The sequence below is a fragment of the Sarcophilus harrisii genome, chromosome 3 (assembly GCF_902635505.1).
Source record: "Sarcophilus harrisii chromosome 3, mSarHar1.11, whole genome shotgun sequence".
In the NCBI taxonomy this organism is placed as follows: domain Eukaryota; kingdom Metazoa; phylum Chordata; class Mammalia; order Dasyuromorphia; family Dasyuridae; genus Sarcophilus; species Sarcophilus harrisii.
In genome coordinates this window covers 604460105-604571619 of record NC_045428.1, presented here as the reverse complement: position 1 = coordinate 604571619, position 111515 = coordinate 604460105, and the positions used below count along the sequence as shown (strand labels likewise).

The 111515-nt window shown below is 54.3% G+C and overlaps 6 protein-coding genes and 1 pseudogene across 13 annotated transcripts; all 7 read right to left on the bottom strand.

Moving 5' to 3' along the window:
• Window positions 1-7113: 7113 nt before the first annotated feature.
• Window positions 7114-27445, bottom strand: LOC100919594 (NACHT, LRR and PYD domains-containing protein 14). Of its 2 annotated transcripts, XM_031963531.1 has the most exons (12): window positions 27035-27445; window positions 26376-26514; window positions 25527-25598; window positions 17502-19185; window positions 16904-17074; window positions 15775-15942; window positions 12770-12940; window positions 10739-10909; window positions 9405-9575; window positions 9018-9188; window positions 8000-8170; window positions 7114-7449 (listed from the first exon to the last, which is right to left on the bottom strand). In XM_031963531.1, the coding sequence occupies exons 2-12, from the start codon at window positions 26395-26397 to the stop codon at window positions 7308-7310; spliced, it is 3114 nt and encodes a 1037-aa protein (XP_031819391.1). In that variant the 5' UTR covers window positions 26398-26514; window positions 27035-27445; the 3' UTR covers window positions 7114-7307. The 2 variants fall into 2 exon arrangements, with proteins under 2 accessions (XP_031819391.1, XP_023357093.2); XM_023501325.2 differs by lacking the exon at window positions 27035-27445 and having other exon boundaries at window positions 26376-26662.
• An 11610-nt stretch (window positions 27446-39055) lies between these two features.
• Window positions 39056-41652, bottom strand: EPN1 (epsin 1). Of its 2 annotated transcripts, XM_031963532.1 has the most exons (8): window positions 41401-41652; window positions 41198-41272; window positions 40920-41003; window positions 40542-40836; window positions 40264-40383; window positions 40086-40172; window positions 39729-39986; window positions 39056-39644 (listed from the first exon to the last, which is right to left on the bottom strand). In XM_031963532.1, exons 1-8 carry the CDS (start codon window positions 41422-41424, stop codon window positions 39430-39432), a joined length of 1158 nt encoding a protein of 385 aa, XP_031819392.1. In that variant the 5' UTR covers window positions 41425-41652; the 3' UTR covers window positions 39056-39429. The 2 variants fall into 2 exon arrangements, with proteins under 2 accessions (XP_031819392.1, XP_031819393.1); XM_031963533.1 differs by lacking the exon at window positions 41198-41272.
• A 2232-nt stretch (window positions 41653-43884) lies between these two features.
• U2AF2 (U2 small nuclear RNA auxiliary factor 2) lies at window positions 43885-54132 on the bottom strand. 2 transcript variants are annotated; one of them, XM_031963523.1, is made up of 12 exons: window positions 53386-54132; window positions 50719-50854; window positions 48992-49036; window positions 48641-48744; window positions 48355-48506; window positions 47222-47338; window positions 46946-47084; window positions 45673-45752; window positions 45440-45562; window positions 45144-45242; window positions 44629-44877; window positions 43885-44533 (listed from the first exon to the last, which is right to left on the bottom strand). In XM_031963523.1, exons 1-12 carry the CDS (start codon window positions 53432-53434, stop codon window positions 44399-44401), a joined length of 1428 nt encoding a protein of 475 aa, XP_031819383.1. In that variant the 5' UTR covers window positions 53435-54132; the 3' UTR covers window positions 43885-44398. The 2 variants fall into 2 exon arrangements, with proteins under 2 accessions (XP_031819383.1, XP_031819384.1); XM_031963524.1 differs by having other exon boundaries at window positions 44290-44533; window positions 45156-45242; window positions 53386-54131.
• Window positions 54133-54466: 334 nt separating this feature from the next.
• CCDC106 (coiled-coil domain containing 106) lies at window positions 54467-57803 on the bottom strand. 4 transcript variants are annotated; one of them, XM_003766728.3, is made up of 5 exons: window positions 57738-57803; window positions 57459-57569; window positions 57197-57373; window positions 56885-57094; window positions 54467-55926 (listed from the first exon to the last, which is right to left on the bottom strand). In XM_003766728.3, exons 1-5 carry the CDS (start codon window positions 57766-57768, stop codon window positions 55610-55612), a joined length of 846 nt encoding a protein of 281 aa, XP_003766776.1. In that variant the 5' UTR covers window positions 57769-57803; the 3' UTR covers window positions 54467-55609. The 4 variants fall into 4 exon arrangements, with proteins under 4 accessions (XP_003766776.1, XP_031819388.1, XP_031819386.1 ...); XM_031963528.1 differs by having other exon boundaries at window positions 56885-57373; XM_031963526.1 differs by having other exon boundaries at window positions 57459-57782.
• A 1831-nt stretch (window positions 57804-59634) lies between these two features.
• On the bottom strand, window positions 59635-61981 carry LOC100918468 (zinc finger protein 581). Of its 2 annotated transcripts, none has more exons than XM_031963530.1 (2): window positions 61915-61981; window positions 59635-60891 (listed from the first exon to the last, which is right to left on the bottom strand). In XM_031963530.1, exon 2 carries the CDS (start codon window positions 60829-60831, stop codon window positions 60292-60294), a length of 540 nt encoding a protein of 179 aa, XP_031819390.1. In that variant the 5' UTR covers window positions 60832-60891; window positions 61915-61981; the 3' UTR covers window positions 59635-60291. The 2 variants fall into 2 exon arrangements, with proteins under 2 accessions (XP_031819390.1, XP_031819389.1); XM_031963529.1 differs by lacking the exon at window positions 61915-61981 and adding an exon at window positions 61770-61864.
• Window positions 61982-77706: 15725 nt separating this feature from the next.
• On the bottom strand, window positions 77707-80438 carry LOC116422950 (annotated as a pseudogene).
• Window positions 80439-93248: 12810 nt separating this feature from the next.
• Window positions 93249-103783, bottom strand: ZNF865 (zinc finger protein 865). The gene is made up of 2 exons (XM_031961804.1): window positions 103650-103783; window positions 93249-96066 (listed from the first exon to the last, which is right to left on the bottom strand). Exons 1-2 carry the CDS (start codon window positions 103781-103783, stop codon window positions 93372-93374), a joined length of 2829 nt encoding a protein of 942 aa, XP_031817664.1. The 3' UTR covers window positions 93249-93371.
• Window positions 103784-111515: the final 7732 nt, after the last annotated feature.

Here is a 111515-nt window from a genome sequence, read left to right as displayed (position 1 = left end):
GTGATCAATCAGCAAAAAAGCAATCAGATAGCAGAAAGGGATTACAATTGGGGAGAATACAGACTTTTTAAACCAACAGGGCAGTATCCAGTGCAAACAGCTCCAATGTAATTGCCAGATGATGATGAGAAATCCTAAAAGTGGTAAATAGAAGGGAATTAGATAGGTTAACTGCCAGGGAGAGAGGGTTTGCTTGAATTCCTACAGATGGAGAAGGAAACAGATGGGTGGCAATGAACATCTGGAGAGAGACATAAAAGGAGAAAACCTTCAAAAATAAAGTAGAAGATCTAAGAAACATCTGACACTGAAAGAGCATGGCTAATAATGAGACTGCTGCAAGACTTGAAACCCAGCAGGAATCATTGGATTCCTTGAGATGAAAAATTATTGATAAAGATCTTGCAGGACTTGAAAACAGGCAGGAATCATTGGATTCCTGGCACATGAACTAATGGACAATAGATTTCTTTTGGACTATTTCTAGAACTTATGGACATGTATAAATTCTCATGTTGATTCATATTATTTGTTACATCACTTCTAGCCTGTGTTATGTTACTATGTGCTTATGTAATTTATCTAATTATGTGTAATACATTCCATACTGATGGATTTATGTGTACCTGTTTCAAGTGAGCCCCTTCAGGAATCCCCTAATCTGATTTGATTTCCCATTTCCTTTGGTGTTTTCATCTCCCTTTCTGAGATGTCAGGGATGGAATGATCACCTCCTTTTTATGGTGTTTTCACTCCTTTTTTGAGCAGTCAGGGAAGGCATGATCACCTTCTTTTTGGGGGTTCTCACCTCCTTGAGAAGTTAGGGAAGTTATGACCACCTATGTTCTAAATCAAAAGAAAACGGGAGATGTTATGATTCTTACAAGGTACTAAGACAGTGCAATTGATCTGATCCTACAAGGAGATGTTATGGGCCAGAACTTGAAAGAAGGTACTAAATAGAATAGAGGAGACAATAGTTAAATCTAAATTACCATTGATTTAATCCTACAACAAATAATGGTTTCCTAGTGGTGTAATTAATGATTGAAGTATAGTCAGTGTGCAGCATATAAGCAAGACACTCTCAGGGCCAAAGAGCACTCTGGGAGATTGAGAAGCCAGGATTCAGTTGGGCTGAATGAAGCAAGACAGAGAAGAGGTGGCAGGCTGTCCTGTGGAGAACACTAAAACCAAGATTCGGAAGGCTTCCAGAAAGCTAGCCAAGCCCCATGAGAAGGAAAGAGAAAATAAAGGTTTTGGACTTTAACAGCTGGCTGCATTTGAGGTGATTATTGAACAGAACTGAAACTAAGGCTGCCTCCAGAAGCTCCCCAAGAAACTTCCTCGCGGAGAACGATTATAATTTAGAAAAGAGAACATTACAATTGTTAGTCTTAAAAATGAAAAGGGAGAACTCGCCACCAATGAAGAGGAAATTAGAGCAATAATTAGGAATTACTTTGCCCAACTTTATGCCAATAAATTTGTTAACTTAAATGAAATTGAGGATTACCTACAAAAATATAGCTTGCCCAGATTAATAGAGGAAGAAGTAAATTGGTTAAACAGTCCCATCTTAGAAAAAGAAATAGAACAAGCTATTAATCAACTCCCTAAGAAAAAATCCCCAGAAGCAGCCTGTATGTGCAAGAATGTTTGTGGCAGCCCTCTTTGTAGTGGCCAGAAACTGGAAACTGAATGGATGCCCATCACTTGGAGAATGGCTGAATAAATTGTGGTATATGAATATTATGGAATATTATTGTTCTGTAAGAAATGACCAGCAGGATGATTTCAGAAAGGCCTGGAGAGACTTACATGAACTGATACTGAGTGAAATGAGCAGAACCAGGAGATCATTATACACCTTCAATAATAATACTATATGATGATCAATTCTGATGGATGTGGCCCTCTTCAACAATGAAGATGAACCAAATCAGATCCAATAGAGAAGTAATGAACTGAACCAGCTACACCCAGGGAAAGAACTCTGGGAGATGCCTATGAACCACTACATAGAATTCCCAATCCCTCTATTTTTGTCCACCTGCATTTTTGATTTCCTTCACAGGCTAATTGTACACTATTTCAAAGTGCTACTCTTTTTATACAACAAATTAACTGTTTGGAATGTATACATATATTGTATTTAACTTATACTTTAACATATTTAAATATATTGGTCAACCTGCCATGTGGGGAAGGAGATGGTGGAGAAGGAGGGGAAAAGTTGGAACAAAAGGATTTGCAACTGTCAATGCTGAAAAATTACCTATGCATATATCTTGTAAATAAAAAGCTATAAATCTATATATATATGGGGTATTCTTAAAAAAAAAAAAAAAAGAAAGAAAAAATCCCCAGGACCAGATGGATTTACATGTGAATTCTACCAAACATTTAAAGAACAATTAATTCCATTGCTATATAAACTATTTGAAAAAATAGGGATTGAAGGAGTCCTAACAAATTCCTTTTTTGACACAGACATGGTACTGATACCTAAACCAGGTAGGATGAAAACAGAGAAAGAAAATTATATACCAATCTGCCTAATCAACATTGATGCTAAAATCTTAAATAAAATACTAGCAAAAAGATTACAGAAAATCATCCCCAGGATAATACACCATGACCAGGTAGGATTTATATCAGGAATGCAGGGCTGGTTCAATATTAGGGAAACTATCAACATAATTGACTATATCAGTAACCAAACTACAAAAATCATATGATTATCTCAATAGAAGCAGAAAAAGCATTTGATAAAATTCAACACTCATTCCTATTAAAAACAATAGAGAGTATAGGAATAAATGGACTTTTCCTTAAAACAGTTAGTAGCATCTATTTAAACCCATCAGCAAGCATCATATGTAAAGGGGACAAACTAGAACCATTCCCAATAAAATCAGGAGTGAAACAAGGTTGTCCACTATCATCATTACTATTCAATATTGTATTAGAAATGCTAGCTTTGGTAATGAGAAGGGAAAGAGATTAAAAGTAATTACAGTAAGTAATGAGGAAACCAGATTATCACTCTTTGCAGATGATATGATGGTATACTTAGAGAACTCAAGAGATTCTACTAAAAAGCTATTAGAAACAATTCACATCTTTAGCAAAGTTGCAGGATACAAAATAAACCTGTATAAATCCTCAGCATTTTTATACATCACCAACATTCTGGAGAGCAATTTGGAAATAAGCTTATGAGTCCTAAGACTTAAGGGATACTGCTCCTACATCCCTAACCCAGAGAGATCAAAGAAAAGGAAAAGGCTAGAGGAAGGTATGGAAGGATTTCTAGCAAGTTGCTCTGTTGTAATGGGCTGAGGCTTGAGTTGATGCACTGAGGTTCCAAGCACATGAGGCTAAATAGTAATTGGACCATACTCTACTAATATACATGCTTGGATAAAGAATGGCCCCCACCCACTCTCTGTGCAAGTCCTGATGTGTTGTATAGGAAATGACGATTTTGGTGGGTGGAGGCAGGGGGGGGGCAGGAAGAGAGGCTGGGGGAGACGGCTGGGTTCTGTTCTGGTGGCTGCTGGTTGGTGGAATCTTTACAAAGTGTTAAGCCATTGGAGTTGATAGAGACAATAATTATCTAATTTAGTCTGGTTCGATATGATTGATTTGATCTTAGAAGGAGATATTTTGAGCCAGAACTTGAAACAAGGTACTAAGTACAACTGATAGAAACGATGCTTGGTTCCAAGAGCTCCCTCCAAATGTCTCCAAATCCAAAGGTTTGTCCTTCCGACTCCAGCCAGCACCAAGGTAGAAGATGCAATGAAATCTCTCTTGCCTCGGAGATAGGGCTTGTAGGCTTCCTCCCAGAGTACTCCTCTCTCACCCCTGGGAATGTTCCCAAGTAACTCTTTCGAGTGGCTCACTAGAGCTGTATTTATGCTACTTCTCTGAGAGTGGGATTGTGGAATATCTCCCAGCATGCTCTCTGGCCCTAAGAACTTCAAGGGAGGGGTGAATTCGGATATCTAAGCCCTGAAATCTCCCAAATGTGTGAACTCCATTGAGGACTTAGATACTTATGAGCTCTCTAAAGGTGTGAACACAAGCATCATTTCTATCAGTTGTACTTAGTACCTTGTTTCAAGTTCTGGCCCAAAATATCTCCTTCTAAGATCAAATCAATCATATTGAACCAGGCCAAATTAGATAATTATTGTCTCTATCAACTCCAATGGCTTAACAGTTTGTAAAGATTCCAACAGCTGGTCTTGTGGCTTCTGGCCTGGCTAGCTTCTTGACTCAGCTGCACACATTACTATTGCTGATTCCCTTCCACCTCCGATCTTTCTTTACTGAGAATAAAGATTGAATATTTTCCCCTAACCTGAATTCCTAATTCCGGCTGATTTTAAAATACGCAGTCATCACACTCTGTGGTGGCAAAGAATTGGAAAGTGAAGGGATAAGTGTCAATCAGTGGAGTAGGTTGTGTCATAAAATTGTGTCATAAGAAATGCTGGGGAGCACGTGCTTAGAAAAGCCTGAGGAGACTCAGAGGCGGCGGCGGCTGGGTGGAGCAGTGCATGGAGTGAGTCGGGGACTGGGATCTCCAAGACTGCTCTTCAGGTCGCTTCCTAAGCTGGGCGACCCTGGCCAACTCTTAACTAGGTTTGCTCCAGTTTCCTCACCTGTAAACTGAGCTAAAAATGGCCAATCCCCCCTCCAGCATCTGCCAAGAACACCCCACCACCACCATGGGCTCAGGAGTTGTCAGACCGGACAGCAGCAAGGGACCAGAACCAGCAGTCACTGGACAGTCCCAGCTGCTGATCACTTCGCTCTTAGCAGTACAATGGACATTCCCAAGGACTCTTGGGCCCCATGGGCTCCAGGGCAGACTCAAGCAGACTTTCACTCTTATTTAAGGACCACGCCCAAGTGCAAAACCCAGAAAGCTTGTAAAGGATTAAAAGCCCTGCACCATTAAGGGGCCACGGGTTCTCCCAAAATGCCCCCAGCTGTGAATCCCAACACCCCTGAAGGGATTGCAAATCAGCCTTTCCTGACCAGATGTTGCTTGTGAATTGGGAATGGAATAAATGGGAGGCCAGAAGAGGGAGTCCAGAGCCTGCTCCTGCCCCCCAGTCTCCTTGTATCATTATCTTCTCACATGAAAGGGATTCCCTCCTGCTGGTCAGAACTAGATTCCCAGCAGCCACTAGCAGGTGGTTCCCGTAACATTTATTATTTTTAATATATGTGTTAGTTACGTATAGTATATATTGATACATAATATCAGTAACTTTTTGCTTTGGGGTTTTCCACAACGTGGCTGATATCCCCAGCAGCCACTAGCAGGTGGTTCCCATAACTATTTTTAATATAATTATATATAAGTTTTTTAATGTATAACTTTTTGTTTTGGGGTTTTTCCACAACGTGGCTAATATCCCCAGCAGCCAGTAGCACATGGTTCCTGTAACATTATTTTTAATATATATGTTAATTATGTATAATATATATTGATACATACTATCAACAACTTTTTGCTTTGGGGTTTGCCACAACATGGCCGATATCCCCAGCAGCCACTAGCAGGTGGTTCCCGTAACATTATTTTTAATATATGTGTTAATTATGTATAATATATATTGATACATAATATCAGTAACTTGTTGCTTTGGGGTTTGCCACAACATGGCCGATATCCCCAGCAACCACTAGCAGGTGGTTCCCATAACTTTATTATTTTCAGCATTTGTTTTAATTATATATAACATATTTTAATATAGAATAACAATAGCTTTTTGCTTTGGGGGTTTTCCACAATATGGCTAATAGGGAAATGTTTCGTGTGGCTGCCCGTGTATAGTCCGTGTATAATTTCCCCAGTTACACGAAGTCGATGTTTAACATTGGCTTAAAATTCTGTTCCAATTCCTCCCTCCGCTTGTGCCGCTCCTTGCTAAGAGGGCCGGCAGTTTGATGTGGGTCACACGGGCACAATCGTGTAAAACCTATTTCCATATTCAGTGATTTTATGAAAGAACAGAAAAGGAGGAAAAAATAACCAAAAAAAGTTCACTTTGACCCCTCTTCTGACTCCACTGGGATCTCAAAATTGTTCAAAGAAAAAATGAAAGTATTATATAAACAAATACTTGACCGAGGGCCAGGACTCGCTTTGCTGGCGGGGTCACGAGCTCCCCACAAAATCACTCTTTGCTCCTAAATGACGGGGAAATGATGGGTCCCCGGTGCCCTCTGCAGACCTATGAAGCCGCCCTTAGCAATTGTGCATGTGGGGGATGGCGGAGGAGGCGGCGCCCATTGGGCACGCTCCCTCCTGCAGTGGCCAGTGGCGGCCCTGCTCGTTCGCCTCATCTCTGGGCCCCTCCTCATGCTGGTAGAGACAACGAGCTCTTTGATCCCCCTTTGGCTCGCTCTAATGAGCCTTTGCCTTTTCCCAGAGATCCTTGGGAGGGGAGAATGGGCGGAGGGGATTGGGAGAGTCCCTGAGAGCAATTGGGCCAGGATCTGCTTACGAACCCTGGGGCCCAAGGGGAGAGCTCCCAGACCCCCTTTTCCTGGCTGTGGAAAGCCCCGAGACAGCAGCCACAGAAAGGGTGCCACAGTTCCAGAACCTGCCCCTTTGGTGGGATTATCCCCCTTACAAAGGGGTTCACATGCTGGGGATGAGCAGCTGGGGGGGGCCCCTCTGGGCCCAATGGAGGTCGGCTACCTCTCTGGAGGCCCAAACTAGTTGCCCTCGAAGGGGCCGCTGACCCTGTGGGATGGCCCTCGCTCCCAAGGACAATCATTCTGGTGTTTAGAGGCTCCTGGGAACCCCTGAATTCTCAGGAGAGGAGGCAGGCCACCCTTCCCACCCTGAGCTACTTGTGTGGGAGCCAGGACCCATCATCAACATTTGGGAAAAGCAAGACCCCAACTCTCCCAGTCTGAGGTCCCCTGGAGCAGCTCTGGGGGGGGGGGTGATTCGTGAGGATGACGTGAGCGAAGGGGAGGGAGATTTCGCAGGGGTCCGCAAGGCCGAGCCACACCAGGGGAGCCGGAGCCCGGCCCGGACCCACAGGCGCACACCACAACTCACACAAGCACACTGAATGCAGAGAAAAACAATCAGTCTGTATTTGATTCACCCTTGAAGATGTCCAAAGGAAGAAGGGTGTGGGCACCGCGTACCCGCCAAGGGCTGAAGGGGGTCTTGCAGGGCACATGTGCCGCGCTGGGGACCCGCTGCTCCCATGGGCCCCTGGGACAGACTGAGGATGGGGGCGGGGGCAGGGAAGGGGAGCGGGTCAGGTCTCCAGCCACCAGGAAAAGCCGAACTCCTCGGGCTCGTGACTGTACCAGTCGCCAGTGATGACCAGCTGCGGCCGGTTCTCCTCGGCTGCCTTCAGCATCCGCTGCGCGTCCTCACTGAATGCCTCCTTCCACAGCCTGGGAGGGGGGGGAGAGGGGCTGTCAGTGCTGGGAAGGGGGCTGGCAGGGAGCACTAATTAGACACCTCCGAAGTGCACCGGGAGGGCGGGGAACACTAAGACACCTTCAAGCACACTGGGGCCAGCGGGGGACCATTAATGAGACACCTTTGAGGTGTACACTGAGGCCAGTCAGAGAACATTAATTAGACACCTCCGAGGTACACTGGGGCAATCAGGGAGCACTAATTAAACACCCCTGATGTGCACTGGGGCTGCCCAGGAACATTAATTAGACACCTACAAGGTGCACTGGGGTCAGCCAGAGAATAGTAATTAGATACTTCTCCAAGGTGCACTGGGGCTGGCAGTGAACATTAGACACCTCTCCAAGGTACCCTGGGACCAGCCAGGGAACATTAGACACTTTTGGAGTGCACATTGGAGCTGGCCAGGGAACATTAATTAGAGTGCACAAAAATGGCCAGGGAACATTAATTAAACTGGGGCAGGGAGACAAAGTCCAAGCAGGATCCGCCCCCCAACCGCCGCCTTTGCTGGGCACTTACGCCAGGAGCTGCAGTCCGCATTCAGGCCGCTCCAGGGCCTCGCACAGCAGCCTCACCCCTTCGTCCCACAAGGCGTTCTGGGCCAGGTTCAGACTCTTCAGCCTCGAATTGCAGAGGATGACGGAGGAGAGGTCCTGGCAGCCGGCGGTGTTGATCTGGCACCTCTCCAGCCTGCCCGAGGGACACAAGTGAGGCCGTGTGGCCAGCGTGAGTAGAGGGCGCAGAGGCCCCGGGGAGAGGGTGTGGATTGGCCAGAGGCCCGGGGGAGAGGGCGCAGACCGGCTGGGGGCTCCAGGGAGAAGGGGCGGACCAGTCAGAGGCTCCATGTGCTCACAAGTTCCCTCATCCAAGGTCATAGATGGTTTTCTGGCCCTCATCCCCAGCTTCTCCTCATCCTCTCACCCCGTGCTTGGCCCCTTCTCTCTCGCCACCCTGGGAGGGCTCACCCATTCCACTCCTAAGTGCAGATTGCAGCCCTCTGCGCACTCCCTAGAGCCTCCCTCTAGCCAAGCTGTCTCCACGGCCCCTTGAGTTAACATGGCTCCCACTGAACACGCTCAGCTAGTGGAGCTGCCCATCGCTTCTGCCCTCTTGCCATCTCGTGACCTTGGATGCCCCTTCAGCCTTCCCCCTCCTTACCCAAGGCCCACGGTTCCCCCTTTCCCTTAAGGCTCCAGCCCCACAGCCTTCATAGGGACCACGTCCAAGCCATAACCCAAGGTACCAAAGCCCGTGTTGGCCCAATTGGCCACGCCGGACACATGGTAACCCGACTCACAAAGTGACGCTATGTTGGCCCTCTTGGGGAATGGAGGACGGCTACCAGCTACCAGCCAATACAAAGGCCTGTGCAAGTATGAGCCCTGCCCCCCAGGAATTAACAGTCTTAGTGGCCCCAGAAACATGCTGCAGTCCCACTGGCCCCCCCAAGAAACACGCCATGGTCCCCAGGAAGCACGCCATGGTCCCCCTGCCCCTCCAGGAAACATGCCATGGTCCCTTTGGCCCCCTGGTGTACCCGAGCCTCTGGAGCTGACAGTCGGGGTGTCTCAGGGCCTTGCAGAGCAGCTTGACCCCCTCATCTTTGAGGGCGTTGTGACCCAGGTTCAGGCTGTGCAGGTTCCGGTTGAGGATGAGGGCGTCCGCAAGGTCCTGACAACAGGCCTCGGTGAGGAAGCAGACCAAGACGCTGTGGGAGAGGCCAGAGTGAGGGGGAGCCCAAGGCCGAGTCCCTGAGCCCTTCCCCTGCACCTCAGTTCCCCCCCTCCGGGGGCGTGGCCGGAGCTCCCTCGCCAGATGGCAAGCCCGGCGAGGACAGGGGCGCACGTGGAGGCTGCGGTAACCCCCGCCCACAGCCCCTGCATGCAGTGGTGCTATGTAAGTGCTGAAGATGGCAGGGGCTTACTCCAAGGCTTGAAGGCTGCACTGCGGCTGCGCCAAGGCAGCGCACAGCAGCTTCATGCCGTCATCCCCGAGGTCGTTCTCCCCCAGGTCCAAGTGGGTCAGGTTCTTGTTGTTGAGGAGCACAGTGGCGAGATCCTGGCACCCCGCGGCGGTGAGCCCGCAGCTCCACAACCTGCAGGCCGGGCCAGGACACATGCTCACCCCAACTGAGCCTGGCGCCAGGTCCCTGCAGCCCCCCACCCCCTCCTCCCATCCCAGCATCCCCCCCCCAGGGGACTGAGCAGTCCCATATTGGGGAGGGGGCTCTCACTCAGGCCCCAGCCCCGGCAATCTGGCCTACGCTGGCCCCCAACCCAACCCTCAGCAACCCCCCCCTCCACTCAGCTTTAGGCTGAAGCAGGGGTGCCATGGGTGGGGGGCCTGTCCCGGGGAGGGACCCCCACCCTGTGGGAGCCAAAAACGAAACCTGAACCGCCCTCTGCCCCTGGGCTTCACTAGAACAAAGGCACGTCCATGTGGGCCCTGGCGCGCCCCCACCCGCGTGGCGGGGAGGGCCGGTCACGCCGCCGAGGGCCCCCCAGACAGCAAAGGGAGACGGGCTCCTTCCTAGGGTGCTCTGGACAGCCAGGGGCTCCTGTGAGGGTGACCTAGGGAGCACCGGTGTCGGCTACAGAGACCCGAGGGCCCACGAGGGCCAGAAGGTGCTGAGAAGGGCCGCAGGAGATGGAGAATCCTGCCTGCCCCTCCCTGCCCCTGCCTGCCCCCGCCAAGCTGAGGAACACCACGGGCCAGGCAAGGGCAGGCCGGGGCCGACCTTGGGGTGCCCACCCCTCTGCCTACCCGGGGCTCCCCCGGCTGGGAAGGATGAGGACAGGGCCACCTTCTAGCTCCTCCCCATCTGGGGGCACCACGTCCCCCTCACCCTGAGGCCTGCCCCCTTCTTCCCTCTTGGAGAGGGCTCTGGCCTTTGTGTCAACTCTGGCCCTATTCTTTCCCTCCCTCCCTCTCTCCCTCCCTCCCTCTTCTTCCTTCCTCCTCTCCTCCTCCTGTCCCTCCTCCTCCCTTAGTGTGCTCCAGCACACTAGGGCAGCTCCTACATAAGGACCCAGAAGCACTTGTCCCATTGCCAGAGATGAGTCCAAACAACTAAGGGTATGACCTTGCTCCCATCCCCAAGGACCCTCCTGAAGGCCCCCCCCCAGGGTTCCCTGAGGACCCTCCTGAAGGCCCTCCCAGGGCCCCTGAGGACCCTCCTGAATGTCCCCCCCAGGACCCCTGAGGATCCTCCTGAAGGCCCCCCCCAGGGCCCCAAAGGGCACAGCCCTGAGGCCTTACGTTAGTTTTTGGAGGGGGCAATCGGGGCATTTCAAAGCTGTGCTCAGAATCTTTAGGCCTTCGTCCCGAAGGCTGTTGTGGGCCAGGCACAGGTGGGTGAGCTTCCGGCTGGCGGTGAGGGTGGCAGAGAGATCCTGGCAGCCACTGTCGGTCAAGCCACATCCTGCCAACCTGCAAGGGGCACACACAGAGGTGGGAAATGATCCTGGGCCTTCTATGGAGGAGGGACAAGGAAACAGGAACGGAAGGGGCTGGCTGGAGGCAAGGAGCAAAGGGGGGAAGCGGCGTCTCCAGTGAGGCACCCCCGAAGCAGCCACCTCTGGGCCCCCACAGGGGGGGAGCTTGCTGACGAACATCCCCTGCCTTGGCTACTTCCCCCACTGCTCGGGTCAGACACAAGTACGACCCCCTCCTCCACACAGGATCCCTCAGATGCTACCATCAGCCACTTCCTCCCGCTGCCCCGATGTCCCCCCCTCCAGGCCCATCCTCTGGACTCACTTCAGCTAGCTTCCGAGGAGGACCCTCCCCCACTCCCTAGGGCTGAGCCCCTCAATGCGGCCCAAGATCTCAGCAGTCAGGACCTCCCAAGTGCAGTCCCTGGCTGTGATTCCTGGATGGCACTTTTCTGGGCCTCAGTTTCTCCATCTGTAAGACTAGAGGCTCAGACAACCCAGAAGGTCCATGATCTTGTGAGTCCCATCCATCCAATCGCCAATGGGACGGCATCTGGAGCATGTGACTCTGTCTCCTCCACAAGAAGAGCGCCAGACAGCTTATCGAGAATGCAGCCCGGGGGCCCGATCGGCCCGGCTCCGGGGGAGAAGGCGGCGAGTCTGGGGGCCCGATCGGCCCGGCTCCCTGCCATCACTGCTTCCTGGCCTCAAGTTAGCCAAGTTCGTGGACCAATTTTGTGGCTCTGTGCTCTTCCCTTTTTCAGGACATTTTTATTCTGCAGTCCTGGACCAACCATCCTGGTTTGTTTCTTAACTTTTAATTAGCAAAAAACCTCCCTTTTCTTCTCCCTTGTTTCCACTCCCCCTCAAAAACAGGGGGCAAAACCAAAGCCCTGATCCAAACCTGACTGTGGAGCACAGCACCCGTCCCCGTCAGCCACAAAAGCTCCGTCATCAGTCTCCTGGAATCGTGTGATGGGGCCACAAAAGGCTCTCCCAGACCGCAGGGACTTTGCCCCGGGGTTCCGTGCACAGAAGCTGCCCAGATTGCCCTGCACCCACTCCATTCCCAACTGCTCACGGCACCAGTGCGCCCCTCAACATTCATAGGCTCTTGTTCAGTCATTTCCCAAAGGAGACAGCCCCTTCTCCAGCTCTGCCACCAAAAAAGGCCCGTTCTAAAGGTTTTGCTCCTCAGAGTTTGTTCTGTTTAGGGCTTAACCTCCCCCCCGCCATTCCCCCATCTCTTCCTCCTCTCCCTTCCCACTTCTCTGCCGAGGGAAACGCATTTCTGTTTAGGGTCTCCTTTGACCGGTTTGATGCAGGTCAGGCTTCCCTGCACCCGTTCCCTCCATTTGCAGCGAAGTCTACTCACTCATCCCGAATACGTGAGAGGCTGTTGCCCCAACCTCCCTCCCCCTTCCTCTCCTGCCCTCCTCGGTGCATTCTTTCCCTATTTCCATGCATGTTTAAGACCACCAAGACGTAACGGGGCTCATCTAATTCGACTCCCCTCTGCAACCTCACAGGGTGAACACTGCACTACTCGGTGTCTACGAGTGCCGACCCAAAGTCACCATCACTGGATGTGTCCGCCATCACCCCCCGTCCATCAACCTCCGGGTCCGTCATCAGCACCCCTGGAGCTGGGCAAGGCTGGCCCGTCCTCCGTGCGCTGGCCTTCCAAGTCTGACCGCAGCTCTCGCTGCCTCCCCCAGCCTTATCCTGTCCTCCCGGATGCCCGGCCCGTGGGGGCCATGGCGCCATTTCCCAGGTGGGAGAATCACGGTCACCCCAAGAAGTCCCGCAACCCCCAGCCTGCCCCCGGTCCGGGAGCGGGGGAGTGGCTACTTACACCAGTTTCTGGAGGTGGCACTCGGGCCGGTTCAGGGCCTCACACAGCACCTGCACGCCGCTGTCCAGCAGCTGATTCCCCTCCAGGTTCAGGTGGCTCAGGCTCTGGTTGCAGGTGAGGGCCAGGGCCAGGTCTGGGCAGCAAGCTTTGGTGAGGGCACAGCTCTTCAGCCTGGGGGGTGAACAGCAAGCGTCACGGGTCGCCCACCTCTCTGCCTCCCCGCCCTCTCCTTCCCTTCCCACTCCTCCCCTCTTCCTCCTTCCCCTCCCGTTCTGCTGCGTCTCCCGTGTGTGTGTCTGAGGTTCTGTTCAAATCTCTGTCCTGCCTGTCTCCGTCTCCTCTCCCTCTGCCCTTGGTCTCTTCTCTCCTTGTCCCACCCCCCTCCCCCCTCCTTCCTACCTCCCCACCCCATGTTTTTATTTCTTTTCTGAACAGAGACTGTCCTGGGCAGGAGAAAGGGCAGCACTGGCAAGAGGGGACTGGGGACTAATGAGGGAGACACTGGAGAGAGCTAGGAAGCAGAGAGAAGGCTGGGAGAGGAAGGAAGACTCCCGAAGGAGGGAGGAAGCAGCCGAGCGCCCCGGGGTGGGCCGAGAGGGACACCCCATGGTCCTCAGCTCAGGCTCCCCCAAGGGGTGAAGGGCTCCCTGTCACTGGGGCACCAGCTGGAATCTGAACGCAGGCTTCAGCATCAGCTCCCTGCCCCCGACACTTTCTGCCGCCCCCTCCTCAGCACCTCTGCAGTGAGAAGCCCTCACACCCAGGGTGCCCTGAGCCTCGCATCTCCCGCCGGGCACAGCGCAACCCTGATGGGAGGCAACCAGGGGCATGAATGGAGCTGGGCATCTTCCACCTGCGCAGCCTCCTGCGCCAACCCAAACTCCCCGGGGGCCTCCCAGGGTCCTTCACTCGATGGGGAGTGATTGGTCACACCCTTCCCATCCCGGTGACTCTCCACCCTCGCAGATGACGACCCAAACGTGCCCCCATCACCCCCCCAACTTCCCATCACCCCCCCACTCTCCCTCCCCAAAGTCCCCAGGCTCTGTGCCCTCTGGGATGCTTGTTCCATTAACAACCTTCAACTTAATCTATTCCTCTCCTCTTCCTTCCATGTACTCCCCCCTTCCAAAAGCTGTAGATGGACCCTCCTTGCCCCCTCTTCCCTCACTGGTCCAGGCTCCCCCCTGCTGCTTCCAGAGCCCCCCTTCCTCCAGCGCTCAGTAGCCTCTGCCCCTCACAGCTCCTCCCCAGTCACAGTCCTGGAGCCGTATCTCCCCTCCCTCCCTCCATGTGTTTGGTCCCTGGTTCCCAACATTTCTCTCCTCCCCAACTCCTGCCCTCATCCCAGGAGACTCGTAGGCAGACTCTCCCTCAAAGCCCCTAACCAATGAGCTACTCTGCCTCACACATGGACCATCTCCAGGCTCACACTTGTACAAGCCCCATGTAGGGGCACCTGGGCTCCCTCTGCCTCTCCATAACTGCCCATCCCCTCCGTGGCTTCTCCAGGCCGTCCCTCTGCTCCTCGCCCCACTGTGACCTCTGGATGCCCTCATCTTACGTTATAATCCCCTTCTCATGTTCCCAGCTTGTCTTAGATCCCTGCCATGGTCCCTCCTACATCCTGCCCCATTCTGACTGAGCCACTTGTTAAACAGCTGGGCCCTCGCTGCCGCGGCCAACCCTGGGCCAGCCTTATTCTCCTCCTCAGCGGCACTTCCAAAGCCCCACTCTCCCAGCTCCGAGCCCCATTCACCCAAGAGGCCCCGTGGCCGTGCCATGGCTCCATGGCTCCCATCTCCTCTCCCGAGGCAGCCCCTCCATCCCACCCCTCCCTCATCCCCCTCTCTGGCTCATCTTCAGCCTCTCCCCTCTCTCCCGCTGCGTCTGGAGCTCCCCGACCTGCAGCCCATAACTGGTCCTGTGGCTTCTCTGCCCTCCTGAGCGCCACCCACCAAAACCGCCCTACCCCGATGTCCTTCTCCTTTGCTGGCTCCGGCCTGAGGTCGGGCCCTCTGACCCTGGGTGCCCCTCGGGGCTCCTCCCACTATCCCATCAGTCCCACGGATTGGGCGATCCCCTCTCAGCTGAGAACTCTCAGGCCCCTGAGACCCTCCTCTGGCCCCTCCCCAACTGCCTCCAATCACCTGAGCCTCCATGCCCCCAAAACAAACGCTCTCCTGGCCGACTTCTCCCTCTTCTCCCCTCCTGATGCCGAGGACACCCCCGACTGAGGCGTGCCGTGCACTCACCCCCACAGCCATATGAGGATCTCGCCTCGGCAGCACCCCTCAAATTCCCCCCCTTGCTCCGACTCCCCTCTCCAGGCCTTCCTAATTGCTCCCCAGACCCCCACCACAGCGCTAGCAGGTGGGGACCTGCCTGTTCTAGTCTCCCGCCCACCCCAGCCACCAAAGTCCTATCCTGTCAATAAACCCTTCGGTCCTGGGGCCGAGGATGGGGAGGCTTCAAGCAGGCTCCCAAAATGCCAGGCGGACCCCGGCAACTCTTGATTACAGGGTGAAGGGAGGCCTAAGAAGGCCTTTGCAAGGGCAGTTTTTTCCCCCTGAGGCAACTGGGGTTATGTGACTTGCCCAGGCTCACACAGCCAGGAAGTGTTAAGTGTCTGAGGCCAAATTTGAACTCAGGTCCTCCTGATCTCAGGGCTGGTGCTCTCCCCACTGTGCCAGCTGGCCCCTGGGCAATCATTTCTAAGCACCCACTCTGTGCCAGCCACTGAGTTCATCCTCAGCCCCAGGGGATCCCGGCAAGAGCACTGGGGAGACCTCTGCGGGGTGGCTTCCGGCCCTGGGGGGAGGGGAGTCTGCGTCCTGAGGTGAGACCAGCCTTCCTTTTGCCATCCCCCACTGTTCTTTCATCATTGGTCTCATTAAGGAGCCACGGCTGGCAAGTCATGGGTGCTTCCCCACCCAAAAAAGGGCACGGGGAAGGTGGGGAAAGCGGGGGGGGGCAGAGCGGGGCAGGTTTCGAGGAAGACTCACCTCAGATATTGGAGGTTACACTGGGGGTGTCTCAAAGCCTCACACAGCAGCTTCATCCCATCATCCCCCAGCTGAAGATCCAGGTCAAGGCATATGAGATGTTGGTGCCCGATGAGAGCCAGCGGGAAGTCTCCACAGGCAAAGGGGACAAAGGCGGTCTGCCTGATCCTGCAGGGAGGGAGGCCCCAGGAGGCCCTTTGTTCCTTTCGGCCTCCACCAGGGCCTCCCCTGGAGTGGCCCATTGTTCCCCAACACTGCCCCCCCCACTCATCTCGTTTGGGGCTCGGCCCAAAGCTACTGGTAGATCGGGTAACAGCTAGAAGAGAGACAAGGAAGATGGAAAAAAGGAAGGAGGGGAGGGAGGGAAGGAGAGGAGGGAGGGAAGGAAGGAGGGAAGGAGGAAGGGAAGAGAGGGAGGGGAGAGAGAAAAGGGAGAGAGGAAAGGGAAAAGGAAGGGAGGGAGGGAAGAAAGAAGGAAAGGTGGGAGAAAGAAGGAAGGGAGGAAGGAGGGAGAAAAGGAAGAAGGGAGGAGAGGGAGGGGAGAGAGAGGAAAAAGGGAAAGAAGGAAGGCAGGGAGGGAGTGAGGAAGAAAAGAAGGAAGGGAGGAAGCAGGGAAGGAAGAAGAGAAAGAGGAGGGGAAGGGATAAGGGAGGGAGGACTAACAGCCATTTAAGGTTCTCAAAGCCCTTTACAAATACTCTGCCCCCCACTTCCTCACACCCACACTGGGTGGGGGGCACTACTGGGCTCCCTGTTTGATGGAGGAGGAACGGAGGCAGCCCCATTGGGAGGCTTCCACAGAAAACCTCTGACAAATCTCGCACTCTCACCCAGGAGGGAGGGAAATTCCAAAGGTGGCAATTCCAGGAAGAAGGAAAAAGGAGGGTCGTCCCCCAAAATGACTGGGGTGGATGCCCAGGGAATTCACCAGTGTTTAAAGCACCCCCCCAAGCTATCGCACTCTGCGCCCCACCGACACCTGGGAAAGCCGTCTACACTGGCGGCTCCAACCTCAGCTCCCTCGCTCACTGGGTGGGCTCTCCCTGAGGGCCCAGCTTTGAGCCCATCTCCTCCCCGGGTCCCCCAGCCTCCTCCCCGGGTCCCCCCCCCGCCCCTCCCCGCCCCTCACCTCAGGGTGTGCAGGTGGCAGTCGGGATGGCTCAGTTGGTCACTCAGGCACTTCATGCAGAGGTCATTCATGGAAGAGAAGCTCAGTTCCATCTCCCGCAGGGTGGCGTTGGTGCTCAGCACGGTGTACAGCGCCTTCCAGCGCGAGGCGATGAGGTCCAAAGCTTGGGGCCTGGACGAAGGGAAAAGGGACGCTTGGAAAGCGGCTGGGGGAGCCCGGGCCAGGTCCCAAAGTCGCTGCGGGGAGCCCCACTCTACCGGGAGGACCCTATTCTAGGGGGAGGAGCCCCGTCACTCAAGTAGGAGGAGCCCCATCATACTAAGGGGAGGAGCCCCACCTCACTAGGGGGAGGAGCCCCATCATACTGGGGAAGAGTCCCATCATATTAGGGGGAGGAGCCCCATCATACTAAGGAGGGGAGCCCCACCTCACAGGGGAGGAGCCCCACCTCATTAGGGGGAGGAGCCCCATATCTCACTAGGGGGAGGAGCCCCACCTCACTAGGGGGATGAGCCCCATCATACTCAGGGGAGGTGCCCCCACCCCTCTAGGGGGAGTCTAGACGGCCTCCCGCCCCCCGCCAGGCCGCCGCGCTCACCCAGCCTCGGCCTCCGTGGGTGACTCCGGGTCGTCGGGGTCCTGCTCGTGGAAGACCTCCCTCTGCAGGTGGAGCACCAGCTTCTCGAGCCGGCGGCAGTGGCAGAGGCAGAAGGAGGACACCAGCAGGTCCACCTTGCTCCAGAGCACCAGCTGCAGGTCCCGGAAGTGGTCCATGGCCTCCTCCACAAAGGCCGCGTCCTGTGTCTCGTAGAGGCTGAAGAAGAAGTGGTGCAGCGAGAGGGCGCGCAGCGAGGGGGCTGCCGAGCCACTGAACACGGCGGCCCACAGCAGGAGGTCCCGCCGCAGCTGGGGCGACAGGCGGCAGCCCAGCTCGGCGTCCAGCAGGCGGGCGCACTCGGGGTTCAGGAGGCCGAAGAGGAAGTGCACGGCCAGGCTCAGGAAGCTCGTGTCCACGCCCGAGTACTTCTCCAGCTCGGTGGTCAGGTCTTGCACCGAGTGCGCGGCCGAGGGGCTGCGGGTCACCTCCATGGCGCTGTACAGGGCCGCGAAGAACTCCTGCAGGGTCAGGTGCAGGAAGGCGTAGCCGCCGGCGCGGCCCAGGATGATGTGGGTGTTCAGGAAGGGCTCGAGGTCGGCCGGGGTCAGCATGTGCCGCTGCAGGTCGCTGGTGTCGAAGCCCGTGGCGTGGGCCAGCACGCCGTCGGCCGCCAGGCGGCACAGGGCCCGCAGCTGGCCCTCCTGGGGTGCGGCGCGCCCGCGGAACAGCCCGGTCACATAGGACACGTAGAGGCGCGTGGCGGTCAGGGGGCCCTGGCTCAGGTCCTGCCCGTCATCCAGCCGCTGCTTCAGGCCCGTGCAGATCAGCCAGCAGACCAGCGGCGAGCGGCACAGGGTGGCCAGCGTCTCGTTGTCCCGCACGGTGGCCAGGGCGGCGCGTGCGCTGGCCCGGTCCCCGAAGAAGCGGTGGAAGTACTCCTCCCGGTCGGCCTTGGACAGCCCCAGGACCTCGACCAGCTGCGGGCAGCCCAGCCAGCGCGCCAGGCGGGCCCAGCCCGAGGGCCGCACCACCAGCAGCAGGCAGGCCTCGGGCAGCAGGGTTCTCCGCAGCAGCCCCTGCAGCAGGCTGGCCAGCGGCCGGGGCTCGTTCCAGTCGCGACACAGCTCGGCTTCGGGCCCATCCAGGAAGGGCTTCAGCTCCTCCAGGCCGTCCAGGACGAACAGCAGGTTCTGGGGCTGCGACAGGATGTCGGAGACGGGGACCGGGGGGCTGGGCCACTCTCCGGAGATCAGCTCCGCCATGCTCTTCTCCGCCGTCCCGTCCATGTCGCCGAGGTTGAAGTAGAAGACGTACTGGAACACGTCCCGGCAGAGGTGCCCGTGGGCCCAGTCCAGCATCAGCTTCCTGGCCAGCACGGTCTTGCCGATGCCCATGGGCCCCTGCAGCACCACGGTGTTGGGTCGCCGGTCAGTCCTCTCGTAGGGCTGGAACAGGGCCGCCAGCTGCCCGGCCTGGCCGGGGATCTCGCTGAAGGGTGGCCCTTCGCCAGGGGGGAGCTCGGAACCCTCTTCTCCGATGACCACTCGGACCTTGGCGCAGGTGCGGGAGAACAGCAGCGTGGTGGGCCCGTACAGGAAGTTCTCCCGCTCTCCGGGCCAAGAGTCTCCGGCCCTCAGGGAACTAAATTTCTCCGCCATCCAGGCTCTGTACCTCCTCCTGTCATCTATGTCACGAAAAAAGCCGGAGAAACAGAGGTTACGGGTGGGGGCAGGGGTGGGGACAGGGCTTTCCTGAAGTAGCCTTCATGTTCCACTCAAATTCCTGAGAGCAGAGGGCCAGGACCGCAGGATTGCGATCTAGGGGCCTCCATGGGGGTGAATGCTACAATTCACAGGCCAGGAACTAGGGAACATGATGAAATACAAAGTGGATAATCTCAATTATATTAAATTAAACAAAACCAATGCAGCCAAACTAGAAGGGAAGCAGAAAACTGGGGAAAAAATGTTTACGTCCAATGTTGCTGATAAAGGCCTCATTTTCTAAAATATACAGAGAACTGACTTAAATTTCTAAGAATTCAAGCCATTCTCCAATAATAAATGGTCAAAGGATATGAACAGAATTTTCAGATGAAGAAATGGAAATTATTTCTAGCCATATGAAAAGGTTCTCCCAAATCACTGTAGATCAGAGAAATGCAAACTAAGACAACTCTGAGATACCACTACACACTTGTCAGATTGGCTAAGGTACAGGAAAAAATAATGACAAATGTTGGAGGGGATGCGGGAAAACCGGGACACTGATGCATTGTTGGTGGAGTTGAGAATTGATCCAGCCATTCTGGAGAGCGATTTGGAACTATGCTCAAAAAATTATCAAACTGTGCATCCCCTTTGATCCAGCAGTGTTACTACTGGGCTTATCCCAAAGAGATCTTAAAGGAGGGAAAGGGACCCACATGTGCAAACATGTTTGTGGCAGCCTTTTGGTAGTGGCAAGAAACTGGAAACTGAATATATGCCCATCAGTTGGAGAATGGCTGAATAAAAGTTCTGGTATATGAATGTGATGGAATATTATTGTTCCATAAGAAACGACCAGCAGGAAGATTTCAGAGAGACCTGGAGAGACTGATGCTGAGTGAAATGAGCAGAACCAGGAGATCATTGTACACGGCAACAAGGCTGTACCATAACGAAGTCTGATGAACGTGGCTCTTTTCTTTTTCTTTCTTTTTTTTCTTTTTTTTTTTTTTTTTTTTGAGTGGAAAATCTTTTAAATTTTTTTTAAATTTTAGCTTTTTATTTACAAAGTATAAGCACAGGAATTGCCAAACCTTTTGTTCCAATTTTTCCCCTCCTTCCCCTCCAACCCCCTTTCCCCAGATGGCAGGTTGACCAATACATGTTAAATATGTTAAAGTATAAATTAAATACAAAATAAGTATACATATACCGTTATTTTGCTGTACAAAAAGAATCAGACTCTGATGTATTGTATAATTAGCCTGTGAAGGAAATCCAAAATGCAGGCGGGCAAAAATAGAGGGAATGGGAATTCAATGTAATGGTTCTTAAGTCATCTCCCAGAGTTCTTTCACTGGGTGTAGCTGGTTCAGTTCATTCCTGCTCCCTTGGAACTGATTTGGTTCATCTCGTTGCTGAGGATGGCCAGGTCCATCAGAATTGATCATTATATAGTATCGTTGTTGAAGTATATAATGATCTCCTGGCCCTGCTCATTTCACTCAGCATCAGTTCGTGTAAGTCTCTCCAGGCCTTTCTGAAATCATCCTGTTGGTCATTTCTTACCGAACGATAATATTCCATAATATTCATATACCACCATTTACCCAGCCAATCTCCAATTGGTGAGCATCCACTTAGTTTCTGGCCACTACAAAGAGGGCTGCCACAAACATTTTGGCACATACAGGTCCCTTTCCCTTCTTTATGATCTCTTTGGGATATAAGCCCAGTAGAAACACTGCTGGATCAAAGGGTATGCAGGTTTGATAACTTTTTGAGCATAGTTCCAAATCGCTTTCCAGAATGGCTGGATTCCTTCACAACTCCACCAACAATGTATTAGGGACGTGGCTTTTTTCAACAATGACATGATTCAGGCCAGTTCCGACAGATCTGAAGTGAAGAGAACCATCCATACCCAGAGATAAAACTTATGAAGACCAAATGTGGATCACAGTATCGTATTTTCACCTTTTTTGTTGTTCATTTTTTTTTTTTCTTTTTCACCTTTTCCCCTTTTGATCTGATTTTTCTTGGGCAGCATAACAAATATGGAAATATATTTAGAAGAATTGAATGTGTTTTACCTATTTTGAATTACTTGCTGTCTAGGGGAGGAGGTGGGGGGGCAGAGAGGGAAAAAAAATTTGAATCACAAAGTTTTGCAAGGATGAGTGTTGAAAACTATCTCTGCATGTACTTTGCAGGGGGGAAGCTATTTTTTTTTAATCACTTGTAGAACAGGGCGACATGTTACCAGCAGTTTACATAAGAAAAATCTAGAGAGTTTTGTTGCTATTGTTTTGTTTTTGGTTACCTACAAGGTTCTTATAGGCTTTAAGCTGTAGTGTGTGGTGGCTACCTAAAATGCTCACAAATTTGCAATAATGGAAGTGCATGTCTGGAACGGGATCAGGGAACACTGACATTTTAGAGAGAATAAATCAAAGTGATAAAATTCTATTCTTAATTGATCAGGATCATTTACACATGAATAGGCTGGAGGCCAGAGCAATAAAGTCCTCCCAAAGCTTCACATTACAGAAGGATCACCATTTCCAGCTGACTTAATTCCCCATCAGTTGCTTTGCTTGGTTTTAACTCCATAAATATCAGCCTCTTTATTTTCATCACCCCAACTCTTTTCAGCTTCCCTTAATGAATTGTATTATAAGCTTCTTGAGGGCACAGACTAGTTTGGTTTTTTGTTTTGTTTTGTTTTTAACACATTTGTATCTCCATTGGTTAGCACACTACCTGGAAAATAATAGGTGCCCAATAAATGTTTATGGACTAGGTGAAAACAAAAACCCATAGTTCTTAACTAGGGTCAACAGACCCTGCCTGGGATCTGTGGACAGAAGTCAAAAAAGGCCCATGATTACAGACATAAAACCACCAAGCTGGCACATGAGCTGAGTCTGGGCTTCATTTCACAAAGGCCATGATGCCCACAGGACAGCCCTTCTTCATGGCACTGGTAAGCAAGGGGATTTTAAAAATTTGAGTACCCCCAATGTTCACTCAGACAGGAGGTGGCTAAGGAGCCCCACGCTGGGAGGCGGCCATCTCTAATAGCTGGCATTTATGGTTTGCATAGCACCTTGGTACTGTTTTCATGCCCTTTACAGGTGATAAAACTGAGGCAGGCAAGCACTAGTCAATGACTAACTGAGGCTGGACTTGAATTTAGGTCTTACTGACTGAGCTGTGCACTCTATGCATTGTGGCGCCCCTTTGCTGCTTCCAGGTCAAAGACCCGAGTTCAAATTCCATCTCTGTCATTTGACTACCCTGGATATGGTAGCACTGGGTGCTACCTGGGACTTGGAGCGGGTCCCTTCCCCAACTGTAAAAAATCTTACTAATAGACCACATCCTTGGGATATTTTCTGTGATTTGTAAGGGATCTCTCCTTGAAGGTCAGGTCCCTTTGTATAACCTCGTGCCGAGAACAAGAGAACGTGCTTGTGATTATTTGTTAAGACACCGGAAGCCACAGGAAAAGCCGAGCACGTTTCCTTGTGCTCGATTTAAGGCCTTCCTTTGAGGGCATGTTTTTCACTCTGAAACCTGGTCAGTTCCCCGAGTGAAGCCAGCTGGGATAAGGGAATGAAGAAAGCACTCTCCTTGATGGAAGAGCCCATATCTGGGGAGCTGTTCTGTCCAGGTGTTGTTTATCAAATAATAAACTGGGTGTAGTGCCTTCTTTGTTCTCAGTGTATAAACCCCTTAGAGAGGGGGTCGTTCACCCAAGGAGGGGCCACTTTGCCTGGGATTTTTCCCAATTTGGGGTATACCAGCAGCCTGATTTGGGGCTGAAGGGTCCAGAGTTGATGTTTCCCGAATTAGTGACGATGTATGTTATATTTGTTCTCTGTCTTTGTTATATCGTGATAATGATTGTCTGTTAAGTTGTGTAATAGTTTTCACTACAAGTCTTTTTACTATTGTTTACATCAGCAATCAACTTCTAGGCCTCCCTAGTCTGTGCCTGCTGAATGTGAAATCTGAACCTAGATTAACCTGACAGCCCTCGAGCTGACAATTTGTTCTTTTGTAAACCCCAACCACATCTCCACCCTCTTTCCTGCCCCTTGTGGGGGCTCGTCCCAGGGATGCTAGGGAAAGGCTCAGCCAGAGGGCTGCCCAGAGAGGACAGTGGGCAGAGCTCAAGGCTGGAGGCAGCAGGCACTACTATTACTAGTCTGTAGCCAACAGATAATGCTATAGTTAGTACTAGTGGTCCGAGGGAGTGGAAGTGTGTAGAAGCATCAGTCAGAATAGTCAGTGGCAATACTAAGTAAAAGCAATAGTAGTTATAGTAGTTGTACTAGGGGACAGTAAAAAGGCTGTTAGTAGTAGCTACTAATGGTGTTACTAGTGATAGGCGCTAGGAGCAGCAGGTAAGAGTTGCTACTAACTACTAACAGTAGTTAGTATGAAGTGGTAGTCACTCAGCAGTATGGAGTAGTGGGAAAGAAGAGTAGTTAAAAGTAACAGTAATAGTAGTTGTGCTAAGTGACAGGAAGAATGGAGGTTAGTAGTAGGTAGTAATGGTATTACTAGTGATAGGATCTAGGAGCAGCAGGTTAAGAGTTGCTACTAACTACTAACAGTAATTAGTACTGGTATGAAGTGGTAGTTACTCAGCAGTATGGAGCAGTATGGAGAGAAGAGTAGTTGTGCTAAGTGACAGTAAGAATGGCAGTTAGTAGTAGGTAGTAATGGTGTTACTAGTGATAGGAGCTAGGCACAGCAGGTAAGACTACTATTAGTACTGATATGAAGTGGTAGTCACTCAGCAGCATGGAGTAGTGGGAGAGAAGAGTAGTTAAAGTAGTAACAGTAGTGGTCATACTTTGCGAGGTGACAGTTAAGTGACAGTGGTAGTAAGGGACAATAAAAATGGCAGTAGTAAGTAGTGGTAGTGTAGCAGTGTGGAGCTATGGGAGAGGAAAGTAGTTAAAAGTAGTAACAGTAAGAATGGTGGTTAGTAGTAGGTAGTAATGGTGCTACTAGTGATAGGAACTAGGAACAGCAGGTAAGAGTTGCTACTAACAGTAATTAGTCCTGGTATGAAGTGATAGTCACTCAGTAGTATGGAAAGAAGAGTAGTTAAAAGTAGTAACAATAGAAGTAGTTGTGCTAAGTGACAGTAAGAATGGCAGATAGTAGTAAGTAGAAATGGTGTTACTAATTAAAAGAGCTAGGAACAGCAGGTAAGAATTGCAAGTACTAAAAGTTATAGCACTAGTAGTACTGATATGAAGTAGTAAGTCACTCAGCAGTATGGAGTAGTAAGAGAAAAGAGTAGTAAAAAGTAGTAATAGTAGTAGTAGTTTTGTGCTACATGACAGTAAAAATGGTGGTTAGTAGTAGGTAGGGATGGTGTTACTAGTGATAGGAGCTAGGCGCAGCAGGTAAGAGTTGCTACTAACTACTACTAGGACTGGTATGAAGTAGTCACTCAGTAGCATGGAGTAGTGGGAGAGAAGAGTAGTTAAAGTACTAACAGTAGTGGTCATACTTTGCGAGGTGACAGTAAAGTGACAGTGGTAGTAAGGGACAATAAGAATGGCAGTAGTAAGTAGTGGTATTGTAGCAGTATGGAGCTATGGGAGAGGAGAGTAGTTAAAAGTAGTAACAGTAGTTGATCATGGTACTAGGTAATAGTAATGGTGGTCATAACAGTAGTCATTGGTGGTAATGACGTTCCTAGTGATACTAAGTAGGTGGGGACAATCAAGAGTTAGTAATATTACTACTAATAGTAGTTAATCATGGTACCAAATAGTAGCAATAGTAGTTAGAGCAGTTGGTTCTAATGTGTTCAGTGGCAGTTAGTAGTTGGCTAGTGGGATTGGGGCTACTAAAAGTACTAGGGCAGTGGAAGTGAAGAGCACTCAGTAGGACTAACGCTTGTAAGTTAGCAGTGAGAGGTGGCAGTGATAGCACTTAGTAGGTTGGGACAGTATTATGAGAAGTGGTCATGGTGGTGGCTAAGAGCAGTGGGAGTAGCTACTAGTGGAATGAGGTGGTGGTAGAGGCAGTGAGTAGTCATGGAAATTCATGGTCATAATGGCCATAGTATTACTGGAGGTAGTAAGGGCAAAGGGCACTAAAAGGACTAAGTTAGGATTCGCATTCACATTAGGCAATTAGCACTAATAAGGGTAAATAGGAACGGTTGTTAATGGAAGGAAGAGCAGCCCTGGGGGCTGGCTGAGCGTGGGGCAGTACAACACTGCCCACTTGCAGCCTGCCCCCATCTGCTGCGCTCCCCATCCTGCCAAGGGGCCCCACTCACCTGAGTCTTCCTCCGGCTCAATGACCTTCTCTACCGGGCTGGCTCCAATCCGTCCCCGCATCTCAGCGGCCTCTGTGGACCAAACGAAGGTCACTGACGGCCGGGGGTCTCGCCACACCTTCCCCATCCCGGGGGGGCCCCTTCCATTTGACCCAGTGCACGTCAGCTCTTTCAGCGAGCTCCCTCATGGTCAGTGAGGCAGGATGAGATACAAAGTGACCAGAGCATCCAGACCCAAAGCCAGAGAGACCAGGGTGCAGATCCCCCCAACAAATGGGGGGGAGAAGGGGGAACCACATGAAAGCAAGGTCTGAATCACCAAGAACAAGGTGAAAAGTGGCAGGAACAGACATATACGGGTGCATTGTTGGTGGAGCCCCATGGGGAATTAGGCAAAGTCAGTCACTGCAGGGCCCCCTCCTAGCCATCCCACTTCTGGGCATGACCCAGCCCATGGAGGCGAGAGGGTTCACTCTGTGCCTGCAGAGAGCCGGGCCCGAAGTGCCGCCCCCCCAAGCGCCTCTAAGCCATGACCACACCATTCAGAAGGGCAAAAGTGAGAAACAAGGGCAGGGCTGGGGAGAGGAGGGAAGCCCCCAGAGACGAGGGAGGAGGGAGCACAGGACAGAGGCCCCCCAGGCTGGGGGAGAAGGGGGTACAGGGTGGAGGAGGCCCCCAGAGATTGGGGAGAGAAGGTATACAAGCAGAGACTGGGGAGAGAAGGGGATACAGGGTGGAGACAACCTCCCCAGTCTGGGGAGGAAAGGGGTACAAGGCAGAGAAGGCCCCAGAGACTGGGGAGAAGAGGGGGTACAGGTACTGAGGGGCCAAGCCTGGCAAGCCACTCACCGCTCTCTGGGGGCTGCTCCATGTTCTCGCAGACTCTGGGGGTCCCGTTCTCACCAAAGGGGGGCCAGGGGACCAGAGGACCTTCGTCCCTGTGGCCAGCACCAAGTTGTCACCTGCCTCACACAAGGCCAACCGGACCCTGAAAGGACAGCGGCCAGGTCAGGCCCAGGATCAGGCCCAGCCCGTGCCCTCTCTGTACAAGGGAGGGAGGAGGGGGGAGAAAAGGAGAGGGAGGAGGGAGAGGGAAGAGAAAAAGAGAGGGAGGAGAGGAAGGAGTGAGAGTGAGGGAGAGCTGGGGGGAGAGAGTGAGGGGGAGGCAGAGTGAAAGTGAGAGTGAGTGAGGGGAGGGGCGGCGAGGGGGAGGTAGGGCAGCTGGGGGTGGGGCGGGGCGGGGCAGGGCGGGACAGACGCGCCCCGTGACAAGGTGCTGAACCAATAAAGAGCGCATTGCTTGGACACTGGCGGTAACCTAGGGCCCCGCCCCCTCCGGGCGGGGTCGCGGCCCCCGGAGGCCTCATTAGGCGGGACCGTCTCCCCGAGCTCGAGGCCAAGTCCTCCCCCTCTCATTTGGGGGGAGGGAAAACGGGGGGAGGGGGAGCCGGTGTACGGGGCCCGATCCCAGCGGTCGAGAAAGGAAACTGAGGCAGAGGCTCGCTCACCGAGGCTGTTGCGGGTCCGGGAGCGCGCCCGCCGAGTTCGACGCCCCACTTCCCTCTAGGAGGGAAAACTTTCGCTCGCGAGTCCACCCCCTGGCGCCCGGAGCGCAACTCCATTGGCTCTTGCAGCCGCCCGTCTCCCTCAGCCCCTCCCCCTGCCCTTGGAGGTGTGCGGGCCGGGCCTTCGAGAGGAACAGCTTCCAAAAGGGTGTGTGCCCATGCGCCGGCGCCTCTAGGCCTCCCCTGGAAAACTACATTTCCCAAGACCCCGCGCGGCGCCGGCGAGGCCAGGGAGGAAAACGCTGGGAACGGGCCCCGGGAGGAACGCGGATTTTATTTGGTGGTTTATTAGCAATTACCCACGACTGTAACGCTATCAGAATAATAAAAAGTTTGTGGCAACTTTGTCAGTTAGTCATTTCATGGGTCGGCGCGATAACGGTAGCGCCCCTCCTCCACCCGCGGGAGCTAATCGCGATAAGTGCGATAACTGTGACGTCACTACTTTCCTCTAATAGGCAAAGCGCTTTATTCTCGATGTGATGAGGCCCTGGAGTCTGGAAGGCAACGATTCAAACGCGGCCTCGGACGTTTGTGGGGGGGGGGGGGCGGGCTATTCCCTGCGCTTCTGTGTGCCTCAGTCTCCCCTTCGGGAAAATGGGAATCACTCCGCCCCCGGGGGTCCCCGCAGCCCTGAGCCGTCCCTATCCGCTATGAACACCCAGAGCGCGGAGGGGGGAGGCAGGCCCTGCCCGTCCGGACGCCCCCACGCGGCAGCCAGGGGCCCCGCACTGCCCTGAGCGCCGCCAATGGGCGGAACGGCCCGTGGGCTCCCGGCGAGACTGGGCTTCGGCCCCCCGGGGTCCCTCCGTGCTCGCGGGGCAGCTTTCCAGAAGATTGATTTCAGGTGCCCCCCGGGAGGGCAGGGGCGGCTCCGAGTTCGAGCGCAATGCCCACTTCTGCGCCCTGGCTTTGAGCCCCGAGGTGGCCGGGAGCCCTTTTCAAAGACTCTCCTTTTTATTATTCGCGATTTTAAACACGGCTCTTGTACAGAGGAAACAGTGGAAAGTCCTCTCAAGCGCGAACGTGGCCGCCTTTTGGGACCCCCTTGGGGCCTTCCCGGCAAAGATGCGGGAGCGACCCTCGCCGCCCTCCCGGGCTCTTTCCGGAGGAGGAAGGGGGACTGCTGCGGGAGGTGACTCGCCCGGGCGCCCCCTGCCAGCGGGCGCCCCTCTGCCCCTCCATCAGGCCGGATCCCCAGACTCCCCCCCTTTCATCGTTGGGGCTTCAGCCTCGTGGGAAGCTCGGGCTTCAGCCGGTCTCAGTATCTCCATCCACTGGAGCGGGGCGCAGAGGTCGGGTCTGGGCCTTTCTCTCTGGCAAAAGGTGGGTGGATTTAGAAGAGGTTGCAGAGAAAATGAACATATAAAATGGGCCCCCAGAGTGGCAGATATGAAGTAGATTTGGGGGAGCAAAAGTTAGCAAGGAAAGGGATTTTCACAATTAACAAGGGAAAAGACAAGTCACAAGTAGCCAGTAGAAAGGGCATGCTCCGGGAGATGGGAGTCCGCCACTGACTGGCAGGCTAAATCCCAAAAGAGTTCGCTTTAACAAGGAGAAAGGCACCATGAGGCAGGAAGAAACCACGAGGCAGACTGCCGGGGCTGGCTGATCTGAAAGGGATACACCCAAGACGGCACAGGTCAAATTATTACATTGTAACTTGGCTTTCTAGTGGATACAGTAAAGTGGGGTTTCCCCAGACTTCCACAGCCGGGTGGGACTGTAAGGGGGAGCTGATCTCCATCACTGCCCTTCCCTGCTTGCCTCAGGAAGTAACCTTATCATAACTTCTGGCTTTCTCTGCCCACCCTACCTAGCGACCCAGGACCTCATCAAATACATGTCCTTGTGACTCCCTAAATTCTGTTCCACAGAATGCTCCCCCCAATCTTTACAAGTCTGTCCTGTCAAAAACAAATTGCTCCTTCACACGACTCCTTTGTCTGGTTATATTAGTTTGAACTGGTGAAGCTATTTTCATGTGAATAAAATAGCATCTGTCAATAAAAAGTTATTGTAATAAAAAAGTTCCAAAATAAATAAATAAAACTTTTATAATCTGTGATGGATGTCTGACTTGATTTCTTCAGGTTGATTAATTGTAACCAAATCTCCATGATACTATTTTTATAGAATATTCTTTTCCAATTATGCTCTCACAAATCTGTTGCCTGTTACCACTCCCTTTATTACCACTTCATCTGAGGCCACAGTTGAATTCAGGTCATTGCTGAAGACCATTTGTCACCCAGCTGCCCCACACGTGATATAAGAAAACATTTCCTCCTGCTCTTTTGCAGAAGTTGGGGGTCCAACATTGTAAAACATTGACTATAATATCAGATAGTTTGATTTTTCTCTTGTTCCTCTTTTTAAATTGTAAGGAATGGCTTTTTCTGGGACAAAAAAAGGAGGAAATTTATCTAAGAACAACAGATAAAAATTAAATTTTTAAGTAAAGAAAAGACATTGAGGTCTTAATTACATTTAAAAGATGGGGAAGATGCTAAATACATGGACTAAGGCTTTGGAGTTCATCCACACTGGAAATACCAGTGAATAGCAACAGGGTCAACCAATCTATCTGCTTTCCCAACTTTATAGAATCTTAATGAAAATCATCTACAAGTACAAAGGGCATCCTTAATGAAAGTCCGAACAGGGACGCGCAGCCCTTGGGAAGCATGTAAGTCCACGGCCGCTTGGCCTTGGGAGGGATGCAGTTAGAAATGGTGAGTTTCTTCCCTTGGGCTATCCTCCCCCAGTGAGCCCACAAATATTGCCGGCTGTCGGTGATAACGGGGTATCTGAGACTAATAAGCAACAATAACGCGGTGCTTAAAGTTAACACAGGCACAGAACAAAACTGGGTGCCCACCACCTGACCTAGTGATGTTTCAGGCCTAAAAACACACCTCCAGAAGGTTTCCGCTCCACGCCCAGCCCCAGCTCTGCCGGGGACTCTGGTTACTGCACCTGCCCACCAAGGCAGAACCAGACCCCTCCTGGACTCCACCTCTGCGCCACAACATTAGCACATCAGTGACAAGAAACACCTGGGCTCGCTCACTTTTCCTATTTATGTACCTTCGCGCACCCGACTCTTTGGAATTTAGTCCACTTTAATTGGTTTTAGTTACAATTATAATAAACTTTGTCCCTCGACTTGGGAGATGATCTGAGCTACAAGTTCTTTTGAAACGCCTCACAACACTGATCTGGAAACCCAACATTTTGGGGTCCCCCTTGGACCCCAACAGTAGTGAATACTGCCCGTGGTCCGGAGAGGGTTTCCTCTCCGGTTTATCTCACACAGGTTGGGTTTATCCCTAGGGAAGCCCAGATCCTCAAAGAGGGAATTCAAGGCTTCTGGTCATGTTTTCTGGCCAATTATGCCCAGCTCCCAGAATGGGGAAAGTTTCTTACGTGAAGTGTAGGTCTACTCCTCTGAAGATTAACAGGGCTGCTTCCAGAAAGGTACCCACTGGACCCAATAGTCTATATTAGCTATGGGCCGGTTACTTCTAAAGCCTCAAAACTAATTAAAACCCAGATGACTTAAAGTGCAGGAACAAGTACCTAAAATCAAATTTATGTCTATTATTCTTCTCCAGAAGAAAACTTTTAGAAACCTTGCAAGAGTGAGGGGCAGGCAGCAAGATACGAACACAAGGACGTAGCAGAGGAGCAAGAGGAAGGGATGTCATCAGCTCTGCGATGCTAAGAGAAGCTCCAGAAGGACAGCAGACTCCAGAGGCATCCAGGGACCTGAGAACGTCAGGGAGATCTTGGTCCCTTTGGGCGTCTTTCTGGTGGCAAACTGAGTGGGCTGGCACAGGTGGGCTGTGATGGGCAGAGTTGAAAGGGACTCTTTAAATCATGGAAAATCCCACCTCTTTGGGCATCGGCATATAGTTGAAACCTTAGTGATTGAACCAAGCTTTTGTCAAGGACTTGTGCCAGACCCTGGGCTCCTGAAACCTTAGTGACCATACAAAGCTTTTGTCAAGGACTTGTCCCAGATCCTGGGCTCCTGAAACCTTCTTAGTGATTGTACCAAGCTTTTGTCAAGGACTTGTACCAGACACTGGGCTCATGAAACCTTAGTGATTGTACCAAGCTTTTGTCAAGGACTTGTGCCAGGTACTCGACCCCAGACAGGGGATGCAAAGAAGAAGAATGGAAATGGTCCTGGCCCCCAAGGAACTACCTTCCAGGGAGGAGAGGGGAACAACACATATCCAGAGTACACTCAAAATACCCACCAAGGAAATGCAAAATTATGCTGAGAGGGTCAAGATTACAAACTAGGCTGATTAAAAAGCTGGTGATTCCTTCAACGAGAATAATGTTCGAATGAGGAGAATGTTGGATAATGGGTTCTGCTTTGGTCACACAATTGGAAATACCCATTAGACAGGAAGTTGTTTGGTCACCTTAGGGCCCCATTTGGAGTTTTCTTGACAAAGGTGCTGGAGCCTTTGCCATTTCCTTCTACAGCAAGGTCTCTCTTAAGAACATTAGGATTCTGTTATGGGAGACCCTGGCACAGGACTGCCCGCCATGGCGTGCCCTCCTCAGAGAAGGAATTGAATTAGCCCAGAAAGCGCAAGATTTGGGTCTGGCCTGGGGGACAGCATCCCGAGCTCATACTGGTCGGACCCGGGTAACTCCAGAGTGATGTCATTTTGGTCCTCTTGGAGAACAAAGGCCAGTGACCGTCCACCAGGCAGTTAGTGAAGTAGCGATGGAACTCAGAAGGGAAACGGCAGAGCTTAGAGACTTAGACTGGGAATTCTTTGTGGGGAGATGAAAGGGGAACCCTTGGGGGTGATGACGTCTCCAGCACAGAGACAAGGAAGAGAAGGGGTCCCCCAAAAGCCTCGGACACTCGCACAACAGCCAGGACAGCAAAAGAGGAGAAGGAGATTGTCACAGAGGGAGGAGGACAAGGAGACCTCAGTCACAGAGAGAAAAAAAACATCCCAGCGGAGGTGGTCAAGGTCAGATTTACAGAGGGGCCAGATGCTCCCAAAGGAAGGAGGGGGTTTTAAAGCTGGACAATGGGAGATTCTGGGAAGATGGCTGAGGAGGGTGGTAAATTTCAAGCTCTCTCATTTTCCCCACAAATAGACCGGGCAAAAACCAAGAAAACTTGAGGCAGAACAGGGGTCCTGTTTTGGCCAATGGCCAAAAAGATCACATCCAGCAAAGTTATCCACGATAATGAATGATAAAAAAAAATGGTCATTCGATAAACTTGCAGATTTTCAGGACTTTCTATCAACCAAAACTGAACTCAATGGAAAATTTAACATATAAGAGTCAATACCAAAGGTCAATTTCAAGGAATTTAACATGCACAATTTTTTTTTTAACATGGAAAATATACATCATATATTTAAAATCGACATCAACAATAGGGCAGTTTAAAAAAAAGATTGTGGCAGAGTCAAGGTAAAAAGAATTTTAAACAAATGAGGTACAGAGGAAGAATAGCCACAGAGGTATTAGAAGGGAAGGAGGGTCCTTTTTCTGAAAACCTACTCACATCGCGAATGGGTTAAATAGGCAACACTGCATATATACCATGAAGAGTCTAGCGCCCTCCAAAATCTATAAAGATATAAGGGGTGAGGCAACTAGGTGCTGCAGTGGATAGAGCACCAGCCCTGAAGTCAGGAGGACCTGAGTTCAAATCTGCCCTCATACACTTAACACTTCCTAGCTGTGTGATCCTGGGCAAGTCACTTAACCCCAATTGCCTCAGCAAAAAGAAAAAGACAAAGAGGAAGGAAGGAAGGAAGGAAGGAAGGAAGGAAGGAAGGAAGGAAGGAAGGAAGGAAGGAAGGAAGGAAGAAGAGAGGGAGAGAAAGAGAGAAAGAAAGAAGGAGAGAGAAAGAAAGAAAGAAAAGAAACAAGGGAGGGATCAAAGAAATAAAAAAAAGAAGGAAAGAAGGAAGAAAAAACAAGGGAGGGATCTATGAGTGGGGGAGGTTAAGTAATAGCAAGTCAAGTTAGGAGCAGAATTAAAATAAAGGGTCAGAAGGCATAGAAAAGATATGTTTGTGCATGTATATGTATATATCTACATATGTATACATGTATCTTAATTACAGCTTGCTTGGGAAAGGGGATAAAAGCAAGGGAAAGAATAAAGTAAAAAAGGTACGGCCGCTGGGCAAAACAATTTACAAGGAAGTAAAGCTAAGATGGACACATGATATAATTTCTTCTACATATATATATACTTTCTTGAACTGGTCATTTGTTTTTACATAATTTGGAACCTCCTGATATTCTGCTGGGCACTTAACATCCTCTTCTGTTCTTTTATTTTGGTTTGGTTCCTTCAGTTTTTCTTTTCTTATTCTGTTTTTTTTTTTTAAATAAAAATAAATTTTAAAAAGAAACACAGTCGGACAATGTGGTTCAGGACTGAGCGAGAAGAGTGGATCGCGCAGAAGCTTCGGGCTGTGTACTATAAATACTGTAAATACAGAGTCAGAAGGCACAGGACACAGCAAAGACATAGCAACCGCACAGAAAGGGAACTATTTTAATAGACAGGAGAAAGGAGGGGCTGGGATAGGCGCCCTCCAGGGTCAGTCTTCAGGCTGGCCCAAGCGGCGTCATGGCTTCACCTGCGACTAGTCCGCTTCCCTCATCATCCTGCTTGTAAGGGATGGAAGGGAGAGGTTTGGGCTATTTCCCCGTTAATTACTAAAAGTGCACCGTCTCTTACAATCTGCTAGGGGACGCTACATTTCAGAGAGCTCCGGACCGAGTTCAAAATAGACCTCAAACACTTGCTAGCTTGTGGGGCTTTGGGCAAGTCGCTTCCTCTGTTTCCTCATCTGTAAAATGCAACCTCCCTCCAAGGGTCGTTGGGAAAATCAAATGAGATAATAATTGTAAAGTGCTTGGCTCAGTGACAGGCTCATAGTAGGTGCCATACAAAAGTTAGCTTTTATCACTGTTAGCATCAGTTAGTTGATTTCCCACCCATTTTATTAAAATTATCATTTGTAAACAATAAATTGGGGGAATCTATTTCCTATAAGCTTTTGCTCCTCTCCCCCCCTCCTCCCTCCTCCTGTCTCTGTCTTTTCCCTTCTCTCTATTGCTCTCAGTCTGTCTCCCTTTGTCTCTCTTTGCCTGTATCTTTCTTGTCTCTTCCCTTTCTCTTTCTCCTCTTGTCTGTCTTTTCCCTTCTCTCCCTCCTCTATATAGCTCTGTCTGTATCTCTTTCTTGTCTCTTTCATTTCTCTCTTCCCTTTTCTGTCTCTCTCCATCTTTTCTCTTTTATCTCTCCCCCCTCTATTTTTGTATCTGTCTCTCTTGTCTCTTCCCTTTCTCTCTTCCCGACTTTCCTTCTCTTTCTCTCCTCCCTCCGTCTCTGTCCCTCTCCCTTTGTCTCTTTCTGCCTCTGTATCTGTCTCTGTGTGTGTCTCTCTCCCTCTCCCCCCCTGCAGCAAACCCCCCCCCCACTATGCTACTTATTAACAATTTACCGAACAATAAAACACCTGCGGCTAATCAAACAGTGAGTAGCACAGTGATACAATCTCAGCTGAATGCAAATCTGACCTTAGACTCTTACTAGTTGTGACTTTGGACAAGTCATTTAACCCTGTTTGCCTCAGTTTACTCATCTATAAAATGTGCAGGAGAAGGAAGATGCAAACCATTCCAGTACCTTTGCCAAGAAAACCCCAAATGAGTTCACGAAGAATTGGACACGACTCACAAGTGATTGAACAACAACAAAATACAATGACTTAGGATCTATCCGTTGTGAGAAGGACCACGGCCAAAATCACCTTTAACCAAGACTACAACTCTCGCCTTTTAAATTCGGGAAGTACAACCCTACCATTCAGTTCTCTCAAGACACTAATTAAAGCCTATTTTACACAAATATAACATATATATATATATATATATATATATATATATATACACAATGGTTTCAGTTCTCTTAGAAACAGTTGCTGTTAGCTCATTTTAACTCTGTGAAGTCATTACAATTAGCAGTCTTTCTAGAATGCCATTTAAACTCTGACTTCCCACCGATTATTCTAAGGACCGTTAAACTGTCATTATCTAAAATTCCAGTTCTCTTAACTGTAACTGTATAATTTCTGTAGGAGGGGTTAATGAGACAATCCCCACCTACAATGAGAAATGGATAAAAGAACAGACATCCACACGGCCGACGATGCTTCCAAAGCAAACTTAACGTACATCATTGCCAGAAGAAGGAGGTCAGAACTTAGAAATCAGTTCATGCAGATGAAGAAAAAATCAGTCAACGAACATTTATTGTTTACTGTGTACCAGGAGAGGGCCAAATTCTGGGAGCACAAGGCAAAAATGATGTCCCCGCCTTCAAATCAAGGAGACGAGATATCCGTGTCTGTCTACATGGTGTTGAGGGACAGGGGAGACGGTGACTGGGGGGAGGGGGGCTTCCTGCCGAAGGTGAAGTTCTGGAGAAGCCAGAGATGGCTCCAGACGGGAGGAAAGGCATCCCAGGCCCTGGGTGGGTGAGGGATTGAGCCCAAGGGTTTGGTGATGGGGAGAAAGGCCGGAGCAAGGAGCCCTGAGGAGCCTCACCTCCGTGACCTTGCCACTGACTTAAGCAGACCTGGCTGGCTTCCTTCCAGTTTTAGGGAGCCAGTGCTAGCCCTCATTTTCACAAAGGAACGTGTCTGTCTCCCTCCGCAGCCGGGGGCCACAGTTCCTCCCAGGCCGCCTTGTTCTGGGGCTTCCCATGACCGCTTCCTGGTCCTCCAAGCTTCGGGGCTGGGGGGTGGCTCTCAGTGCTGATGGAGACTGGAGACGCCACTCCTTGCATTGAGAGCGGAAAGAGCAAATGAGAAGGGAAACGCGGCCTGTTTGGGTCGGGGGCCTCCTGACCCTCGGCCACCAGTGAGAGCAGCAGAGAAATGTGGCCCGATGCCGGGGGAAGGAGCCGGACCAGGAGATCCTCGTGCCCGGCAGCATCAGTTGTGGCGGGCGCAGCTCTTCCCAAGCCCGAGGTGACTCACCCATGAGCTTGGCCGGAGAGCCGCCTGCCCCCAGAGGGGCTGCACGACACGGCGCTCTCACTCTGTTGTTTGCTTGCATTGTTCCCGGTTTGACTTGATTTTCCTTGCGCCGCCAGGTAACTGTATCCATGTGTCTGCATATGTTGGAGTTAACATGTATTTCCATTGTTTAACATATATTGGGTCATTTGCCATCTGGGGAGGGGGAGGGGGGATTGGAACAGGTTTTGCAAGGGTGGACGCTGGAGAATTGTCCACGTGTGTGTTTAAAAATCAAGTTTTAATAAAGAAAAAGAAAAATAATAATCATAATTAGAAAAAAAAAAAAAAAGCAATCCCCAGAGCCTGGGGCGCCACATGGTCCTTTTAGGAAGGTCCCCGAATAGAGGATGATCACCTTTGGGAAGCGAGGGCAGCGGGGCCGGCCGAAGGACCGAGGGGGCGAGCCCCGAGAGAAGGGGCGCGTTCTCGTGCTGAGGGTCGAAATGGCAAGGCTGGCACCTGCCTGCACTGTGGGGCACCTGTGGACCCCAAGGCCCCATCCCAGGAGCCCTGGACAGCCCCAGAGTTGTGGGGAAGGAGGGAGGGCTCGGCAGAAAGGGAACGGGGTCAATCTGGACACGCTGGGGTGGAGATGCTCCGCGGGAGCTGGAGGAGCAGGATCAGAGCTCAGGAGGGAGACGGGGTTAGAGAGATCCCGCCGGGGAGCTGCTGGCACGGGAAAGGAAAATACGGCCCCACAGAGCCTGGGGGATGGCCAGAGCCAGAGGGCTGGAGGGGGGGATCTGGGGCCTGTGCTGGGGGAGTCTGGGCTTATGCCAGGGAGGAGGGGGAGTCTGGGGCCCCTGCAGGTGGGGGATGGGATGGGGAGTCTGGGGCCCCTGTGCCGGGGGGGGGGGAGTCTGGGCTTTATGCCAGGGAGGAGTGGGGGTCTGAGGCCCTGTGCCAGGGAGGAGGGGGAGTCTGGGGCTTAGAGACCAGCCCTATTTCCCTCGGGAAAATGGAAGCCGGGGCAAGGAAGGGGGCAGGCACCGGGCACCTCATAGGTGCCCGGTGCTTTACAAGTATCACCCCGCTCAATCATCCCTAAGTTGGGCAAAGAGCTCTCATAAGCCCCATTTTACAGCCATCTTCTCCCTGACTTGCGTGCTGGCACTCGGTGCCCAGGATTCTCTGCCAGCCTCGGGGAGCGCCGGCGCCAGCCTGAGCCAGCCTGAGCCAGCCTGAGCCCTTTTTGGATTCCCCAGAGCTGGGGAGTGGCTTGGGGAGCCATACTCAGGCCCGCCACTAGGTGGTGCTCCAGCCCAAGGGATGGAGTGCGTGAGCATCCCAGGGCCCGACAACGGTTAGAATTGGCCAGGGGGCTTGTCGTACCCCCCTCCTCTGGGACCAGAGGCTGAGGGGAGAGAGCCTCCTCCTGGGACCTCCCCCCATCCCCCAGCCTGCGCCCACAGCAGCTGACCCGGCCAACCCCCCTCCACCCCCCCAAGCCAGAGCTCCCGGCCTCCTGCTGCTAAGGCTTCCTGTGGGTGGCCCAGAGCCCCCCAGGGTCCCGCGGTGAGGGCTCCCGCAGCTTTCTGGAGTCCACCCGGAGCAAGGCTGTTGTCAGCCGTGCACCCACCTCCCTTTGGGAGGCAGCGCGGGCCTCCAGCCGGGGCTGCAGTTAGGACCCCCCGAGTTCAGATTTGACCCCAGACACTTATCAGCTGTGTCAGCGAGGGCAACAAAGGCTTCCCCCATTTGCCTCAGTTTCCTTATCTGTAAAATGAGGGAGCAGCCAACCAGTCCCTCCAGTACCTTTGCCCAGAAAACCCCCAAATCAGTCCCGAAGGGTCAGACAAGTGTCCTGAGGCATCGGGGTGGGGGCGTCTCCCCAGGGGTCACACTCCTCAGGGACTGAGGCCATGGGGGGGGGGGGTGCTCCCTTGCTTAAACTCCGCATCAGAGGCACTCAATAATTATTGGGCTGGGAGACGAGGGAAAGGGGGGGCCATGCTTGGGGGCAGACTGTGGGGCTGGGCCCGGGGACCCCTTGAGTGCACCTCTCAGCGGCCCCCGTCAGACGACAGCCCCGCCACCTGGGGGGTTCCAACGTGGATGCACGTGGGCTCCGAGGAGGGAGGCGCACCCAGCAGCCATCCCCCAGCCGTGGTGGAGGCCTTGTGGCCCTCGCGCTTGGGGCACTGCCTCCATGTCCCTCTGCCCTCCCTGGGGTCTCGCTGAGGAGCTAATGGCTCCGGCCTTACCCGTGCCGGCCACGCGGGCAGGGTTGCACCTCGGTTTGCCTTAATGTCAATCATGACTGGACCCCGGCAGTCTCGGATCAGGTTAGGTCTGGGGCTGCCCTGAGAAGGGGGGGCTTTGAGGGCCAGGGGTGGGAACAAGGGGGGCGGGGCCCACTGTGGGGGTCCTGCCTGAAGCAGGGCTGGCCCAGGGGAGACACGGACAAGTACCGGATGTCTTCACGACAGCCTGGAGGTGGGCAGTGTCCTGCACGGAGTCCCCATTGGGGCCTGGGGGTCCAGGGTCAGGAGGCAGCGCAGACATGGCGGGGCCCCCACCTCCAAGAGCCCGAGGACTGGCAGATGCTGCCCTCGGGCACCGGCCCTCTCCTGGGGCACCCGGAGGGGAGCCGGCCTCCTCTCGACGGAGCCCCAGCGGGTGGGGGGGATAGGGGGGGTCCTTCCTGCCGGCAGCCCCTGGGCTCCACCTGTGCTAGGGAGGCCGCCCTCCCCCTGGCCCCAGGGCTTCACACGGGCCCCAAGGCCGCGCAGAGGCGGGGCTGCTTCCCAGGTGTGGGTGCCCCGCTGCTCCCCCCGCCCTCCCCCGGCTCCAAAGTCCCCCAGGCACAGGAGAAGGGTGGCCTGGCAGCCGCGCCCAGGGCAGAGAACAGAGCGGGCGCCGGGGCCTGTGCCCATCAGAAATGTCATTTATTACAGAGGTCAGAAGAGTGATCACCAGGGACAGTCACTGGGGGGAGGGGAGATCAGGGCTCCAACACTGATTGGAGGGGAGGGATTCGAGGCTGGAGGAAGTCGGGGAGGGGGGCCCGAGCGCCCCAGCCCCATCTAATGCCTCCGGATAGAGGGTCCCCCTGCCCGCCGAGCCCCCTCCCGTCTCCAGCTCTAGGAGGGGGCTGGGGAGAGGGTGTAGTGTGACCGGGTCGGGGTGGGGCTGAGGCTGGGGGGAGGGGGAGGGAGGGGACCCCCCTTTCACATGCACTCACAATACTGATCTCCTGGAGGGCGAGAGGAGGTGGGCGTCCCCCTCCCCCCCACCCGGTTATAGGAGGAAGGGGTTAGTGTTGGGGGGCGGGGGTCCCGGGGGCATCATGGGAGGCAGGCCGGGCCCCCCCCCCAGAGGCGAGATGAAGGCCGGCGGGGCCCCAGGACCGGGGGGCACGGGGCTGAGACGTAGCTGGTTCAGAGTGAGTGTGGCTGGAGGTGGAGGCTGGAAAGGGTTGGTGAGGGACGGGCCAGTGGTGGTGCCGGGGGCTCCTGAGGAGACAGCAGGGCAAGGGGGTCAGGGAGGGTAGAGGCAGGGGCCGGGGGCCCCCGGAGCCGCCACCCTCCCTTACTCACCAGTGGGCAGGAAGGGGTTGGAGGCCTTGGGCCCTGGGGGTGCCGGCCCCGGCCGCGTCACCAGAGAGTCCAGGTCCACCAGGGCGGCGTTGGGCCCCAGGAACGACTCTGGCGTCTTCCGAGTAGGGGGCGTGGGGGCCGGCGGCACCGTTGGGGGGGGGCTCCCCACGGCTTCTGCCAGGGAGCCCCCCACCCCACTGAGGTCAAATGCGCCGGGGCTCCGTGCGGGGACCTCTCCGGCCAGAAGCTCCAGCTCCCCTGGGGGGCAGAATCCAAGAGACCCGGGGGAAGGGGGGTCAGGCCCGGCCCGTGGCACCCTCCCTGCCCGGAGCTCCCGGGGCAGGGGCGCGGCCTCACCCGTGCTGCTGCCCGAGGCGGGCAGCGCGGTCCGGAGGCGGTCGAAGTCGGAGAACTCGTCGGGCTCCGCGTCGAAGGCCGTGGTCACTGCAGGGGCAGAGGGCACACGCTGGAGCCTGCGGCACAGGCCCGCCCCCACCCCCAGGGCCCCCGGGGACGCTCGAGCCGGGCCAGATACCTGGGGTGCCGTTGGTGCTGGGCTTGGCCGGGGAGCCCCCCCAGGGGTCCGAGAAGGCTGGCGCTGGTGCCCACGGGTCAGTGGTGGCGGCTGGGCCGCTGCCTGGTGCCCCGCCGGGGCCTGGGAACAAGATCGGGGAGTGTGCCAAGGGGCAGCGCTGGGGGGGAGGGGAAGGGGGGAGTACTAGGCCGGGGCCCCCTCCCCCCACAACCTCCGCCCAAGGGGAAATTCTGTAACTAGAAGAAAAGGGAATGGGAACTCAAGGAGCCAGAACTTACCATCGGCTCCCCCCCAGGGGTCTGGGGCTCCCCCCTCTCCAGCAGGGGGAGCTGGGGGGCCCCCCCAGGGGTCGGCTGCAGGGCCAGGAGGTGGGGCAGGTTTCCAGGGGTCCCCAGATGCAGGGGTGGGAGCCGGACCCCCCCAGGGGTCAGCTGAGGGGGGGACGGGGGGTCCTGGGGGCCCCCCCCAGGGGTCTGAGGGGGGGACAGCTGCAAGGACGGGGCCGCCCCAGGGATCAGAGGAGGGCGGGGGGGCGGGGGCCGTGAAGACGTCAGCCAGATCCATGAGAGATGACTGGAGAGAGAAGAGATTGCAGGTGAGAGAAGCGGGGGGAGGGGGTGCGCCCTTCCCAGGCCCCCCTCCCCAGGCCCCCTCACCTCCTCCTGGCCCCCCGTCTCCCTCTTGCTCTCCTCGATCGCCATCTGCAGCCTCAGGTCGTCGCCCCGACGGATGCGTTCCTCCTGGGGGCGGGCGGGGGGAGAGAGGGCAGAGGTCAGGAGCCGGCGGGTGGGGGCTCCCGAGCGGCCCCCAAGCACACGCTCGCCCCCCGCTTCCCAAGAACCCTCTCCCCTTAAAGGGGTCCGGCAGACGCAGATGAGAGGGAGGTGGAATGAACCAGGCGGGGCGGGGGGTGGGGGAGGGACGCGGCTCTGACCTTGTCATGCTCCTCCCGGCTCAAACTAAGGGCCAGCTGGAGCTGGACGTCATCCTCGGGGCCACAGGGTGGGGGCTGGCGGGGTGGGGAGAGAGAACGTGAGGGGGGGCCAGGAGGAAGGGGGGGACCCCGGGAGGCGAGATGGAGGACAGGTGGCTGAGCCCCCGCGCAGCACCGCCCCCCGGCGGGCACCGCCCCGCTACCTGGTCGGCCTCCTCCTTGCTCATGGCCAGGGCCAGCTGCAGCTGCAGCTCCTCCTCCCCGCTGCTCTGGGGCCAGGCCTGCTCCGCCTCGGGGGGCGCCCCCGAGCCCACGGCCGCTGAGGACGCTGGGGAGACAGGGGCAAGGGGGCTCGTCCGCGGGCTCCCTCCGGGGGCCGAGGCGCTGTGGGAGCCCCGCGGTGCGGCCCACAGCGGGACCTCTGAGAGTGGGGGGGGCCATCCCCCGGGGCCTACCAAGGGGGTCCTTCCCCGGCCCTATGGGGGGGCTTCCTTCCCGGCCCCACGGGGGTCCTCCTGCTGCCCTGAGGGGGGTCCTTCCCGGCCCTATGGGGTTCCTTCCCAAACCCACGGGGTCCCCCCTGCCTGCCCCGAGGGGGGTCCCCTTCCGCCCCATGGGGGCTTCCTGCCCTGCCCCACGGGGGTCCTCCCGCTGCCCTGAGGGGGCCCTTCTCCTTCCCTCAGAGGGGTCCTCCCGCTGCCCTGAGGGGGGTCCTTCCCCGGCCCTATGGGGGGCTTCCTTCCCGGCCCCACGGGGGTCCTCCCGCTGCCCTGAGGGGGCCCTTCTCCTTCCCTCAGAGGGGTCCTCCCGCTGCCCTGAGGGGGGTCCCTTCCCCGGCCCTATGGGGGGCTTCCTTCCCGCCCCACCGGGTCCTCCCCGGCCCCAGGGGGCCCCTCTCCTTCCCTCAGAGGGATCCCTCCCGCTGCCCTGGGGGGGGTCCCTTCCCCGGCCCTCATGGGGCTCTTCCGGCCCCCGCCTCACCGTGGCCGTCTGCGCCAGCTTCTCCTTGGTCTTGAGAGGGGCCGCGCTCCTCCGCAGCCGGGTCTCGCCCGGGAGCGCCACCAGCTGCTTGGCTTCCAGCAGTGAGCTTTCCAAGTGCTGTCTTCCACGTGATTGGAAGTCCTTCGCGCCTGACGGCGAATGTTCTCCTTGGTACTGTGGGACACGCGCTCCGAGCCGGTCTTGATCAGGTACTCCATGAGGTCATGGGTGGTGGAGGGGGGGGGTGGGGGTGGGGTGAGGCGTGCCTGCCTCTGCGCTCCGGCGGCCTCACTTGTAGAGTGCCGTGTTCTTGCGTGGTCGTTGGAGGGCGCCGATCTGCCCATGATCTCGGGAGAAGGCTACAGTTGTAGGTGAGGGGGCGATTCGGAAGAGGGAGCTTAGGGCCCGGGGTCATTGCTGGTGGCTCAGGCCTTGATCTCGGCCTCCGAGTAGTTGTGCACGATGTTTACCTGCTGCCGCACAGGAGGTCGAATTGGCGGGGCGAGCCCCGGGCCGAGGGGGAGGGGGGGAGGGGGAGGTCTGACAGGGGAGCCGCCACCGATCTGGGGCAGAGGGGAGAAGGCTGAGGGAGGCCTGGGGTTCGCCTGGGAGCCCCTTGTGGGCTGAGCAGGGCCTAATGAAGTTGGGAACAGGGGTGGGGGCAGGGGCTGGAGCCTGACACTCCTTCCGGAGCCTTGCGGTGTGAGAGTAGAGCAGCGGCCGAAAGCCTTTAGAACTCAGGCCGGAGGCTGCCTGGAGGCGCCCTAGCCCTTCCTCCCACGCGGCCCGGGCCACTACACCCTCCCTCCCACGCGGCCCCAGCCACTCCAGGCGCCTCCCCCGGGCCGAGCTTCCCGGCTGGAGGCTGCCCCGCCCGGGGAGGGCCAGGGACTGGGAGCTCGGCCGGGAGGGAAGCCCGAGGGGCCGGGAGGGACCCGGGGGAGATGAGGAGCCGGAGGAGGGGGGGGCAAACACGAGGGACGCGGAGCACAGAGACACGGGGGTGGGGGTGGGGGGGGAGAGCCGGGGAGAACCGTGAGGGACACGGAGAAAGACGCGGGAGAGAGAAACGGGGGCGGAGAGAGCACCGCGGAGACAGGGAGGCCAGAGACATGGGGGAGAGACGGAGACCGGAGGGAGCCTCGGGGGAGAGGCCCGGGCATGGGGGAGGCAGAGCCGTGAGGGCCCGGCGAGGTCCGGGGAAGGGCAGCCCCGGCCCGCCCCCTTCGCTCGCTCACCCCGGGGATCGTCGGGCTCCGGCTCCCGGGAGGGGGCGGGGGGCCGCCGCCGAGCTCAAGGGAAGCGGCCGGGAAGAGGAGGCCGGAAGCGGAAGTCGCGCCCCGTCCGCTTCCGGCTTCCCTCAGCTGGTCGCCCGCCGGGGCGGCCCTTTCTCGTCATTTCCTGTCCACACCCCAGCCACCGAGAGGAGAAGCTAGAGCGACCCGCGCTAGGGGAGGGGGCGGAGGGCCGAGGCTTCCGGGAAATACCAGGCGGCCCGAGACGCGAAGCGGGAAAGCGCGCGGGAACTGCGCACGGCGCCGGAAATGGCCCGGACCGCGTCCCTCTGCCCGACCTTGGACTCGGCCTGGCTCCTCCCATATCCCTGCCCTGGATCGCCCCCGGCCCCGCAGGTTTAACGCCCAGGGCCTTCCCTCCTCCCCCCCCGCGCCCCCCCGCCCCGACCCGAGTCAAGACCAGACGCGCAGTAAAGTAAAATACAACAAAATGTTTAATGAGCAAATTCGTCTTTAGCAAATATGAAACTGCCGGGGTGGGGGCGGGGCAGCGGGAAGGGGGCGGGGCGGAGAGAAACAACATCTCTACTACATAAGAAACCATCACGGGGAGGGGCGGGTCCCGGGAAGGGGAGGGGCGGGGAGGGCTTCGTGGTCCTGGGGGGCGGAGGGCGAGGGTCGGGAGAACAAAATTGAAAAAAGTTTTGGCCGTAAAATATAAACACGCTATGTTGCTACCGCGAGGGGAGGGGGGGGGCCCACCCCCCCCCAGTGCCCTCCCCCCTCCCCCATCCCCCTGTGTGTGTGTGTGTGTGTGTGTGTGTCTGTGTGTCCGCACCCCAGCCCCTCCCCTGCCCGAGCTTCAGCCCCTCCGCCTTCTGCCTCCGAGGGGCCTCTTCCTCCTCCTAGCGGGCCGAGGGAGGGGGAAGGGAAGGGGGCCCCCAGCCGGCTCCGGCCCCCGACCCGGCCCCCTCCCCAGCTGCTTCTACCAGAAGTCCCGGCGGTGGTAGGAGTCGGGGTCACAGTACTTTGTGACAACCACTCTGTTGGCGAACTTGCGGCCGGTCAAGCCCTGCATCGCCTTCTGACAGTCGAACACCGAGGTGAACTCCACGAAGATCTGGGGGGAGAGCAAGCGGAGGGGCTGGGGCCGGGCCACCCTCCCCCCCACGGAGCCAGTGCCCGCAACACCCCCCTCACCACCCGCCTCCTGACCTTGCCACAGCCGGGGACCTCCACTCCGTCCACGGGCCGGGGGATCTCGATGGACTTGACCACCCCGTACTTGCTGCACTCATCCCGGACGTCCTCCACTATCTCCTCGTACTCCTCGTCATCCAGCAGCTCCTCGGGGAGCACCATGTTCATGAGGCACAGGACCTCCGTGGGGTGGCCGCCCATCTGCACCTGCGAGCTCATCAGGCCCGGGACTTGCAGGGTCACCGGCGTCTGGTTTATCGTGCTCTGTGGGGGGGGGGAGGGCGACGTCAGGCGGTGGCCCCGGAGCCTCCAGCCCCTGCCCACCACGGCTGCTCTAGCTGCGACCCCGTCCTCCTCCCTGCCACGCTCCTAGACTGCACGCCCCAGGGGAGATGCCCACCACCCACCCCCACCCCCCAGGTCGCTGCCCGCCCCTCTGGCTGGCCTGCCTGTCCACTCGGCTCCTCCCCACCCAATCCCACCCCCCCTGCCGCCCCCCGGGGCCCCCTAGCCAATGGAAGATGACGTGCCGAAGGGCTCACCAGCGTGGCGTTCTTGGCTCCCACACTAGCCCTCTGTACCAGTAGCTTCTTATCCCCCAGTTGCATCCCGTTCAGCCCCGCGATGGCCTGCAGGGGGTGGGGTGGGGGGGGGCGTGGGGGGAGCGTGGGTCAGGGGCCAAATTCCCCCACCTCCCCCTACCCCAGACCATGGGGAGGACTGACCGGAGTAGGGATGGGGGCAGAAGGGCCGTTCCCCACCCATCCCAGGGGCTGGCCAACCCTCCCCGACGCCCGTGGCCCCAAGGTCCCCGGGGGAGACTCACCTGGTCAGTGACGTTGATGTCCACGTACTCACAGAAGGCGTAGCCCTTGGAGAGACCTGTGGCGCTGTCCTTGACCAGGTTAAAGGCTTTGAGGGGCCCGAATGAAGTCAGCAGTTCCTTTACCTGTGGTGGAGAAGTGGGGGGTGGCGGGCGGGCGGGGCCGAAATGGAGCAAGTCAGGGGAGGGAAAGCGAGAGGACAAGCGAGTGACAGGGGAAGGTGGCAGGCGGTTACCTGATCATCGTTCAGATAGTTGGGGAGGCCCCCAATGAACAGCTTGTGAGCGGAATCGGGGACCACAGTGGACACGACACCTGTGGGAATGGAGACAGGAAGCCCTTCAGCCGGAGGGGTGCGCTCCCCCATCCCAGACCCCACCAAATCCCACTTTCCGCTCCCGCGGTCCCAGGGCCGAGACCCAGAACCACCGAATAACCTCGATCAACGGCCGACACTAAGCTGCCCTACTTCAGACGCCTCTGACGGCGAGGGGACCAGTCTCCAAGTCCCAAGGCAGGTAGGGGGTTGGGATCTAATCCAAGTGTGGGCACTTCCCACGTGACCCTGGGCTAGAAAAAGGTCACTGTGGATTGCCCAAAGGGTGGCCACAACGCTGAGCTCAGTTACAGAACCAAGACCACAAGCTCCGGGCCAGCCACGGGCAGCCCAGAAGCGCTTGCTCCAGCTGCGCAGCCTTAGGAGTGGGGGGAGAGGCCAAGAAAGCTGAGTGGAGTTTGGAGGATTTTCTACATTTTAACAAAAGGGGGGGGGGGAGGGAGAAACGGGACACCTTCCTGAGTGGGACTCTCCTTCCTAAGGGCGACTCCTCTAAGAGCCACTCCAAGGGATGAGCTGCTTTTAAAATGACTTTTTCCAACTTTCTGGTGGGAGGGCGGTAGTCAGGCCCCAGGGCCTCCAAGTACAGAGCTCACTGGCAGAAATTAGGCTCATATCAGGGGTCAGCAAAACTCAGGGGCAAACTGAGGCCCAATGTGTAGCCGGTGGGCCGGGACAGACTGACCCCAACCCCAGAATCCATTGAGGAGCTTCCCCAAACCCTTCAGTCTTGTGTTCCCTGAAGGCCTGGACTGGCTATCACGGAGATCTCATTAGATGAGGAATGTCCCCGGGATGTCTGAGCACAGGCCCTCACCTGCCCATATTCCAGCAGGGTCCTGTCCTCCCCCCCGCCCCAGGAACCCCAAAGACACAAAGATAGCATTGTTCTGCCTCCCTCCCCCCCACGATCAGCCCTTTCTCAGGATCCCATCTCTGGCTAAGTCCCCAGCTCAGCTCTACACGTCTTCAGAACCAGACCGGGCTCCGGACGGATGCAAAGTGGCCAAAGCGGGACTCTTGCCCTGGCGTCTGGACCACAAAGCCATCCCCGCAACTGGGGTGGCACCCCGTCAGCACATCCTGATCTCACGCCTGAGCCAGACTCCCGAGGCTCCAAAGGAGAGCCAAGTGGGAATTCGCACAGCGGGAAGGGCCAAGGCTCCCTCACCGGGCACGTAGACGGAGGGATTTTCGGACATGCCGGGCAGCGGCTGGTAGTCATGGGGCCTTCGGATCTTGAGGGATTGGCCCTGGAAGATGATGCCGTCAAAGGCCATGGCCTGAGTTGTCTCATCCACTGATCGGAACTGAATGAAAGAAGGAACCAAAAGCGTCACCCTGGACTATCGGGAGACGGGTGCGAGAACCCCCAGCCAAAGCCCTTCAGCATGGGTGGAGGGAGGGGATGGGCGCGGTGGCCTCTCGGCTCCCCACAGAGGCTCACCTCTAGGAAGGCAAAGTTCTTATCCTGGTTAATCTGCACGGCCAAGACCGGGTTGCCGGGGGCCTGGGTGAGCCCTCCGAGGCGCATCTGGGCGTTGAAGAAATCCATCATGGCTTCCTGCAGGGGAAGAGGAGAGAAGGGGGGGGCGGGGGAGGTGGAGAGAGGAGGGGTGGGGTGAGAGAGGGAGACACGGAGTGGGGTGGGGGGGTGGGAAGGGGCGGGAGGGCAGAATAGGGAGATGGGAGATTTGGGATTTGAAGGGGAAGATAGGAAACCGTAAGAGAAGGATATGAGGCAAAAAGAGAAGGGGAGAGGGTTACAGAGACAGGAAATGCTCAAGGCCCCAAAGGAGGGAAAGAAATGAGAGGTGAGGAAGCGGGAGAAACGAGAGGGAGAGGAGGAACGAGGGCAGGAAGCGCCACGAGGGCCGGGGGAGATGAGGGGTGGAGCGGGGCCGCCGCCGTCCAGAGGCCGGGAGGGGCCCCAGGTCAGCGGTGGCGCGGAGGGCAGGAGGGAGAGGCAGAGCCAGGAGGCGAGCACGAGAGCGGACAGGGACAGAGGAGGGAGGGGGGGGAGGGAGAGAAGAGTGATGTGGAGGGGCCTGGCCCTGGATTCCGGGGGCTGGTTTATCAAATGTAGCAAAAAGCGCAGGTTTGAGAAAAGCCAGAATGGCCCTTACTTGCCTTGGACGACGGTAGCAAAATTGCTACGAGGGATCTCAGCCCCACAATTTTCACTTTAAAGAGAAATGGAAACAACTCTTTGATCTGGGGATTCTGGGGGCGGAGGGAAAGGGGGGGGAGAGGGATGCGGGATGGGGAGCGGGGCCAAAAAAAACTGCAACGACGGGAGGGAACGCAGGGCGAGAGACGGCGCCGGAGAACAAGAGAAAAAATCGGGGTCGGGGAGTCGGCGTGCGTGAGCCTCTGTCCCTCGCTCCAGTAGGTGCGCGTGTGTACTCCCTGGGGGGGGGGGGGGGGGGGGGGGGGGGGGGGGGGGGGGCCACCCCCCGGCCCCTGGAACAGCGCCATCATCCGTCTGCAGTGCAAGGGGGCCGGGGGGCGAGGGTCCGACCCGCAGGGGGTGCAGGGAGTGGGGGGAGAAGGGGAGGGGGGAGGAGGCGGGGGCAGTACCTCTGTGATGCCAAAAGGAATATTGCCGACATAGAGGCGGCGGGCCTGCCGGGTCATCTGGCTCCCCACCACGGGCACGGGGGTGGGGGTCACGGCCAGGCCATCAGGGGTCATGGTTGGAAGGAGGGCGGTGGCTGGAATCTGACCGGCAGCTGGTAGCAGACAAGAGCTGGCTTACAACCCGAAAACCACTGCGCGCCCCATCTCCAACCCCCCCACAGGCTGGCTGGGGTCCAACTCAGCAACCCGCCCCCCGGCGGCCCCCAGGGGTGGGCCGGGGACCCACCTTGCATTGCTTTGTATTGCATGGGGGTGATGTGCTCGAAGCCCGGCGGCGGGACATCCCAGTATTTGCGGATCTTCTTTTTCTTCTCATGGCGAGGGGAACGACTAGGGAGAGGGAGGCAAGGGCAAAGTGGGGTGCGGGGAAGGAGCGGCCCACTCCCCACCCGGCCCTTCCCACCCCAGGCAACTCGGGTATCTCCCAGGGGAAAGGGGGAGATGGGCCATGGGGACTCAGCCTTGGGAATGACCCTCCCCTTGGGACTTGTGAAAATGGGGGGGGAGGACAAACGGGGCAGGGGGGATGGATCCTGGGACAAAGGGTGGGGTGAGAGGGCAGAGGGGAGAGGCTCACATTACTCCACCGTGTTCCTCCTTAGCGGCTCTGGTCAAAGGTTTGCTGGGGGGGGGAGGGAGAGGTGTGGGGGAGCAGCAGCTTAAGAGTCTCCTCTCCTCAGCCCTGCCCCCCCAGCTCCTCCCCCAAACCCAAACAGGAGGAGAAAGGAAGAGGGGGGCAGCCTTCTCCCCAGAACACCCCCCCCCAAGCTGGAGGGAGGAAATCTGGGGGTGGGGGCAAGAGATCAAGTCATAAAGAAGGTCCCTGATGATGAGCCTTGTCTCTGGCCAGAGACCCCCAGAGAGGCAGCCACAGTGGGGGCTCAGCCCCTTCTTGCTCTCTCCTTTTCCCCACCAGGGCCTCAGCAAAGTACCTGAAGTACAACAGATGCTTAATGAAGGCCTGCAGATTGTCCGACTGACAACCCCAGTCTCCAAGGGAAAAGCCTAGTCAGCCCCATGGGCCTCCAAGTTGGGCCCCCCCCCCCAGTCCAAGCCTCGGACCTGCCTCCCCGTGCCTTGGGGACTGTGGCCGGGCTGACTCCCCAAAGCGCACACTCTACCTTCTAAGGGGACCTTTCCCCGCCCTCCCCAGGAACAGCCGCAGTACTTCCAGGTAAAGTCTTCTCTCCCCAGAGACCATCTGCAGGCCCCAATCAACAGGGCCTCAAGGAACCCCCCGAGCTTGCCCCTGGGCCGAGCAGGGGCCAGCCAGCTCCTCGGCTGCTCCGCGCTCGCCCCCGGTCACCAGCCGCCTTGCCCCAGAGGCAGAGCCTCCACTAGACCATGATGATGGCCCGGGCCCACATACGGCCAGTCTTGTGTATTTGTGACCCCACGGGGGCTTTCTTGGCCGCCAGACTGGGCCGGTCGGACGCTTCGTTTGCCAGCTCACTTGACAGACGAGGAAACGGAGGCAGACTGGGTCAGCCAGCTAAGTGCCCGAGGCCCCGTTCTAACTGGGGCGTCCTCTTCCCGACTCTGGACTGTGGACCTCCTAGCTGCCCCCTTCCCCCAGTCTTCCCCCAGAGCCCCAAGATTTGGGTCAGCGCGGACTGTAGGACTCCCTCGTCCCACGGGCCGGGAGAAGCTAAGATGACACGCATGTGGCCTCGTGACCAGAGGCAGGACCTGAAGGCGTCTCTGCAGCCTCCTCTGTGCCCAACACTGGGTGACCAGGGGTACACAAACACCAGGTGCAGCCTGGGGGCACCCGGTCAGCTAAGAACCCCCATTCAACGGGGGCAAAGAAGCTTATTGCAGGCCAATGAGACCAGGAGAGACACAAGCGGCTTCACCTGGAAAAACCAGGCTCTGGCCCCAAAGGGCAGAGTTTGGCACGATGGGGCCACGTGCCAACTTTGGATCAGAGAGACAAGTTTCCCAGGAGCCTCCCAGAAGGAGCCTGGGGCTGCCCTGACAGGACGTATCAGGGCCAGATCAAAGGAACTTGGGGATTCCCAACGTGACCTCAAATTACTCTCACCAGGCTGGTCGCCAGGATCTACAGCTCCCTTATCCTGAACCCCCCCCCAATTTTCTTCCCTTACTCTACCGTCTCCCGCTGGTCAGACCCATGGGTCCCTACTCCCTCCCTGGACTCTCTTCAGACTCTTACAGGACCCCGCCCCCCTTTGGATGTGAGGACAGAAGTGAAGTCCCACAGAAAGCCCGGCCACTCCCGGGGTCACCCAGCACGCACAGAAACAAAGCCCCCTCCTCCCCCACCAGGGAAGCCCCCGGTACCTGCGCCGCCTCCGGTCCCGAGAAGCACTCCGCTGGTCTCGGTTGCGGCGATCTCGGCTGCGACTCCGGCGCTTCCGGTCTCGGCTGCGGCTCCGGCTGTGGCTGCGTTTACGATGACGGTTCTCCTTGTCTCGTTCTGAGGAGGGGAAGTCAGAGTCGGAGTGAGCCAGGAGGTGGGGGCTCGGCAACCCTCCCGCGGGGTGCCCGATGGCGGCACCACCAAGACCAAGAGGAGCCGTGAGACGGGCCCAAGGGGACCCAAGGCTGGGCTCCCGAGGGAGGGAAGGAGGGCAGGGAGGCTGCTGGGAGCAAGGGAGAGAACTCCACATCGCCCGCAGCCTGTCCCCCCCTTCCCCGGCCCCATTTTTCCAAGGCAGGATCAGATACAGCAGAGGGCAAGAAACTCAACCTCCGGACCAGCCGCTAGCTGAGCTACGTGAATAATACAGGAGCTGCTCAGCTTTCCTGGCCTGAGGCTGGAAAGCATCCGAAGCCCAACTACCCCCGGCCCCCCCCCCCCCAGGAGCTCTCGGGCTGCCCGCCTGTTCTCAGAATGTCGACCGAGGGACTGACAGGGGCCTTTGGGTCTACAGCCACTCTTTACCCCATGGGGAGGGGAGGGACATGTGGACAGATCCCAAGCAGAAGCGGGTGCCCGGCCCTCCGACCAGGCCCACTTCCCCTTTTCAGAAAGGACCACGGTACAGGAGACCTCACACAGCGTCGGGGGCCGTTTGGGGTGCCCTCCTCCCTCTCTCCCTGACGTCTGGCTGCCCTCCAGGTCTCCGGGCCCCTCCCTCCCCAAGTACTCGGAAGGGATGTCGCCACGTGGTCCCTGGCAGGGAGGGAAATCGGGGGCAGAGCCCATGTGGCCAGACGTTCACCAGTCAGAGTCGGGGAGGGAAGTCCCAGAGCCAGGACGTATGCGTGGCAGCCCTCAAACTCCCCCTCACTGGCTCCCCACGCCCCCCAGCCTCCTGACCGTCTTGTAGCTGTCAAAAAGGGCTCGCGTCTCAGTTAGAGTCAAGAGGGCAGCCCCGGGAGGAGAGAGACCCCCCCGCCCCCCAGATGCTGACCGGGGCCTTCAAAGGATCTGCCAACATCTAAACTGAGGGCCCACTGCCAAATCAGACTCTGTGGTTCCCTCAGGAGCCAGGGGCCCAGCCTGGCTCGCCTCTCGGGAGAAATGGGTCCAGAACCCTCCCAGACAGGTTCCTGCCCTGACTGCCTTCCCTTCTCTAAGGGCGGCCCTGCCAGCTGCGCCCCGGGGAGCCCGGCTTCACAGAGAACCAGACCCCAGACCCGGGCAGGCTCACCGCGGGGGGCTAGCCCTGCTGACCTTGGCCCAGCCCTCCCCGCTCTGAGAAAGACAAGGAACCTGACCAACCCAGAAGCTCCAGCTGTCACCACAAACAGCCATAGGGAGCAGCAAGACGCCGGGAAGGGCTCCAAGGCGGCCCCTGCCCTTGGCAACGGGGCCCTGGGCTGGAGGCTCCCCGGGGTCCGCTAGGACCCAGGGGAGGACGAAGCCTGAGTGGCGGCTCCAGAACCCAAAGGCAGGGAGGCCGGGGGTGGGGAGTCAGAACTGCGGGTGGCTGGGGCCGCAAACTGGGTCAGGCGGGTGTGGAGCCGCTTCCCACCCCCCCACGCTCCTCCGCTGGAAGAGGTCCCTGGGGAGCAGGAACGGTAGGAGCGGGGTCCTGCCCCTCGGGCTCTCCGGGAGTCCCTGCTCAGGGCAGGGGCCCTTCCTCCCCCCCCCTTATGACAGCCACGATCCCTGGCCCTCACGGAGTGAGGGAAGGACCCCCGGGTCCCTTGAACGAATGGGAGCTAGCTGGGGAGCGCCGGGGCCTCGGGCGCTGGGCAGGGGGAGGGCGAGCGCGGCCCGGGACGGGCGGGAAGGAGGGAGCTCCCATTCCTGGATCCCCTGAGGGACCAGCGGGGGGGGGGGGGGGGCGGCCACGTGCCCGAGTATGTGTTGGGAGAAGAGAAAGACTAAGACCGGAAACCACCACCCCCCCCCCCCGGCCCCGGACGATCTGTTCCCCGAGAGACCCCGGGGGCGGTGCCCAAGGGCTCGGAAAAAGCTCTGGCTGCAGCCCGGGAGAGGGGGGAAGTCGCCGGACCTTTGCCCCAAGGGGTCTCTCTGGGCCCCCAACCCAGGGGCATAAGCAGCAAGCGAGCCCGGGTCGGAGTAAGGGCTGGGGGCCATCGGGGGCAGTGAGGCTGAGCCCGGGGCAGGGCCCCAAGCAGCCCGTCCACGTGGGGGGGAAAGCCCCCGCCGCGGCCATTTTGGGAACAAAGGGGGCGTGGAGGAGGAACGGACCGCCACCGGAAGCGGAAGTGGGCAACAGAGACCAAAGAGGACGTAGGAGGGGGCAAAAGGGGTTATGGGGGGGTCGGCGGTCCAAGCCGGTCCCGGCCCGGCCAAAGCCCCCATCCCGGCCGTGGTGGCCCCGAGCCGCGTGGGCCTGAGGCGGGAGCGCGCGTGGAGGTCACGTGTAAGGCGCGGTCACGTGGCGCGGCAGGAGGCGCGCGCGGGTCACGTGGGGCGCCGGACCAGGAGGGGGAGGGGGAAGTAGTCGCGCGGGCTGAGGGGAGAAGGGACCGGAGGGAAGGAAGAAGGGAGCGCCGGAGGCCGGTAGGGCCGCCGAAGTCAGTACTCACCCTGCTTATTCTCGTTGAGCTGCCGCTCGAACTCGTCGAAGTCGGACATGCTGAGGGGCGGCCGGCCGCGGCCCGCGCTCGCGCCTTCTCCCCCGTCCCGTCCCCCCCGCCTGGCCCGGCCTGGCCTGCCTCGCCTGCCCTCGGCGCCGCCTCGCCCACTTCCGGCGCCTGCCTCGCCCGCTTCCGGCCCCCGCTCAGGCTCCGCCCCCGGCCCCGCCTCCCGCTCGCTCGAGGAGGAGCCCGAATCGCTTCGGCTTTTTCCGGAACGCTTCGGCCGCTTCCGGCCCCCGCCCCGCTTCGCCCGGCCGAACGGAGCGCGCGGCCTCTGCCTCAGCGGCTCCCGGGCTCCGGCTGAAAGGAGCCCTCTCCTGTTGGGGCGCGCGAGGCCGCACAGGCCCTGCCGGAAGAGGCTCGAGTTTGCGCTGGAGATCGAACGCGGACGAGCGCGTCGTATTCTCCTGCCGGCCCCTGCGACCGCGCGGCCCCCTCCGGCTTTCGGCTCTTTCCGGAGGCGCTCGGGCCCGGTTTCGGCTCTTTCCGGAGGCGCTCCTCCGACTCCCGCCTCCCCGCTCTCTGCGTTTCGATTGCTTCCGGCTCGGGGCGCGGCTCGCGAGAGGAACCGAGGGCGCCGACTGGTAGGCCGCGCCGCCGTGGAGCCTGCCCGGGGGCGGGGCTTTTGTGCGCCTGTGCGGGCCGCCCCGCGAGGTCGAGCCGTACCTAAGTTACGCCTGCGCCGGAGCTGGTGAACTGGGAACCCGGGCTACTGCGCTGGCGCAGAGCCGGGCTGACCAATGGGGAGAGAGGGCGAAGGCTACCCCTCCTTCCTCTCTGCCCTCACTCGCCAGTACGCACGCGCACTTTGGTCCTCTAAAGCCGACTGGTCCCGGGCCAGTTAAGACTGTTACCCTTTGCGGTTGCCCTAGAAACGAAGGACCCAGCGGAGCGGCGCCTGCGCCGTAGCCTCGCGGACGGCCAGGCGCTACCTGGAGTGGGGATGGCCCGAGAGCTCGGCTCGCCGCCCGGTCCCCACGCCCCCCAGTCTCCCAACCCCTGTCCCCGAGAGCCAGAAGCGAGGCCAAGGTTATTCCAAATCTGCTGGTTAACTTTTAATTTAAACTCTGTGAATAATTCATTTCTGTTGATCCCGGGCGCCTCAGGGAGCTGCGGGGAGGGAGCGCCCCCTTCTTAGTCCCCGCCCCCTCCCGGGAAGGGGGGGAGGGCCGGCCCCCCCCACCCGGCGCTGGGAGCGGGAGCGGGAGCGGGAGGCCAGGCCCCGGAGACCCAGCGCGGAAAGGACTTATCCAAGGTCTCGCAGAAGCAAACCGGCCTAGGGAAGGGAAGGGAGGGGAGGGGAGTCCTAGCCAGAGCAGTGAGAAGAAGCCGGGACTCTAAATGCACCCGAGCCTGGCCGCTGGGGGAACCCCTGCAGAACGCCCTGGCACCTCAGCTTGCGTTGGGGACGAGGAGATCCGATTCAGAATCAAGGAACGCAAACCGGGGCCGGGGTTGGGAAACTGAGGCCGATAGCATGGAAGGTGATATATACATACAGATACACTGGCTCCCCCAGGGGAGCCAGCAAGACCCACCCTCACCCCCTGGAACATCGCGTAAACACACACACGCATCCTTGCTGGGGGGGAGGGTGCGGAAGGGAGGACAGGGAGGGGCAGAATCCCACCCAAGATCTGGGGCTTGGTGGGGCTCCTCGAGGGCCACCACTAAGGGGCCTGGTCCGGCAAGGTACAGTGGTAAATGACCTATCGGTCCTGGGACAGAAGAACCATTTTGGGCCATGAGGGGTTCCCTGGTGAGAAGGGGCGGACAGGAGCCCCGTGAGCATAGGACCCGAGCCAGCTGCTGCCTCTGGAGGACACCTCGAGAGCACAGGGAACAGGATTGTCGCTTGAAAAACCTGCTTAGAGGGGAAGCAGAGTCATAGAGTGGGACCCTGGAGGGGCCGCCTGAAGCAGCCAAATGGGAAGGGGAGGCAGCACCTGAAGGCTAACGGCTGGGGGATGGGGGGGTGGATCCAGACAGGAGAAACGTGATGGAAATGTGATGGTCCATGTGGGATCTCTCCACCAACGGACGGGGATGGGCCCCGGCTGCCTTGGGCATCCAGGCCCAAGAGCCTCCAGGCTGAGGATGCAGGACGGAAGGGACAAAAGGCAGGTGACAGATGGCAGCTGGCTCTGGGAGAATCTGGGGACGGGAATCGGGATCACCGCTTGAAGCGGTACGTGATGGGCAGCAGCAACTTGCTTTTCTTGAGAGCCTGCACCTTCTTCAGCGTCTCGTCGTCCAGCGCCAGGAAGCAGCGGCGGGAGTATTCCAGCAGCCGCTCCTTGGACGGGTCAAACTCGCCAACCTCGGCCAGCTTCTCGGGCGCCACGATGAGCAGCTCGGCAATAGGCGTGGTCAAGGCCACCGTGTTGCGGTCCACCCGGTGGTGCTCAAAGGCCCTTGACATGCTCTTCAGCTTCTGAAAAGTGCCCAAGATCTTCTTGTAGCGGCACAGCACCCCGTCGGCATCCTTCACTGTGAGGCAGGGAGAGAACCCGAGATGAGGGCGCAGAGCTCCTTCCTCCGAGACACCCCAGGGGGCTGGCTTGGCTCGGCTCGGGAGTTCCCCAAAAGGGGCTTGGGGTGGTGACCTCAACAGCCAGAACTGTGATTTCACTCCTCCCTCACTTAGGATACCCTCCCCCAGGACCCCGAGAAGATGGCTCGGCTCTCTCCGCCACTCATCCCTGTCTCCCACCCAACATGCTCTCAGAATTCTGGGGAAGGATTCTTGCCCCCGTTTACAGATGACAACTGAGTTTATGGGGCTTGACCCTAAAATCCAGAAGTCCCCTAGATGAGATCTGAACCCTGGTATCTAGGCTCCTGGTCTGCCCGTGAGGTCACTTCTCACAACTTAGCCATAGCACCAGTACTGAACCCAGGTGCCCCGACTTCTACAGAGCCTTCCAATTCATCACAAGGCCTCCCAGACGGAGGAAGGCAGAATCTGGGAGAGCAAGGAGGGTTAGGGCTGGCAACCCCCTTGCCAACGTGATCCTGGCCGCCTGAGGCGGGGAGCAAAGCTGGACCTGCCCCGTTCTGGGGTCCCTGATGTTTCCGGGGTGGGGACTGCTAAGCTAGGAGCCAGGTACTGGAGGGACACGGGAGGTCCTGCCACCCGGAGGGCAAAGGGAACCTGTGCCAGGCCCTCCGCCGAGTGCTTCACCAATAGGGCTTATCTGAATCTCCCTTTATTCCCCATTCTGCAGTGGAGCAATCGGAGCTGACGTGATTTGTCCACGGTTCTGAGGCTGGACTTGAATTCAGGTCTATCCGGCCCGAGGTCCGGCACTGTCGGTTGCCCAGGGCTCAGAAAAGAGAGGGCAGGACAGCCAGACGCCAGGATCTCGGGGAGGGCAGATACACTCATCTGCCAGAAAACCCAGTCCACTGCTCCCCCATCATCCCTCCTTCATCCTCCCACACTCACCCCTCTGCCTCTCGCGGGCCTTGGGCTTCCCGAATCTCCTGCGGCCGGCGCCCCCCTTCTGCTTCTGGCGCTTCCTCTCGGCAGAGCCCCCCTCCTCCGAGCAGCCGCTGAGGGATGAGGCCGCTGACTCTGGGTCGGAGGCCTCCCCTCCGCCGCGGCCCTCTGTGCCCTCTGCCCGCCGGGGCCCGGGTTTGCCCCGGCAGTGGTCCTCTGGGGATGGGAAAGAGACAAGGAGAGAGATGGCTCTCTCCCGAAGGGTGGCGGGGGAGGAGCCGAGCCTCGGCCGGCCGGAGCCCCTGGCCTGCCCACTACCTGCGTCCATGCGGGCCGAGGAGATGAACTTGTCCAGCTGGCAGCGCAGGAAGTCCCGCTCTTCCTCCAGGTCCTCGATGCGCTTCTGCAGCCAGGAGTTCCGCTCCAAGGCCATGTGCAGCTGGGTTTTCACGCTATTCATCAGCGCCAGGGTGGGGGATGTGGGCTCCGGGGGCTCTGGGGGAAGGGCCCAGAGAGGGTGAGAAGGGCAAGGCTCTCCCGGCGGGGCCCTGCGCCCCCCTCCCCCGGCCCTCAGGCTCACCCTCGAAGCTGCCCTGGGGAGGACTCAGGCCGTAGAAGATCTGGGGGGACTCTAGAGGAGGGGTCTCGTTGAATGGGATGGAGATCTCAAAGCTCTCCTCATCCTTCTTCACTGGAAGGGAAGGGAAGGTGGGATCGGGAAAAGCTTCCGACCTCCCGACGTCTCGGCCGCCGCCTCCTCCTCCTCCCCAACCTCGGCCCGGGACGCTGAAATGGCACCACCCGCCCCCTCCCCGCGCCGCCCGTGGTGGAGTCCCGGGGGAAGGAAGGGGCTGCTCACTTGTCCGCCTCCGGCCGTTCCGCTCGTTCATGACGCAGCCTCGGCCGGACCCTGGCTTCCCGGCGCCTCAGGGGCACTGGATGAGAGACCAGCCACAGGTGAGCCGGGGGAAGGGGAGGGGCGGGGGGGCACGGAGAGCGCTCCCCACCCCGGAGTGGAACACCTGGAGGGGGCGGGCGATGGACAGTCCCCGCGCCAGCGCGGGCATCCCTCCTCCCCCGCAGCCCCGATGCTCCACGCAGCCCGCCCGCACACGCGTGGACCTCCGGTCCCCATTGTCCGATGGTACTGGAGCCGCCGGCGCATGCGTCTCGGCAGGGGAGGGGGAAGGGGTGCGTCTCGCGTGGGGCCCCCCTCCGCCCCCGCCCTTTGTCCCACGGGCCCCCCCCCGGCTCGCATCGAGGTCGGGGACTCGGGATTGGGCTGGAGGTCCGACCGATCTCCCCTCCTCCTCATACCTTCCACCCACACACCCCGCCCACGGTCCCACGCTCACCCACCCGCGCGGCGCGGACTCCGGCCCCGGGAGCAGCGGCGGCGCCCATGCCCAGCTCCGGGGATCGTCTGCAAAGTGCCACCGGCGCGGGGGGCGGAGGAAAGCTCCCCCCACCCAGCCCACGCCACGCCGCCCTCCCCCCCGCGCGCGATCGGAGCGTGAGCGCGCCCCCGCACCGGGCGGAGCCAGTCACGCGAGCCCAGAGGCTAGCGCCCTACTCGGCACCGGGGGGGGGCGGGTCCCGTGGGGCGCCACGGGAGGGACCCAGAGAGAGGAGAGGGACTTGCGCCACGGAGCGAGTTGAGCATTTGTGTGACGGGCCCTAGCGGCCTCCGCTCCAAAGCGCCTCCCTCCAACCCAGGGGCTGCGGTGACTGCCCAGGGCGGGCAGGGACCTTCGGCAAATTCCTGAAGCCGTGACCTCCCGAAAGGACGGGGGAGGGGGAGGGGAGGGGAGGAGCCGTAGCCAGGGGCCGCAGGAAAATTCTGGGACTCCGGGAAACGTCCAGGTATCGCTCATCCCCTCCCTGCTTCCCTCCGAATGCGCTTTAGGGTTCTGGTGGCTGCGACCCAACCTCGGAGCTCACAGACGAGAAACTGAGGCCCAGAAAGGGGAGGAGACTTGTCTCAAGGTCATAGGGCACACAATGGCCTTACATGGGAGCCCCAACTCCAGAGGTGGCGCCTTTCACTGCCCCATCCTACCTGCAGCCCCGCAGGTGGGTCCATCTAAGAGCCCAAAGAGGTTCACCCTTGTCCCGGGGCCCCGACCTCCCAAGTAGAGCTGGCTCTCTTCCCCACCCCACCCCCAGGGCGCCACTGGCCCACTTTGGGGTCAAAAGACTTTACTGATGGGGCAGCCCCTACCTCCCCCGGCCCTGCGCCCATGACGCACTCAGCGGCACTGGGCAATTTGTAGAAGGGGAGCGTCCTCTGTTCCCCTCCACCCCGGTCTGTCATTAGGCCCGGAGCACAGTGTGTGGCCTGGAGGGAGCACCTAATAAATGCATGTTCACGGGTTCTTTTATTCCAAAATAGAGCTGTGACTGTCTGGGGGATGGGGTTTTGAACCCCAATTCCGACTCCAAATCCAGTGTTCAAAGAGCTGTCCCCCAGGGCAGAGCTCGGGAAAGCTGTTAAGGCAGCTTGAACCCAGACCCTGAACCCTGTACCAAACTTCCACCAAAGATGCTTACCCACCCAGAAGGATGAACTTTAGATCCAGCCCCCCCCCCCAATTCTTCCGTTCACTAGCATCCTATCCACTGGAAGCCCTTTGGTTAAAGCCCCGGGGAAAGAGGAGCCCTTCCCAAGGAGCAGGGCCAGGAGGGTCCCACAGTAGGGCCGCTGAGGGGCTCCCACCCTCCCTCCACAGGAGGAACCACCCATCAGTCTTGGGAAAGATTTTGTCACACACCAATCCCGAGTCTCCTCACTGAAAACTCTTTGCATTTATTCTGCTCATTGGTTTGCAGCCCTTGGGGCCGGGATGGGGCCTTTCCTCACCACAAGGCCCGGCCTACAAAGAGAGGCAGAGGAGACATCCCATCTGCCCCCAGGGCAGTTCTAGGGGATCCCCCGCTGCTTTGGGACCTGGCAGCCCAGTGCTCTCCCAGGTGGGAGTGGGGGTGGGATGGAGGCTCCCCCAGCTCCTTCAGACCCTCCGCAAATGGCCACCAGAAGACCTACAGCCTAGTGGGGCGGCTGCTCAGATTCTTCCCACGCACCAAATGCTTCCTCTGAGAAAGGAAGGGCCGGCCACCCCCTCGAAGAGGCGCCTCCCAGGCCGGGAGCCGCACCCGTGTCCAGCAGGCTGGAGCTGACGGGGACCTGAGAGGTCATCTTAGTCTGACGCCCTCATGGCAGAAGGGAGGAAAGTGGCCCGGAGACATGACTGGTCCGAGCCAGGGTGCCAGCCTCAGAGCTCTTGGTTGGTGTGTGTGTGGAGGTCCTGCCCCTCGGCCCTGAACTTGAGGGGGATTATCCGAGCCCCAGCTCTCCGGTCCTTTCCCCTGGTCGGGGCCCCCGCGGGGACACAGCCAGGCTCTTCAGACCCCTGTCACGGATGCTTCCTCCGAGTGTGTCTCTGCAGGGTATTTCTCTCACTGAAGCGCCGAGGGCAGTGAGGGCACTGGAAGGGTCGCTCGCCCGAGTGGACGCGGCTGTGCTGGGCCAGCTCCCCCGCGTCTCGGAATCTCCGGGGACACAGGGGACAGGCGTGGGGCCGGCCGCCCCCCACCCTGTGCGTGGACCGGTGGCGGGCCAGGTGGCTGGCCCGCTTGAAGGCTTTCCCACAGACCGCGCAGACGAAGGGCTTGAGCTCCGAGTGGGAGACGCTGTGTCTCTGGAGATAGGACAAGTACTCGAAGACTCGGGAACACACGGGACAGCTGTAGCACTTTCGGGAGGTGGAGCCCACCGCCACCTCCCCCGCGGGGGTCTCGGCCTCCTCTTCCACCAGCACCGTGTAGGGAACGCCCTGCGTGTCGATGAGGAGGTAGCGGCCAAGCCTGGGGGGCTGTGCGGGAGCCTCGGGGGTGGACGAGGGGCCCGGTTCTGGGGAGGGAGACGCCTGGGGGGGAGGAGGTTCCATGGCCATGGCCCAGGAGGATGGCAAGGGCTGTGACGGAGGCGGCAGCTACATCCGCAGGAGGGGGGCCTGCAGAGAGAGAATGGCCGGCCGTCTCAGCCTCGGGCCCTGCCTCAAGGTGCTGTTCTTAGGGCCCCCTCGGACTCCTCCTGTCTTCTGGGCCCTTCCTTCTGCAGGGGACTTGAATCGGCCTGGCCCTGGTCCCCCCCCTCCCCGGGGGCCTTGCTGGCTCAGGACCAGAGGGACCAGAAGTGCATCTGGCTCAGTCCCCCTGACCTTACAGATGAGGACCCTGGGAGCCAGAGCCGGGAAAGATTCTCTCCAAAGTCCCACAACTTTTAGCCCAGGGATGATGTGGACCTACCTAGGGAGCCTGAACTCCCCAGAGCCAATCAACAGGCCTCCCTGCCCTGCCCCCTCCCAACCCTAGCAGGGTCTCTACTCTCTCCCCTGGACGTGCCCCTCACCTGCCCAATGAGGGTCCGAGGGTTGGTTCTCCCTTCTACCCCCCCTGCCCAGCCCCGCCCCTCTCACCCCAGTACTTCCCTAGCCTGCCCCTCCACCCCAAGCCCTCTCTATCCCCTAGGGTCCCCTCTCCCACAGCTCTTAGCCCCGCCCCTTCATCCTCAGGGTGCCCCTCCCCCAGATCTCCCTAGCTCCACCCCCTTTATTCCCCCGGGCTCCCTTTTTAGCCCCACCCCTCCACCTCAGGGCTCCCCTTTTAGCCCCTCCCCCTTTGTCCCCCAGGGCTCCCCTGCCCCAGCCCTCCCTAACCCCGCCCCCTCCTTCCCCCAGGGTTCCCCTCCTTAGTCCCGCCTTCTCTAGCCCTCAAGGCCCCCCTCCCCCAGGGCTCCTCGGCCCCGCCCCTCTCTACCCCACCCCGGCTCCTTCCCTCCCCCCATTGGCCCCTCTAGGCCCGCCCGCCTTCTCGATGCCCGGCGCCCTACTCGGTGCAGCGGCGCTAGGCCGGGGTCCGAGGTCCAGACCTGGCCGCCCCCCCCGGGTCTGGCGGCGTCAGGGGGATGGGAGGGGGCGCGGATGAACGAGGGGGGCGGCGGGAGGGAGCTAGCGAGGGGGCGGGGCGCGGGCTACCGGAAGAGCTCCGGCCGGAAGCCGCGTCCGCGGGAGGAAGGTTCCGAGGACCCGGGAGGGTCTCTCCCACCCCCACCCCGCACCCCGCACCGTGCGCCTGCGCGCTTTAGTCCCGCCCGCAAGCCGATGACGTCAAGCCCAGGAGCGTTAGTGGAGGGGAGGCAAACTTGGGACTGGGGCCCCCCCTCCTCGCGAGGGTTCGGGGTGGGGGGCTGCGAGGTCCCGGGCCGAACGCCCTGGTCCTCCCCGGGCGCTGGTGCCTGCCCTCGGCCCTGACCCAAGGCTGGCCGGGCTTCCGGAGGGTGCGGCCCGAGCGGGGGGCAGGAAACGGGGCTCGGCTCCCCCCGGCCCCCAGATCGTCCCGCCGCTGGCGGCCTCGAGCGGGGAGCGGGACCTTGTGCGGCTCTGCCGGCCCTTGGCTCCTCTGCCGGCCCTCGGCTCCTGCCCCGCCCGGGCGGCGCGCCCCGCACCGGCCCAGCCGCGGGACGCAGCCGAGGCTGAGGGGTCTGGCCGGGGGGAGGCTGCTCCGGACACAAAGCTGGCCCCAGGGAGGCCGGCCAGGCCCGAGGCTCAGTGTCTCCCCAAGGCCTGCCTCCCTTACCCCCTGGTCCGCCTGCCTAGGGCTGCTCGGGCCGGATCCAGGGCTCCCCGGGAGCCAGAAGTCCCCCAGGATCAGAGCACCCGGAGCTTCCCCTCAGGCCCAAAGGCAGCTCTCCTGCCCGCGCCCCCGCCCACCCTGTACTTCCCAGAGTTTCCGTCCCTTCCAAACTCCCCCCAAATCCTGCTCATCGCGTCTCCCCCTCTGTGCACCCCTCTCCAGGTGGGAGGATTGCCCGGGCTCTCTCAGCTCCTGTGCTTTTGGGTCCTACCTCTACTCCATTCTACAAACGATCCAGTTCTGTGTGTGAGGGGCCGGCCTCTCCCTTGGGTGTCCCCCACCCTGTCCCTCTAAATCCATTGTCTAGCTAAACGGCCTGCCCAACTTGCATCCCTTTCTATTCCCCCAATGGCCCCTCAGCTCCTACAAGAAAGACCTTTGTGGCTAAATCCTTCCCACCCCAAGGGTTTCCTCCCCTAATTCACAAGTATAATGCCGGCTCAGGTGGTGTCTCCCCAGTTCCCCATCTGGGGTCTTCCTATCCCCTCTCCTCTCTGCCCCCTCCTTTGTTCCCCCACTCCCCTTGTTTTATCCTGGTCTCTCCATCCTTGCCAGAGCCAAGAGCCTGAGGGACACCCCAACGCTCCTGTCTCCTCCGCTGGTGTCTCTCCTGAGTGCCTAGAACGTTGCCTGCCTGCCCCCTCGCCCACGATAGGAGCTGGAGGGGAGTCCACTGGTTTGCAGGCCTAGCTTCCTTTCCAGGAGCCTGCCCAAAGGGTTCCTGGGCCTGTCACTGAGCACAACGTGGAGTCTCTCCCACTTAGAATGTGAACTCTGGAAGAGTAACCGGGGGAATTCTGGATGACTTTTTAAATTTTAATAGTATTTTATTTTTCCTAATACATGCAAAGATAGTTTTCAACATTCATCTTTGCCGAACCTCGTGTTTCTCCTCCTCCCTCCCCTTCCCCAAGACAGCAGGCAGTCCCTTATAGGTTAAACCCGTGCAGTTCTCCCAAACACTAATATATTCATCATGGGGACCTTCCAGTGCTTCACGGAGAATCTTTTCCATCCAACTCCACACTCTGAATCATCTTAGAACGTATAACTTGAAGATGAAGGCCTTAGAGAGCTAGCCCCATCCTTTCATTTGACAGAAGCGGAAGGTAGAAAGCAGCCCTGTAAAAGGCTCAGCAGCCTTCACACCAGAAGTACTAGTTTTCCCTGCACGCACCTTCACCCCATTGCCAGAGGTAGCTCAGTGTAGCTCAGTGTTTTGGATGCTCTGTTAGAGGACAAGTTAATACTGATTCCTAAATGGAAGCCCACAGAGTCTTTAGGTTAACCTCATTGTTGTACGACTGGGAAACTTGCACCATCCACCAGCACATCAGGAAACGGAATCGCTGCCATTGAATTGTCTTAGGAAGATTCTGGAGATCCCCTGGCAACCTAAGGTCCCAGACACTGAGGTCCTCTCCTGAGCTAAACTGCCAAGTGTCCCAACTCTGCTGCCGAGGACACAGCTCTGTTGTGCTGGCCACAGTGTTCTATTGCCAAGTGTATATTTGCCAAACAAATTTATTTTATGGAAAACTCACAGGGCAAGCGCTCGCGAGATGGGCAGAAAAACCAATACAAGGACATGTCGCTCTGAAGAACTTTAGAATCAATTGTATGACACGGGAGACCCCGGCGTGAAACCGCCCAGCATGGCGTACCTTTAACAGAGAAGGTACCGTGCTCCACAAACAAAGTAGAATTCATTTAGCTTAGAAGAGATGTGAGATACACAAAGTTAGAGAAGCCCCCCTCCCCCACAAGTGTTCATAGGGACTATTTGTGTCCGCCCCGTGGCCAAGTATTCCAAACTTGTCTGATTTTGGACAACGGTAATTCGGTTCTAACATAGGTCGTTTTGGTCCTCTTGGAGAACAAAGGACAACAAGAAGTGGAAACTGAGGCATAGAATATGGTTGGCCTGAGGACCTACAACCAGGAAATAGCAAAGGCAGGCTTTAGATTCTGAATTGGATGCTCTTTTCATTTGTACATAAGCTCTTTGAGGGCAGAAAGTTGTTAGGATTATTACAAAGTACTAAGTCAGTGGAAATGATAGAGATAATAGTTATCTAATTTAGCATGGCTCAGTATGATAACGAGATGTTATGGGCCAGAACTTGAAACAAGGTACTAAGTGGAATTGAGGAAATAGTGGTTAAATTTAGTTTAGCATTGATTTAATCCTACAACAAATCATTGTTTCCTAGTGATATAATGATTGGTGTTTACTCAGTGTGGGGCATATAAATAAGAAGCTCTCAGGGCCAGAAGGGACAAGCACACTAGAAGCTCTCAGAGCCTCAGCCAGGAGTCAGTCCGGGACATTCAGGAGCCAGAGAAGGCAGTCATGGAGAACGAGGGAAGACTAGAGAAGTGGTGGCAGGCTGTCTTGTGGAGAATACTGAAACCAAGACAAATTCAGGAGGACCTCAAGAAGGTGGCACAAGCAGAGAAGACAAAGCTTTGGCGGCAGAAGCTTAAACTCTCGGAACCAAAGAGAGAGAGAGATGCCTTTAAAAAAAGCTAACTGGGTCACAGGAAAGGAAACAAGACTTGGAAAGAGACAATAAAGGATTTGGACTTTAATACCTGGCTGCATTTGGGGTGATTACTGAACTGAAACAAAGGCTGTTCCCAGAAACCTCCCAAGAAACCTGCTCCAAGATAATACTATAGTTTAGAGAAGAATATTATACAAAGTGCCTTTGCATCCTGACACATAGTATGTGCTGGATAAATGCTCTTTCATCCATTCTTTCTGAATGTGGCTTTATGGTTACATCATTTCTCTATTCACAAATGTTTCAGTGGCATTCCATGACTTACAGGGTAAAATATACACCCCTGTTCCTGACATTTGAGGCTCCCTACGATCAGTATACAAGTTGTTCTCCAGCTTTATTTCAATGTAGTTCGCCTCACATCTTGTAGACGCCAGTCAAATTAGACAACTGGCACTTTCTTCCATTGTCCATCACGTCTAGTCTTATTTCCATGCTTTGATTTCGTGTCATCCCTCAATTAAAATCAATCCAATGAGTATTAAGTACTCATGGTACTTATGTACCACGCAGTTTGCTATATGCTGGAGCTGGGGATGTATAGTCAAAAACAATCCTTGCTTTCAAGGAACTTTGTGCCATTATCTTTCTATGGACGTGGTAATGGGAAAGAAAATCTTGATTCAGTCAGATGCTCTGAATCCTGAAGCTGTTACTTATTATCAGTGTCTTCAAAGAAGTCATGTAACCTTTGAGCAATTTGCTCATCTGCAAAATGAGCGTCGGGGCAGACGACCTCTAAAAGCCCCTTCTAGCTCTACATCCATGATCCTTGATCCCAAGATTGTCCTTTCACTCTCCCTTCAGAACTCAGAACACAGCCCACCTCCCCAGGAAGTCTTCCTTGCTCCCATCAACTTAAAGAGCCTCCTCCCACCTCAGCTGGACTGAGCTCTCTGACTTTTCTTCCCTTCTGGTCACTCCTTACTCAACTTGTCTGGCTCCCTTCCAAGTTTCTCTGCTCTCCCCCTCCATTCAACCGTGAGTTTTTTTGAGGGCGGGGACGATGTTCATGCTGAGGTTGAGTCCTCCAGGGTCCCTCAAGCCCCCCCCTAACCGTCCCAGAAGTCTCCTTCCTCCTCCCTCCTCTCCCCCATCCCCTAGCTATATTAACCTTCAAAGCCCATCCTCCTTGCCCTGAGGTAGGACAGAGCCGCTACTCCCATTTACTTTGAAGCCAGCATCTCTCTGCCCCACCCTCTCTGTTCTCCACCCACCCCCCACTCCCATCCCCTCTATCCTCCTCTCCTCTCTATGATCTCTAGCGGGAGCTCAGCCTCCAGCCTAAGCTGTTCCGGGACTCGTCCCATACCATGTAGATACAGTTGCTTCTGGAGGATCCGCTGCTGGAGGGGGAATCGGGTGGCGGGACACTCCTGGGCGCTCCCAGAAAGGGGGGGGGGGGTAACCGACGTCCTCGGGAGCAAGATTCCCGGCTTTCTTTGGGTTTAGAGATCAGGATTTGACCTGCCTCACCCTCCACCTCACAGCAGATTAAAATGAGACCCGAGAGCCCAATTTCCTCTCCCTTGTCATTTTGCAAATAAGGAAACTGAGGCATCAATAGACTGGAATTTCCCAGAAGGAAGGAGCTGCCTCACTTTTATGCACCAGTGCCTAATTTATAGTGACATTTAATAAAGACTTGTTTGATGAATTTGTAAATAAATGAACAGATGAATGAATGAGCTGAGTAGAATTTCACAGTCACACAAGTAGAAAATGACAATTGAGATTTAAACCTGGTTCATCTTTTATTCAACTCTTAGAGCAAAGTAGCCCCCACTATAATGTTTCTACAAGAATGGGGTTTTACAGGGACACTAATACATTGTGAATACATCCAGCCATTCTGGAGAGCAATTTGGAACTATGCTCAAAAAGTTACCAAACTGTGCATACCCTTTGATTCAGCAGAGTTTCTACTGGGCTTATACCCCAAAGGGATCCTTAAAGAAGGGAAAGGGACCTGTATATGCATGAATGTTTGTGGCAGCCCTCTTTGGAGTGATCAGAAACTGGAAACGGAGTGGATGCCCCTCAATTGGAGAATGGCTGAATAAATTGTGGTATATGAATATTATGGAATATTATTGTTCGGTAAGAAACAACCAACAGGATGAATACAGAGAGGCTTGGAGAGAATTACATGAACTGATGCTGAGTGAAATGAGCAGGACCAGGAGATCATTATATATTTCAACAACGATACTATATGATGATCAATTCTGATGAATGTGGCCATTTCCAGCAATGAGATGAACCAAATCACTTCTAATAGAGCAGTAAGGAACTAAACCAGTGACACCCAGCAAAAGAACTCTGGGAGATGACAAAGAACCATTACATTGAATTCCCAATCCCTATATTTTTGCCCGCCTGCATTTTTGATTTTCTTCACAGGCAAATTGTACAATATTTCAGAGTCCGATTCTTTTTGCACAGCAAAATAACAGTTTGGATATTACTTGTTTTGCATTTAATTTATACTTTAACATATTTAATATGTATTGGTTGTCCTGCCATCTAGGGGAGGGGATGGGGGGAAGGAGGGGAAAAATTGGAACAAAAGGTTTGGGAATTGTTAATACTGTAAAATTACCCATGCATATAACTTGTAAATAAAAAGGTATTAAAAATTAAGAAAAAAGAACGGGGTTTTATAGACCTCAGATAGTAGGATGAGTCAAAGTCTCCCATCCCACTTTAGAGAAGCAGCTCTCATGGTTGGTGGTCCTTGACATCAAGCAGCCTTTGCTCCTGATTCTGCTCTGCGTGAGCAGGGAGAACCCTAAGACTTGCCATGGAAAACCAATTTTGAGATTATCAAAATCCAATAGATTCTTCTTCACATTAGAACATGGAAAGCCAAAATATCACCAAGCCAGGCTAGCTGAAGCAGGAGGGCACCCTAAAAGAAAAACAGGAAGCATCATATACCAGACAAGTCAAACTCCTTGACCGCCATCTTCTCTCAGACCCTGATGGGGATAGCATAAGATCCTGAGCCAAGAGCCTCAGGAAGAGCAATGCCCAAACTACCAGATCTGCATCGAGCAGAAAGGAAGCCACGGTCCTCATCAAACCAGTCAATAACTGCTGACCAACTCTCGTCAACAGTCATGTGGACACAGGAGCCCTGAACTTAGCAGTACCCTATATACTGCAGACTCTCTTTCCAGCCTTCATCTGGGAAAGTAACTCTTATGAAGGGACCAGCCATTTCCACAATGGCCAATCAACTGCCAAATACAAGATAGACAAATCCTGGCCTTGGTCATACACCATTGGAGAAGGATCTCACAGTGAGAGGAGCAATAGGTAAATCAATGTTTATAGACTACCTCTGATTCTTAGAATATTCTGCCTCCTTTCCCATTATGCAAAACCACTGAAGTAGCAGAGACCACATAGATCTACCTGAGAGTAGTCTGGATCTTCCCACACACATACACTTTGAATAGTCACAAACAATTCATTCCATACTCAATTGTCTGCAGTAGCCAAAGAAGCAGGGCACCCCGAGGAAGTTAAGGCTAGGAAGTGTCACGTTCCGGCCACAACAGACTTCAACCACAACCTTGACCATCATGTCCTCTCAGACCATAACTGGGGAAATCTAAACTCAAGAGCCTTGGGAATGGCAATGCTTCCAGCCCAGTGACCTCAGCCATTATCTTGGGAAACATCGCTCAGGGAGATGCAGCCTGCCCACAACTACTGCGAGTACTACAGCCACATCTACTAAAGACCCAGAAAAGGAAGTTCTCATCAAAGTCCTTGGCCCTCTCCAATGGACCAACGGCAAAAACTGATGGAATTTTATCAGTGGGAATGACTTTAAAGAAGAAACAAGACCATCTGCTTTGCCACTGCCCCTAAAGGCCGTGAGACTTTTCCATTCATCTTGCATGAAATCTCTGTGTTGTCTCTCCAATCAAAATGTGGGCTTTAGACCAAATGTAAAAGTCCTTGGAACTTCTATTCCTCCAAAGGCATCACCTTTGGTTTGCCTGAAACTTAGTCCTGCCTTACAAGTCATATACAACGTGTCAAGCTAGTTTATAACTGGAACTATTTGAAAGAATGGAACCAGTTTGATGTGAGGGAGAAGAGACTACAGCACTAGCCTTAAGCTGGATTTCTTTCTTCCCTTTTGGCTGGAGAAGGACTTTGTGAGCTTTGAAAGATCTGGAGGATTTGGGACTTTTTATCATTGTCTTAATGGCATCTCTGGATCAGCTAAAGGTGGGAGTCAAGGGCAAACTAGATGAAGGTTCAGGTCTCCACAAGGAGGCCAGTAAAGAAGCTACATGATCCAAAGAGGATTATTGAGGAAAGACTTTTCTTGAAGTCAGTCTCACTGGGGTGAAGAAAATGAGCAAGAAACAGAAAAGAACTTTAGTCACAGAAAGCTATTGTAGTGACAGGGAAGACCAAAACACCAACCCAGAAAAGGGTTGAATTGGTATCAAGACCAAAGAGGCTTCTTGGAAGTGTTCATAAAGGATTTAAAAAGGCAAATAAGAGAGGGAGAAGAAAAATTGGGAAAAGAAATGAGAGGTATGCAAGAGAGACTCAACGGGTCAAAAAATGACTGAAGAAAACAATTCCTTAAAAAATACAATTGACAGCACCAACCCTGAAGTCAGGATGATCTGAGTTTAAATTTGATCTCAGATACTTAACACTTCCTAGCTGTGTGACCCTGGGCAAGTCACTTAACCCTAATTTCCTCAGCAAAAATAATAATAATAATACAACTGACCAAATGCAAAAATAAAAATAAAACCCTTCCATTGAAAAATCAATTTCTTAAAAAACACAATTGGCCAAATGTAAAAAAAAAAAAAAATCCACTAGAGAAAACAACACCTTGAAAAGTAGAATTAATCAAGTGGGAAAAGAGATACAAAAGCTAACTGAAGAAAGTCTTAAATAAAAACTAGAATTGGGTAAATGGAAGCTAATGACTCTATAAGACATCAAGAATCAGCCAAACTAACAAGAATAGAAAAAATGGAAGAAAATGTAAAATACCTCATTGCAAAAACAGTTGACCTAGAAAATAGATTCAAAAGAGACAATTTAAAAATTATTGGTCTTCCTGACTAAAAAAAAAAAAAAAGATAAGAAAGAAAGGAAAGAACCTGCATATCATTCTTCAACAGATAATCAAGGAAAACTACCCCAATATAGTAGAACAAGAGGGCAAAATAGTCATTGAAAGAATCCATTGCTTACCTCCAGAAAGAGGTCCCACAAGGAAAACTTCAAGAAACATTGCTACAAAACTCCAGAACTATGATCTCAAAGAAAAAATACTGCAAGCTGCTAGAAAATAAAAACAATTCAAGTATCGAGGAACCACAGTCAAGATTACCCAAGATCTGGCAGCTTCTACCAGAGCTAAACAGAAATTTTAATCTTCAAACACAGGACACAAAAGCATTGAAAGGTAAATGGAAAAAAATGGATTATTTAAAGGTTAAACTGTTTACATTCCCTAGATGGGAAAATATCACTTGTAACTCTTGAGAATTGTGTATCTTTTATGAGGGCAGTTAGAGGGGCATACATAGATCATTTAGACATAGACATACATAGATCAATTAGATTACATGAAGAAGTACAAAAGATCTATTACAATAAAGAGGGAAAAAAAGAGGTGAGCATTGCCTGAAGTCTGATCTCATCAGTTTTGGCTCAAAAAAGAAATAACATATTCACTTAGTTGGGTATATACATTTACCTTATGAGGAAGTAGAAGGGGAAAGGGGAAAGAAAAGGAGGGAGGGCTGGATAGAAGATGGGCAGAAACACTAGGAGAAAGATTTAAGAAAAGAGAGGAGGGATGATAGAAGAAGAAAGTCAGAAACAAAACACTTCTAAGGAGGGACAGGGTGAAAAGAAGAACAAAATTATATACAAGGTAGAAAACTAGGATGGAGGGAAATACAAAATTGTAATCATAACTGTGAATGTGAAGGGGATAAACTCTCTCATAAAATGGAAGAGGAGTAAATACCAGAATCCTAAAAAAAGTTTCAGCAACCAAGAATTGTGAGTAACCTCTTTGCTTTATATGCTTTCTAAGTTTGAGCATGCTTTCCCTTGGTCTCTGGTTGTACTTGTAGAAAAGATGTCACACATTTTTTTTTGGGGGGGGATGGATTTTTGTACCAATTGTTTTGAATATATCACCATCATTCATAACCCTTTCTAAAAGCTACTTAAGGCTTGTTGACTTGAGTGTTTCTCAAATGCTAATCTTGTGGGGAAGCACACTAGTGGGGGCTCATTATCTATTGGAATAGAAAATCACGACTTTCCCTAGAACTCTGAGTATCATAGAAGTTGCATTCTGAGCACCCAACTCATCAATGTAGCTGAGAGGGTCATCTTAGAGCATACACTGCACTAAAATACCAGGAAAAAATAATTTCCACTTCAGCACCAAACATCTGATGCAGAAGTTGGAAAGGTATGGATATTCTCTGAAGAATTCAATAAGACCTTCCAAATTAAAGCAACCTATTCTGATACATAGTGACGTCAGTGAAAGGGTGGGGATAAGGGAGAACGGTAGAAAAAATTATCAAGAATAGTGAATTAAAGAGAGCAAAGAATTGCGACATTATATAAAAAGTATATATACTGATACCTAGTGACTTCAGTGAAAGGGTGGGGATAAGTGAGAACGGTAGAAAAAATTATCAAGAATAGTGAATTAAAGAGGACAAAGAATTGCAACATATATAAAAAGTATACTTGTCATGAATATTTTTAAAAAGAAAAAAATAAAGAGGCGCTGTTGCTCCTGGCTCTGCTCCACACTGCTAAGGAGAATCATAGTCATAGAAAATGAGTTTTTGAGAGAATTCTAGAAGATGGTAGAGTAGGTCAGAAAACTCCAACTCTCTAGATTTCCCCCAGAAACAAGACAAAATAGCACGTCAGGGCAAACTTGAGTTAGGGCAGAACTGAGGTGCTCTTGAGAGAGAAGATTTGAAGCTAGCAGGACAGAGATTTGGCCTGTGAGAAGTATAAACAGCTGTTGAATGAGCAGGCAGTGAGCCTTGGGGCTAGCTGGGTTGGGAGGCAGCCCTCACCTCAGCCACAGAAATTTTCATCTTCCAGACAGTGTGAGGAGTCTGATGCCTCAGTCAGGGAGGATGGAGGGAACTTCTCCTGATAAGGTCAGGCCCAGCAGCAAATGTCAAGCAGCCCTGGGCAGGCAGGAAGCCACACACACCTGATAAGTGCAGAAGCAGCGCAGCAGGAATGCTGCAGGCTGTGAGCACTTACTTCCAGAACAAAGGGGAGAACTGAAGGAGATCTGAAGCCAGAGGCACCATCCCCCATCTCCCAGTACTAGAGTCATTACATCAAAAAAAAAAAAAAAAAAACTGCCAAAGGAGAACGAAGCCAATCATAGAAAGTTACGGTGGGAATAAGGAAGATTGGAGTTTATCTTCAGAAGAGGATACTGAAATAAAAAAGCCTCTCCTATCCCAAGGAGTAATGTTAAATAATCATCTGCCCAAAAAGAATTCATTAAAGAATACAAAAAAGACTTTAAAAATCAAATGAGAGAGATTGAGGGGGGGGTGGACTAAAAAAAGAAAGAAGAGAACAATCCAAGAAAAAAAACAGATTTTGAAAAGAAAGTCAGCCAACTATAAAAGGAGAACCAGAATCTTAAGGAAGAAAATGACTTCTTGAAAACTAGAATAAGGCAAGAGAAAGCCAGTAAAGTTATAAAAGATTAGGAAATAATAAAATGAAATATAAAAAATGAAAAAATAAAAGAAAATGTGAGATCTTATAAGAAAAACAATTGCTCTGAAGAACAGTGAACAGATCATGAAGAGAAAACATAAGAATAATCAAACTACTTAAAAGCTGCTATCAAAAAAAGAACCTTCATAAAAATACTACAAGAAAAATTAAATAAATTTGTCCTGAAGTGTTAGAACAGTAGGGGAAAGGAGAAATTAAAAAAAAAATCCATCGATCACTACTATGAGGAAATCCTGAAACCCCCAGATCAAGGAGAAAATATTATAAGCCACCAAAAGAAAAAAAATATATATATATATAGTTCAAATATAGTGGAACCACAATTGGACTCACACAAGACCTGGCAGTGTCTACATTAAAAGGTTGCAGGTCTTGGAACCTTTACTGGAAAAAAAAAAAAAAAAAAGAAGAACTAGGGTTGTGCCTGAAAACATCATATCCAGCAAAGTTAAGATAATGCTGAATTAAAAAAAAAAAAAGATTATTCAATGAATTGCTAGACTTTGAGGATTTTGTTGTAAAAAGACTGCAACTTAATAGAAAATTTGACATATAAGATCCAAGAGAAATTTAAGATAAACATTAAAGACTAATTTCAAGAGACCTAATAAGGACAAAGTATTATATGTGCGTGTATGTACACATACACACACACGTAATCTAGAAGGGTACAAAAATCTTCTAAATTCATAAAGAAATAAGGAGAGAATAGCATAAGATGAGGTGTAGAAGAGTGTGCAGGTTTTTGATAAAGGGCTGGTGGGAAAGGATAAGGAAGGGATCCTTAAAAGGGCTAGATTAAGTAATAGCTAGGCAAGGTAGTGGGTAGAAGTAAGCAGAGGAGGCAGCAGGGAGAGAAAATAAACAAAATCAGGAGTTGATCGGGAGCAGAATTTATTAGGGAAAAAAGCAGGGGTAGTAATCATTGATCTAAGACAAAGTTAAAACTAAATAGATTCAATCAAAAGAGAAAAACAGGGAAAGTACACTATATAGCAGACATTATAGTAATCCATATTGTTTAAATAACTAGATAGTATAAGGTTGAAATATTGCTCTGTATACAAATTAATGAGTTGGTGGATTTCAAAAAAATTTGAAAGACTTGGACTTATGAAGGATGATGTTACCCACCTTCAGAGAAACAGAGGACAAAGAAGTATAATACTGCCTTACATGGATGTATGTGGAAGTATATGTGTATAATTATAGATATCTATGTATATGTATGTGTCTATATACATATATATGTATATATATAAATATACCCATGCTTAATACTTGCAGCCTTCTTGGGGAAGGTAGGGAAGGGGAAAAGGGGGGAAAAGAATAAAGAAAGTAAAAAGTTCTTAGAGAACAAAAGAAAGCCTACAAGGAAAAAAAAAAGATGAACAGTCTGAACACCATGTGTAGTATTTATTATCTAGGCTTTCTTAAAATGAAAATGTGTTGTTTCATATTTTGAATCCTCTCTGATGTTCAGCTGTGCATGTGACAAAGTTTTTTTTTTCTTTTTCTATTTTGTATTTAAATTTGACATAAATAAATACATTTAAATTTTTTTAATTAGTTAAGGACTTGGAAAAAATTAAACAAGCTTTGAGATCAGTAAGGCCCAAAGTATAAATATTAGGAGACTAAAAACCAGGTGGTGATTGTTATCCTTTGACCTCCCAGAGGATCAAAATGACAACATTATATTGGAATCAAGATCCAGCTGTGGCTGATTAGACCAGCAGGAACTTGTCTGGACACATTTAGCCTGGGAGAGCATTTGGAGAGGCAGTGTCTCTATAATGGCGCGTCTCATGGATCTTTTAGGCCATGGCCATTCTGTCTGGTTCAGAGAGCTGAGCATCTTTTCTGATGTGGGCTCGTCTCCATAAAAGTTTTTTAGGGGAACACATCTGGAGTTCAAACGACTGGCCCCTCAAAGTTGCATTGTCTGCAGCAGGGTCTGGATGCTTGGTGATTAAACTCAAGAAAGGGAGGGCACTCCCTGGGGACAGTGAAGTTCTCCCGATTTTCCTGTTGACAACGTATGTCTTGGAGGTTGCACTGGGCCCTGGAAGATCAGTTTACTGGGTGCCATCCATAACCTTTAAAGAAGAGTTTGACCCAGTGGACAAAGCCGGCTGGCTGCAGATTTGGATATACCGGGGGAGGGTCAGTCAACAAGCATTATTGCTGTGGTACTCTTATCCCGACTCTCTCCAATCCCATTTGAGGTTTTCTGGGCAAACAGTCAAGTGAATTGCCCAGGATCCCACAACTGTTATATGTCAGTGGACAGATTTGACTGGAGGAAGATGAGTCTTCCTGACTCCAGGTCTGGCACTCTATCCACGGTCCATCTAGTAAGTGCCTACTATGTGCATGAACTACTGAAGACACAAAGAAAGGGAAAAAGACTGTTTCTGCTCTCAAGTAACTTAAAATCTAATGAGGGAGAGAACATGCAAACAACCAAGATAAATTGGACATCATCTCGGAGAAGGCTCTTGAATTCAGTGGGATGGTGAACAGCTTCTTGGAAAAGGTGGAATTTCAGCGGAGCTCGAAGAGAGCAGAGATTGAGTCCATCCCTCCCCACGTACATATACACAGCAAATTGGGGCCAGAAGCAAATGAGATAAATCATAGCCAGGAAACTGAAAAGGTCCTGGAATGACCAGAAAATGTCTCCCTAAGCAAAAGACCACCCTTGCTGTGTCTCTTAGAAGAGCATTATTCCATCTCTGTTGTTGTATAGCTGGGCAAGTCATGGAAAGTCTCCCCCAAATTAATAATGAGGATCCTGCAGAAAGCAATAGAGACGTACATATTGGACGGAGTGGGCTACAATACGTGACAAATGAGGAACCTCAGTGAAGGATCTCATGATAAGAAAAGACCATGAGTTGGTCATTTGGCAAGAGGGGAAGACCAACAAATTGACCAGATGTTCCTCTGATCTGGAGATAACAAGAGGAAGTAAGGACAACTTATCCAGTCAATTTGGTGCACCCTTGCCATGATATTGAGGAAGGATGTGGGCAAAAGAGCTCCAGAGGGAGGGCAGGCTTAGACGAGTAAGGGACAACATTACTGGAGGGAACATCCACTTGGACGAGGTCATGGATCCATTGGACGATGTGCTGGAGAGGGGGAGACTGGAAGCAATAGGAGAGGGAAAAGATGATAAGGGCTCGAGGGTGAAGGTGAGGAGAGAAGGGAACAGGACCCCAGGATGTTATTCCATAACAGCTACAGTATTTACGAGGTGTGATGAGTCAAGAATGACTACCTGGATCAGAGGGAAGCTCCTCGAAAGTCAGAATTTCTTTGGGAGCTGGGAGCATCCCCATCCCTTGGCACAGCACCTGAGACTAAGCAGATGATTCCTTTCCATCATTAATTTGAGAGGGAGGCAAGATCAAGTGCAGGTTTTTAAGGATGGGGAGCCCTGGGCATGTTTGGAGGTAGCCCAAAAGGAGACAGGTAGAGACTGAGAGGGGATAACTGAACCCACAAGCCCCCAGAGAAGGGAGAGGGGAGCCTGGCCTGTACCCCAGACGAGAGACAAAGGAGCTAGATGTAGGGCAGGGCTTTTTTCCACTCGAAATCCCTTTTCGCTCAGGACATTTTTACACAATCCTGGGCAGATAGGAAAGTAAACTAAGCAGACAATCAAACATTGACTGATGATAAAGCAGAATTTTGCCACTTCCCACAATGCTATGCGACCCCCCGTAGGGGCTGATATAGTTTAAGAAGCGAGGATGTTCTTTCGATGAAGAGAGCCATCTACACCCAGAGAGAGGACTGGGAACTGGGGGCGTGTGGTTCACAACACTCTCACTCCTTTTGTTATTCGTTTACATTTTGTTTTCTTCCTCATTTACTTTCTTCTTTTGTTCTGATTTTTCTCGTGCAGCAAGAGGATGCACAAATATCTTTATACATGTTGGATTTAACATATATTTGAACATGTTTAACATATATTGGATTGCCTGCCATCTAGGGGAGGGGGTGGGGGGAAGGAGGGGGAGACCTGAAACACAAGCTCTGTAAGGGTCAGTGTTGTCAAGTTATCTGTGCCTATGGTGTGAAAATAAAAAGCTTTAAAAATAAAAAAATGATTGTTTCCTGGGGGAAAAAATAGCTGGGCTGTAGGACTCGGAGGTGCAGAATGGGGAAAAGGAGGAGAGCTTTAGAGACAGCTCTCGTGGGAACCCCCACTGGGGAAGAAGCGTGCGGTTGCTAGGCGGCAGTGAGGAGCCCGCATAGGAATTTATACTGGAACATCTCCCGTGGTTAAGTGCCTCCCGAGCCCTGTGCTGGGGCCGGCACAAGGGAGCCACGTTCGCCCCCAGGGGCCTCGGCTTGGGCTGGAGGAGCCGCGGAAGCCTAGACAGCAGGCAAGGGGTCCGAGGGCAGATGGAGGCACTGGGTCAAAAAGGTGCAGACTGCAACGGGAGGCAAGAGCGGGGGGCTCTGGGCTCAGCGGGCCTGAAAATCAAGAACGGGGGAGGGGGGCATCCTGACACAAGGACCCCGGGAGACCCTCTCGTGAAGTCCAAGGCCTCTTTTGCTGAAGAGGGGTGAGACCCAGACCCGGCCTGGACTAGGGGGTACCCTTAGGCTCACCTGATGCAATTCCTTGATTTTCCAAGGCCCAGGGCAGGGGGGAGGGGGGAGGGAGATGACTGGCCCGAGATCATAGGGAAGCCAGCTCACATCCCAAGAGCCCTTGGGAGACCCAGTCCCAGGAAGGAGTCACAGTCAATTCAACAAGTCTTTATTCAGCCCCTGCACTGCGCGGGCGCAGCGGGGACCCAGAGGCGCCAGGCCTGGGAGCAAGCAGCGGGCCGGGGCTCCGGCCGCTGGGTCTGTCCTTCCAAGGACCTCTGCCTGCCACTCGCCCTTCATGGTCCTGGGGAGGCAGGTCCGGAGTCAGGCACCCCCTTCTCCACGGGGAGATCCGCGGCCCCAGGGCAGACTGATTTGTCCAGTCTCAGGCCCAGGCCCAGTAGGGCCTGTGGAGGTTGGGAGGCCCGGAGGCTGGAGGCCGGGAGGCTGGAGGCCCAGAGGTCGGGAGGCCTGGAGGCCGGGAGGCTCAGAAGCCAGGAGGCCGGGAGGCTCAGAAGCCAGGAGGCCCGGAGGCCGGGAGGCCGGGCTGGAGGGGCCGCCCAGGAGCCCCCGCTGTCCGTCTCCCTGGGCGTCAGTGTCCGCGGATGTGCTGAGCCAGCTCCCCGGCGTCCAGAAAGCGGCGCGGGCAGAGGGGCAGGCCCGGGCCCGGTGGGTGAGGCGGTGCTGGCACAGGCTGCTGGACCTCTTGAAGGTCTTGGCGCAGTCCGGGCGTGGGCCGGGAGGGGTCCGAATGCCATGGCTTCAAGTAAGGGGTTTAAAGCCGGAAGCACTCTGGGCAGCTGTAAGCCCGGGCTGGGGCGGCTGGCCCCATCCCGGGGGCCTCGCTCCCCAGGGCCCTCCAAGCCCCTTCGGGGACCCGTTCCCGTCAATCAGCAGGTGGCGGCCCAGCTTTGGGGGAGGCTGCGGGGCCAGGGACTCGGGGGAGCCCGGGCGCCCCTCGGGGGAGGCCGGTGCCCGAGGCGGCCGGGGATCCATGGAGGCCCTGGAGGGCGGTCACAGGCAGAGGCTGGAGACTGGAGGGAAGGGGGAGAATCTCAGGCTGTCAGCCCCAGACGCTCCCTGCAGGCAGCCCAAGGCACTCCCCAGCCCCGGTTCCGGGACTCTCCCCCTCTCCCCGAGGGTCTCCGGCCCCCCCCGCGCCCCCCCCCCTCCCGGGGCCGCCCTTGGGAGTGGAATCTCCATCCACCACACAAGATACCAGCACCCAGTAGGTGCTTTATAAATGCGCCCCCTCCCCCTCCCAGAGGGGTCCGGACCCTCCCTACCCGCCCATCTCTTCCCCCCCCCCCCCCCCCCGCGTGCACGCCCACGGTCACGATCACAATCCCCGCACTCACGCGCACGCCCAGGCTGCACCCGCGTGCCCGCCCACGCTCGCTCCCGCGCCGCCTCGCCAGGCGCAGGCGCCGGCACAGGCCCCGCCCAGCCCCTCCCCCCTCCGAGCTCGGCGGCCGGGAAGAGGGACGGGCCGCGCGCTCGTGGCGCGCTCCCCCCAAACGGCTCCGGGCGGAAATGAGGCCCGAAAGGCCGGGGCCGTCTCGTGTCCGGCCCGGACCAAGGCCGGAGTGGCGGCGGGGGGGGCGGGGTCCTGCCTGCAGCCCGAGGTTCCCCTAGATTCCCCGAGGTTCCCGACTCACGCTGGCCCGAAGGGGGCCGGGAGGTCCCCACACTGAGCCGAGTCCAAGGGAGAGCGGGGGGTGGGGCCGAAGACCTCGGGGGACCAGGGAGGCATCGGCCTCCCCGCCCTCTGGCTCCCCCTCTGCCAGCGGCTTGCTATTCCCCTTCATCCGTGGACTGCTCCAGCCTCTTCTGGCTTGTTCTCCCCCGCCCCTCCGCTCTTCCCCAGGCTTTCTCCCCGTGGCCCGTTTCCCAGCGTCCCCCTTGTGCCCTCCCGAAGTTTCCCCTTTTCCTTTATCGCTCCCCTTTCCCAGGCTTACGGGGTCTCTCGGCCACCCTCCCGCTTGCCCTCTCTGGGCCCTGACCTTTCCCTCTGCCCCTCAGAATTGCTCGTCATCGCCATCCCTGGGCCCACCCACTCACCCCCCCCCCCAAGGCAGCTGGGTGGCGCAGTGGTCGGAGCCCCAGCCCTGAAGTCGGGAGGACCCGAGTTCAAATCCGGCCTCAGACACTCAGCCCTTCCTGGCGGTGTGACCCTGGGCAAGTCACTTCACCCCAATTGCCTCAGCCCCTCCCAGCTCTATTCCTTCCCCTTCCCCATCAAGGAGCTCCATCCTCTACCCTGCACGTGGGGGGGGGGAGGGGGCTCCTCCTCTAACGCCCCCCTCGTCCTTGGATCCCCCCCTCCCCCCCCGTTCTTGTATGGGGGGGGCGGTTGGGCTGGGAGCTCCCCCTTCCTCCACAAGGGGGCAGGGGCGGAGGAGGAGGAAGGGAAGACTGCTTGCTCTGACTCGGACGGGCTTCCCCTACTCTCCCGAAGGGGAAACTGAGCCCGCATTGGGCTCCAGGTGTTCTCCCCTTCCCACCCCACCCCCCGCTAGAATCCGCTTCGCATGCAGAGGTGCGAGCTGGGAGGTGCGAGCTGGGAGGTACGAGCTGGGAGGTGCGAGCTGGGAGGGAGGTGCTCGGAGGTGGCCGCCTCTCGCTTTCCTGCTGGGGAGTCAGAGGCCCGGGAACGCGGGGCCCGCTAGGGAGCGAGTGAAGCATCTCCCCGCCCCTCCTCCGCCCCCGCATCCAGCCGAGGGCGCCAGGGGGCGCCACGACACCCTAACAACGCGAGCCCTCGGGAGGCAGGATTCCCTTCGGTCCTCCCACGCGAGGGGGGGATGGGGGAGGGTCTCACCCGCCAACATACCGCAGGCTCTCTAGCCCGCAGGCAGGGGAGGGCGTTCTCTATGATCCTCGTGGCCCCTCCCGGCCACGCAGGGACTGATCGCTCTAGCCCAAACCTCCAAGGGACTCTCTATGGTTGGGTGGGAAGGAATGAGGGATCCTCTCTAGCCAGCCTCCACCTCGTCTCGATGCTCCTCCTTGAAGTCCCTCTATCCTGCACCTCCCCAGCAGCTCTAAGTGTGTCGCCCTCTCGGGTCCGGGCGAGGACACAGGCGCGCCGCGGTTCCACTCGGGATCCCTGATGAAAGGTCCGGCCGGAAACGACCCCGACGCTGATCCATGCCCGGGGTCCTGGTGTCCCCTCCCTGACCTTTGTCCAGAAGCCTTTGGCTGCCTAGTGGCAGAACCGTGAAGTTCACCAAGCGCTTTCCTCCATCATTCAACCCATTTTCGAGATGTGGAGCTCGAGGCTCGGCCCAGAACCCACACTGTGGCCTCCTGCTCCAGGTGGCGAAGCCGGGCCTGGCCCTGAAGGCCCACTCTACAAACGGGGAGACTGAGGCCCCACGTGGTTTGGGGGCCTCTTGCCTCTGCCGACCAGCCACTGCGCATGAACCCCTCGTTGTGGGGCGCTGGGTGCAGTGACGCCGAAGCAGTCTGGCCTGGAGGCCGAGCCTCACCTCGGGTCCCGGGGCGTGGGAGCCTTCGCAGGAGGCAGCCACGTGCCCGGCGCCCCCTTCTCCTCCCCCCCCCAGTGCCCCGTGTAGCAGAGGGCCGCCCGGCCTCTGGGGGCGCAGCCGGGGCAGGAGGCGGCCTCAGACCCGGAGGGGCCGGGGTGGGCAAGGGGGGCCCACTGGGGATGGGGACGGGGAGGGACAAAGCGGGCCGGGCCAGCGGCCCGCTTCCTTCTGGGTACCCGGCTGGTACGTAAAGGCCGGGTAATGTGGGGAGAGGAGGAGCTGCTGGGGTGGGGGGCGCTGGGGGAAAAGGGCGAGGTATACTGGGGCTCGGTCAGGAGCAGTCCAGCTCTCTGCTTCCAGGTGCCCCCTCTAAGGACCTGGTTATTGGAGGTGCCAACGAAAGGGGTAAAATGAGGACTCCTGAACCTCCAGAACCATAAACCACCCTTGGCTCTTCTGGTGACTATCCTTCCGCCATCACCCCCGATTCCCAACGGGGAGCTAGAGGCTCATGACCCGGTTCTCACGGTTATGGGCAAGGTGGAGCTGAGCAACTCCAACAGACTCCAGGTGGTTCAATGGACAGATTCCTAGACTTGGATCAGGAACAGGCTCATGGGGTAGTCAACCGTCAGCCTCAGTTTCCTCATCTGTATATTGAGGGCAATAATTGCATTTATACTGTAGGATTGTTCAGAGGGTCAAGTTAGACAATAAATGGGAAGTGCTTCACAAACCAGAAGGCATAGCAGTGATGACATGATGGTGGGGGTGATGACATCGATGACAAAATGTTTTTATTAGGCATAAAATTTGCCTCTCTACCTCACAAGTGAAGAAAGAACTTTGGAGTTCATTTGGGTCTGGCACCTAAATGCCTTCTTGCCATCTCCTCACCTGTCTGGGGATTTCAAGTCCCTATTTATCACATCTCTTCAAACAAAGATAAGATCAGAAGTGAGAATCACACGTGTTCTGTTATCTGTTTGGAAGTGAACAATTGGTTCCTTGGGATCTGATTTAAATGTGATCCCTTCTTAGCCAAGAGCTTGATGTGGGCTGCTAGATCGATGGAGAAGGGAGGAATTTACGGCCAAAGAAGAACTAGAAAACATGATGAATTGCAAAATGAATAATTTTGATTATATTCCTAAATGCCCTCCTGCCACCTCCTCACCTGTTTGGGGATTTCAAGTCCCTGTTTACCACATCTAGTCTAGCCTTCAAACAAAGATAAGATCAGAAGTGAGAATCACACGTGTTCTGTTATCTGTTTGGAAGTGAACAGTTGGTTTCTTGGGATCTGATTTAAATGCGATCCCTTCCTAGCCAACAGCCTAATTTGGGCTGCTAGATCGATGGAGAAGAGAGGAATTTACGGCCAAAGAACTAGAAAACATGATGAATTGCAAAATGGATAATTTTGATTATATTCAATTAAAATGTTTTTGCACAAACAAAACCAATGCAACCAAGATTAGAAGGGAAGCAAAAAGCTGGGAAGCAATTTTAATAGCTAGTATTTCTGATAAACGCCTCTTTTCTAAAATATGTAGAGAACTGACTCAAATTTATAAGAATATAAGCCATTCTCTAATAGATAAATAGAAGATATGAACAGATAATTTTCAGATGAAGAAATTAGAAAATGGAAATTAAGACAATTCTGAGGTCCCGCTTTACAATTCTCAGATTGTCTAAGATGACAGAAAAACATAATGATAAATGTTGGAGAGAATGCAGAAAGACCGAGACACTAATGCATTGTTGGTGGAGCTGTGAAACAACCCAACCATTCTGAAGAGCAATTTGGAACTATGTCCAAAGGACTATCAAACTGCATACCTTTTGATCCAGCAGTGTCTTCTGAGTCTGTATCACAAATAAATCATGAAAAACAGGAAAGGACTCATAAGTGCAAAAAATGTTTGTGGCAGCCCTTTTTGTAGTAGCAAGGAACTGGAAACTGAGTGGACGCCCATCATTTGGAGAGCGACTGAATAAGTTATGGTATATGAAGGTTATGGAATATTATTGTTCTGTAAGAAATAAGACAGCTAATTTCAAAAAAGCTTGGAAAGACCTACATGAACTGATGCAAACTGAAGTGAGCAGAACCAAGAGAACATAATACACAGCAACAAGATTATAGAAGGACCAACTGTGACGGAATTGGCTCTTTTGACGATGCAGTGATTCGAGGCAATTCCAATAGATTTGAGATGGAAAATATCATCCACATCCAGAGAGATGGAGATTAAATGTGGCTCAAAGAATAAATTTTTCATCTTTTTTATTATTTGCTTGTTTCGTTTTTTCTTCTTCATATTTTCCCCTTCTGATCTTTTTTCTTGTGCAGCATAACAAATATGGAAATATGTTTAGAAGAATTGTGCATGTTTAATTTATTTAGGATTGACTGCTGTCTTGGGGAGAGAAGTAGGGGGAGAGGGAAAAAAATTTGGAACACAGTTTTGCAAAGGTGAATGGTGAAAATTATCTTTCCATGTTTTGGGGAAAATAAAATATTTTTAAAAGAAAGCATTTGCTGGTAAAATGGGCAATGTGATAAAAAAGGCTTCAAAGGGAAAGACCCTGAGGGACAAAATACCTTTAAAGTGTATCTACCAAAGGAGATGCAGTAACAATGAAAGAAAAGCAAATATTTTTTGCTTTGAACTCACCTCATCTTCTGGTTGGTCTTGGGGGAAAACATTGGTAGGGGCTTGTGAGCTATGGTTTGAGTATTGGGTAGCCGACAGTTTTCCTTAAAGCTAAGATAGTTTTTCAGGGGGACCATCTAATAACATCTGACAAAACTTGAACATTTTTCCTTCCTTGGATTTATTTCATCGCCCCAAGATTTACTTGTCCACTATCCTCTCTATGATCCTGCCAATTTATCTTACTTCTCTTTTGGGGTAGCTAGGTACTGTAGTGGATAAGAAACTGGGCTTAGAATCAGGAAGAGGAGTTCAAATCCAGCCTTAAACACTTTCTAGATATGGGGCTCTGGGCACGTCATTTAATGGGTATGATACTAAAACCTACTTTCCAGGATTGTGAAGCTCAAATCAGACATTATGCAGAAAGCACTTAGCACAATACCTGGTTCAGAGGAGCCTCTTAATAACTGATCATTTATTGTCTCCCTCTCCCCAGACCTTTATGATCCCCTTGGTCCTCTTGAGCTCCCTAGGCTCAGTCTCCATTTTTGATGTCTCCTTCCTCCCTTTCTCCTAGTGAAACAATCTCTCAGGTCAAGGACCCCTCCAACCAAAGTAAAGGATGAGATAAGGATTTCTTTGGTGCCAATTATTGCTTAAGTTTGGATCTGTTTCTGCGAAAGAGCAAGTACTGAGAAAAGAGTTCCAAGATGGAATTAATTTTCCTGTTGTAAGAGGATGTGTATTTATGTATGTCCACGTGGGTTTGTCTAAAGGTGGTTCACACAGAGGCAAGAATAGATAGCTCTTGTGTCTCCTCCCCACCTTCTCCAAGGAAGATTCAGAATCCTACCAGAATGGGAAGAAATTGGGGCCAGAAGCTGGCAACTGTTCTCCTCAGATGAGGTGGGTATTAGGCTAGAATTATATCTGTGTGCTCTCTTAAATATTACTCCTCAAGGGAAATGCATTTCAGGTTCAAGCTAAACTCCTGATTGCTACTCATTAATGAGAAAAGGAGAGCAGCAAGCTTTATATCCAAGGTTTTAGCCCCTTTCTACCAAATGCTAGTTCCATAATGGATACATAGCAAATAACAGATCCATTTCTCCAGTCTGATAGCAAACAGAAATCAGAGAAAGTACATATATGGGAGACAGAGAGACAGACAGAGAGAGAGAGAGACAGATGAATCTAATCCAAGGGAAAATTCTCCAAAGTATAATAAACTAGGAATGGAGACATGATCAAAGTTCTACATGTTGGCTTCTTCCCAATTTTCCTCATCCTCTCAAAACTGGAAACCAAAAAAATTAAGGTCTGTCCTTCCCCCTCAAACTCTGCCCTGCCCCACACACAGGTTTAAAGCATTGAGTAATTAATATTCATCAATAGGAAATCTCATGCAAATAGCCCTTTGGGTCAAGAGTAATACTATAAGGAGTGACCACTGGATTTATCTTCTAACCCTCCATGACTGGGATTCAGGAGACATGATTTTTGTATACCACTTGTCCCACTCTTAATTGGATTGATCTCAGGCAATTCTCCATCCTTTTCCAGAATTCAACGTTCTCATTTACAGAATGAGTCCCATGTTATTTCTTTTTTGAGTTAGATCTTCAACTGTATTCAAGAGTGGCAAGTATCCTTCGGGTCAAATCTATCCAGGTCTTCACCAACCAATAATGGCAGTGGAGATGTCAGTGACAAACTTTAGACTGCATTCCCACAACTAATGGCTGCTGTGTGTGTGTGTGTGTGTGTGTGTGTGTGTGTGTGTTTTCTATATAATGTGTATATACACACGCACAGTGATATCTCTAACATGGGGCTGATGATCCCATCCTTCAAGATGCCCCTTCCCTAAAGACTCACAAGATCAAGGGAGAAGCAACCACTCTGAGCTATTGTTTGCCTTTATCTCTACAGACTCGTGGTTTTATGATCCTATGAGGAAGACTTCATGCTCCCATGGTGAGAGTGGAACTTGGGCCCTCATTGGCCCAAGCTCTCCAGCCAAACTGTGTGTGTGTGTGTATCCTGCAGAGGGGACCTTCTGTCCTCCAGACCTGACCAAACTTGCCTTATTTTGGCTTTCTTATCCCAACCACTGCCCTGCCTAGCATCCTGTAGGAGGAGGATGGCAATTCAGCATAGGACACAATCCGGCAGAGCCTGCTTAATTTAGGCAGGGAGATAAATCATTCCCAGATATGGGATACTTGGGGAAGCCAGGCATCCTGTGGGACCACACCACCCATCACTTTGGGATCAGAGACAGAACATCCCCTGGGTCATGGAAAAAATATTCGACTTGGAGACAGACGACCTGGCTTCAGATCCACCTCCGCAACTAGCAGTGGGACTTCCCTGGGACTCCTTTCCTTAATCTCTCAGAGAGGCTTTGACTAGATGATCTCTATGGCCCTGGTCAACTCTAGATCCTGTGATAATATGACCTAGGTCATGTCTTGGTTCTGATACTCAGGATTTAGAAAGAGAAGTGAAGAAGCAAAGTGGGGTAACTGAAGGAAAAAGGTAGCATGGAATTGTGGGGGGAAAATCACTGGATTTGGAATTAGCGGGCCTAGATCCAAATTCCCGTTCCCTACCTGAGAGACAGAAAGTGCTAAACAAAGAATTAGAAATAGAGACAAAAAGACAGAGGAATATGAATGAAGGACTCACAAAATTTCTTCAGGTTGCTCAAGGGATGCATATTGGTTCAACTAGGCCTAGTATGTGGCAAATCATCTCAAAGGAGATCCAGAGTGGGATCAAACTATCCACATAGGAAAAATCAAGTGGATGAATTTGTTCAGACTTGAATCTGCAACAGTGCGGATGATCGAATGAGTTGGACCATGGATGCTTATAATAAGTAGCACCCACAACTGAACAAGAGGGGAGCGATCTGCATTGCCTTAGGAAATAGCCAATTGTTTTCAATGACCAAGGTTCTCCCTTGTTTAAACAAATTAAAAATTACCTTTTAACACTAATATTCTTCCTGATTCTGCAAGTCATGGAATATCATAATTTCCAAAGAATCACAATTGTGGGCTACTTGAAAAGGGCAACAGAATGCAGGTGGGTGCTTTAGCATATTATCAACAACTATCGACAAGCAAAGATGTCATCAAAGACACGAATGAGGAGGAAAAGAGCTCAGAGATTCATGCACTGAAAGTGGGGATGGGATATGCCGTTCTTGGGAACGGTTCTCAGGAAAAACTCCCATTTCGTAGGGCGGACTCCTTCTACACGGTTCATGGCAAGGCAAGGGGAAGGCTCCACCAGCATAAAGGGGCATGAATGGTGGCGATCTGCACCATCTGTGAAATCACAGGTCCACTGCTGAGGATTCTATAGAGAGATGAGGGACGGGGGTAGCAAAGGTTGGAAAACAAGTGGCTGTCCATCAATTAGGGAATGGCTGAATGAGCTGTGGTACACGGAGGCCATGGAATATTATGGTTCTATAAAAAATGAGGAACAAGCAGATTAGACAAAGGACTGGAAAGATTTACACGAACCGATGCTGAGCAAAACAAGCAGAAGCAGAAACACATTGTACACAATAACAGCAATAATGTGCGATGATCAGCTAGGAAAGGCCTAGTTCTTCTCAGCAGTGCGGCGATCCAAGGCTATCCCAATAGACTTTGCATAGAAAATGCCATCTGCAGCCAGAAAAAGATCTAAGGAGACTAAATATAAATCAACACACGCTTTGTTCACTTCTTTTTTCTGTTTTTTTTTTCTTTTTTTTAATCTCTCCCATGGTTTTTCCCATTTGCTCTGATTTTTCTCTCCCAACATATAAAAGTGTGTATTAAAAATAAATTAAAAAAAAATAAGGGAGATGAGGGATGGGAGAGAAGGCTGTTGACTTTCTCAAATCCTCCAACTTCCCTCTGGAGGGTAACGCTCTTTAGCCTCTAGGGAGGTATACTCCACCCTTCTCCCCCCACGCGCCCCCAAACCATAACAAAACAACACAAGTATATTCCTTTAAGAACACAAAGAGTCAAGATTTGGAGTTGACAGGGAACTTAGAGTCAGTCCACCAAACCCCAACCATCCTTTTAATTTAAAAAAAGTTTCATTTGCAAAACAGTTAAGCAAAACTACTCAACAAAATTAGTACATCTGTCAGAGCCATGACATCCCACACCCCTGTTCTCCATCACGCTACTCATGGCTTATAGGATTTAGAGATGAAAGATACAGTCCAAACCCCTCATTTTACAAATAAAAATCTCCCACATCACTTCTTCCGTCCTGCAAGAAAAAAAAGTGAGGATTGAGTGACTTTTAAATATGGGGTATTTTAAAATATTCTAACATGTATGTTCAGGGAGCAGCTAGGTGGTGAAGTGGTTAGAGAATCAACTGTGGAGTCAAGAGGAGCCGAGTTCAGACACTTAGTAGCTGTGTGACCCTGAGCAAGTCACTTAACCCTGATTCCCTCCCTATTGCTCAAAGTGTTCAAGGTGAACCCTTCCCTAAAGTTCTCCCCTTAGGCTTCATTTTAGCGTTGAGGTGAGCTCAGATTTTTTTTTTTTCTGGGATAGCAGAACTTCTCGTAGATTCTGTCCAGATAGAAAGACTCTGAGTTGCCTCGTAGTGGCCAAAGTGTCTATTATCCCAGGCTGCACCTAGGTAAGTCCAGAGACATTCATCCTGAGAAAGTTGGGAAGCAGGTGACAAAGTGGAACGAGGAGAGGGGCTTGGGTCTATTTAGTGAGGAAGCAATCAAACCGGCTGGAGAAATGAGAGTGTCTGGGAGCAGACTGCTCTGCCTCAGAGGCTCCAGGGAGGTCAAAAAGGATGAGGGCTGGGGGGAACGGTCGTTAGATTTGGCAATTAGATGCTTGGCGATTGGCAAGGGGCCGTTTCCATGGGTGCTAAGGCTTCAAGCCAAAGCCTAGAGGGTTTAGAAGAGAGAGGAAGAGGGAGAGATGGCAAGGGCAGACTTTTCCCAGAAGTTGGATGTGAAGGATATGGGGAAGGAGAGGAGATTTTGGATCATGATAGTGAATACTGGGGATTTTCTCAGGGGAGACTTTGGCATGTTTGTAGGCAGTAGGAGATTGATTGGGGGGGGGGGGCTGATAGTGGCTCAATTTGAGAGAAGACAGCAAGCAATGTAATCAAGGATACGTGGGAAGGGTTAACCTTGTTGAGGAGCATCTCCTCCTCAGAGACAAGAGAAGGGAACAGCAGCCGGTATAAGATGAGGAGAAAGGGGAGGGAGGAAGATCCCACTATATGATCGCATTTTCTCCCTAGTAAATTACAAAGCAAGGTCCTCAGCTGAGAGCAAAGGGACAGCAGTTGTGTGGAAGTCTGAGGAACGTACGGGTTTAGGATGGCCAACGGGGAGGGGGGATAATGAAGCAACGAGGGGAGAGTAAAAGAATTGCTCTGCACTGTGAAGGCACAACTGAAATTAGGTGCAAAACGTGTGGCGGACCCATTCAGCATGTGACGCTCACAGAAGCCAGAGGAAGTCACGTCAGGAGCAACGCAAGGAGGCGGCAAATGGAGGGAATAAGTCAGAGCTGGGGCTTGGCAAGGTGTGGTGGGCAAAGGCAGGGAAAGCAGAGAGTCCAGAGAGGAGGGTACGGTCAAACTGAGGAGTCGAGATTGGGAAGAGAGCCTTGTAACGTGGCGGGGGCTTGGGAGATCTGAGCTCAGGGAGCATAAAAAGTGGACAGGAGAATCAGGGCATAGGGAGGGATGGAATGACAGGAGAGCGGTATTAGAGAAAACAACAAGTCCTTCATCACAGAAGTGGAAGACTAAGGGGGCTAACAGGTGCCTACCCTGTGTGTAGCCGAGGGGAAATTAGAAGGAAGTGGGAGGTGAGCAAATTGAGGACCTGGGAGGTCAGGCATTTGGGGGAACACTGATAAGCATGCTGAGTATAAGGGCACGGGGAGGAGTGGACAGGGAGATTGCTTTCTTGAGAAAGAAGGGAAATTATCCAAGGGGAGAGCAGGATGCGAGGGCCTTCGGGATCTGGATTGGGTGACGAATTTGGAGAGAATGAGTATCAAAGGAAGAGCAGTAACGAATCACGGAAGTAAAGAGAGATGCTGGAAGTCGTCATGGAAAGGGAAGCGCACTCTGACCTTCTCGTGTGGCCAACCACCACCCTAGTCTGAGCTCTGTCTACCTGCCCCCCGGACCATTGCCAGTGCCTTCTGATAACTGCCCTCCTCTGTCCCTCTCCTCCATCCTCCGCCACGCACGTGCTCCCTGCTGTGCACACGTGTGTGCCCCCACAGCAAACGCACAAACTCTAGGAAGTACCTGCTACTTGTAAGATCCAGCATAAAATCCCCATTTGGTCCATTGCCTTCCCCCTTGCTGCCCTCCACACACTCTCTGACCTCCGGCCTCCTCACGGTCCCCCATGCTTGGAGTCTTCTCCCTCCTCTGTCCCCTTAACATGCTTCAAGGCTCAGCCCGACTGCCAGGTCCCACAGGCAGCCTTTCCCGAAATTCCTCAGGCACAGGTCTAGCCACGGCGTGGCACCGAGGACTGCAGAACTACTCCCGTCTGACATTCAAAGCCCCATGGCCCAGCCAGATCGGCCGCCTGCCCATCACACGCAGAACCCCACCTGTGACCTCTGGGGACTCATGTTGCCTACCTCGTGCTTCTGCCTAGAATCACCCACCTGGATCTGGAAGGGCCCTCGGGGGTCTAGCCTGAGCCCTTCATTTGGCAAAAGGAGAGAAACCGAGAGAAGGGACGTGCTGGAGACTGGAACTCGGATCTCAGGACTCTGCACGGGCCCGCACAGCCGCAGCCCAGCTGCCAGCAGAGTCCCTTCCTGACCTCCCCCTCCCGCTACTGGGGCCTCTCTCCTTGCAGGCGTCACGGGTGCAGGGGACATAGGTACTCACATACATACATATGGACCCGAGAAGGAAACGGCATTTTTCTCTGGCTGAGTCAGACGCCACCGCACACGTATGTACGCGCTCCCCTGTCGCCCACCATTGAGCACCCAGTTCGAATGCTCTCCTGAGCGTCCACCGAGGCTCCTGACAGTGGAAGTCCCCTACGACAAGCGTTCCCCTCGTGTCCTGTTCCTAACCCCCGGTTTCTTGCATAGTCGTTAAGCGGTAAGTAAGAAGGCCTTCCTAGGCTTTGGGCCATGATAAGCACAAGAAAGGACCTTGGGATAGGAGAGCTGGACTTGAAGGACCCCGGGGCACCTGATCCGACGCCCTGCTCCCTCAGCTAGGGGCCTGGGGCCCGGAGGAAGGATTTTCCCACTGGGACAGACTCAGACCGGGAGCTCGAGGAGTGGCCACGTCACGGGAAGGTTTGGGCCTTTTTCCCCCCCAGGATGGGAAAAGTGAGGCCATCTTTGGAGGCAACAAGGAAGAAGCCAGGGGGTAAAAGACATTGAAAGAAGTATTGAAGGAGGAAAATTCTCAAGAGGAAAAAGGAGGGAATGAGATGAAGGCAAAGTGGGCTCCTCTTCCAGAGACTTCAGCAAAAAAGGCAATGGGGAACAACGCAGAGAAGGCTCTGGGCGGGGAAATGAGGAAGACTTCAGGCTGGATGGTCTCTTTTCACAAATTATGAGGAGAAAGCCTCTGCCGGAGGTGGGGCCTTGAAGAGGGAAGAGATTTTGAGCTAATTAGGGAGAAGCAAAGGCTGCCGGCAACATCGAAGGCCAAGGCAAGATTGCCTAATGGTTCAGGACAGCTGTGGGACAGTGGCCAGAGGTCTGCTGGAAGGAACGGAGACGGCCGACGGTGGCAATCACTCGGGCTCGAGAGCTGGTACGAGCAGTGACTGAACATGGGATTCAAGGATAGACGTTATCATTAAAAAATCATTTCTCGTAGCCATCGGGCCACAGGCTCCCTGGCTCGGGACCAGTCGGTCCGCTTCACATGTGGCAAAAACCTCCCATCAATCCTGGCTTCTGAGTGGTCAAGCAGCAAGAACTCCACAAAGAGTGAAGGCGGCACTTCCCTTCCGGCCAGTCAGCATCGGGGGGTCATCCCCACCTTTGTTGCAGGTTCTGCCCCAGGGCCAGGCAGAAAGAGGCGTCGAACGGCCGAGGGAGCCAGAACTCGAGGCCTTCCCGACCTGTCCCAGAGGAAAGCATGCGGGCTCCCAAGGGGGAAGGTGATGCTTTGCCCAAGGTCGCCCACAGAGGAAGCAACTCTTTCCACTGGCCCCGAGCAGAGACCTGGAGCCCAGCTGCGGGCTCCTGGGAAGCATCCCCGGACCGGGAAGCACAGAATGAGAAAGTCCACCCTCAGATGGTGGGGGGTGGGGTTCTGGGGGGGGGTCTCTCAGGGGTGGGAGATGCAGGGAGTGGAGGAATCGGACAGAAACACAAGTCAAGTGCAAAGTAAGGACAAAGTGAAGGAGAAGCACTAATCAACAAATGAATCGGGAGAGGTCGGCCTGGCACAGACAGGGCATCCCCGGCGCGACAGATGGCCGGCGCAAGGAAGAGAGGTGGGCGACAGGGCGGAGTGGGCCAGGAACCCACGGTGGACGGGCAAGTCGGCGACTTGAGTGGAAGCCGAGGGAAATCGAGCGCAAAGCGCTTTCAAAGGCAAAGAGGGCTCTGGGCTTTATCCCGGAGGCATCGGGAAGTCACCGGAACTTGTTGAGCTGTGGAGGAACAGTCGGAGCTGAGCTTCTGGAAGACTGACTTGGAAGACTGAAGGAGAACGGTGAAAAGGAGACCCGTGGGCCAGATAAGAGACAAGAGGCCAGGTCTGAGAGACTTCCACAGCGCAAGGAGCTTTCCCAAAGTCACGTGGGAGGGAGGGCCAGAGCTGGGTCACGTCAGGGTCAAGCGGGGCTTGAGGCGAGCTCTCCCTATTGCCAGTTCCCCCAAATGCTGGCAAGACAAGAGCGGAGAGCGACCCGTGGAGGTCGATGGGCTGAGCCGAACTCTGCCTCAGGATGCTGCTTCTGGCTCCAGCTGGGAGACTGGGGGGTAGGGGGTGGGGGGGTGGAGTTAGGGGACCCTTCTCGGGCTTTTTCTTAAGGCTGGAAGTGCGGGGAGAAAACTAAGAGAAAAGGGACATCTTGGAATGGAAAGACAGGAAGTTCTCAGGTCACTGAGCCCTCCCCTGAGTGCCCTGGGTCTCCTAGGGAGGGCAAAGGATGGAGTCGTGCCACAAGGATAATATTTATTCCCGACTTTGTCTGTACAAACTGCGTCTCCCCCCCACCCCCACCCCGCACCCTCCCCACACATCCAAACGGCAATCAGTCCCCCTACCCCGTGTCTCTCCCGACCCACCTCCCCCTCCCCAATTCCAGCCAGATCCAAGATGGCGGTGGTGGTGAGCAGGGGGGTGGGAACGAGCCTCATTTCCTACAGGTTCGGGCATTGGGGGGGGGGGCGGTATTACAAAGGGGCAGATGGAAAGGGAGTCTGGTGTTAGAGGGGTCCTAGAGTTCCCAGGATGTGGGGGAGGTGGGGGAGAGAGGTGAAGGATTAAGTCCATCCCTCACGCTGGAAGTGGCCAGATCCCTATGGAGTGAAGCTCCCCCTACCGGGCTTAGGGAGAAGGGTGGGGGGTCGGCAGGTGGAAAGGCCCCTCCGAGCCGGTCAGGACGCCCAGAAGCGGGAGAGCCGGGGGGGGGCCGACCCCCTCAGGACTCCTTGGCCCCGGCGGCAGCGGCGGCTCCCAGCCTCTCAGCCTTGTGGATCAGACGGTGCTTCTTAAGGCCATACGTGTTGGAGAAGCCCTCCCCGCAGGCCGAGCAGCGGAAGGGCCGGCCGCCTTGGTGGGCCGCCAGGTGCTTGCGGAAGTAGCCAGGGTCCTTGAAGACCTTCAGGCAGGCCGGGCAGCGCAGCTCGGGCCGCGCGGGCTCATGGGCCCGCTGGTGCCGCAGCACCGAGCTCAGGTAGAAGAAGGCCTTGCCGCAGTGCTCGCAGCGGTAGGCCCGCTCGCCCAGGTGCAGCCGCTGGTGCTCCAACAGGTTGGAGCGGTAGCGGAAGGTCTTGCCGCAGGCGCCGCAGCGCTGGGGCCGGGCCACGGCGTGCAGGCGGCGGTGCTCGGCCAGGCTGGAGGACTGGGCGAAGCGCTTGGCGCACACGGCGCACTTGAAGGCGCGCTCGCCCGTGTGCACCACGCGGTGCTGCCGCAGGTACCAGGAGCGCAGGAAGCCCCGCCCACAGACGCCGCAGCGGTAGGGCCGCTGTTCCGTGTGGCAGCGCTGGTGGCGCATCAGCAGCGCCGCCTCCCAGAAGCGCTTGCCGCACACGGGGCAGCGAAAGCCGCGCTTCTGGCGGTGGCTGCGGCGGTGCAGGAGCAGGTCGTAGGCGCCGGCGAAGCTCTGGCCGCACAGGCCGCAGCCCAGCGTCCGCCGCACCAGGTGCACGTACTTGTGGGTCACCAGCCCCAGGAAGTGCTTGAAGCTCTGGCCGCAGGTGGCACAGCTGAAGCGCTCAGGGCCCCCAGGGCTGGGCCCCGCCCCCGCCCCGACTCCCGTGCCCGCCTCCTCCCCCGCGGCCAGAGCCGCCACGGCTGCCCCCACCTCCCCGGCCAGGCCGTTGTCCAGGCCGGCGGCCGGGGTGTCGGGGCCGGGCCCGTCAGGGGCCGGGGGCGGCAGGAGGCGCTCGGGGGCCGCCTGGTGGACCAGCTTGTGCCACATGAGGTTCTCGATGAAGCCAAAAGCCTTGCCGCAGGCATCGCAGCCGTAAGGCTTCTCGGCCATGTGCGCCTCCTTGTGGCTCATGACGTGGAAGAGGTCGGGGAAGTGCTCCCCACAGTCCGAACAGGCGTAGCTGAGGCCTTCGGGGGGGGCGGCGCCGGCGGCGGCCGAGGCTTGCCCGGCCCCGGGGCCGGCGGCCGGGGCCAAGCCAGCAGGGGTGGCCAGCGCACAGGGCAGCTGCAGGCGGTGCACCTGGCGGTGGCGTGTGAGACTCTGCGGGTAGCCGAAGACCTTGCCACAGAGCTCGCACTTGTAGGGCCGCTCTCTCGTGTGCACCACGTGGTGCTTGCTCAGGTGGAAGGACTCGCGGAAGCGCTTCCCGCACACGGGACACTGGTGGGGCTTCTCCCCTGTGTGGATCCGCTCGTGGCGCTTCAGTGTCTCCCGGCGCCCGAAGCCCCGGCCGCAGATCCCGCAGCAGAAGGTCTTGCCCGGAGCGGGGGCCCCCGGCCCCACGGCCCCCGCACCCCCGCCTCCCGCGGGGCCTCCCGCACCCCCCAGCAGCAGCGGGTGGGCCCCCAGCAGCGGCACCGAGACGGCCCCGTAGACCACGGCTGCAGCTGCGGCCGCGGCCGCCGCCGCCTTCTCTCCACTGTCGCCCGGCGGGTCTGGGGGCAGGAGATAGGGCCCAGGGGGGAAGGTGGGGGGCGGGGCCGGGGTCGTTCCGTCCTTGGGGACCTCGGGGGCTGCGGCCGCGGCAGCGGCGGCGGCAGCACTGTGGGCCGCCTTGTGTCGCAGCAGGCTTTGCGGGGCTGAGTAGGACTTGCCGCACAGGTCGCAGGGATACTCGGGCCGGGGCGCCGGGGCTCCGGCAGCGGCCGCGTGGGCCGCCTGGTGCTTGAGGAGGTAAGCGGCATCACGGAAGGCCTTCCCACACACGCCGCAGGGCAGCCGCAGCAGGTCCGCCGAGTGCGTCTTCACGTGGCGCTTGAGGCTCTCACGGCGGTTAAAGCTCTTGTTGCACACGGTGCAGGAGAAGGGCTTCTCACCCGTGTGGATGATCTGGTGCTGGTGGAGGTGGCTGGGCTTCTTGAAGACTTTCCAGCACAGGGGGCAGGTGAAAGGGCCCTCGCCGCCAGCGCCCGGGGCCCCAGGGGCCACCCCGGGAGGCGGGGGCCCGCTGTCCACGCCGGCGGAGGAGGCAGGGGCCAGGGGGGGCAGCGGCGGCGGGGGCGGGGCCTGCGGGGTCCCGGGCAGCGGGGGTGCATCCTTGTGGCAGCGGCGGTGGCGGATGAGGCTGGAGACGTGGTTGTAGGTGCGCCCGCAGACGCCACACTCGTAGGGCCGCTCCCCGGAGTGCACGAGCATGTGCTGCACCAGGTGCGAGGACTGCTTGAAGGACTTCTGGCAGACCCCACAGGGGAAGCGCCGCTCCATCAGGTACTTCAGCCGGCGGAAGTAGCCCTTGTCGTCCTTGGCGCCTGCGCCCAGCTCCCCGCTTCCGGGAGCCCCCGGGGGCCCGGGACTGGGGCTGGGCAGGGGCCCCGGCGTGACCGGCCCGGCCCCGGGCCCGCCCGCCGTCCCGGGCCGCTTGAGGTTCCCAAAAAGGTGCTGGTGCCCAGAGAGGTCCACAATCCCCCACTGTGGAGCGGGAAAGGCAGCATCGAAAAGGGGCGGGGCGTGGGCGGGGCTGCCCGGGGCAGAGCCGCCTCAGGCTTTGGCCTGGGCGGGAGGAGGGGCGCGGAGGAGGGGGAGGGGAGGAAGAGGGACGAGGGGAGACGAGGAAGGGCCCGCTTTGGGCAGGCGGTGGCGGGGCGGGGTAGCGAATTTGGGGGGGGGCGGGGGTGGCCGGGGGCCCGGGGGCAGGGAGGGCGCCACGGTAGCGGCTCAGTTTGATGGTTGAGGCCGAAGTAAAGGGAAACTGGAAGTGGAACCGGTTGGGCCCGCCCTCCCCCCTGCCGGGTTCCCCTTGGGCGCGGAGCAGTCCTCTGGAAGGGCGTCCTGGAGCCGCCCCGACAATTGCGGCCCCCCCGCCCGCCCCTTCGCCTTTACCTGCCTCCTCCTCAGTCTCCCCCCTTTACCCTTGTCCTTCCACCCCGTCTGCTATTCCCGCTCAGGCCCTCCCGTCTCTTAATTCCCCTTTCTCCCTGGGGAGCGCAGCCTCCTAACCAAGCCAAAGGCTCCTTTTCCCCTTCCTCCCGGCCCCTTCCTCCCCCCGAGTCTCCCTTCAGTCCTTTCCTTCCGGGCCCGGAAGAGGAGTAAAGTCAGGCCAGCGAATGGCCCTGATTCAGGCAGTGGGGAAACGGAGGAAATCAGTCTCTGGGGCCCCATCTGCCCCTTCTCATCCCCACTCTCAGGCTGCAACCATCCAAAGCCCCTCTTTCACACAGGAATCCCTAGCCCAGTTAAAGGCTTCAGGGCTTCCCGAGGTCTCCGCCACCCCACCCCCACCTCCTGCTGGGGAGCAGAAGGCCTGGCCTGGGGATCCTGGAGCTCCTCAAGACCCTGGCAGGGCTAGAACCCCTGGGTGGAACCAGACTTGCCTCAATTTTCCCATCTGTACAATGGGTTGAAGGAAAGGCTAAGGGGAAGATCAGGGATCTCCTGGAGATGATGGCCATTTCAAAGCAATCCCTACTTGGAAATGATCTCCAAGTCCCTTCTAAGCCTGGAGTCCTCTAGGAATGCTGTCAGTCTGGGGAAGATCTCCAAGCACTGAGACCTTCCTCCCAGCAGCAAGACCCTCCTCCTCCTCTCTAGGGGAGGGTCTCCAAGCACTGAGAACTTCCTCCTCCTTCCCTCCTCCTTCGGGAGTTCTAGGGGAATCCCCGAAGGCTCCGGAACTGGAACTTTCCTCGTCTCAGATTTCCTCCTTCCTGAGGATCTACCTTCCTTCTTCGGGAGGATCTCCCACTGAAACCTCCCTCCTTCCTCCCCCTTTCTCCCCTCTGGATCTTCCCTTTCTCCGGGAAGACTCCGCACTGGCCTCTCCTCCCCCTCCTCTCTCGGGTTCGCCGGTTTCCGAAGGATCCCTGAGACCTCCTCCTCCTTCTTCCTCCTCCTCTCTCAGGGACTCAGGAATTTCTCCTCCCTTTCCTTCTCTGAGATTCCCTAATTCTCCCCCCCCCCTCCAGAGGCTCCATTTCCCCAAACCCGCCCGGACCCCTCCCCCCTCCCTCCCGGGGGCAACCAGGCCCCCCCCTTCCCCCTCCCCCCTCCCCCTCCTCCGGGGGGACGCCCAGACCCCTCCCCTTCCCCCCCGGGAGGGCCCAAATGGACCCCCCCTTCCCCCTCCCCCTCAGGGGCGCTTTCCCCGTGGGAAGGCTCCGCCGGCCCCCCCTCCCCCCCCCCCCTGGGACCCGGCCTGAACCTCCCCCCCCCCCCCCCCTCTGGGGAGGATCTCCAACCTTTCCCGGGGAGGAACCGAGGCCCCCGCGGCCCCCCCCCCGGCCCGCGCGACCCGGGGCCGCCCCCGCCCAACCCGGGCCCGGGGAGGGGGCCGCGCCCCGGGGCCGGGGCCGGCGGAGCCGGCGGACCCCGAGCTCGAGCTGCCCCCGACCCGGCCTGCGGGGGGAAGGCGTCCGGGCGGGAGGAGCCCCCGGGGAGCCCAGTGGGAACTCCGCCTCTGGGGAGGTCCCGCCCTTGGCCGGGGGCACTGAGGGCCGGGGCGGGGGGCCCGGAGGGCTGGAAACCTGGCGGGCCGGGGGAGGGGGCGGGGAGGAGGGGCAGTGGAGCCGGGCCCGACCTTTGCCCCCCCCCCGACGTCTTGGCCCAAACCGGGACCATTTGATTGAAGGAAAAGCTTGGCCTGAAAGGGGGCCGGAAACCGTTCCCATCCCAAGTCCCCCTCCTCCGCCTAACCTTTCCCCGAGCGGGAAGCGGTAGAAAACCCCCCTGAAGCCCTCTAATCCGGGTTAGGCCCGGGAAAGGGTCCCCTTTTCTCAGGCCTCCTTCCTTCTCTCCAGGGCCAGGCTTCCCTTCCCCCCCTTAAGTTCCTGTCCCCTCTGGGCACCCTCACCTCCGCCTGGTCCCTTTACTTCTTGGCCCCTCCTAGTTTTAATTCTGCCCTTATTTCCCAAACCTTTTCCCAACGCCCCTCTGCCCCCTTGCCCCCCCTCCTCCCTTCTGTTCCCCCTTCCTGTGTTCTCTTCTCCCTCTTAAGTCAAGGCAAATCCTTCCTCCTCCGTACTTCCAGCCCTGGGGCTTCGAGATCACCAAGCCCCTTTAATGCCTTGGCTTAGTAGTTCTCCCAGGCTCCCCTCTGGGCTTTTCTCCCTTCCTCCCGGGGGAGGAGGGGGGCAGAGGGCAGTGGGAAGCTTGTCATCGTGCCCCATTCCAGGCACTGGGGTTAGCTCTGGGCAGGCACTCCTTCCGAGTGGGCCCTGGATGGAGAAAACAAGCAAATCTACACAATCAAGTTAAATACAGAATGCATAGAAAAGAATTAAGGGAGGAAGGCCCTGGATTTAAGGGAGGAGGCTTCCCATAGAAGGTGGGATTTTAGTTGGGACTTAAAGGAAGCCAGGGAGATCAGTAGTTGGAGCAGAGGAAGGAGCCCATGCCGGGCCTGGTGGACAGTCAGAGATCATGCCCAGAGCTGAAATGGTGGTGGAGGAAGTAGGGTGGTTCTTCATGGATCAGTTTGTCACTGGGATCCAAGGATATATGGAAGAGACTAAGGTCTAAAGAGACTGGTAGAAGTGATTGAAGGTTATAGAGGGCTTTGAAGTCCAAACAGAGCATTAGGTATTTGGTCCTGAGTGGGAGACATGATCAGACATGTCTGTGTTTTTTAAAAAATCATTTTAGTGACTTAATGAAGAATGGACCGGAATGGGGAGAGAATCAAGAAGGGAAGGTCTACCAGTAGCTATCACAGTTGTCCAGGTGAGGTGAAAAAGGTTTCCGCCGGTTCGGAGGCAGTATCAGAGAAAAAAAGAGAGCATGCTGGGAAATATTGCAGAGATAAAACTGACAAGAGATGATGCAAAGGCAAAACTGAGAATACTTTGGCCCCTTTTTGTTTAGGAGGAGGATGAGAGAAAGTGGAAGTCAAGGATGACTTCTAAGTTGGAAGCCAAGGAGGTTGGGAGGATAGAGGGGTCGAGGGTTAGGAGGAAAGATAATGAGTTAAATTTATGATGTCTCCTGGACCACCTGTTCTAGATGTCTGGAAAGTAACTGATGATTCAAGATTGGAAGTCAACAGACAGTTGGAGGCAGAAAAAGTAGATTTGAAAATCATCAGCACAGAGATGATAATTATATTCGTGGAAGGAATCCCCAAGTAACAGGGAGGAGCCATAGAAGAGGGTCCAGGACAGAGCCCTGAGGACATCCATGGCTTAGAGGGCATGTTCTGTAGGAGAATGTAGCAAAGGAATCAGAGGAGCCCTTAGAGAGATAAGTGGAGAAGCAGAAGAGAGGACTGTTCTAAAAACCTAGAGAAGAGAATATGAAGAGGGAGAGAGTGATCAGTAGTGCTAAAGGTTACAGGGAGGTCAAGGAGAATGAAGCCATTGCAAGTGGCGACCAAAAGGTCATTGGTAACTATGGAGAGAGCACTTTCTGAGGACTGATAGGGTTGGAAACCAGATTGTAAAGGGTTAAGAAGAGAGTGAGAAGGCAGAAAGTGAAAGCAAGCACCTAGTGTAGACAGCCTCATCCAGGAGCTTAGCTACAGAGTCACAAAGGATACAAAGACATATATGGCCATAGATAGCAAGGATACAGGAATCAAGTAAAAGTTCTTTTTAGGATGGAGAAGACATGGGCATATTGAGGAATAAGCCAGTAGAGAGGGAGATTGAAGATACATGCTAAGAGAAATGAGGTGCAATCTCTTGAGGAAGAAGGGATGAAATGTGCTATAGAGATTAGCCTTGGTAAAGACTAAGGCCATTTTGTTATGTGACAGTAGGAGGGAAGAAGGAAATAGTGGCAGATGGCACTTTGAGTGGTAGGAGATGAAGAAAAGTAGAAGAAATATGTGAGAGAGTGGCCTAAATTTTTAAATAAAATTGGAGGCAGCGCCTCAGCTGACAGGGTTGGGGAAGAGAGAATTTTGAGAGATCTCAGGAGAAATGAGGGTTGGAAGAACCAAAATGTGAGATAAGGTACAAAGCATTTCAGGAATATTGTGTGGTGTGTGTGTGTGTGTGTGTGTGTACATGTGTATGTGACAGAGAGAGGTGGATGACATACTTTGTCCTAGAGGCAACCCAGAAGGCTTCCTGGATAAGGCATCATCTGAGCTGACCCTAGGAAATTTCTCTGTCCCCCAATATGGATCAAGAGAGGTGAAAATCAGAAGCAAAGCATTTTTGAGGATGGACAGGGTAGAAGAAGAGAGAAGTGGGATAAAGGGGAGGAAAGAATAGAATGGAGAGAAATGTATAATAATAACAGTGAAAAAAATTTACATCTCTGATAAAGACCTCATTTCTCAAACATAGAAAACTGAGTCAAATTTGTAGAAATAAGAGCCATTCCTTAATTGTTAAATGGTCAAAGGATATGAATTGGTCCTGTCTAGATGAGGTAAACTGCATAAAGTCACGAAAAAATACTCTAAGTCACTCTGGATTAGAAAAATGCAAATTAATAGAGCTCTGAGGTACTACTTCACACCTGTCTGATTGGCTAATATGACAGAAAAGAAAATGATAAATGTCAGTGGAGGTGTGGGAAAATTGAGATACTAATGCACTATTGATAAAGCATCATTCCGCCATTCTGTTGAGTAATTTGGAACAAAGAGCTATAAAATCATGCATACTTTTTGATCAAACAATACCACTCTTAGCCCTGTATCCCAAAGAGATTTTTTAAAAAAGGAAAAATGTTAGGATTTTTACAAGGTGCGAGGTCACTGGAATTGATAAGAGACAATAATTATCTAATTTAGCCGGGTGCTTAACAGTTCTCTAGTTCACTAATGTACTTAGTACTTATTAGAGTTCCACAAGATTTACACCTTTTAGAGAGCATATATAAGGAGGAACCCACAAAAGGACAAGCCACTAAAGGGACAAGCCTACTCTCCGAGGAGGAGACAGATTCATTCCATCTTCCACTTTTGTGCTGGCTGGAGGATGAAGCCGGCAGAGGCAAAGGATTAGTGGCAGGAGCTCTTGGAACCAAGGAGAAAGATAGGCCTCTATTAAAGTTAACCGGGCCCCAGGAAAAGATTCAAGACTTTGAAGGAGAAAAGAAAGGATTTGGACTTTAACTCCTGGCTGCATTTGAGGTGATTATTATACTGAACTGAAACGAAGGCTACCTCCGGAAGCCCCCTAAGAAACCTGCTCCCAGAGAACATTATATTTTAGAGAACATTATGGAAAAAGAAGATTTTATTGCAATCCTTTTAGAGGTGATAAAGAATTAGAAATTTAGAGGATGTCCATCAGTTGGAGAGTTGGTGAACAAGTGATGCTATATGAATGTAATGGAATATTATTATTGGTATAAAAAATGATGAGCTAACTGGGCTTATATCCCAAAGGAATCTTAAAGAAGGGAAAGGGGCCTGTATGTGCACAAATGTTTGTGGCAGCCCTGTTTGTAGTGGCCAGAAACTGGAAACTGAGTGAATGCACATCTGCTGGAGAATGGCTGAATAAGTTATGGTATCTGAATGTTATGGAATATTATTGTTCTATAAGAAATGACCAACAGGAGGATTTCAGAAAGGCCTGGAGAAACTTACACGAACTGATCCTGAGTGAAATGAGCAGGACCAGGAGATCATTCTATACTTCAACAACAATACTATATGATGACCAATTCTGATGGACCTGGCCATCTTCAGCAATGAGATGACCCAATTCAGCTCCAATAGAGCAGCAATGAGCTGAATCAGCTACGCTCAGTGAAAGAACTCTGGGAGACGACTATGAACCACTACATAGAATTCACAGTCCCTATATTTATGCCCACCTGCATTTTTTATTTCCTTCACAGGCTAATTGTACAATATTTCAGAGTCTGATTCTTTTTGTACAGCAAAATAATGTTTTGGTCATGTATACTTATTGTGTATCTAATTTATATTTTAATATATTTAACATCTACTGGTCATCCTGCCATCTAGGGGAGAGGGTGAGGGGAAGGAGGGGGAAAATTGTAACAAGAGGTTTAGCAATTGTCAATGCTGTAAAATTACCCATACATATAACTTGTAAATAAAAAACTATTTAAAAAAATAAATAAATAAAATAAAAAATTTTAAAAAGAAAAGAAATGATGAGGTAGATGTTCTCAGAAAAACCTGGAAAGACTTCCGTGAACTGATGCAAAGTGAAATAAGCAGAACATTATCCCTAGTAATAGCAACATTGTAACAATCAGCAACTCTGATCAGTAGCATCGGGATTACCAGCACCTCTAAATAGGAACATTGTAACAACCAGCAACTCTGAACAGCAGCATTGTAACAGTCATCAACTCTAAATGGTAACATTGTAACAATATCAACTTAAACAACTTAATTCTTCTGGGTGATGCAATGATCGAAAACAATCCCAAAGGATTTAGGATGAAAAATACGCTCTGTCCCCAGAGAAAGAAATGGTGGAGCCTGAATGCAGAATGAGCGCTATATTTTTTGGTTACTTTATTTTTCTTGCATTTTCTTTCACAGCATGACTAACATAGACATCATTTTACAGAATGGCCCATTATAACTTGTATCAAAGTGTTTGCCTTCTCAATAAGACAGCAGGGGAGAAAGAGAATTTGGGACTCGAAAGTTTTTTAAACAGAAAATGAAACTTGTTTTTACATGTAATTGGGGGGAAATAAAATACAATTAAAAAAAAAAAAAGATTGTCCTCCCGTTCTCTCTCGCACCCTGCTGGAGCCAGGCCCCTCCCCCTCCCCCTACATGATGTAATATCTCTTCATTTGTCCAACTGCTTCCAAGGCATATCTAACACAAGATATCTGCTTGACATGTCACTCCCATGTTCTAAGATCTCCAGTCTTGATGGCCGTGAAATGAATCCCTTAGAGATTTCATGTGTGGATTGACTTCTGTCACCTCTCCGGCCTCAGAGCCCCCTGCCCTCCTTCAGATTGGATCTACTTAAGCTTCCCTGCAACCACTGGGCTCTGCACACACCCCCCCCCCCATCTGTTGCCCCTTTTCTGGCCCTTCCTCCAGGGCTTTCTGACTTTCTAGGCCACTTTCCTGGATATCCATCCCCACCTCTTCCTATTTCCCAGTCCCCTTTGCCCTCTTCCTGGCCTTTGTATCATCCTCCTTCTAACCCTCTCCCTTTGCAGGCAGAGTCATCTACTTCATCTTTGGGTCCTGCTGTAGTGGAGACAGGGATGTCGGAAGAGCTGGGTTCAAATCCCAGCTCTACCGCTGACTGTGTGTAGCCTCGGCCAACTGGACTCATGCTCTGGCCTGTCCCTGTCTCCACAAGGAGCGATTTGGAGCTGACTAAATGCCTTGAAAAGTCCCCTTTATGTCTCTATCTCAGACCCTTGGATGCCCAGGGCAAAACAGAGCACAGGACCCCGGCCATGGGGGATTCTGTGAAATTTGGCTCAACTCCAAAGGCCAAGATGAAATGAGAGTCTGCCAGGCCCAGGATGGGTACCGGCCGAGGAAAGGGTGAGCCCGGGGCTGGCTGACAGGCGGAGCAAGTGAAGCAGCACACAGAAACGGAGTTAGAAGGGAGGCCAAAGGCCAGCTTGAGCGCCTCGAATGCCAAGCTCAGGAACCTAAAGGCTGGAGGAAGCTCCAAGGGGAGCGTTAGTGGTCAGACCTGTACATTGCCACAGGGAAGGATGACCTGAATGGGGCAGCAAAGGATCAGTAGGAGAGGGCAGAGACCAGAAGCAGCTGCCATACTTAATCCCCTGCCTCCGACTAGGCAGGTCCTTCCAAAGTACTCAGTCACCAATGGCCGAGGCTATGGCCCGGCTCTAACTCCCCATTCCCCCTTCAGTACCCAGCACGGGGTTCCGGTCTCCTTTGTCTCTCCATCCGCTCCATCTATTCATTCTCAGCCCAGTAACTGGGCTTCTTGCTCCTTGTCCAAATGAAATTGCTCTCCTTTGCGGTCTTAAGAACCTCTTTGTGGCTAAAGCCGGTGTGTCCATGCTTGTCCTCCATGACCTCTTGGCAGTCTCTGCCGCTATGATCCCCTGCTTCCTAGGACTTCTCTCTTCCCGACCCTCCTGGCTCCTGGCTCTGCTTGCTGCCTGCCAATCCCTCCTGCAGAGTCAAGGTCAGGAGTTCCCTGGGGGTTTCCCATGCGTGATGGCTGAATCTCGGAGCTCCATCTCCCGGCTCCTGAGCTCTGGGCGCACCTCGTCTCCGTGGGATGTTCCCTAGGTACCAGACTTGATGGTCTCTCCTCGACACACCCCAATGGTCCCAGGGCTTCTTGAGTCTGTCCCTCCACCTTCCTGGCTGTGCCCCAGCCCAGCTCAGGCCCTGGTGACCTCTCCAAGGGGCTCCCTGCACACAGCCTCCCCATCCCCCTCTGCGGGAGCCCAGGCCCGACCAGAACATTGCCTAGAGGGACTCACTTGGCTCTCTCCAGGATGCCCCTTCCCACCTTGGCTTCCCCCATTTTCCGGGCATCTTCTGCCAGCTTTCTTGTCCAAGTGAACTGACTGTCATGGTCCTCACTGCCGAGAACATGGGCAGGAAATAAAGAGGTGCTCGGGCGGCCACCTGACCTTCCGCCTCCCTCACTCTGAAGCCCTCTCTGCAGGGGTCGCTGAGCTGCCTGGCCGACCCAAAGCCTTCTTTGGAGCACCGGTGCTGCATTCGAGGGCCGGCCCCCTCAGCCCGGCCCGCCCTCCCAGCCCTGATCCACCGCTCCTCCTGGCGCCCCGCAGTGAGCACACACTGACAGCCGGCAGACAGACACATTTATTTCCTTGGCCCCATATCCACCCCCAATCCGGTTCTGAGAACAGTCTCACCTCTCTGAGAGTCAGCCCTCCCACCCCCCTCCCTGACCAGACCCCGGGCTCCCATCATTCCAAGCCCTGGCTGAGCTAGAACCACTTCAGATCTGGGGACACTTGGCCTCCCTCGGATCCTTAGCTACCCCGGCCTTCACTGGAGCGTGCCCAAGGTAAATCCAGCTCCGGGTCTCCTTGGGGGTGTGGTCAGCCACACCGGCCCCTGCAGGCTCCCACCTGGGGGATCCCTCTCGGCCTCCTGCAAACCCCAACCCCATTGGAAATTTTACAACGGAAACCTCCTAAGCATTTCCTGCAAATCCCACTGGGAAAATCCCCCAGGAAACCATCCTCTTTTCTTCCGTCTTTACCGCCCAAACCCTCTGGAACTAAAAATCCCCTCCCTCCTCCCTTTCCAAAGGGAAACTCCAGCTTCGGGAAACCTTAAGCCTTCCCCCCCCAAAGAAATCCCGGGCAAAACAACTCTGGGAACCATCCTCCAACCCAGGGTGGGTCCATCCCGGGCCTCCAAAACCGGGAAATCTGGGGCGGTTTCTTCGGCCAAAACATTACGCCCGGGGTTTCCCTCAATAAACCTGCAAATCCACTGGTCCCTCCCCGAAGTCACACCCCCGTGGTGGGCCAACTCCCCTTCCCGGAAACGCCCGTCAGAAACACAATGGGAACCCGGGGCGGCGTGGATTTCGGTCCCCCAAATCTGGCCCCAAAGGCCTTCCACAAACTGGGCAGGTTGCGGCGAATTCTAGTAAAATCGGTCCTTCCAAATCCCGAGAAAGGAGGGAAAAACCAAAACCCGGGCAAACAATTAAAACCCCCAAACCCGGGAAACCCCCTTCCCTCCACCTCCTGGGCACGGTTTCCCAGGAACACCTAGGCATCCAATCAACAAACCCCCTCCATCCCTCAACCCTCCCACCCCGAAGGCCCCCAAAACCTAAACTTCCCTCTTAAACCAAACCCCCGTTTCGGGCCGGGGAAAATCTGGCCTCAAACATGGGCGGAAAAACCCAACCCCTCTCCCAGCAAGCCCACCAACAAAGGGATTGGCGGCAGGCCGGGTCTCTCCCTCCTTGGCTGTTCTCTAAACTCAGAAAAAGGGTCCCCCCGGTCTGGGGTTTGGGCCCCAAATCCACAAGGAACCCTGGGCCGGTGGAAAAAAGGGCAATAATCAATCCGGGGCTTTGGGAGGGCCGGAATCTGGGAAAAACGAAAAACCTCCAAACAAACCTCCTCCCTGGGGAAACTCTAAAACAACTTCAAAAGGGCAAAAATCACAAAAGGGAAACATTTACAAATTAAAACCCACAGGGAAACCAAAGGAAAAACCAAAATTCCACCAGCCCGGAAAAGGCCAAACTCAACAATTTGGAAAAACTCCAATCCAAAGCAAAACCGTGGGAACTAAGGTAGAAAAAGCCAAAACAAGGCTGGAAACCCCTAAAAGGCCAAAACCCTCAATTCTAAATAACCCTAACTAAAACATAAATGAAAAAAAAACACTAAAACACAAAAACCACAACACCAACCAAAATCACAAAACAAAATTCCCACCTGGCAGCCTTGCCATTCCTCAACTTTACCTCCAAAAAAAGGGAAAAAAACTGGGAAACCCAAAGGTAAACAGCAAGGGGGGTAAAACCAAAAAGACCCTACTCCAAACCACAAATTAAAACTGGTATTTGGAAAGGTAAAAAACCAAACAAACTTTAAAAAACCAAACAAAGGGAAAAAAACACTCTCTCTCTTCTCTCACACACACACACACACACACACAACCCACACCCTCATACCTCAACCCCATTCCCTTCACACACACCTACACACTCACCACACCCCACCCACCCTCCCCCAAACATACTCTCACATACAACTCACCCCCTCACACACATTCATACACATTCCTTCCCCCCCCCAACCCTCACACCACACCTCACACCCACACAACTCACCCCACAACCCTCTCACACACCTCCACACAATTTCCCGCCACAGCCAACCCACATGCTCTGAAGAAAAGCACACAACACCCTAACCAAAACTGCCCTTCCACAAAATTTACCCAAACCAAAAGAAACAAAGGGGAATCAGCAAAAAACCATAAACTTCCTAAACTCACTTTCGGAGGGCAACTCCCTGGCAAAAGAAACGAAAAACCACAACAAAGAAAAAACTCCCCAAAGGCCTTTTTACCAAAAGTCTAAAATCAATTGGAAAAACTCCCAAAGGTGGGAAACAACCCCCTCAAACAAACAACCAACCAGAAACCCAAAAGGTTTCTAAAAAAAAAGGGCCAAATGTAAAACCCAATCTTACCCAAAACTCTACACAGCTTTACCCTTAAAAGGCCAAGAAACCCAAGGGCCTGCAAGTCAGGAAAAGGGAATTCAGAATCTGGCCTCGTTTGGAACTCAGGGAAACCCTTAATCCTCCTCCTCAATTTCCACCACTGTCCAAATGGGGAATCATAAAGGCACTCTTCTCAGAAGATCAAAAGGGTCCAAATAAGATCTGTTTTAAGGGAAACTCAGTGCAGTATCTTTTCCAAAAGGGTGGGAGGGAACACAAAGGGAATCCCAGAAAGCAGTGGGATTAGGGCAAACTCCATTTGTTTCTCTCTCCACAAAGGGAGAAAAACTCCCTTCCCTCTTTCAAAAACAAAGGGAAATCAATGGAAAACAAAGGGAATTGATGGAAGAAACTGGTTGGGCCCACATAGGAACTCACCGAGGAAAACTGGAATTTGCGGAACCAAAGAAAAGGCAAACCCCAAAAACAACAGGGAAAAAAGTGGAAAAAAACATTTGGAAAAATCTCTCCCCACTGCTCCCCCATTCCCACAAACCAAAACAAATACTATCTCCAGGAAATTTTATATAATTTAATATGAATACAACTCTCCCAGGGACAAAATTTTAACAAAAAAACCTTAAAGGTAACTCACGGGCCCAGGAACAAAAACCAAGCACACCCAAAAACTTTGAAAAAGGAGGGAAACAACACAAAGAAAAACCTAAGGCAAGAATACTAAAAACAAAAACCCACCCACCCTAAAACCACCCTTTTATTTCCCCTTTCCAAAGAACCAAACCGGCCCTCCCAGAAAAACCAACAAAACCCAAAACCAAAAAGGCCAAACACTCCCTCCCAACCCCCACCAAAAACTCCCAAAACACACAAACCACAACCCAAAACCCCAAAATACCCAAAACACCCCACCCCAAAAGCACTCCTCCTACTCCCACAAACCAAACACAAAAACAGTAACACCCAAGAAACCTGGCGAAACACAAACCACTCCAAAATCCAAAACAACCTCAGAAAAATCACCAACCATCCCCTTCAAACCTAGGGAAAAATTGCACAAAAAAACACAAGAAAAAATTCCCAAAAGCCAAACCCACTAAAACAACCCCAAACCAAAAACAAAAGCAAAACCTCAAAACCTACCTCTTCCCTTTACCCCTCCAAAAATCAAGCACTACCAGAAAACAAAACCCCAAAAAAAAAGAAAAAAAATCCACACAGAAAATCAATCACAAAAACCAAAACAGAAAACATAACCCCCAAAACCCTAGGCAAAAAAACCCTGCAAAAAAACCAAAATTTACAAACTAAAAAAATCCAAAAACAGGCAAAAACACACCCAAACCCCACCCAACCGCCCCCCCACCATTTCCCCTCCCACTCCCCCCCTTTAAACAAAAACGAAACACCCAAACACTCCATTTCACCAAAACGAAAACCCAAAACAACCCAACAACCCAAACCACCAAAAAAAATCCCGCGCCCAAACACCCGCCAAAAGGCAAAAAACCCAAAAAACCCATAATTTTACCGGCAACCGGCCGCAAAAACAATCACCAAAACAAAAACCCCAAAACCCAAAACCTCTCCCGCCCACAACAAACCCAACCCTCCCCTCCCCTCCCCCCCTCTTCCCCCACTCCCCCAACCCCTCACCACCCCCCCCTCCCCACCCCGGCCACCTCCGCCATAAAACCAAAAAACAAAAACAAACAAAACCAAAACAAAACAAAACCGGAAACAACCACCAAACCACCAACCCCCCCACCACCCCCCCCAACCCCAAAACCACCAAAACACACCCACCCAAATCTTGCACTCATCCACTCCACCCAAACCAACCACCACCACTACCCCACCTCCCTCCCACCCACCCTCCACCCGCTTATCCAAAAAACCAAATACCCACAGCCGTAAAAAGGCCAAAAAAACACCCCACCACCTATCACCACACCCAAAAAACTTTCCCAAAAGCAAAAACCACCTTAACCCACCAAGGCCCAAACTCGCACCGGAAAAACAAAACTCAAAATCCCAAAACACTAACCCCAAAAAATGCCAAAATCCCTCCGTACCCCTCACCCATTTAACAAAACACAAAAAACCAAAACACACCACAAACCCAACCCAAAATGAAAAACCACCAAAACCGCTCCAAAACCAAACACTAACACAAACTCAAAAAAAACCCAAACCCCCACCAACCCCATAAAAACACTCCCCTCCAGCAAAACCCAAACATCCTTAAACCCCCAATCCCTTAACCCCGGCAAAAAATAACAACCAACTTAAACCCAAGAACTAAAACTCCCAAAAAAGCAATCCCGCTTACTCCACATCAAAAATAATCCACCATTCCCCTATTCTCCCGTCCCGTAACCTCAGCACCCGTATTCCCTCTCCCCTAAAATAAGCAAAACCCACCCCCTCCCGCCCACCCTCATCCAAAAATAACTCCCAACTCCCACTCCCTTTATGCAAGCACAACATCCCCAAAAAAACCGAAAACAAAAGAAAAAAAGTAAAAACCCCAAGTAAATAACACCACCCACCAAAAACCCAGAAAAAAGGAAAAATAAGAAAAACACAACACAATCCAACCCCAAACCCAAATACCTCGAAACCAATTTCCCCTCCCACACCCCACCCTCAAAAACCGAATAAAATCCCCGCCCAACCAACCACCCACCTCCCGAAAACCCAAACTTCCTAAAATAAAACCGCCCAGCAAAAAAGGTAAAAAAAAAACCCAAAAGCCAAAAACACCCCGGGAAAACCCAAAAGGCCCAAAATCCCTCCCTAAGCCAGTGGGGAAACAAAATTTCTTCCGGGGAAAAAAACTCACAAAAAGGGTTAAAACTTAAAAAGGGCAAAACCAAAAAAAAAAACAAAAAAAAAAAAGGTTTAAAATAAAGAAAAAAGGGAAAAACAAAAAAAAATTTAAAAGGCCCAAAATAAAAAACAAATAAAGAAAAAGAAAACTCAAAAAAAACAAAATAAATAAAATTAAAAACAATCCCTTCAAAATAAACAAAATTAAATTTTAAATAAAACCCCTCCAAAAAACAAAAGGGAAAAGCCAAAACATCACCAAAAAATAAAAAAATAAAAAAAATTTTAAAATGCCGGCAAAAACATCCCAAAACCCAAAAATTTAAAATCTCCTAAGCAAACACCAAAAAAAGGCAAAAACCTACAAATAAAATAAAACCAATCTTAAAAAAACCCCTCAGAAAAATACCCATCCCCCCCCTCTCCCCGCAAAATACCCGGCAAAACCCCATGCAAATCCCAAACCAAAGAACAAACCAAAAACCCCTCCCACGCCCGCCAACCCCCCCCCTCCCAACTCCCTCCCAACCCCAAACCCCTTCCCCCTACCTTTCCCCCGTCACCACCCCCCCCCACCCCCACCCCCTACGCCAAAACAACCAACAACCTAACCCAACCACCTACCACCTCTCCACCGAAAACGCCCCCACTACTCCCCTATCCCAAAACTTCCCCCCACCAAATCCAAAACCCCTCCCTCCCCAACCAAACCAAAACCCTTCCCCAAATAAACCCCGTAAAACCCCTTCCCTACCGGGGTCCCGCTTTAAATACCTAACCCTTCTCCCCCCAGGTGGGGTCCCACAAAAGCCCCCTAATTTTAACTCCCTTCCCTCCCCCTCCAACCTCAATCATCTAAAACGCCAACACCGGGGAATTCCCCCCCCAAACTTCCCCGTCCAACAATCCCCCTCCCTTCCTTTACCCCCTCCCAACCCCTTCCCAACTTTCTGCAAAATCCCTCGGGCCTTGGGGGCCCAACCCCCCCGGGCCAACTCCCTTGGGGCACGGGGACAAACCCAACTTTGGCCCAAACCTTGGGTCTTCCTC

Bases quoted from the DNA above. Each gene is read 5' to 3' on its own strand.
- LOC100919594 (XM_031963531.1), bottom strand. From the start codon at position 26,397: ATGGAGCAGCCCCCAGAGAGCG. The intron at 25,599-26,375 runs GTGAGTGGCTTG...TTTGGTCCACAG, and splicing joins GGAGCAGCCCCCAGAGAGCG to AGGCCGCTGAGATGCGGGGA. The intron at 7,450-7,999 runs GTAAGTGCCCAG...CCCCCCTCCCAG, and splicing joins TGCGGACTGCAGCTCCTGGC to GCTGTGGAAGGAGGCATTCA.
- EPN1 (XM_031963532.1), bottom strand. From the start codon at position 41,424: ATGAGCAAGGAGGAGGCCGACCAG. The intron at 40,837-40,919 runs GTGAGGGGGCCT...TTCTCTCTCCAG, and splicing joins AGACGGGGGGCCAGGAGGAG to TCATCTCTCATGGATCTGGC. The intron at 39,987-40,085 runs GTGAGGCCGCGC...TCTGCCCCCCAG, and splicing joins CGCCTCGGGCAGCAGCACGG to GGGAGCTGGAGCTTCTGGCC.
- U2AF2 (XM_031963523.1), bottom strand. From the start codon at position 53,434: ATGTCCGACTTCGACGAGTTCGAGCGGCAGCTCAACGAGAATAAGCAG. The intron at 45,753-46,945 runs GTGAGGGAGCCT...CCATTCCCACAG, and splicing joins TCCCTCCGTCTACGTGCCCG to GTGTCGTGTCCACTGTGGTC. The intron at 44,878-45,143 runs GCACGTCATCTT...CCCCCCCCACAG, and splicing joins CCACGCTGGTGAGCCCTTCG to AGCACGATAAACCAGACGCC.
- CCDC106 (XM_031963525.1), bottom strand. From the start codon at position 57,768: ATGAACGAGCGGAACGGCCGGAGGCGGACAAGTGAGCAGCCCCTTCCT. The intron at 57,374-57,458 runs GTGAGCCTGAGG...CCCTTCCCCCAG, and splicing joins TCCCCAGGGCAGCTTCGAGG to AGCCCCCGGAGCCCACATCC. The intron at 55,927-56,884 runs GTGAGTGTGGGA...CCTGCCTCACAG, and splicing joins GGCCCGCGAGAGGCAGAGGG to TGAAGGATGCCGACGGGGTG.
- LOC100918468 (XM_031963530.1), bottom strand. From the start codon at position 60,831: ATGGCCATGGAACCTCCTCCCCCCCAGGCGTCTCCCTCCCCAGAACCG.
- ZNF865 (XM_031961804.1), bottom strand. From the start codon at position 103,783: ATGAGTCCAGTTGGCCGAGGCTACACACAGTCAGCGGTAGAGCTGGGA. The intron at 96,067-103,649 runs GTTAGAAGGAGG...TGCCCCGGGCAG, and splicing joins TCTGCCTGCAAAGGGAGAGG to CCCCGCCCACGCCCCGCCCC.